Source organism: Micropterus dolomieu, linkage group LG11, assembly GCF_021292245.1.
Source record: "Micropterus dolomieu isolate WLL.071019.BEF.003 ecotype Adirondacks linkage group LG11, ASM2129224v1, whole genome shotgun sequence".
NCBI classification, from domain to species: Eukaryota; Metazoa; Chordata; class Actinopteri; order Centrarchiformes; family Centrarchidae; genus Micropterus; species Micropterus dolomieu.
The window spans coordinates 4,613,439-4,757,617 of record NC_060160.1 but is presented as its reverse complement, the minus strand read 5'-3'; the positions used below and the strand labels follow the sequence as shown (position 1 = coordinate 4,757,617).

The following is a 144,179-nucleotide window of genomic DNA, read 5'->3' as shown; positions in this document are numbered from 1 at the left end:
TGAAGCAGATGGGCTACAGCAGCAGAAGGCCACACCGGGTGCCACTCCGGTCGGCTAAGAACAGGAAACTGAGGCTACAATTCACACAGGCTCACCAGAACTGGACAATAGAAGATTGGAAAACATTGCCTGGTGTAAACAACATGAAAGCAAAGAATCCATCCTGCCTAGTATCAACAGTTCAGGCTGGTGGTGGCGGGGCAATTGTGTGGGGGACTTTTTCTTGGCATACATTGGGACCATGTCCCCCCCTTTCTGACCACAGTGTACCCATCTTCTGATGGCTACTTCCAGCAGGATAATGCACCATGTCACAAAGCTCAAATCATCTCAAACTGGTTTCTTGAACATGACAATAAGTTCACTGTACTCCAATGGCCTCCACAGTCACCAGATCTCCATTCAATAGAGCACCTTTTGGATGCAGCAACTGCGTGATGCTATCATGTCAATATGGACCAAAGTCTTTGAGGAATGTGTTCAACAACTTGTTAAAAGTATGCCATAAAGAATTGAGGCAGTTTTGAAGGCAAAACTGGGTCCAACCCGGTACTAGCAAGGTGTACTTAATAAAGTGGCCAGTGAGTATATGCAATCTGACTTGAAATCAGACTTGAGCCTGACTCAAAAGTGACTTGAGTTAGCTCCATCTGTGAATAAAGACAGACAGGACATCTAATGATGGTGGCCCATTTGAGGGTTTCTTACTATCTCATTATATTTTTGATTCTTTATGACAAATAAGCCTCAGAGCAAGAGAAGTCATGCTAGAACTCAAGGCCTGATAGAGCAGCTTGCCATATGTTTCACCCAGCAGACATGAGCAATCTGTACTTAGAAAGACCATTAGGTATTGTGATTGGAAAACTGTGATGGCCTTCATTTACAGAAGTGGTCTCAATTAGGTGCTAAACTGAGGAAAGCCGCGGCTGTTAAGTTGTGTGCATGGTTGTAATTAGCGCAGTAAATACAGCCTTAAATCCCTCTGGATACATGTGTCAGCTAAATGGCTAAAACTTTAATTTCATGCATCATGCAAACAATAAAATTCCACCTTTAAAATGTTTTGAAAACCAGACTCATCTGTCAATGAGGATGATAAAGTAAAAGAGCACAATTTGTAGCCTTTGGGCATTGCACATGGAAAAGAGGCTTTTCACCACTCATCTTCTTCATAAAAAATACAAGTTTGTTGTGTTCCAGTGTTTACCACAAATAAATGTCGACAGAAAGTTTTGAAATTACAAAGCAGTTTGATTTAAAGATACATTAAACTTCCCTCTGTCATTTTTGCAGAATCACTTTGAATCCTTTGAAAAAAGCCTCCATTTCCCATGTTCAACATTCTTGTGGTGATGCTACTTCTTTGTTCATGCAGTTAAACAGCCCAAATAAAAATTTCCTCAATGATATAGCAGACAGGGCTAAGCGCCTCAGCCTGCAGTATCAGAAAGCTGTGTGGGTGGTCCGGCTGTTTTGTCATACAGGCAGACTTGTTCTGCAGGGGCGACGATGTCATCACGGCTGAGTCTGCATCGAGTCCACACACACAATCACACACACTCGGGGGCTGAAAGTTCAGAGGAGGGTGGGGATGATTTATGAATTATCTTTCAATATGTTCCAGAGAAGTTTTCTTTCTTCGTTTTTCACAGCAAAAAGCATCAGTCCCACCACTGTCTGTGACTGTAGTGCTTTCAAGCTTGCAATGCACATTATTCATCTTTTGCTCGGCGTTCATGAGACAGAGGAGCACCAAACTATGGGGCACTTTGGTCGAAATGCCACAGACTTTAAATTGAGCAGAAGATTCTGTAATGCAAATACTTTGTGATGTGAAACTTTAATGAGAAGCCTGTAGGGCTTTGCTTTTCCTGGCTGTGTGTCATCTACGGCTAAAAACGGAAATCAAGATGACAGCAGATGTGGCCAGGCATCCCTACAGGAGGGTTGGTTGCATAGAACATGATGGGGTAGATTGGGTGTTCCTGCTAAAATCAATAATTTCATTGGGCAAGCGGTTACGACTAATATTTGATTATGTTGTTGTGAGTTGGTGAGGGAAAACTCCAGGAAAGAATTCTAGCAGCTATTGAGTCCTGAAAATGGAACAGTCTGGTCTCATGACATTTTGTGAAATGAGTGCAGTGTTTTCAAATTCAAACAACAAGCTCCCTGCAAGAGAAATGTTTCCCACATCACTTACAGGAGACTCAACAAGAAACACAAGAAAGTTCTTCATGAAAGTTGTCCAGCTTGGTTTCTAGATCCCATGAACTGCAGTGTATCATCTGACTGAATGTAGGCTGATGAATATGAGCTTGAAAAAGTATTTTGAAAAATCTCACATTAAAAGTCCTTACTCGTGTGAATAGATACAGTTTTTTACAAGAAACAAGAAGACCGGGGCAGTTACAGTGTGTGCTGCAAATTGAGGATTGTTTCTTATTTTTCAAAATAAGTTGTTGTTCAAATCAAGAAGTAACGAGGTAATCCTAACGAAATCCCCTTTTATGTTATGAGTGTTATGTCATGAACTGACACAATCATGAGATACTGTTTGTTTTTAATTGAATTGACCCTTCGCTAAGCCACGCCCCCCTTAGATACTGTTACGTCCCACAAACTGCCGGACCTGTCAAGCATAGCGCTGCCATTTTTCTGGTGATTGAATTATCATGTCATTGTTTTCCATCCAATCAGATATCTCTGGCCCACTGGCCAACGAATCTGAATCTGAATTGCCATATACTTTAGTTTTACATGTTTTTATCCTGTTCCTATTTGCATCTCTGTAATTCAAGTTTGAGTAGTTACAGTGACTGGATCAAGTCTCGATGACTTAATTTCAAGAAAGGTTTACAAGACAAAAATTGCCAACTTCTTTATGTCATGAACATCTACACATCACTTTGCCCTCAATACATTATACATTCATGGTGGAAAAGTGTAATTTTGATAAAATGTTCAAGCCTATAAAAAATCAACTTCTTATCAAGTCATTTGTGTCTGTAAGTTTAGTCCTTGAAGAATATTTTGATCTTTCTTGAATGCCAGTCAGCCTTTTCTACGTATTGTTTAAAGTTTCATTTTTTTTGCGATCCTAGTGCAGCAATGTACCTTAGTTTTGCCTTTGTCAAGGTGCAGTCAAAACATTTTTGAAGAATTTATCTCAAATGACTTGAAAATAAATAACTTGTTTTTTTGCAATGCAACAGCCCTGTTCAGTGCACTGAATCTAGTTGCCTTTATTCAGTGACCAATCTGGTCCTTTTCATTCTACAGCATGGCAGCAGTAACAGTGGGAAGAATCCAGTAAGTGGTGCCAATGTTATGGTCGGAGATTACGGTAAGGAGCTCTCTGAATTGGTGTCCAGTTATAGCTCAGCAAACCAGAATAACATGCTGCCCAAATACCCCAACACACACACACACACACACATACACACACACACACACACACACACACACACACACACATACACACATACATAGAAAACACATGGTTAGCATCCTAAATAACAGCTATATACTTTCACACAAAAACCAATGCAACTTTTTTACTCTCCCCTTTCAGGGACCGGCAGCTGTTCCGTGGGCATCTTCACCACAGGGCGGTTGTTTGCAGAGACCAGTTTAGGTCTGTTTGTCTCTCAGTCATCCCTCTGGGCCCCCGATAGAATAACTTCAGCCCCGTCCTATTACTATGCAACCCCACAAAACCTGGTCAGAGGTGCTCGATCCTGCCTCCCTTAAAAATACCACTGAGAAGAAAAAAACATAGGACATGAAAGTCTTTGATATCCCACTTTGAAATTATGGGTGGACCCTTAGTGCTTCATTTCAGTTTTAGAAGTAAATGAGTAGAATCTAGTTTAACTTTGGCTATTTGTTCTCAACTCACAGACTTACTAACTGTAACTGAGAGCTGACTGTTAAGAGAACGAATCTATACAGGATTATTTTAAGCTTAAATTCACCAGCAAATTTCCATTGCTGGACTGTAAAACTCACAATTTTACTCAGCTCTGTCCAGCGGAGCATTTAAGGGTACACATTTGTTTCACCAAGTCTACAGACAGGACTGTATTTGTACATCTTAATTCACACATGTGCACATTTCTCTAAATTACAAAACATGCACAGGCCTCTGAATCCTCCCTCTGTTTTTTATTTTTATAGATATAAATACACACCCAGTTAGTCTGCAATAAACCAGCTTTTATTGGGATATAAAACTTTTTTCCATCAACACCAAGCAACTGCTGCTGCTGCTGCACACAGGGGCATTTAGGAGGTTTATACTAAAATACCTCCACTCTGGCTCCAGAGGAATCTGTTCATCACAAATTCAACAGAATCACAATCTTCACATTGTTTCCCTGACTTGCTCTTCTGTGCTTCACCTCTCCTGGAACACTTTCCCTGCACAGATTACGTATTTAACCTCTGAGAAGTGTGTCTTGAAGGAAAAGAGTGGAAAGGAGAAGCTTGGCAAAGAATCGAGGCATATCAAACAAACAGTGGCAAGGCTGTAGGCAAAACAAGGTACGGCAATTCAAGTGTTGGATTAAGATGTGCTATAAATAGATTCAACATAGAAACATGCCAAAGACAACTTGAAATAGAATAATATAATATTCCCTAAGTAATAAATCTACTGTAAGTCGTTTTTAACTGACAAGTCAAGGGTTGTTTTGTTTGGGGTTAGACGGGGAAACAGTTTTCAGTATACACTGAAAATTGGCTGACATTGGTTGTTTAAAAAAGTGCTAGACCAACCAATTCAACAACATTTTCAAATCCAAAATCTTAAAGGGGAAATCCATCCATTACTCATCCTCATTGTGATCACTCATCATGAGCGGTACTATGCCAAAAGTAAGAGAAAGACTTCTGTGACTTCTGGAAAAGCTTTGTCAAGAAGAAGAAAATGTACCCTGATGATGTAGATGAGGAATCCTGCTTTACAAACAGAGGCAGTGGCGTTTAATCTGCATGCTTTTGTCCATTTTATCCTTTTCTTTCAAGCTGGTGTAAAGCTCTCAATCAACCAGACCAAACAACCATGACCAAGACCTTCTGAAAAGGTGTACATTGGATTATACAGGAAAACCCCCACCCACAGACCAATACTTACTCTTCAATTCCCACCAGCCCCTGGATCATAAGTAAGGGGTAACAAAAACCCTGCACCAACGAGCTGATAACGTACCAACGTACAGATTGTTGATATCCAAACTGGACCTTTGTGAAAACAGCCACAAGATCCAAGAAGAACACCAAGGAAAAGAAGAGGAAACGCAACATTGTGTTTCTGTATGTTTCTGGATTGTCAGAGAAACTATGGAGGATTTTCAACAAATTATTGTATTAATGTTAAATTAATGTATTGTATTATGTACATATTTTAGACAGGGAGGGCAGATTGTTTGAAATAGGGGTGAAAGAGAACTTTTATTCCTTCCCAGGAAACTGAACAAACATTCACATTTGGCCTCATATAAGAATGACAACGACGGACGTTCAGATTTGGCCTCAGGTGTCTGCAACGACCACAACAGCCAGGAGCAATAACACACCAAGCAGTATCGATCACGTTGACAATGCACCCACAGAGGCTAAATTTGGGATTGAGAGGCAAAAGTCTTCGAGTGTCTTCAACCAAGTCCAGTTGCCCTTGATTTTAACCTTGCTTGGATAACTATGACCTGGATGACTAAGAATCTTCACAGAACTAAGAGGAGTAAACCTGAAGTCATATAGACTGACAGATTAAACTACTATTGAGCTACTACGTCATCCTACATCATCAGCATCTCATAGAACTATTCAAAAATGGGCTACTGTCAGTCTGTACAACTTTATGTTTAGTCTCTTCTGTTTGTTTGTAAAAAGGCAACATGAACAAGAGACAGACCAGAACTAAAAGGAATTTATATATGTCTATATATCTATATATATTATGTATACAATTTCCTTCATTCAGACCAAATTAATTGAAACACAAATATGAAGCACCCTAAATCACTGGAGTACCATGACGAGGATTTCTAAAACAAATGCTGTACAGTATGTGACAAGTTAAGACTTTTTTCACATGGTGGATAAATGCCCTAAGCAGTTACTTAATGTAATGTAATAACCAGTAGTCAGTGATCACTGCAGAGATGGTCTAAAACACACTTGCTAATATATTCAGCAAAGTGGGTGTTTTTCTATTTTACATTACAGATATTTCCAGACATTTAGCTGTTGCTCTTTTCAGAGTAATTTGCATTGACTGCTAAAGGAAAATAAACCTCCATTCTAACAGTGGAAGCTGCCATTACTAAAGGGGTTACAGGTCACAAAAGCAACCCTCCAATCTTATAGGATAACAGCTAACAAAAACATACGTAAAACGAGTGTTTGCAGCAGTCTGAAGAGCGATTTGTGGAGGACAGGTACTACAGTGTTAATGCTGAATTGTTCATTTGGCACCATTACTTAGGATCTGCAATATCATGTTGTGCAATTTTAAAGGATTATCTAAGACTGGTACATGAAAATTAGATATTCCAAAGCTCCCCCCCTCGCCTCCTTTATCCTCACTTATCCTTCCTCCTCAACACACACTCCCTACATCTACTTTCCTACTCTTTTCCTCCCCCCTCCCATCTTCCTCAACCATCCTTTGCTGCACGCTCACCCCATCAGTTGCTGCTGTTGCTGTGGCAGCTTTCTTTTTTATTTAATTTTTTTTTTTGGGGGGGGGGGTTGCATTGCCAGACAGACATAATAAAAATAAAACTGGAGGGGTGGAAAGGAAAATCTTTTAATAGAGACTTATTACAGGGACATATTCGCATCTAATGTTGCAAATATTGCTTTTGGAATAACGCCGTTATAATCCAGGAACAAAACATCAGCCAAAGACACAAAGTTTAACAGGTTGGAAACAAGAGGAGGCATTTTTACTGCTAAAGCTCATCCACAGCTTGAATACGTCTGCTGTGTGAAATAAGGGCTACAAACAGTGGATTTATGCAACCCTAAGTACCAAACGCTAAAATAAAATACCTTCTAAGTATACTCATTATGTGTCTGGTGGAGGTTTTTTGCACTGCCACTGAAAAAGAAGAAAGCACCTCCAGGTTAAAATTACAGGTTTGTTCTGGAATAGGCGTCATCTCAATACTTTGAAGTTCAAGTTCATTTGTGCACTTCAATGAAAGAAACATGAGTGTAAACGTGAAATGAAGATAAATCTATTTATACTTAAATCTCAAAAAACATAAAAAGATGTAATAAATTTATAAAAGAATATGAGCAAAGTAAAACTGTAAGAAAACATATATTTAAATGAAAAACTTCATCATAAAGCAATGCTTTGAGAAAAATGCTAGCGTAATAATATGCTCACAGTGACAGTACTAATATGCTTCCATGCTCACCATCTTTGTTTGGCATGTTAGCATGCTAACATTTGCTAATTATCACTTTTAAAACACAAAATACAGCTGAGGAAGATGGGAAGGTCTTTCAACTAAAGAATTGGAGACATGTTGACCTGATTATGGCATTAGATGAAAAGTCAGGGGATCACAAAAGTTCAAATATAATGGCAATCCATTCAATAGTTGTTGAGACATTTCACTCTGAACCACCGCTAGAGCCACACTAGATATAAGATAACTAAATATAAGATTAAGAAGAGTAGACTGATCAGAGTATGAACATGTACATCTTTTATCTATTTTCTATTCTATTTTATTTATTTTTTTCCACATATCACTTTATGTGTCTTGTTTTTCTACAAGTTCTGTTGTCATTGAAATTTTCTTATTTAAGGCAGCTGTTTCTGAGTTTAGCAAGCTTGATTTATTTTACTGATAACATGTTTCATTACCTCCTGGGGGTGGATATCTCAGTAGGATAGAATATATTTTTATGTGATTTGTTTTTTTTTAGCGTAGCACCATAAAGCTATAATGTACAGCTCCACACCATATGTCTTCATATTCAACATTACCTTGAGCACACAGTATGAAGCTTACACTCCTTGTATTCTCATGGTTGTGTGAAGGCGGTGACAGCGGCCACTGAGGTGACAGGATTTAAATTTGTCTTCCTCAGCTGTTGTCTGGCAGCATATGTTAATCGCCTAGACGCCACTCTAATGGTTTAACAATAATAACGGACCAGTTTAATAGAAATGAATTACCGTCATTATACAACAAGGGCCTGCCAATCTCAGCGACTCTGGGCACCAACTCAGATGGAGGGGGTAAGCAGAAAACTGGAGCTCACTTCTCGGCTCTGCAGTTAAGTGATAAGTGAGGCTGTCAGAAGACTGAAGACCTGCCTCCAAAGTAAGGCAGCTGTCAGGTAAAAAACAAACATGTAACTGTTAGTTGCTGTTATCACCATTACACTTCTATTTTTTTTTACAACATAGGTCTCAAAAGTAGAGTTAACCTCTATGATAAACCACATTATTTTAACGTTCGGTGAAAGTTAGTACTCATCATTTCTAGGGGAAATAAAGTAAAGTTGCCGTTTATGTTTTAGTCACTACGTTTTCTCCAGTTCACAACAGGGTATTAAGTTATGGAGACTGCATGCTTTTAAAAACCCTTAGGGTCTTTAAGTGTTTTTAAAAGTATGCAGTCTGCATGTCTTTAAATCAGCATGGTTATAAAGGACCATTAGATGGGTAATTAAAAGTTTCTGTTGTTCATAACAGCCATAGAAAGACACAGAAAGTCACCCACTTTAATGCAGTTGCCCATAATTTGCCCATACTGGTAACTTATATTATAAGAAATAGTAAAGGAAAATGCTCATTTGCTTTTTTGCTAAGAGTTAGATGAGAAGATACTACTTTATATCTGTCTGTATGCTAGGAGTACCAGATGACAATAGGTGAAATTCGAGACAGAGTTTGCAGGGGTCGGGGGGTGAGGGTACTCATACATTAGTATGTTCAGTGTCGAACAGTAAAGCCAACGAAAAACACAACAACTGTCAGAATGTAACAGTGGGTAAATCATGATGATCTGGTAGCGTTGTACAATTCATTTATTTTATTTAATTAATTTTATCAGTGCCGTGCCTGTCATGTCTGTGCAACGCACTTGTCAGATCTCTCATTCTCATAGGCCGCCTGCAGCTACACTCCCCTGTGCTCGTGACTGTTACTTCCACTATCTTCATCTACACTAGAGCACAAAAAGAGGAAAAGAGCACCAGTGTTACTTTGTGGCTATAACAATGCTGTTGACACAATGTCTGCTGTAGCCCAAGAACTACACAACGATCAGTGTTGAATGTCTTTATTAAACAATAATCAAAACTCATGTTTAGTCTAATTTTTGGGACAAACAGGACAGGAGTCAGGACAACTGCTCGTAATTCGGGACTGTCCCGAATTTTTCGGGACGTCTGGTCACCCACTGGAGCCGGCAGCCAGTTAGCTTAGCTTAGCACGAAGACATGAAACAGGCGTTAAAAAATCGGCACCTCTAGGTTATAATTCATTTGTTTAATGTGTACAAAAACTGAAGTGTAAAAACTTCATATGGTGTTATTTGCTGAACCTTTTCTTGGCATGATGTACTCATTTTCTGGAGTCTTGTCATCTGACCTGGTGGAATCCAGGCTAGCAGTTTCCCCCTTTTTCCAGTTTTTATGCTAAGCTGAGCTAACTGGCTGCTGGTGCTAGCAAGCAAAAGTAGAAATCTAACTACTGATGAGAAAGCTGTACACCCAATCAATGCAACAAAACAAATATAATATTATAATTATTATCTAAATTGTGGTAAAACCAGGACAATTTGGGAGTGAATGTTGAAAATAGGATATTTAAGGTTTTACAAATGTTTCTTGGGACTGGGGACATCCAGCATGAAAATGGGACAATGCTGGACAAACCAGAATGTCTGTCAACCTATGTTATCCTGAAAATCGGGAAACCACTGAAAGAAAGCCAAACATCCTAACTGATTGTTGTTTGACGAAATGCTTCAGTTCAAACAATATCCACTTAAGCAAATGTTGAAATCAGCAAGAACACAGATGTGGAAAAAAAGGAGATAAACCTCATTCTTCAAAATGTTACTTTTTGCAGGTAAGTCTTTTAGTCTGACAGTAGCGTGCTGCTCTCTGATAGATGGTTAACAATGACTGGAAACTCTCCAGCTGTTTCCTCCAACAAGCGGTAAGCAGGCTCGCATGCCTGCCTGTTTATGGCATGCCACCCAGCCAAAGAGGCATTGTTTTATTGTTGCTTTACACAATGTGAGTTGTTAAGCCTGAAAATAAACTCACATTGAATCAACAGCATCTGGTCTTGGTTCACTTTCTGGGATTGCTTCTAATGGGGAAGAATGTGTCTACCAGTCTCAACTGACTATCGCTAAAGAGCTTAAAATGCATCTGCAGAACTTGTCTTTTGTAAAGTTAGATAAATGCAAAAAATTGAGAGGAACACATCTTTAAGAAGTGATGTCTAAATACCATATGTTATTGTAATTGTTTTTGCCGACTGTTATTTTGTTTTCATTTGTAGATGTCTCACTTTGTAATAAAACTCTTCACACCCGCCTACCTACTTCCACTTGTTATATTTTTCATTGAGCCAAAAGAACTTTGGGTGTGCTGATATCTGAAAAACAAGAGGCTCAACTTTCACCATAAATTTGTCATTTCAATCAAAATGAGATGATCTGAGCTTTAATATTGTCATCGCTTTGTTCACACTCCTACATCATCTCAAAATACTTCCTCTTGCCAAAACCAGAAAGCAGACAGAAACAGACTATAAGCGACGGGTTTAATGCCATCACTTTCTCTGTTATAAATCTGAGACTTGTCTGATCTTATAATGTTATATATGTGAACAAGATCCTATGCAGCCGAGTCTTTTTAAGTAACAGGGTTGGGTGATTTTATTTTAGTCATCTCTCAGGTATGTATCTAGGTTGTCGGAACAGGTTTGTGCTCTAGTGCTTGGCAGCTCGGCTCTCTCTGCTCAGCTGCTGGAGATTAATGAGCTGTCAGTGGCAAGGGAGGCATTAAAAGACAGCCTTCCCCTGGTCAGAAAAGATAATTACTGTTGATCACTAGTGCTGTAAGAGTAATAACTGTCTGCCTGTCTCTCTGCTCATCTGTCTCTGCCTACCTGACTGCTTGCTTGCCAACATTTCTACCTACCTGTGTCTGCTTAGTCTACCTGTCTGGATGCATATAAGAATCTTACTGGTTTGGCCTTATACATTATTTTCTTTCCCATAATTTATGATTAGAACACAACTGAGCTTAAGGCTTTAACACAGGACACAGGAGTGTAATTGGCTAAACCTGTCCATTATTAGCAGAAACATGTCTTATACATCTTACATTGTGTTTATTTCAACATGTAGAGATGGATTTAAAAAAATTTTACTGTGTAAAGTTACAAAAGAAATGGTCAGTAATGACAATTTGTGCGGCAGTGAAACCCTCCTTTAAGTTTAAAGTGCACAAAAATAACTCCAGTCTTGCAAAGCTTTCCAATATATTGCAACTGAGTTATATAATAAGCATGTCTTCAGTGCACAGCAACTCTGCCATTTATCAAAGCTGAGTTTGCACAAAAGCCACAGAGAGTCAGTCTGTCTTCTCTGTTAAAAATTTAAACCTTCAGGAAGCCTTCAGTTGCGAAGACTTTGTTCACAATCTAAAGCTTCTCAAGAGAAAAACACGCTCAGAGCTCTCACAGTGTTCTGCAACACGTGTGCTGTATATTATCTGATGTAGCCTAAGAGCTGGATTCATTACTGATCCGTACTGCAAACTACACAGTGACAACAACTGCTGCAGACAAATTGGTTGCTTACTGAAAGTGTCAAGTCATCTATCTTAAAAACTGGCCCAGGTTAGGACTGAAAAATTATATGTTCCTCCTCCTAAGTGTTCAGGTCTTTGTTTAATGCAGGTCAATGAAATAAGGGTTGTTGCATTTGGATTAATTCCTCACTATCCTAGTTTGAGCTTTTTGAAAGATTTTTCTTCCTCTAAGGTAATGGCAGAACATACACACATAGACCATCTTTTGACAGAAGTCAAAGTATTATTATTATAGTAATAAAATTATTCATTATGAAACTAAAGCGCAGCTACTTTCATATATTGGGCCATATGAATCCTAATCGTAGCATTGACAGCAAAAGGCCTCAGAGTAATGACCTCTCTTCATGTGGATTCTACAGAGCCGGCCTTCTGAAATTACTTGCATCTGTATGTGCAACATACCTTCCATGTGGCGCAAGCTTCCCCCAGATTGATGTACTTCATCTATAGGACTATAATCAGTCTGTATGTTCTTAAAAACTGTGTGCTCACTGGAGAGTATCACACTTTTGTATGTGCTTCTATACAGACATGAAGCATCCAGGGTTGATGATAGTCCTGATTACATTCATATTGAAATGAATAGGTGAACTTAGCTAAAATGGATATAATTTTAATGTATTTACTATCTGAATTTAACTACCAACGCATTAAAAACATAACCTGTTGTGAGCCTGACTAAAGACCACAATTTTGGGCTGTTCATAACAAAAGGTGTTTGTTTTTATTTACCTCAAACTCTGCAAACATTTTATGTTTTTCCCCTCACCAAGACCTCCTTCACAATCTCCTCTTCCTCCTCCTCTGAGGTTGCATGATGCATAGAAGTGTCAGCCAATAGTTAAAGTTCCTTTAATGTTTTGCCACATTTTCAAAACTTGACACCACCACAGATGGATGATGTGAACTGATGACATTTGAATTTAAAAAAATCATAAAGGGGCCAAACAGTAACCAGGTGTTGTTTTGTAAAGCAATTAAAGCGTATTAAAACATTCAAGATTTACAGCATTGCTAACATTTCTGATAATAAATCTGACATTTATCATAAAGGTAAAGAAACTTATGCTCATCCCCAGAGGCAGACTAATTATTTGCCTTTTATTTGACCTGGGAACGAGCCATGGTCATAAATATGCATGTAAGTGCTGTGGGCCTGGACAGGTTTCAGGCTTTGAAACATTTTTTCCCTGTATTTTTCTCCCTGCTTTTTGTTACATGCAATAGTAGTTTTACATTTTTTATTATCACTGCAGTTTATTAACAAATTTTGCAGCAGTGCAGTCTGTATTCTATACACATCTTCTTCACATTCAGTCAATTTTACACAAACTTTCTGCACAATCTTCCCAATATGCTACCTATCACCTAAAATGAATTGCAGCAAACCTCCTCTGTGTAACTGTAACAAGGTGAGGGGCATTCTTGTTTACATTGTAGCAATCCATCAAAATTTCTTGTCAGGATCTTAAGTGGACAACAGTTGCCAAACGTCACGTAAAGTCAAAATGACAGAAATTCTGAAATCTTCTCTACCTGCCAATATAAGATCCAGGACCACTCTGATTTTTTCATTTCACTGTCTCCATGACCTCACAGTATTTCTTTTCAAGAGCAGGTCATCAGTTCAACACATGCCTCTGAAATTGGCTGCCGGCAGCATCCTGCATTATTAACTTTGTGGTTGGAAGCAGTATGCCTCCTCACCAGGAGCAACCATGGCTGGCTGGGAGATCCTCAGCTGCTGGAGTCATATACAAACATTAGTGGCTCTAATTAAGGATAGCAACAAAAGTGCAGCGTAATTAATCATTTCAAGGGTCTGGGAGAGGCATACTTGCAGCTACAAAGGTGCAAGATGTGAAGCTGCAGAGCTCCAGTTCCTCTAGAGCATTTTTTGCTCCATATATTGATATTTATGGTTTGTCTTTCATAAATGCCAATATATGCTGTATGAATTAAACATTTTCCCGTCCCCCACTTCTTTGTTTTGACAATTAAATTTGTTTACATGAGGAAGATTAGTGCTAATTACCCACAGTGAATAATCTTAGACTTGAGTACAGAATCAAGGAGTGTCACATTTATGAGATTGTTTACCTGCCGACAACTAATACGAACAATGGTTCGACTGATTTCTGATGACCTGAAGGCTGTTGAGTAAGCTTAGATCTTTGAAGTTGATAATAGCTCACCGGTGGAACCAGATATTTGAAGAGCCTCATCTGCTACTGCCAACCCACATGCATATGCAAGCAACAAATGTGGCTTCTTGAAATACTTTCAGAGAAATTAGTTGTTGCAGGCGTTTGGAGCCAAGAGAACGTGGGTATGTGTGGCTTACAGGGTGTTGTCTGGGTGTGTACATCAGTGGCGGCAACATGCAGTTTCACTGCCCTTCTGTAGTCTTATATTGTTTGTGGTTTAAAAAAAGGAACAGCCACTGCCTAAAGACTTGACATCCCATTGCTTTTAAGTGCAACAGGCACAGACTTGCAAAATATGTAATTACCAATGTCAACTCTCTTAACAGCAGGCATTGTAGTGTGTTTTCTGTCTAATGTGGGTCTGATCAGGGCTCAAAGAGGGCATAAAGGGGTTTTGGGATACCTGGATTTACAGATGCAATTAAAATATGTGATCTGTGATGGGATTTGCTCACCTGAAAGGCCCTAATACACTTAACTTTCAGCCAACACCCCTCCCGCTTTATTTCTCTATTCATTTTCACATTCCAGCCAGTTTAATAAAACAAGGTACAGTTAAATCTGATTAAGTAGACCGGGAATTACAATTTTGTCTAAAAATAAGACATCCATACACTCATAAAAACATGTCTTAAAAATGGGATTGGCTGTACACACAAACCTGTTAATGTAGTTCTGTAGGAAATGTGGTTTTAATCCTGGTTCCGTTAAATGAGTTGATCCACTACATTTATAAAATCTGAAAGATAATTAGCTTTTTTAGCTTGAATTCAGGTTTATTCACAGTGTTACACAAGCCAAGTTTGTACCAAACATCTTTGTAAAAAAGAAATGCAATCTTAAGTAAGCAAGTAGGTTAGTAAGTAAAGCTCATTTGGTATGGTAAATGATGTTATTGTGTGTCGACAAAACTATATTTAGAGCAAATGCTTTTGCTTGAAAAATTACTAAACTATATCACCAAAGGGAACACTACTAGCACTAGTGACCATTTTATTTACATTTTGTTTGTATCATGAATGCTCATGAGGGTCCACATTCCTACAGTCAGTTTCACTTTATATGCTGATTGATAGTTGATGACGGCAATGCACAAAGAAGCATAGCAATGAGCCAAGAAAGACAGTAAAGAAGAAACTCCTAGCAAGCAAATATGGATATAAACAATACAAGGCTTAAAACATGCAACAAAAAAAAACAGTTGCTATGGTCATTCAGGCTCTACAGGGGCAATTAGAAGCTGAATATTTCTGCGTTTAAGACTGCCTTCAAAAGAAACATATTTTTACCTGATGGAGAAAATCAGCAAAGATCAGAGATTAGTCAGACCTTATTTAAGAAATTCCAAACTAAACTAAACTTAAGTCAGCACAGCAACTTGCCATGGATGGAGAGTCTTTAAAACGCCACTGCTCCATGTGCAGAAAACCCATCAGAGGTTACCGCGCTTCACTGCTCTGTTAATTATTTCTCACTGCTGGTATTTCACACCTGCCGGGGAATGTCGGCGCAGACCCGGCAGCCAGCAGCTGAGCTGGGGCATGATTGATATCTGTGGTTATTTCACTCTGTCCCCTCGCCCAGAGATGTGGCTGTACAATGAGCTTCTTCTTCTACTGTCTCCCACGCGTGTTGCTGCAGTTCTCAGGTGCCGATCGTTCTGGTACACCTTTACTGCTGGGAGGGAAGGCGGATTGGTAGACTGATGTGTGTTTGAGTGTGAGTGTGTGCTAATCCTTTACACTCGCGTAATTCAGAGCCACACTAAATGCACACACACCAGCTGCAGGTGACCCAGTTGACACATACTCACAGTGTTATTGATGTTACCTCTTAAGTCCACTTGAATAGGAGGTGCAGGTGAAGAAGACGAGGCTGGTTAAACAACAATTATTAATCTAGTAGACAATTCAGCCAAAATGTGGCCAGACCCGCTGGCTCCAACCCAATATGTGGCTCAGAGCCAACATTAGGATCATGTTCTTAATGTTTTGTCTTGTATAAAGCTGACTAGCGGCAGCTCTGTATGGAAAAACTATATTTAAAAATGGATTTAATTGTAAGCAAAGGAAACAGTAACTGTGATAAAGCCGGTGCATATCTGAGATATGATGTTTTAGAACTTGTGGATTCTCCATTTTGAATACTGACTATGGAAGAGCTCTTGATAACCTTGTCAGCTGTAGCAAAGCCCTGTATGGCAAGTGTTGTCATGATTGTGGGAGAGAATTGGTAAAAACCAAGCAAACAATCCAATCCAAAAGATCAATCCAAATCCCTAATACGCAAAACCATATCAGAAGTCCAAGAATATGAAAGTACAGTGCAAATGGAGGCTGTACAGGCATATTAAAAAGAAGAGAAATTACATTTATTCATTTAGCTGATGCTTTTATACAAAGTGAATTACAATTACTATGTCAGAGGTCGCACGCCTCTGGAGCAACTAGGGGTTAAGTGTCTTGCTCAGGGACACAATGGTAGTTGGGTCACAGGGGGTAATTGAACCCAGGTCTCTCACACCAAAGGCATGTGTCTTATCCACTTCCCCATCACCACACCTAGTAAAATCTATAAAAAACAAGGGCAAAATTTATATTTCATACACACATTTGAAGGTCTCGTTCCCTTAATATAGAGTGTGTGGAGTATATCTATGTATGTGGAAGTCACTCTTTACTTTACTGCACTTAAGTGGCAAAAGCAAAGACTATAGCAAATATATATATATATATATATATATATATATATGCATCAACAATCCTATTTAAGTATTCAAGATATTTGTTATAGTGGGTTTGTTTTGCCGCTGTGGCTTTATGGAGGGTCATATCACATGGAAAAGTAACTTTTATGTTTACTTTTATGCAGCCACTCCGAGCCTTTGTGATCTTTACTCCACTAACCTGTGCAATTTTCTGCACAATAACCCACAACACAGTGATCTATATTGTGAAGCACAGACACACATACTGAGTGGGTTAGACAAGCACTTTTGTCACCACAAAGAGAACATCTGACAGAGAATGGTAAATAATGCAACTCTCTACTGCCAAAGTGCATTTCATTAAGGTTTGTTAGCACTTAAACAGTAAAGGCTGGTTGTAGTGGGCAGATACCAGAGCTGTGGCTCCATTTCATACTGCATCTACATACTAAAGAAATTATACATTGTACCATTTTTCCTATTTAAATCTATATAAAGTACAAGTATGTAAATATGTAAGTATTTTTTATCATTTTACAACACAGGGATGATTAAGTTGCAGTTCCCTTTATGCTACTCATAAAAAAACAAAACATTATATACAGAATTATATACAGTAGATCGGTGGATAAATAAGTCATATAAATAAAGCTGTTTTACATGGTGCAGTGCTGAGGATGAATTAAGCAGTACCACAGCCTGAGGATAGAAGCTGCTCTGAAGTGTGGTGGTATGACAGCAGGTACTTCTGACTTCAACTTCCAGACTGCAGCAGGGTGAGCAGACAGTGGCTGGGGTGGACTGTCTTATAGTATCTTTATTTATTTATTTATTTCTATATTTAGTGTTGTATAAACACATGTCACTGAAACTGTACCTCTGAAAAACACTGCCAATTTAACTAAGCTATAGCAATATGTTTGTCCATAGATCTAAAGTAATATTTCTGCATTTTAGGAATTCTTTGCTTTCTTTCCAAGTGTGATGTGAAAACAGCGTCATGTTTCTGCGTTAGGTTCAGAGCTATAGTCTGGGGCCTTGCTTGAAATTACATGGAAGCCCCTTAAAACCAAAAATGTGTCTTTGTGTACAGAGGGTTAGTCATACCCTTTTTACACTAAAATTAGTGCATTATCTGCAGACTTCAGGAAAATGCACTAAAATGTATTTGAGAATGAATGTCCTGTCTCTTTATAGAACACAGCTTTTACCTTTTTAGTTTTACAGCATGCTCCTCGAGCTGTTTCACAGCAGTCTTTAGAGCTGTCCACAAGAACCAAGCAAATATAGTCTACATACTATATCTTTGAGTTTCATTTTGTCACTTCTCCTCTACATACTCAAAACAAATACTGAATATACTAGTAAGAATTCTCTGATTCCAGCTTCTCAAATGTGAGGATTTTCTGTTTTATATAATTGTAACTTCATTGTCTAGTGTAATGGTTTTGTACTATGTTGTCAATTAAAAACTAATTGACAACGTCTCGGGGAAATGGGCATTTTAAAACTAAATGATTAATCAATTAATAAAAAAATCAACAATAAAATGAATCATTAGTTGCAGGCTTCACAAAATCCTGTTTGAATTGATATGTATAGTTCGGAACAGGGACACAGCTCAGGTGTGAACGCGCATTAAGAGGATAAATATGAAGCAGGATGTTTCTGAAAAGGAGCGTGCATGCTCAGCGCCCCCTGCCTGGATGAATGATGGCTAAATAAAGGTAGAGGAGAGGAAAGACAGAGTGCAGCTTCAGTGTCAGACTGGGGTGGGGTCTATCTTTGAACAGCAGTGGTCAATCGGTTCAGTAAATCCACCAGGATTGAAACACAATACTTGTGGGGTTTAAGGGGGGAATGGGCTGACTGACATTAACACCCCCTCCTCAGAGATCCTTTTTGTCTTAAGCATTCACTGGTGGACAGAGCAGAGCTAACAGGCCGCTCCTAGTGCTTAGCCAAGCAGTTGTGAAAACACACATATTCCGGCGCCAGGGATCTCACTGCGCTTTTTTGACCAAAACCGAGAAGCTCTGGCTGAGACAGAGGGGCTCGCATGCAGCAGTGGGGAGGTGAGAGTGAAGATGAGGGGGTGGAAATTGAGGAAGATTTTTGTCCAAGGCTTTAATCAGGTTTCTGAGTCAAGGCTCAGCACATTTAAAGGGGGGGTCTGGAGTCAAGTAATACTTGGTGTCCTGTCAAAACAAGCTAACGTGAGAATGCATGGCCCGGCAATTGGAGGGCACATGGGAGGAAATAAAGGCAACCCACAAGACCAGCAGAGTAGTTTATATGAAATAGCTCTGATTATTTAACTGAAAGTGGTCAGTTTGAAGTACATATTATACAAGTAAATACATAATATGTGCAAAATAATGAGTTTATTTGCAGCGCCAAGTCAAACAGATAAACTTGTACACACAAAATACATATAGTAACAATAAAAGGTATTCAACCCCTCTTAGACATTTTAATGTTTATTGTTTTACAATATTGAATCAATGCAGTTTTTTTCCCTGATGAACAGCTGCAGACCCTTTGATGTCTTTTAAGTAAAAACATCTCTACGCTGTCTTCTAAATGAATTACAAATATAAAATACAAAACATTCATTTGCATCAGTCAGTTTAGTAGATCGTCTTTGACATCCTTGAGTCTGTGTGGATATGTCTCTATCAGCTTTGCACAATTGGACACGGCAATTTATTCTCATTCTTCATGAACAGTTCAAGCTTTACATTATTTGTTGATTACTTTAAATATTCTTTGTACACTACAGTGTAGGATGTAAAATGATGCCTAATGTTCTAAAATCTAAATCTTCATTATGTTTTTGAGTCAATTAGTTTTTTACTTTGCTGGATATTTCAAAAGCATGAACCTATGCACCCACTTGAATCATAAAAACATGCACATATATCTCACGATTCTCTAAGATCACTATGTGTATTTTGATGCCAATCCATATCCAGACGCTGACTAAGAAAAACTTTTCAAACGCCCCTTTATTGAAAAAGCAAGATTAGAAGATTGTGCTTCCTTGGTGGAGGTGTGCTCTCAGAGTGCTTTTTAGACTCTGTTGTTTTACAGGTATATTATGTGTGAGTGAGATTTTCAACTGCATACAGGCTGCTGTTAGTGTTACCAGCTGTTTATATGAAATATTAGTTTAAAGAATGAAACAAGCTAAACTGACGGGACGGGAGGCTTTTATATCAGAATTTAATCTGTATCTAAAGCACTCTGCTAGTGCTGTTCATGCTGAAGTGCTCTCAGAGCTCTTTCTATTACTGTGGGTTATTTGCGGTCTTCTATTTTTGATGCAACCTATTTAAGAGTGATGTCTGTGTTTATGCAGCCCTTTCGCCCCCACAGAAACACCCAGGTTACTATGCTGCAGTAATTAAGCTCCCTGCTTTTAGCTGTCATAACACAAAATGTTTGGGCTCAGGGAAAACAGTCTAGGTTGTCACATTGAACAAAACCGCTAACCAGACATAGTAACCCGTGTTTAACTGCAGCGGCCGGCTGGGCTGTAATACAGCACCACTGACAGCGGGAGGGAGCATGAAAGTGGGCAACTGTCCACTCATGCCAGACAATAAAAGCAGAAGAAGGGGAGAAAAAAAGAATATATATATATATATTGGCGACAGAGAAGAAAAAGAAAGGAAAGGAGGAGTGGACTTTCTTTGAACTCAAAGAATGCTTTTAAATGTTGTTTATCACTTTTTAGATTTTGAGGGGCAGACAAACAGACAAAGGCTATGAAACAGAAAGGCAGTCAGACACAAAAGCAGATAAAGACAAGTAGACACTCAAATACAACAAGACAAATACAGAGACAGATGAAAGACGAGAGAGCTACTATGAGCAAACTGAGAGGCACCAGTTACGATCTGTGTGAGCTCTGGTCTCCGTTTGAAGATGATGAATGATCCTCAGGATAAAATGGTTCTGACCTAGCTTTCAGTTCCGCCTATGGACAAAAAATATTTAAATATACCACAAAAATGTAAATGTAGTGAGTTTATTTACTTAGGCTTCGGGTCAAGAGATAGCCAGTAAAATGTCAGTAGACTGATGCCTGTTGAGACACCTTTGTTCAAGCCTCACCTGTCCTGCTAGACAACAAGAAGAATCAGATTGAAAAAAAAAACAAAACAATGGCAAGATCACAAAGATAGCTTGTTACCTGGAAACTAGCAGAGACTCCAGCCAAGAAATAAATGCGAAACTTGATTATTGTTTTTACAAGTTTTTTTATGAATTAAAAAAATGAGATATGACACGTTTAGAGATGCTTCAGACAGAGCCAAGCTTGCTGTTTTGCCTGGTTGCCAGTCTTTATCCTAAGCTATGCTAACCGGCTGCTGGCGCCAGCTTCATGTTGAACAAACAGATGTCTGAGTGGTAACGACTTCTCATCTAACTGTTTGCAAGATCATATTCTTTTAAATACAGTCAACGGTGTATGACTGTATGTACGGTGTGTACAAGTTTTAGTTTCTACAGTATCCTATCTCCCACAGTCATTATTATGTTATATTGTGTTTGACTTGGTGGCCCTGCGATGGGCTAGCGACCTGTCCAGGGTGTACCCCGCCTTTTGCCCAATGTCAGCTGGGATTGGCTCCAGCCCCCCTGTACGCAGGATAAGCGGTTGACGATGGATGGATGGTGTTTGACTTGATGTGCTGCGTTTCTAAACTTTCCTTTACATCTGATTTAATAGTTTGTATCAGCTAGCTTTGAGTCATCTCAACTCACCAGAGCAGCCAAAAATAATTACCATGCAAAGCTGAAACCTCAGCTGTTTGTGTTAGTACATGATGATAAAGCGGTCAAACAATAACCAACAAGTAGACACCAAGTTTTAAGCAAGAATCCACTGCAGTAAACTCTAAACTTACTGTCTTTATCTTTTTTTTTCTTTCTAAGTGCATTAAAGACCAATATCAACCCTGATATAGGACCATCCTCTGCTGTTTCCAAGGTAACCACCAACTGCCATCCCTGTGAACCTCATCCACAATGCAACAAAACATCCATATATGTTTTTCTGTTTATTTCCAATTAAGGTTAGCCGCCACCGTTAATCACACCATTACCCTCGGGACTGCTGAGAGTCTGAGAAATTGATTTTGAGTATTATCATCATGATTGCTTTGTATGAGACAGTTTTTATAATCAACTAATGAAGTTCACTTGTTTGTTCAACTGAAATTAACGCTCTAATAATCGAAAGCTTTGTTTTGTGCGCTGCTTTAGCACTATTGTTTAAACAGTCATTACCATAATGCATTTATTTATTTGAACATAGTCTGGTCACAGACTGGGGAAGTGTGGAAACTTTTTTATGCTCCTGATGTTTGCACTTATGCAGGGAAGTTATCTCTTACGTGATCGCACGCAAACTTTATTTTTGGTTTGTTGTGCAGTGATTTGAGTGCATATTGAGTGGGTGTTTTGAAGGTAGCAGCTTATCCTTCAGGGCAAAAAGACAGGTATTAAACACAAAAAGAATCTAAAAACCGCTACATATCCGTGCTGAGCTGTTATCCACCTCAATCCTAACACTACATATCTTGAATTCTTCAGTCAGCTGCCTCTGAGGTCTCTGATAAAACCTGTACACAACTTAATATGAATGACGATGATTTTTTAAAGTGAGGCATTGTTAAACAGACACTTATGTGTAGGAAGCTTGTGTGTATATTTACAACCGCCCCATACTCTGCTCCAAGAAAGTTCTTGGTTTAAAGATATTACACTTGCTTATTTCCAGCTTGACAAGGTGGAACTAAGTGAGTGTAATTCCTCTCCAAAACTCAGCTATTTAGACATCTTATAGAAAGGTTTTGTACAACGTAAAAACAAGGTGTAGATGTGGTTTCCGATATCTGGTTCTATTTCAAACCTACTTCCATATTGGGAAAATAATTCTTTCTGATCTGGACAATTGTACATAAAAGACTATGTGTTACACAAATGCAGCACTAAAACAGGTTTAGGGGGGGAATTTGTCTTCTTGCTCCTTGCTGCTATAATAATTACAGTGTACAATCAATTTTGTGGTACGGGATGTGAATCTTGAATGTGGTCCCTGCTGACCTACTTTAGGTCCTTATTGTCCTTATTGCCATGAAAACAGAAAAAAAATATGTTTAGGACTTTGTGGTATTTACACAGAATTGTGACTATACAAAGCTTGGTAATGGTTAATGCACCTGTGATAAATCTGAGTTTGAGTTCATGGTTAAACAAATTAAGCAAAACTTTCCATTTATATCTCATTCTTTCTTTAAGTTCTATTGGTGTTTCAGATCGTCCACACATTAACAACAGAAATATGTAAAAAGTAGGCCTACACAAAGACTTGCACTCTTAAAACGTTTTAGTATCATTCAGTGTGATTCTGTGACTTTAGCGCCTCCACATAAAACCATTAACAAACAATGTACATAAAGGACACAACCATAAATAGGTCATGTATGTAAAGTTCTAAAGGACACTTTGCCAACCAACTGATTCTGACCCTCAAATGTGAGCTGAAAAAGAATTAATGTATGTAAACTATCAATGCAAATACAACAAAAAGGCTTAAATACAAATAATAAACAATCAGCGAATGTGACAAGGAACCATTTATAAGTTGTTGCATACAACTTATTTTGTTGTTGTCGTCAGTGTGTTACAAGATTCGATAGAACAGGGAACTACCAATGGAAAAAGATCAGCATAAATAGCATGGCAGGAAGTTACCAACTAACAACAGAAAACACTAATTCAAGCATTATTCAACTCATAGAAGTGTTTTGTGCATTTCCTGCTGGGAACTCTTTATGTCTCTTCTTACCTGAGAAAAACACAAATGATTGATAAAGGAACTGAGGTAAAAGACTTTACAGTACCTCCCACTGTGTTTGATTGACAGGTGAACAAAGCGCAGAAACACCACAGAGATTAGCTCTTAGCAACAAAGATGGAGACAAAACAAAACAAGAATAAAACACTGTTCCTCCTAAAGATAAAAGCAGTTATGCATGTATTCACATTGAGATGAGTGATCAAGGGGCCATTAGATGTTTATTCATATATTTTATCTTGTGTTGGGTGTCAAAATAATACACAGATAGCTTTATTTTAGCTCTAATTAGCCCAGTTTGAAGATATATTATTCATTCTTTTTTGAAGAGTTGTCTAGCAATGCACACATGTTCCCACAACTTCGCCCATGAAGTGGAGAATGTGCCTAATCCTGTGCAGAGTTATGACATATGGTCACTGGCTTAAGTGATCTGGGGCCATCTTAAGATGTAAGAGGAATGCTTTTCCCAAAGGAGAGAGGGAAGGTAAATAAAGGAGACAATGCTGAGAAGATATGGGAAAATATTGATACTGCTGACCTCAGTGCTTAACTGATTAAGGACGGTAACATATCACAGCTGTTTACCTAACAGCTACCAGTGCCATTTTAAAAAAATTTGCTCTATCCCAAAATCATCTGCACATATTTTTTTTGTGGGGGGTAGGGAATCATTCCCTGAATTATCATCACCATTATTTAATCACTGAAGTACAGATAATCCCGAGATAAGAAGTGTAATTGTTTTTTTAAAAAGCGGTTTCATTTACAATGCTCCATTTATTTGCTGTAATTTGGTTCATTTTGTGCCATCAGTAATATTGGGAGACTGACATGACATATGAAGATGCCCCAGGCAAAGAGGAGAGAGTCCTGTTGCCCCTTATTTAGTCACTTCTCAACATTACAGTTTTTCTCTATTGCTTAAACACATTTCTTGAAATTATGACTTTTTTTCTCAAAACTCTAAACACAAATCTTCTCAACCAATTCCCCAAACATCCTATTTTCAGGTCAAAATGAAGCTTTCAATTCAAAACCATTCAATATTGCTGAAAAAAACAAACTTTGCCCTCAGACATTGACACACAAGCCGTCAGTAACACACACACACACTACATCACAGTCTTACACACTGGTGAGATAAATTCCAAACAATACTACAAAAACTGGTTAATAGTAATGTTGCTTGTGATTCTCACAAGATGAACACAACAAAAGAAATAACAAATTTGAACATTTGCACATTTTTACACACAACACACCAAACAACTAATTATTCTGCTCCAGCATCCTGTCTTTGGTCTGGGACAGGCCAGAGATTCTTGTTCTCCACCTCTTCCTCCTGCCTACTCCGCCCTGCTCCTGCTCCGCCTCCTCCAACTCCTCATCTTCCTCTGACTGAACAATTTTAAATGTTAGTGCTTTCTCAATGACCACATGGTGTAGGCAATGAGAAATGAAGGCATTTGTGTGTAGAGAAATGGGCTCTTTTGGAAAATGGAGTTATGGTTTGTAAATTTTAGTTCAATATCCTGGTTAGTGTTTAAGCAATTGAGAAAACTGTAAAGTGAAGTTGTGAAGTTTTTGACCACTAGTGGCACTAAAGAGCAATCCCCTGACAACATGAAGGCTCGTGCAGACTATAAGACTTTCAGCGTTGGCCAATGGCCGTGCTGTTCAGACTACACAACTTGCAGTCTTGTGACGGGAGTCTTGAAGTCGTCGTGACGTTCACACTACGTAACTGATCGGTGACAAGGGTCACACACTACGCGAGCTGACAGCAGCTGCGTCACCCGACGCTGGTCTCCAAACCACGCCTATTGATCACTGATTTACCCCCGATCACAGCCCGATGGTCATCGAGCTTACTGACCGGCAAATCAGGCTTAAAGGTATTATGCTTTTTGCCTTTTTCCCTCTTTATTGAGTTATATACTTTTTTCTGCATGTAATAGGTTTGTAAAGTGAAAAAGTCCAAAGTCCAGCCCAAAGGGAGTTCCCATATCCCACAGAAAACTCTGCTCTGAACTGCCTGAAAACCGCTCCTTTGTAGTCCAGCAGCTTTTCCTTCATCCCTGTGATGTGAAATGCGCATCATAACGCTCGCCAAGCGGCTAGTCCAACACACACACACAAAAACACCAGTGGAAAAACACTGAGCTGCAGCACACACCTCTCCCTTCCAAATACTATTCAATGGACATAAAGTTGTTACTGTGATGCAGAGACAGAGCTAAAAAGCTTAAAGCTGTCAGGGTTTGTGTGGTGAGGCAGGTTGGTGGACTGAGCAGAGTTGGTAGGGTACAAAAAGGTTTATTTAACATAACAACAAAAGGTGAGCACACTTACTGGCAGAGTGGCTGATTAACAGAGTCCAAAAAACAAGGTAATCCAAACAGAACAGAAACAGATACTAGACACAGAGCAATAGACAGGACAGAACACATGTAACAAAATACCAGACAAGAATCTAACTTCAATAAAAAACAATAACAGAACCCCATGTAAACAGACAAACACTGACCAACTATAACCCAGGGATCATAACAGACAAAACCTAAACGAGAACACAGGACTAGAACACAGAGTACTGAGCAGACTAAACCAAAATGATGCAGAGAAAGAACTAGAAGAAAATACTACAACATGAACTAAGGCACAGGACTAGGAACAAAGACATGAAACAAAAACCCAGACTCCCCAACAAGACACACAGACAGGACTGAAACCCAGACCAAGAACCAAAATTAAAACTCAGAGAAGGCATGGAAAAATAATATAATCCAGACAAGCTCATTACAGGATTGTGACAAAAGCTTAAAACTTTATGGATGAAAAATACTTTTGTTACAGATTAATAACTCACCACTCTGAAACTCTTGCTCCAGTCCATGTCGCCAAGCTGGTCGGCAACATGTACAACTGTACCGAAGCCGTGTTTTCCGTATAGACTGTAGGTTTACCGGCTTCTCACTGACCCGCCCTTCTCGGCTTCTGATTGGCTAGTAGTCCTTAACAAGGAACTGCGCATGTGCAACTCCCCACAAAGATCATTTAGAGACAAAATGTATCACTCCATAGCTAAAGTAAAAGGTTCAACACAGGGTGAAAAGAGGAGCTGCAGCAATGTGCAGTATGACAAAAAATATGGTGTTTGTTGAAAATTAAACCAAAGCTGTTCTGTAACAAACCCTAAATAGGATTTTGAATCTGAAAGTGAGCATAATACCACCTCTTTAAAATCATGTAGTGTGAACTACGCTTTAGGTGCGTTTGACTTCTTGTGGCGCTGCGCAGCGCTGACTTAACGTGATGCATGCTGGACTTAAAATAAGGCACGTTGCAAAACATCACTTTGCGGGAGCAAGGTGGCTGCAGGCACCGAGTCCAGCGGCCACAGTTGCTTTTCTGCAGCTGCACAAAGTTGCAACCTCAAGCTGGTAATGTGTCTGACTTGACGGTGCCGTTTTTATACCCCGCCAGTGCAGTCGTCTGCAGCTCACGTTAGACTATCAAGCCCGCGAAAGTCAGCCGCACTCATCTCTAACTATTGTTTGTATCATGTGTACTTTTCTGATAACTGCAGAGGGTGTTATTAGTAGTAATACTCCATAAATGGCAGCAGTGCACCATAAACAGGAAGAAGAAGAAGACCGCAAGCTCATGTAAACAATGCAGATTTTAAAATGTAGAAAAAAAGACAATGCAGTTAATTTACGAGGTATAAAATAAAGGCTTTTAAGTTCATAAGGAAACATACAACACATCTCAATGAAAAGTAAAAAACAGTGTATGTTTACAATAAAAACTCCATGATGAACTGACATTAGTTTGTCATTCTCAGCATCATTTGGTTTATTAATTGTATTAATCATTGGTTTATCCTGGTTGGTATAACCTGGTTTGGCAGGATTTGCAAATGTGGAAAGATGTCCAGCATCATTTTGCATTAAAACATTAAAAGTTAAAAGTCTGAAAGACCAGAGTTATGGCTTGTACTTAAGGTGCAGTTGTTACTCATATGCCGAGTCTGCACAAGCAGTACCAAAAAATCAGAAAGAACATAAGAACATATAGAAATCACAAATAAATAGCACTTCCTGGCAATTCTCTTCAGATAGACTCCACTGGTATGGTAATCAATATCATTCTCACTTTTCTTTTCTAACCAAAACTGTTTTTTGACAGACTGATGAATGTACGATGATTTCAAAGAGTGGGACCTATCATCACATCCAATACACTAATGTTTTCTGTGAAATACAACCACTGTTGGATGCGTTTCTCTCCTGACCTCTTAGGCCACATGATTACTGAGCTCCTGTGCTGATCAATACAGATCAATACTCAATATCTCCTCTGCCTGTTTTGGCTTGAGGAGAGGACACTCACAAAGGAAACTTGGATAAGAATTATTGCCTCAAGAAAGGGATCAGCAAAAACTATAGAATGAAGATGTTTTAAACAAGTTGATGACGATACATTGGGAAGGAAAATATAATTTAATTATGAAACTGGCAGCTCTAATTGTAATTAATTAATTATTTACCTTTACAAAGTATTAGTTCTTATTTGGTTAGACATGACAAAAATGCAGTCTTTACGTTGTGTTTTGAATGCAAAACAAACGGATAAATTTTTCAGCTCTCTGTTTGTCCATTTATGGTTTTGTGTCTTGCTTTTTTATTCACTAGCTAACTTCACCTTGTTTCTAAAGCTGTAATGCCTTGTGCTGACTACACGATTTTCAGCGTCGGCCTGATCGCCTTGCCGTTCACGCTACACAACTTGCCGTCTTGTGACGGGAGTCTTGAAGTCGTTGTGGCGTTCACACTACGTGACTGGTCGGTAACAGGGAGTCACACACTACACAAGCTGACATCGGCTCTGTCACCTGACGCTGGTCTCCAAACCACGTTTTGTCAAGTAAACACACATGAAATGTGAAACGGGAAATGACGCAAACCTACATATAAAACAGCTGTTGTTTGTTATCATAAAGATACCCATTATAAAGACAAAAAATATGGGTGAAAGAATGGATTAGCAGACTCAGGTAGCAGGGATTGTCTGAGCCACAGAGAGAGCTGGAGGTGAGTAAAAAGTGTTTTGTGGTGAAAAAGTAGCTGCCTGCTCTGCCAGCTGCCTGCTCTCATTGGCATGCTAGATATCTGGCTGGCGTCGGCTATGTGTCAGAAATGTGTCGAAGAGCCGTTTTGATGCGTAGAGTAGTTCACACATAACGACTGGCGACTGGCAACCGCCGATCGACTGCTGATTTACTCCCGATCACAGCCTGAAGGTCCTTGAGCTCACCGAGCAGCAAATCGGGCTAAAAATCATGTAGCCTAATGTGAACACAGTAATGGGCCTGTATTGTAGAGTTTGACTGTGAATTTGTCATCATCTGAATGAAGAAAAATGACAAACACTGACTAAAACAGCCTACAGCGTTGCCACCTTCTTCTCATTTTGTCTTCAAACTCCTCCAGAGCTTCATCACGTGCATGCTGCAGATGTGACTACACAAATATTGTAAAGAACCACCGGGGGAAATTTGGGGGTTTGAACTCTCTAAAGCAAGAGACATGCACAAACTCAGCTGCACTGCGGTTTTAAAAGAGAAGTTTCTAATTTACAACTTGCTCCTCCTCATTGTTTCAGACGATGTCTTGTCGAGGGTTCTTCTCCGCTACGCCTGTTTTATCTGCTGGCCTTGGACTGATAACAAACCTCCCTCTTTAAAACACTCCACATACCACCCTCACATAAACACACACACTTGGTTTCACTTGTGCACACAGCATGACACACGAGCACCAAAACACCCACATGAAATTCATGCATGCATCATATTGAGCAAGAAGCACATGCATATATACATACGTACATGCTCGCGCACACACACCCATACACACTTTCTATCTCTTTCTCGTACATGTGCGCGCGTGCACACACACACACACCACTTACTCACTTGCAGGGAGGGAGGAGTCAGCGCTATAAGACTAGTAATTTTTGTTTTGCCAACAAAGACTGGCTAATCCTGCAGAGGGCTTTGTCACAGCTGCTATTGTGTGTTTGTGTGGTATGTGTAAGTGAGAGAAAGAGAAAGAGAGTGGGGGAGAGAGACAAAGGTTGAAAGAAAATGTGAGGGAGAGAGAAAGCGAAAACACAAGGAAAAGAGTATGAGAAAGAAAGAGAAAACTGAGCTTGATTGCTGTTGAGTCTTTTTTAATCTATCTGTGAGTGTGTGTGTGTCACTCTTTGTCCCAGCTGTGTGTGCATATCTATGGGGGTTGGGTGTGTTTATTCGTCGCCTATCCCTCCTGGAGTTTTCGGCATGACAGAGCTCATTTCAGCCCATCTCCTTCTCTTCCCATGGCCACTCCTCCTCGGCCGGGCTCAGACCTCTGCTCCTCAGGCGGCCCGTGGTGCAGAAGGGTCGCGGAGGTCACAGGAGGGGAGGGCCGCAACGCTTGTTGGAGTCGTTTAGCTTAAGACGGAGATGATCCCTCTGATATCTGCCAGGGGGCCTCAGCCGAGTCGAAATAAAGTCACCAATGTGTGACAGGTGGAAAGAGAGCAAGCTAATAGCTTTGGAGCGGTGAGGTGCTTCAATCCTCCACCCTCCCCCCCATCCTGTCCCATTCACAGACTAAAAGAAACCACTAAATCAGACTTACCTAGAGAGGCAACCCAGCAGGAGGCTAATCAGAATTAGGCAAATTCATCAGCTGTCACAAAGTGTCTCTAAAGGGGAAAGCGAAGGTATCACAGGGATCATTTGCGTTTTATTCTCAGTTCCAGAAAATGTTATTGTGTCAGATCTTTTTGTTAGAATTTGCTGATGGGCCTTGTTGTTTGATCCAGTGGCCTCAGGGAAGCAACTGACATGAAGTCTGCACATTTTACTCTTTTCAGCGTGCTCTGCAGTGGAGAGGTGCTGAGCTGCTCTTGGCAAATTCCCTCCGTCTGGGAGCAGAGATCATAATCTGCATGTGGAGTTCAGTGTTTTTGCGCTGATACCATGTGACAGAGCATGCTGGTGCAGCTGTGGGCATTTGCAAGCAAACAGATGTGCAAAATACAATTTCAACACTGTAGCACATTTACAAACTGGGGATAGATAACAGTTGTGTTTATCACTTAGCTGTGATGTAGCAATGAATGGAATTGTTGGTAGACTATGACCAATCAATCAGCCCTCTGTTGCTTTGCATGTCACTGTTCTAAACATGGTCTACTTGTTAAAAACGTTGCATGATATGTCTTTTGTTTCTTGTTTGATTCTTACTTTTTTTCTTGCTTACTTATTTGAATTTTTACATTTTACAGTAGACAGATTTTATATATCTATTTCAAGGTATATAAAATAAATTTTGAATAAAAGACAAGGTAAAAATGAAATTAAACAAATATATTAAATAAATTATTAAAAACATAAGAATATAGAACCCTGGTGTTAAAAACTTCACGAGAACATCAACTGGACTATAATGCAGGAAAATGTTTTTGTACTTTGATAAAATACATGCTTACATACTTAAACTAGACTTGAACTGACCTATCTGTTACCTATTTAATAAGCTGAGCTATGAAGACTTTTTGAGTTAGATCAGCTCTCACACAGATAATAAATAGAAATGCAGTTCAAATGAGAACAAAACCTATAAAAGTGGATACATGCAAACAGTGTTGGGGGTAACACGTTACAAAGTAACGCATTACTGTAATCATATTACTTTTGTCTGTAACGCAGTAATGGAACGCATTACTGTTGATAACTTCAGCAATCACATTACAGTTACTAATAACAAAATCATCACGTTACTTGCAAACTGGTTCAAATGTCCCTTTTCGTGCGCGTTTGTGTAACACTTTTCCAACCTAACTTTTGACTTTAGTGCCAGTTCATGAGGACACAGAAATGGCTGACAAAAATGTCTTTCCCCAGGTGGAGGTATTAATTCATATTGTTTCGCGAAAGGACAGCGATACCCTCTAGTGCTCCTGTGGCGAGGCTCTTTAGCCTGGGCAGTCTTGTGCTGACTCTGAGAAGGAACAGGTTGTCCGACAAACAATTTGAGAGACTCCTGCTCATCAGGTATAACTACTCTTTGATAAGCATGTCCAGTAAGAGGGAAAAATCTACTTGAAAGTTCAGCTAGTGAGCTACAGTATGTTTGTTGTGTAGGTTCAGTCTGTTAAATGCACAGTTCAAATTACATTACGTTTGATATGTTTTTCCTTTGAAGTCTCAGCATCATTTTGATGACGGCCAGTGTCTTATTTTTTTATTGATATTATTTTCAACAAATTAATATTTGCAATAGATGGTTGGAAGGACAACCTATTTTATCATTTATTTTTGCATTATAGTACTGTACTCTAGCCTTGTTCTTGTCTTGACAAATGTTGGGCTGATGTTCACAACTTTGTTGTCAGCTTTGTAGTATTAAAGAGCATAAAAGAGAGACCCTGTATATGTCTTCATTATAATAAGGATTTGTGTTGATCTGAGCATACATGAGGTGTAACTTTATATTGTTATTGTGCATCACAGATGATATTTCGCAGCAATCCAAAAGTAGTGTAACTAGTTACTTTCAGCAGAAAGTAATCTAGTAAAGTAAGGCATTACTTAAAAAAAACTAACTAGTAATGTGTAATACATTACCTTTTTTGAGTAACCACCCCAACACTGCATGCAAATAACAACTGAAAGGAGGTCTGCATGAAAACCACTCAACCACGAAAAACAAAATTCTCTAAACTAAAAAAAAAAAGACAGAAAATGAAAACTACAAAAAGCACTTGCTACACTCTGTGTAAATACCTCACCGACAGGAACATTTACTATCAGTTGTGTAACATCTTATAAGGACAGCTTGTCTCATCGTAAAGCTATGCCTCCTCCTGCAACACACATCCAGCTCATGTCAGGTATTTCTCTGCCTTTATGTGACAGAGCGGGGCCAGCTGAAGTGAAGTGATGACTGATAAATGCTGTGACATACCTGCAGTCTGCCAACAACACTCCCTCACAGGTCTGTTCACTACTGAGGACAGAAACGTTGGTAGAACCACCTTCCAGCACTTCTCTTCTATATGTTAAGACAGGGCTTTATAGTTTTTATGCACACACAAGGCTTTGCTTTTGTTTACAAATCAGTTATAGAATAAGATCAGTAACATCCTGCATCTGTTTGAACAGAATGCCAATAAATCTTGGACAAAGTCACTCACTTACTGAATGAGACTACAACAGTCTTGTAAAATGTTATAAAACAGATTACATATTGTGGATTCAAATCATGCAATTAAAGCCAATGGCATAAATAAAAAATAAAGTAATAATGTCACAGTTTGTCAGATAAGTTTAGACCGTATAGGACATTTCCCCAATATGATTTTATGTGTTATGTAGGCAACTGTTTCTGTCCAATGAAATGGGACAAGTTTGCAAATTGTGTTTTGCGGGTGACATAATATGTAGGTGTCTTTTCACCTGCAATTTCCACACTCTGCTTTATGGATAGACTACACTAAATCTTTGTTGTGGTAAAGCGCATTATAATTGTGGAGCCAAGGTCTGGCCATAGCCTCTGTAGACTGTAGATAGAAAACCTTTTATTTTGTGCAGGACATATTTTACAATTAAGAAGTGGCACAAGATGTTTGTATAAGCACAATACTGACTGAATACTTTTAGCTCAATTCTCTAAAAGGTCCGACTTTCTTTTGCATTTTAAGAAGATTTTCTTCTGGATTGTTTAACTTGGGTTCAGTAAACAGTGATGAAGAAGGTCAAGTATATTGAAAAAACAAACATACGCTACATATTTAGTCACAATTTATTGTTTCATTCTGTGTTTAAACAAGAACAAAACACTTTATGTACACCTGTTTGGACAGCGACAAAGTAACAAAACCTTGCATCACTTCACAGTAGATGATATAACATCTATTTTAAGTGGCAGATTGTAAATCAAATCAAGTCAGTCATCGTTGTGCTCTGTGTGCTGCTTTCACCCGGGCTTTACGAACAGGTCTGACTGGCCGTGTAAGTCTCTCCTCCTCCCACGCTGCAGCGCTTGCAATCCAGCGGACGAGCCCGGCAGTTCTGTGCAGGGAAATTAGAAACCCAGGGCAGAGATCCGCCTCTCCGCCCTCCCACACAGTTATTAACACAGCTAGGCACTGCAGAGACAGAAAACAGAGGAAAAGTATCTCACTCATGTCAGATGAAGACAACGTATTCTCTAATGTGTTCATGTGATAAGAACTGGCAGTAGTTGAAAGGGCACCACACTGCAACACAACTGAATCATGGAAGAAAGCGGCATCATTGTATTTGCCAATATGCAGTATCATTTTCATTTTTAATCCTTCTTACATCACCACACACAAACCCCGCCCATCCCCCACCTGTTCAATCACCTCTGCATTTACACTTCTGTAGCTGTGTCAGCGTGTTAGCACTGACCTGCACACACACACCCCCACACAGACACACTAGTGCATATTCTCCTGCTCTGTGAAACCCATCTCCTCTCTTGGCTGTGATTTTCTTTCAAGCCCCTTGTGGCAGTGGCTTTTTGATGTTGGTAAGAAACTGAGGGAGTGGTTATGAAAAAAATAGCAGGCTAAATATAGCCTTTGGATAAGAAGCGGGCAGAAAATAGCCTCTCATCTGTCTTTGTAGCAGGCCTTTCTTTGCTCTCGTCTTCTTTGACAGATAGAGCAAAAGGAAATATTGAGCTGAAAACATGCATGATATTTAATTATTAGTACACGCTGAGATAGGGATTAGGTCAGATGGAGTTGGACAGAATTTCTGATGGTTTATCCTTTGAGGAAAAATGCCCAGAAAGATGTTTGGGTGAGTTTGAAGCAGTTGTACAGGTTTTTTCAAGTGACAGTACAGGAATACCTGCTCTTACATTTGCATACTTCTTTGATGGTTGTGAAGAACATTACCTGCCTCTAGCAACCGTTACGGCAGCTTCAGTGTCAGTTGAAAATGACATCAGCTCCCCATCCCAAACAAGAATCGGCTGACAGAATATATCACACTGAATTAATGAAATGAAACAAATTAGCAATGCAGTCTGATCAGGCGGATGAAGTTCCCTAAGTAGATGACAAGAAGAGCTATATTTGACCAAAAGTGTGTTAGGAATTTTAATGTAATTGGTGAAAAAAAACGTCCATGGTCAAATATACACAATGCTCTGTGAGTAATTGGAGTTACCACTTATTCTCTGTGAATAAAACTGTAATCTGATTTGTTTTTTGGGCAAATGCTGTCTTCAGCCTTCTTTGTGTTTTGAAAAAGTGGGAATATCAGTGGAATCTGCACAGTTTTTGGATGTGTTTGCAGCTCAAATATAAGGTTTTCTTTGGTAAATTTTGATACATGAATTGTAAAATCATAACCCTATACAATTACATCCTTCTATACAAATGCAGAGTATTTAACAGAGACTACGGTGTGCCCTGCCTGGTTGTTACATTACAGAATAGTAGTTGGCAGATCTTTGAAGACACAAGCTGTTTCTGCAATGGATTCTGGTCTATTTTGGCATCAATTTCCACACTGTTGGTGTGGAAATGGTTTCTGTGCTTCTTCCACCATGGAGTCCTCCTATTATTGCTAAACGTTGGTGTGAAATTGCAGCTAAAGAATGAATCTCCTACTCTTTGACACTGAGGGACTGATACCAAACCTGACGATTACCATTTTTCTCCAAGCTTGATTGTAGCTGCATGCAAAATATGTGACCACGACATAAAGTCAATTATGTGTTTCCCAACTCTTTTTAACCACAGTAGGCTTCCAGTCAAATTCATTTTTCTCCTTAAAGCCACTTTCCTGTAGCTTATCTTCATCACCTTAGGGCCTCCACCTCTCTGCCCCACTTCTCTGTCACTGTTTCAGCAGTAGCCTCAGGTGAACACACTACCCAGATGCCTGTGTGTCATTACCAATGAAGCGCGGATGTAGTGTGATCAGAGCGCCGGCAAGATAAAACTCAGACACTTTGATAATGTGAGACTGTGGCTCTGAGAGGAACAGCTGACCCAGTAAGAAGAGGAGAGACAGCTGAGTTTATGTAACCTCAACAGAAGAGCTTGTATACTGTTTTGGCTCTGTGCCTGCTCACCGCTGTGTTCAATGTATGTTTGTATAGTGAAATGTATAGTCTGCTGTCTGCTGTGTGTCTTGGACTGTCCTCTGGAACTGAGCATGAAGTCCTGCTGTCCCCCCCAACAGTGATGGAAGAAAAACTCAAATTAGTCACATCAGTAAAAGAACTGACACAGTGGAAAAAATACTAGCACAAGTTATAAAATGTACTCCCATATCCGTAAGAAAATAGAAAGGAAACAAGGAAGGACAGAAGAAAATAAAGGACAGGAGGATATACTGAAGGAAGGAAATAAGTAAAAATACACAGACAGTTGGAAGAATAGAGGGAAAGAAATCAGGAGAGAAGAGAGGAATGGGAAGGGAGAGAAGGGAAGGAAGGATGGAAGTAAAGAAAGAGAGAGGATAACATCGGTGGCCCTGAAGTGCAAACCACAACAGCAAATCGCTACAACACGACTGCAATTCGTGTTGTGGCGATTTGCAGTTGTGTTGTGGTGATTTGCTGTCGTGTTGTAGCGATTTGCTGTCGTGTTGCAGCGATTTGCTGTCGTGTTGTAGCGATTTGCAGTTGTGTTGTGGTGATTTGCAGTTGTGTTGTGGTGATTTGCTGTCGTGTTGTAGCGAATTGCTGTCGTGTTGTAGCAATTTCCTGTCGTGTTGTAACGAATTGCTGTCGTGTTGTGGTGATTTCCTGTCGTGTTGTAACGAATTGCTGTCGTGTTGTGGTGATTTGCTGTCGTGTTGTAGCGAATTGCCAGCCTCTTCTCATCTCAGGGTGTCATATACCAACGATTTGAGAAAGAGTGACAAAGCATAGACGCTAAAGGGTACCTTTGGCGTCTGTGTGAGATGCACCGTCTCTATGAGACGCTCTGGGGCATCCCGTACAGACCGGATGTGCTAGTTAGCTAGCGGTACCACAACCATCAGAAATGTTAGTACCTAAACCTAAGTCACTGACTTTATGCATGTCAACAGCTGCAAATTGCTTTTTTTGCAAATTGTGCGAATTGCTGTTGTAGTTTGCACTTCAGGGCCACCGTATATAACAGAAGGAAAGAAAGAAAGTAAGAAAGAAAGGTAATAAGCTTGTTTCAGAGTTCCATCCATCGTCAACCGCTTATCCTGCGTATAGGGTTGCGGGGGTCTGGAGCCAATCCCAGCTTACATCGGGCGAAAGGCGGGGAACACCCTGGACAGATCGCCAGTCCATCGCAGGGCCTGTTTCAGAGTTCAGTTAGTTTAACTCACATTAGTTCTATTGCACTGGGATCTATTTTGTGTGAGTGGTAAGAAAGAAAAAAACACAGCTACATTCAATACAGATCAGTGTCTCCAACATCTCCACCTTGATTTAATAAAGTTCAATAAAGCTTTTTTTCTTTTCACACTGTCTGGCTGGCAGCGAGGCACTCCGCCAACTCTTCCAGTCACCCTACAGCTGATACACAGCAGGCTGAGGTTCACATTTTTCTAGATATTTTTTTTCCACCCTGTGTTGCTTGCCAAGCACTCGCAGCTGCCTATTTAACCAAGATATCACTTGACGTTCAGGTCTAACGATTAGATAACGTTGCTTTGTTTGATCAGCCTGAAGTGTTTAAGCCTGTGCTGGAAAAAAAGAAAAGCTTCATGGGAAGAGAAAACTACTCAAAATGTTGCTTCAATTATCTTTTTTTTTTTGCTGCCATGCAAAATCAAGCAGAATCTCATGCTCCATCTCAAAGCCAGTCATTTAGTTTGCTCTCTGGCCTCACAAGGAGACTTTCCTCTTGATTTTATTTAAGAGTTTTGTTTAAAAAATAAAAGTATATGTGTGGCATAATGCTTCAGTTGTTTATCCCCTGTAAACAGCAGATTTTCAGCAGAAAAAGGCTGATTGGTAGAAAATAAGAACACTGCTATTTGACTCTTGGAGCTTTTTGGGGGGTGAGTGCATACACAAACACAGCTGAGGGCTTGTTTTGTTTGCCCTGTTGACTCTCAGTTTTACACCTCAGCTTATAATCAGAGCAGAAGGGAGGTAAAGCCAAAGCTGGAAATGGAGACGGACAGAGTGTGCAAAGGCCTGGCCGGAGAACAACCAGCCTCTGTGTGCTGGGACAACAGAGACAAGATTTAGCATCTCAGTGCTTTGTGCCAAACTAGCTTTGAGTAGCGGCAAATGATCTACTTGGAGGACCACATCAGTGGGATTTTACTGCATAAGGATGATTCAAATCCTCAAATTCAGATAGTGCAAAGTAAGAGAACATTCACAACCCTGCTTCCTCAGCCCTAACAAGCTCCTACATACAGGGAAAAAGTCACAAAATTCCCTTCAGAAAATCAGTTTGATTTTGCCAAATTTTGCACACCTTGTGAAACACTTTCTATAGCCTATTCTTAGCTGTGAGTGTCTTTTCACAAATTATGATTTGAAATGTACACACCAGCATCAGCAGTTAACTGAAAAAAAACATCCATCCATCATCAACTTTTGATTCCTAACTGTCAGCCACTGTTCCTCGCCTTCCTTACATTAGTTTCAGTTTGTCCTGATATGTTATCGCCACTTGTACTTGATGTGTTTATTGTTTAATATGTAATACTAAAAATGTGTTGGAAAGTGTGCTGTATCTAGAGTAAGCACCTCCACATCTGCTTCAAATGTCCACAAACACCAACAGCCTCCAGTTTGGAGGATTGACCACTGAAATACCACTGAATGATTGTTGGATTTGAGAACAAACATTACACCGTAGTTCCGCCAAATTCACCTAAAGCTGCCTGTCCCTGAGTCCATAAGTGGACTGACTCTAATTTTCTCCAAGGCTTTGGCTCAGTCCCATTTCACCCATTGCCCCTACCACTTGTTTTCGAGTGTACCCCTTGGCCCTTAAGACAGAGTTACAAGGGCCAAGGTTGAATTATTCCCCCTATGAAATGGAACAACCCTTCAGGCACCTGATACATCATCTGTGGTCGACGATGGCTCTGACTTTAACAGAAGCAACAAGTTTTTATAGGATTTCTCCATCACAACAATTGACAACAACTCCAATATGTCATCCTCCGCTGTGCTAATCTCTCTCGTTGTCACAGGTTTGTAGGGTTGAGCAGGTTGGAGGACCCAAATGCAGGACACAAGGCTGACAGGTTCAGTTCAATGATTTATTAAGGCAAACTAAAAGCGAGCACACTTACACATAGGCTGAGTCCAATGTAAATCAAAAATAAACCAAAAACGAACAGAAAATCCAGAACGTGTGTGATCCTTAATCCACAGAACAAACGACGTGCAGGCAGGGTTCAGGCTGGAAACAGGCAGGCATGACAAACAGCAACCACAACACACTGCAATGCACTGCACTACAATGACCGGACAGAGACTGAACAGAAACAGCAAACATTTAACACCAGGGACTAAAGAGCAGGCAGGAGAGACACAGGTTAGAGGAATCAGGACTAACGAGACAGGCAGGCAGAGAGACAGTGGGGGGTGGGAGTGGGGATAGAGAGACAGGCAGGCAACAGACAGAACACATGTTAGAAAATACCATACAAGAATGTAACTTCAGATAATAACAGAAAACCATGTAAACAGACAAACACCGACCAACTATAACCCAGGGATCATAACAAACAAAACCTAAACAAGAACACAGAACTAGAACACAGAGTACTGAGCAGACTAAACTAAAATAATGCAGACAAAGAACTAGAAGTAAATACTAAGACATGAACTAAGGCACAGGACTAGGAACAAAGACATGGAACCAAAACCAAGACTAAATAACAGATACTGAACTGACCAAACAATAAACTCAGAGAACTAAACTCAACAGTACAGATGACAAGACTATAATGCAGATACAAAACCAACCTTAGAATCAAAAACCAAAACCCAGAAACAGAGAAACAAGAATCAAAATACAGCACACAGGGAACTCAGGACAGGATCGTGATACTCATATGGTAACGTTATCACACATCAAGCGATCTAACAAGTCACCAATTAAAAATTTAAAAAAACAGCTTCATCACCAGGTAACTAATGTTACTAGCGAAGCTTGCTAACGAGACAACATGCTACCGACTGAACTAGTGATTTTTTAATGAATTTTTTCATAAAATCACCATATTACATTGAAATTACATTAAACTTAGAATAACGATAGCTAGCGTAAATTACACAAAGAAAATAGTTGTATTCTGGGAACTTTCTCATAGCCCTCCATTTGGAGTGTGCCTCTGAAAAATCTCCGTTTCGAGGGCTATGTTGTCCTACCCCTTCGCCCTACCCCTCTATCGCAACAACAATCAGGACACCCTACCCCTAGATGTGAATGAGCAAAATGGAGGGGTAGGGCCAAGTTGTGAAATGGGATTGAGCCTTAGTCTTTAGGTTTCACTAGCCATAAGTGAAGCATGCAACAGAAGGTTAGGCTCCTGATTGGTAGCTTCTTAGGCCCAAACTTCGCTTTGAGGTAGCAATAAATTATATCAAAAAGCAGTTATTATAAATACCTCAGGTAAAATGTGTCTTGTGTGAATAGAACTAATATCTCACAGTAATTACATACATTCAGTTTCTTCATTGCCACAAGACACACAGTTCCCTCACAGGACCTCAGTCCTACTCTGAGAGTTTTGAGCACAGTGATCCAGTTGTGCCTGAGTGATGTGTTCTTTCAGTCTAAAGACGTATTTCACTCAGGAGTTCAGAGTCAAGCTGTCAAACTGTTTTGCGCCTTCACCAACATCTCTCACTGCGAGGAAAACATGGAGCCACAGTGCGAAAGTGACTCGCAGCTCTGTGGTCTACAAGAGACGTATAATGAGCAACTGTGCCAAACAGACGGACTGGCTCACTACTCAACCCTCTCCTCCAAAAGGCTCCCATTACTGAGGCCATTACACCCAGCAGAGATGGAGAGACAACACAAACAGTGTGCTGGAACCCTGCAGAGTCACAGAAGAACACTCAGCTCACCTTGCATCGTGATTCCAACCCTCTGATCTCATTTCATTTTGAGGTGTGGGTGCTCATTGCAATTTGCAGTTACAAGAAGTCATTGCTCACGCTCTCTCATCCACTGCATCTCTCTGTGTTCTGGGATTATCATTGCATACATCAAATGCTTGTTAGAAATCCCCTACTACAAACAAGCAAAATTTTCTGCAATGTGGAAAGATTTTCTGGTACATACATTGTATAAAGACAACAATGAATTGCCCATTTTACAATCTGTCTATCGCACAAAAATCCTCTAATACCAAATTTTCCACCTGGGCTTCATGTGTACATCACTGCCGATCGAAGCTGGAGCAGATAAATTCCAGTGACTTCTTATTTAACCAGGGAGTGAATGCCAATTGTGCCCTTTCATCCTTAAGACAAAAGACAGAAGACAGATGTTAGCGGGTGTCAGTGTTTGTTTTTTGTCCAGTGTAAAAGGGCCTTTTTAAGCCATTTTATCTGCAAATTAGTTTATTTAGTCTTGTTTTCTAAAAACAAGTTTTAAATAAACTTTCTTGATTCTAGTGCAGCAAGCTCCTGCAACTGTCTGATCAGTACAGGAAAGTTTCAGACAATTAACTTGAATCTCTGCGTTCAGTGGATTCGCTCTCAAACTTTTTGCATACAGTTCACAGTTCATTTGATGGATATCAACTCTCCAGTTTGCGCTGTTGTCCAATTGAGAACGATCTTACTCACTTCTGAAGGTGGTAAAGTCTTCTTACTCAAAACATAAAGGGTCTATCTCTGTAGGGATTCTTTCCACAATGTTGTAGGACACTTAGAATAACAATCTGAGCCTGTCAGTCACAAAAACAAGCACTTTAGTGGACGTACTTGACAGGGCATAATTGCACGGAATGATTACGTTGCAGCATTGTAGCCCTTTTTGCCACGACCAGCTGAGGTGATCTACAGGACCAATTCCAAAAACCTTTAAAAAAAATAACTGATATAACCTTTAAGTGAAACCAACTACGCAAAGCAAACATTTGTCAGAAGAAAATGAATACCAATTTAGTGTTTTTATTTCCCAGACCCCGTGACCCACTGGAGGGTTCCCAACCCCTATGATGGGAACCACTGGTATACAGTATGTTTGTGTGTGACAGCACCAGAGACGAACTGTGACAGTTGTGTAGTGTGTATCTGGGTCAGCAGCACAGAACAGAGAGCAGCATATAGTTGAGTGTGAAGTGGCCTCAGTTGATCAACTCCCTCCCTTTGTGCTTCATGCATCTTTGTCTCGCCAGAATCACTCGTGTTAATGATTAGTCCTGCTGCTTTTGTCCACCTCTCACAGACAAAGCTAGCGCGAGTCAATTGGTTGTTGCCAACACAGGCAATGTGCAACACGCACCAAGCCCAGAGAGACAACAGTCAATGCCAGCGTCTTAGGTTTATCAGTGAAACTATGCATGCTGATAACAACATCCAAATAATATTCTGGGCAGAAGAAGTTTTCACATTTCATGGATGTTTTCCTCTTTGGAACATTGCGGCTTAGTAATAAAACTAAACTCTGAGGCTTTTTTGTTATTGTTTAATTTTTAACTCAATTTTAAATGAAAAGGCCTCACCTTTCATCTCCTGCTGATCTGTTCCCGAGGGAATGAGGAATGTGTGTGTGTGTGTGTGTGTGTGTGTGTGTGTGTGTGTATGTGTGTGTGTGTGTGTGTGTGTGTCTCTACATACATGTGTTTGTGTGTTCATTAGAAGGTAGGGTGTTGCGGGGGTGCGGGGAGGAGTTTTGTTTTTCCTACTAACATGAGCAGTTATGGACAGCAGAGGAGAGAGAGAGAGAGTGTGTGTGTGTGTGTGTGTGTGCGCGCGCGCGTGTGTGTGAAGAGGTCATTTGGTCAGTTTGCCCATCAGTACTCGAGCTGTCTGACTGAGCATTCTCACCATCTGTATGACCTCTCCTCCTGACCGACTGGCTTTTGTTCCCGAGCTTGCCTCCCTCCCACCGGCGTTTCTCACAGAGCGCTTTAGTCCAAAGGGTCACAGAGTCGCCTTCATCATCAGTCTGCCCTCTTCTTCTTCACTTTCACTTTAATGAGAATGGCTTGTTGTTTCTCCGTTTGACTTTCCCATGAGATTGAGCACTGAAGCAACATCACCTGTATGTGTAGTTTATAAAGGAATTTTCCATAACTTTAGAAGAATGACTTCTTGAGCACTTCGGGCTGCATTGTTGAAGGAGCTGTGAGACCAACTGTTTGCACCAGTGATGATGTTAATGCAAACAAGTATATTGTGTTTTATTTTTGTTTATAAAATGTATATCACTTTGTAGAAACTGCTTTTACTTGACATTGAAGAGTCTTTTTCTTTTGGTCTTCGTAAAAAAAAACATTTAATGTACTTAGAGTCAATGCTGTAAAACAATAAAACATGAAAATATCATGAAAAGGGGGGGGCTGTATACTCTTTATAGCTACTGTAAAAATGTTGATCGTAATTATCATTCAGTTTTGAGCCATTTAGTTGATTAAATACCAAATATGTGGAGTAGATGTAGTATGCGACCACAGAACCAGTTTTGAAAATGTTATTAAGGTATAATTAGACTGAAGATACAAAGGGACAAAGGCAAGGATGGAGGAAACAGATTTGTGAAACCTACAGTCACATGCTTTTCAGTTTATATGGTAATGACTGTAATTATAATTTTACATCTGGCAAATACCATACAGGTTAACATCTATGTGGTAAGTACATTGGAAATTTTGTATTTTTCTAAAAATATCTGATATATGGTCGAAGGTCGAAGGAAATGTCTGGCAAGTATTTGGATGCCTCATGTTATCCAAAGTACGTATTTCAAATGACCGAAATCAACATTTCTAAAACTGGGACCTGACTGATGATTAACAGATGAATTGTTTAATCCCATATGGTTCCCAACCACAAGGTTCACAAGATGAATCTTGTAAACATATATGAGGTGTCTCAAGTGGACTTGGCTTCATGTTAAGAACTCACAAATAAAAATGGTTAAAGCACTGATTTAGTCCATGAAAGATCTAGAAATGGAGAAAAATCACAAGTTCAGAGTCCATCGTAATGTACTTGTTTTGTTAACAGTCCCAAATCCAAACAATTTACACTGATATAAACCAAATAAATATATCTACCCGATGATGCTCCTCCTTTTCACGCTATTTATGAGGTGTTGATGTAGATTGTCACAAATCACAGTGAAGAGCCCACCTCCGCTGGGCAAACACAGATGGACGACAGCGGCACACTCCATCCAGCCTCCTCACAGTCACTTTGCAGAGGGCTGCTCTGCTTTATGGTGTCATAAAGTTTCCTTCTCAAAACACAGTTTAGATGACAGTAATTGGCGTGTTGTTTAAAGCACCGTCGAGTGCTATCACCTCTGTCCTGACAACAGTAATTAGCCCAAAGGCTGCAGTATATGGCAGATTAAATGGGTGGTTAATGGTAATTTACTGTTCACTCAGCACACTCTAGGGCAGACTGGTCAAACATTTGTTACAATCTTCTAATGACTGAACAGCAAATCTGCCTTAAAAAATGACATAATTTACACTTTAACAATAATTTGCTATGTAACAATTAACAGTAGTGAAATGGGTTATAGGAATGTCATAGTTACAGTATAGCAATAAAAGAAATGAAGATGTGTAACATTTTTTTCAAAATCAGTAACGGTCAACCAAGCATCAAATAAGATGACAGCAATGCAAGACATTAAATGAGGTTAATTAGCATATTTACGATTGGATAACCTGTACCCAAGAGGACACATTCATGCAGGTCACCGAGTAGAACACACTTTGTCTGTTTGGTACAAAAATAACTTTCATTAGAAATACTGGTCACTTGTTAAGAATATGACAAGTGAATAGTTCAAAAACAGTTCTCATACACCACCACACACAAAAATGATCTCTAATCCCTGACATGTTCCAGGGCCCCTGTGCTGCTCTGGGCCTCCTGATCCCTGCAGAATTTTTTCTCCTAATGCTACTGCTGGAGATAACCAAAAAGACGTGGGTATTTACTGGTCACAAGTAACTATCTCTAGACACTTGCTCAGTGGATAAAATTCAGCAGAGTGACATAATAGCATATTTCTCTTTTTCCCAAAGACAGCCTAGAGCCCCCTCCTTGTCCCCTTGTGGTTCCCAAACCCCACACTGGCCACAAATGACTGTAAAGCATTCAGAAATCATATTTAGGCTCATACAGCAGCTCTGCATTCTGCAATAAGGTCTAGCTTGATTGAGTTTTTCTGAACAAAGTTAAAGGAGAGATGGGAGGCGCTTGCTGCCTCCAGCGGTCCCGGAGGGCAGGCGCGCCGAAATCTGATCTCCCTCCCCCTGCTGCTGCTGTTAGTCCCGGCGGCGCTCAGCCCGGCGGACGCATTCCGAACCGGTGTGGGACTGGAGAGGAAAGCTGCGTAAAGTCGGCAACACACAGGCGCGCGCGCACACACATGTAACACACTATGAAACGCATGTGACGGCTGGGTCTTCAAAATAAAAGTATTTTCTGCAGCCTGTTTTTGTGGCAGAATGTGATATTACATAAGCTACTTATCTTACTTTTCATTTACGCACACAATTGCTGTCATGTTTCTTATTTGGTTCAGAGTTATGGTTGTCATTATCTCTTATCAAATTTTAAAACAGTGGCAAGAAATTGCTTTCAAAAGTTCATAAAATAAGTGATTCAAGTGACAAGAAAACAAGGAAGCAAATTATGTAAGGGTGAATTATGAAAAATAAAAAATATATCGTTAAAAATTAAAGACATTATTGATGTTTTGGTTTTCTTATGTTCTATATTTTAAAATAACTGTTTTAGACGATAAAAAATTTAGAAGATACCAGGCATCATTTTAAGTTGAAAATTGTCAAATCTGGAAAAATGTATTTTGTTTACGACATATTCCACTTCAAATATGTTTAGCATTTGATTAAGCGTTCAGAAAAAGCATTTCATCACTGGGTCGGCGTCTAAGACTTTATTTTGAAGGTGCAAACGGGAACTCCTCCTGTCTCCAAGCTGGTTTCTCTTGACGGCAGCACCGTATAGCTCCTACTTCACAGGCAGCCCGCGGTGGAGAGCCACCAGTCCGAGTTAGTTGACCCGAGGCGACAAAACTCAACGACTGGCATCCGCGCAGGAGAGGAGCGAAGAGCCGCGTTCACTTCACTCCAGTCCTCCTCATCCACACTGCCCCGTGCACGACAGGATGAACGCATTGTGGAGGTTTGGAAATTTTGGACAGCAGCGCGCAGTGGAAAACGGGATTTAGTGGAGAAATTGGCTTTCGCAACGGCGGTGCCCGAGCCGAGGACTCTCGCTGTCAAGTCTTAAGGGGGATTTCTGACTTTTTTCCTCCACTGTTGATAAACTGCTCCGTGAAGCGCGAGGAATTACGGATTTTAAAGTAGTCTTGTGGAGTTTTATGAAGTTTACAGGATAATAACGGCAGTTTCTCTCGTTCTGAAAGCTTGGTGACATCTAAAAGGCTGAGATTTGCTGTCAGAACGGGATACTTTGGGTAAGAAGCTTATTATTAGTAGTATTATTATTTACGAACAACTATTTGCAGCCTCTGAGGCATGAGAGAAAGAAACAGCTTCACTTCCTTGTATATGTAGGTCTGACAGGTAGAGCTCTCCAGTCTCTCAGAGTAGAGTTGTCGTGTTGTACTAGACTATGTGTGAAGCGTGGAGTTGCAGGACAAGCTCCAGCGCCGTGCAGTCGCACAGGTGCCGCAGAAGGAACGGCTCGTGCTTCCCAGGTCTGTGCGCAATCGGCGCACCTTGGCCGGAGTCTGAGGACTCTTTCTGCGCATATTATTGGTTTGGAGAAAGCGCTCATGGCTCTCTGTTTATTAGTTTATTAATGCTGGCTGCATTATATGTGGCGCAAGTAACTGAAATTACGTACGCCGCGAGGCTGAAAATGACTCTCCACCCCCCCTGGAATTGGCAAATGATGGAGCCAAATTCTCATTATGAACGCAGTGACTCGCCTCATTCTGTCCAATTAAGATATTTGCTCTATGGTTTCCAGAAAAAGTCCTGAAATGAGTGAAAATATGTGAAAGCAAGTGGCAGAATTTTAAGAAAGGGCAGATGTATGTATGAAATTACGCACGTTTATCTCTCTATCAGGGTGGGTTGAGGATGCCCATTTGGTTCGTCTAATCTGAGATTGGTTTCCATTCATCATAAATGAAACGTTTCCATGAATAATTTCACTCTCAAAAAGTGAAATATTGACTTTCATCGCCATCCTATGCTCGTTTGGATGAACACGCCTTTTCTTCTCACTGCAACAGTGACGTCTTTTCTAGTTAGGAGCAGAAATATGAATTACACATCAGCCTCTTTCACAGAGTCGCACTCCCTAATGCCTCGGATCATCCCTGAAGTTTCTCCAGAAAGCAGATTTCTCCCTCCCTTTGAATGAACGAACCGTGCGGTTCTCTCCCCTCAGCAGCGGATCAGTCATCCCCTCTTCAAACACATGCGCTGCAATGGGATTCAGATGGTGATTTTGGCCACTCAGCTCAGCTTTGACTCCCACCATGTAAAGTCATCACCGGAGAAAATTACCGGATTATAGCATCGTAGGAGAAGGGGGCTGAAATGAGATTTGGGACTTGTATTGCATTATCCTATTAAATTCTGGAGCCATAAAACAAGCGTGCGCATGATAATAGCTGGGCTAATGCTGCAAATTAATTGTATCTATTGACCCGAGAAATAACGCATGCCAGTTTGCAGCGTTTTCAATCAGAGGCGAGCTGCAGACACATTTCAGTTCCAAATGAGACTCTGATTGCCTCTTTTCATTACCAAAATTGGCCCGAGACTATCCCTCTGCGTGGAGTTTTGGGTGCCTTTTTTCTTCTGCTCTTTTATAAAGAGGGGAATACTGCATTAATTGACTCTAACTTGTCTAATTTGAGAAGAAAAGCAGATATTTCACATTCCAATAATAAAAACCTTATGTTGCAGCAGTGACCTTATCTGTCCTTTCGCAGATTTACATCTTATTCTCTCTGGGACTTTGTGTCTTAGAATATGTATTTGATACTTAGTGATGAACTTAATTCTTAGTATTTTTGTTTTAAAAGTCCCATTTTTCTTTATAGGACCTCATACTGCTTCATAAAATTCAAAAGAAAGTTTACAGTGGTACTATAGCACTTAATGGCATTTCCCTATAGCTTCACTATAATATCCCTATTAGGTCTTGTAATGTATCTGAGGCAGTTAAAAACGAGTTTATATACAATCTTATTAAGCTTTATGACATTTTCATTTTCCATGGTATCTGCTTTAATGTTCAAAATATAGTCTCAAAGAGAGTTATCTGTGTCTTAAGCACTTGGTCAACCCATTCTTCGGTTTATTTACTGTGGTTTATTAAAGTATTTCTTATATCTTATCTTATTCTTATCTTTATATTTCATGCAGAAGATAAATGCGTCGACCGTCTTTTACATGTGCGGTGTAGGACACATGACACAGCCTGCAGCGTTTTACACCTGGAGTCACAGTTCACCTCTGACAGCTTTAAAATGCAGAGCTCTCTCTGCCTCTCTGCTGATCAATATCTCTTGACACCTGAGGGTGTGTTTGAGTGTGCTTTGAAAAGAGGGTGGTGATAAAGGCTGGGAGGAGTAGTGAGAGGACAAGATAAAGGGAGACAAGGTGAGCAGCAGAGAGACGGCAATAAATTTGAGACATTTTAAAGAAGGGGTACGAGAAGAAATCGGCACTGATATGGAAGATTACCCGCTTGAGTGTCCGTCTGTCTTTCTCTCCACTACCCATCTACCCTCTGCCCAGTTGCTGTTTGCACTTGTGCTCTTCTAAAAACCTCTAATCCCCTTTTCCCAAAATGACAAAGTTGATCCGGGCCCGGCTGTTGATTTTCCGGCTTAATTATTAAAGATTACTGACACTCTGGAGAGGTGTGACTAGCATGTGACCGCCTCGCATTGATCCTTACTAAGGGGAGAGGGATGACAGGGATTTGAACCCCGGTTAAAACATTTTTCTGCCTCCGAGCTATTACAATGTGAAGATACTTCTGCATGATTAATGTTCATGTATTATTCACCGCGGTGGTTGTATTTCCCTTTCATGCTCAAAGAAAATATTAGCATGAAAACACTTTGGAGGCTTTGAACTCCTCACTGGGTCTTCGGGATCCATGCCGCCTCCTTTTTTTCTTCTCTGCTTCTTGAGGTTGTTAAGTGAAATCAAAGAGTTTTTAGTTGGCTCTCTAGAGTTTATGTCCAATGTTCAGCATGTCCATGTTGGTGTAAAAAGTTCTTAGTTGAGTTTAACGCTATCAATCATGCTCCAACACTTGACTGCTCCTCAAATTCAAGGACTCAGCTTGTTCACGAGGTAGTTGTAACTACCTGTCACCACATTAGTCAAGACAAAAGCCTGTATTGTTTTCCAGTTTTTTCTCAGTTGGCACATGTCATTTTACTTGTCTAAACAGATCTGCATGTTGACATGAACAACTCCGAAGCTTTGTCAGCTCTCAATGTGAAGTGCCCACAAAAAGCTGAGATTTTTTTCATGTGTGTCTGTGCCTGCCAGAGAAAACAAACGTTTCAAATCAGAGAGGCCTGCAATCAGCTACCTCTACGCCTGGAGAGCGAAGGCCTTATCATGCTATATAAACAAACCGCAGCAGCATGTAGGCATTTTGTGTTGTAAGAAGGTGAGGATGGGCTGAGACAGGAAGAAGCGCTCCCTGAAGTGCCTATAGAGAACATGAAAGGCTTCAATATGTTGAAGCATGAAAGGTGCAGTGGCAGTGTTTAGATTAGGACTCTGTATGTGTGTGTTTCTACTGTTTTATCTATTCATTTGTGTCTTGTGAAGTTTTCCCAGTTGCCGTTTTCTGTGTTGGAAGAGTGATAATGTGCAAACAGAGCCTCGCAGAGCCGGCCTGGGTTACAATTTGTGCTGAGCAAGGAGTGGGTCACAGGTCCTCTGAGAGAAAGAAAAACAGTACTGTTAAGACTTAAGACAACACAACCTTTCTCTGGACTGTGTGTGTACAATACACCTCTGTGTGTGCAAGCTTAGCCCACTCTGAAATGGTTGCGTGTGTGTTGGCCGAACCTGTGCGTGTGTTTTTGTTGGGGTGGACGTCTCACAGCCAAGGCTATTTTGAAGCTGGACAGAGCCGCTAAAGTTTAAACTAACAGTGTGTGTGTGTGTGTGTGTGTGTGTGTGCGTGTGGGGGGTTTTGTGCTTTGCTTTTCTGGGCACCTTGCTCAGAGCTTTCTCCGCGAACCTCAGTGCATTCCAGCTTCTCCCTGCTTAAGCAAACAGAGGGCAGAGCACTCTGCCGTCGCTCACCGTAGCCGTCACACTCCCTCCCCCTCCTTCTTCCACAAGCCGCTGGGCACGTTGGGCAACTGATAGACTTCTTAGACTGTAGACTTTGCCATTCCCCATCCTGCAGGAAGATTAGTGAATCCTTGTCAATCGGTTGCTAAACCATGCAGAAGAGTTTCTCAAGCAGAAAAGAGTCCTGTGGAAGGAATGACAGGCTGTTTAGGTCTGAAATAATGTGTCTCCTCAACTAATCCTGTTGCAGCAAGTTAATTGATTGGTGAATAAACTTGTATTTTAGGTTGGGGGAATGCTACAAAAGATTTCTTGAGCTCTTTGATTAACGATCAGGTGCTCTGAGAAAGATTCTGAGAAAAACTGTGAGGGATTTCCACCCTAATCCTTGAAATCTGTGTGGAATGTCAGGTCAGAATAACGTTGCATTTGTGCAGACCCCAAGTTGCTTCTTTGTACTGTCTTTAATTTGCAATCTTATTTTTCTTATTTCAGAGTTTGTTTATTTTTCTGCCTGGTTGCATATTTGGCTTTAGTCAAATCTCATGACGAACATCCAGACATCTCTCTACTATTCAGCTCCAATTGATTTTTCCTCATGTCTGTTGTTTTATAGGTTAGTAGCGGGGACTCGTTGGATAGTTTCTTGCGGCGTTGGAGGCCGCCCTTCTGTTGGACAGCATGCGAACGGAGGATGTTGTCTGAGTCTGAGTCGGGCCTTGCTGCTCTCACCTCGTCGTCCAGAGGAATGACTGCTTTGTGGTGCTCACTCTGGTTTTCCTTCCTCCTGCCTCTCTGCGTCACTCCAGCCAGGCTGCCCACTGCTCAGCCCACAGGTAAGACATTGTGCATAGTCCTGCAACAACCAGTGATTATTTTCAAGAAAATGCAATGATCAGTTCACAGACACCAGAAAACTCCTGCAACATTTTGAAGCAACTTGACAATTCTCAAGACAAAAAAACAGCGTAGTACATGAAATGCAATCATGGTGGTACTGCTTGATAATTCATTCAAGAGTAGTAATCAGCTGACTCAGAGGAAAGAAACCTTTTCTGTTAACATCACAGCCAAAACTGAGTAGAAATTGTTCCTCAAGGGATCATGGCTGTTATACTACAATGATGCTGTTTCTTCAAAGTCCAAGAATTAAATACATAAAGAAACATGAACAACTTTTCATTGAGAACATGTTCTAATTTGTTGTTGATTATGGTGAAATGTTTAGGTGATTAATTGATTTATTTGTCATTAAGCAAGCAAAAACGCCAAATATTGAGTGTTTTCCAGCTGTAGAAATGTGAGGTTTATCTACTTTTCTCATCTTATATCACTGTGAATATAATATCTTCTGGTTTTGGACTTAGTCGGACAAACACGCGTCTTTGAGAAAAAAGAAAACTTAATGTGATACTTTTCTTGCAACACAACAACAAAACACAGCCCAGAATAATTCTCCTCAAGTTGGCATTGCACTCTGTCATAAACCAGGATAAAAGAAGCCTGAAAGGGTGCTTGTCCAAAGACATGAAAGACAATGTTTAGCTGCTCATATACATTCGCTTCTCTTCCTCAATTGTTCTTTGCTTCATTTTCCATGCTAATATGACATCTGCTTAGAACCATGTTCAGTTTTCTGTGTGTTCATCACTTCAAATAGGGGCATTTCAAAAGGAACATTTATTGTTTATATGAATGTGGTCTTTTTTACGAGGAGGATTTAATTGGACTCTTCTTGGTTCGCTGAGCTTAGCACGATTTTCCCTCTTTGTTCTGGAGGCAGAAAAATACCCAAAGATCAATCCAAAGTAAACGTTGACTGTGTTTGCTTTAATCTCGCCGTATTGCGCAAAAAAAACCTAACACAGCAGAGTAATCTTTTTCTGAGGCGTTAGCCAAGTTGTTGTTTTTCTCTCCCCCCCTCCCTTTTTCTTTTTATGTGAGAGTTATTTAAAATGAGTCTTTGACACACTATACACGCTACACTGCTTTAAGAAAGACAAGGAGCCGGGCACTTTCTGGAGAGGACCCAGCATCTTATGCAAGCCGAGTTACACTGTGTGTGTGTGTGTGTGTGTGTGTGTGTGTGTGTGTGTGTGTGTGTGTGTAACATGGACGTACAGTTTGACATGGACTTGGCCCAGAAGATTTAAACAGCTCTGCATCAGGCTGATCTGGCAGGACCTCTACCTGTGTGTGAATTCCACTCTTATAGCCAAGAGATCCCTCTCCTCTCCTTTTTCTGCCCCCCCCTGACCTCTCTCATGTAAAACCCCAATGTTACAATAGACGTGTTGTGATTCTGCCCGCCTGATTGCCTTCCCTGCTGGGAGCCATCACAGCCTATCATGCTTGGCATCGTCCAAAGAGAGTGTGTTTTTTTTAAACCCCTCGGGGTGGCGAGTGTTCAGGCTGTGATCTCTGTGTACCTGCACGGTATGCAGACATGGCCAAATATAGCCGGGGCACATCGTTCTGAAGAGGATATTGTTTTAAGTTGCTCATGTTTGTCACGTTAAGGTATGATGATTAACTGGATGTGAAGAAGATGGTCAGGTGCAACATGTGCAGCCATGTTTCCATTAGAGATGTTTTCTGGTGAGAAGGAAAGTTGTTGGTTAGACTAATGTATTGGCCTTTTCAGACAGTTTTGTTCTCCTTTGATTTGAAAGAACGTCCTTCATGACATGAAATCACTAAATGTCTAAGACTAATTACCATCCAGCTAAAGGTTTTTACTCAGCAGCAGCTGTTATTTATTAGCTTTTCTCACGTTGATCTGGTACTCTGTTGCCTCTGTTTGGACTGATTTTTTTAAAAACTATCTGTTAAGAAAATCTTGAAATCATGCAGTCTTAGAAACCTTAGATACTGAATTTCATGGTTAGATTCCAAAATAGAAAAACTCATGCTTGATGGTTGCTTATCTTCTTTAAGCTTCAGGAACAACAGTATCCTCCAGTACTGAAGTCCTTGAATTTACTATACTATAAGGAGGTAAAGAAGGCTGTGAAGCTCACATACAGCGGCCTCTGTGTATGGTAAGCATCTCCAGCTTGCGTCTTGTCGACCCTGCAGCCCCCTGGCCTCCAGCAGAGTTCCCCACATCCACAGATGGACAAGCAGTAGGGATAAAATGACTGTCGTTTACTGGCAGATGGCACAATTTCCCCCTTCAGCCTTCACAGAACTGGGCAAAGTTGTCACTTATGTTTGTGTTTTCTGTGTGTAATGCTCTGTGTTAGCGTGTGTGTGTGTGTGTGTGTGTGTGTAGTGGTTGTGGTATGTGTGTGTCTGTGTCAGGTTCAGAAACTAGCCGATGCTAAACACAAAACTGCCCTTGAAAATTTAGGGCACAACTGTAAATATAAATTAAAATGAATTGTGCTGCCATTTGGACAGCCTTATTAATAATTTTAGTTGTTTACTTGTTTACGTCAGTGGACAACAATAGGTACGTTTTTGGGGATGAAAAATGTATTTTTTTTGGCCGGAAAACAACACAGCTTGATAAGCTGTTTGAGTAATGGTATATATTAAAATTATGATTCAGGTAGAGGGTTTATCTCCCAGAAAGTCATATAAACAGATTATTTAATAGTTTAATAAAATGCCCAAATAAACCAGAACTACCCTATTACTAAAATGCTCATGGGAATAAATCTCCAGGGCTATATTTATGTGACATAATGGTGTTTGTGTGTGTGTGTGTGTGTGTGTGTGTGTGTGTGTGTGTGTGTGTTCGTGAGGTGTAATTCCTTGTTTCCATTAAGTCCACCATAATGTTGTCTCAAAGCGCCTGTTGTATATTTCTCTAAAGGCTGGTGACATTTCCAAATTGTGGTGGTTTGGGGGGAGTGTTTGAGAGAAGTTGACCAATGTGAGAGACTGATGACAAAGAGCAGAGGCTGTGAGTTTGTGTAAGTGTGTGTGTGTGTGTGTCTTATTTCCCTCCCCTGTGTATTTACTGACCACACACACACCCCTACGGTGGCCCCGTGGAGCTCAGATGAAATATGTGCTCCTCTGCTCTTACGTTTTCTGTGGAATGGCAGACATATAAACTCAACACATTCAGCTGCCATTGCATCTGTGTGTGTGTGTGTGTGTGTGTGTGTGTGTGTGAGTGGGTGGGTGTGCACATGCGTGTGCACATGCATGTGTGTGTGTCTGTCTGTCTGTTTGTGTGTGACAGCAGGTCTACGTGGAGTCTGCAGTTAAGTGAATGTTATGTCTGTATGAGCAGGGGACTATGAAAGGGAGGCAGTAAAAGAAGATGAAAAGAGAAACAAAAATTGAAGGATAGCAGAGAGTCTGTGTGTGTCTGTGTGTCTGTGTGTGTCTGTGTGTGTCTGTGTTGTAGAGAAAGAGAGGAGAAAAAATTATACAAGGGGGGAGAGAGAGAGAGAGAGAGAGAGAGAGAATGACAGAGAGAGTGGAGTGACATTGTATGTGTTTTCTTGTGTTTGTGTGTGTGTGTTTGTGTGAATTGTAGAGCCAGTGCGTAAATCTACGGATGGCGTGGTTTTAACGAGTCTCCTAACGGCCTAAACAACCCCTGCTGACATTTACAGTCCTTGCCAGGGGAGAAGGCAGGGGGTCAGAGACCTCACCCACACTCACACAAACAGAGACACACACCCACACATACACATGCTGTGGTTTTCTGTCTCTAAAAATGGCACACATATTTGCTTTCTTCTCTGGTTGAAGGGCATACTGACCACACGCACCTACACTGTCTCTCACTCACACACACACACACACACACACACACACACACTTGTCTTTTGAAAACCTCTCCTGTGCTCTATAGGTTTTTGATAGTAGCAGTGTTGTCCTGACAGCAGTGTGTGTGTGTGTCTTACAGTAAGTCCGTGCAGAGAAAACCGGCTCTTCCTACCTTATGGGAGCACTTTGGATTCATAAGGTACCCTTATGGTCAGCCAAGTGCATCTCTTGTTGGGCCACATCTCCCTCTAGTCCACCCAAGTGCACTTCTGGTGAGCCAATTGCCTCTAGTCTGTGCCAGTGACCCTGAGGTCTGTCCAAGTGGCTTACTAGTCAATGTAAGTGTCTGTCCAGTTCAACCAAGTGCCCTCTTAGGCCCCATCCACACTACTGCGTTTTTGTTTTAAAAATGACTTTTTGCTACGTTTGCACCTCCCGTCCACACTAAAATAGCTTTTAGTTTGAATACGCTGCCGACCCCGTTTTTCGTTTTAAAGCTTCAGAAGGCGTTTTAGTGAAGACGGGCAAAAACGGAGGACTTTAGAAACAATGACGCAGACGCTCACATTTGGCTCTGATGTGATTGGCCACTAGATGTGCGTTTTCAGCATAGACTATATATAAAGGTTTTCAGTGGTTTTAATATAGACTATAATATCAACTCTGATATAAAGCTAAAACGCTGTTGTGGACTGAGATAGTATTTGTTTTAATTCTCCTTTTTTAAACTAAAACAGATTAGTGTAGATGGGGCCACATGCCCATCTAGTCTGTGCAAATGGCCCTCTGGTCCGCCCAAGTGTTCCCACTGCCAACAATGTCAGTTGAAACTCTAAGTTTGTATTGCAACATCATAAAAATGTTTCCTTTTTTCGAGTTTCCTGCATTTCCTGCAAGGATTAAGTCTAGTCTCAAACTAAGGACTTATTTCAGTATGAATCTCCATTAAACGTAGTTTTAGTTGAGAACTATGCGGAAAAGCTGTCTGTTTCAGCTTAGCTGTCTTTCATAGTACTAAAAATACCTGGGCCAATTTCTGATAAGCAGATATTCTATGAATTAAAAAAAAAAATCTGCATTTTAAAAGCAGTTGAATGCTGAGATAAACAAAAGAGCACTGTGCTTGTTGTCTGAACAAACTGACCCAGCAGGAATCAGTGGTGTCAGCAGTCTAGTTGACAACTTTCTTGTGTTCCTTTTGTAAAAGTGAGGTATGACAAGACTGTGTGGGATTCACTGCTACGCTCTTTAAGGAAACCGGCTTTTGAAATATTTATTTCAGAAGTTACTGAACGGTAATATTGTTCACACATACCCAATGCGCACTGTTCCTCCTGGACACACTTTTGATGATAGGCTTTCCTGCTCTCCTGAAGTTCAATGTGTTTTAATCCTGAAGAGATACTGCAGCTCTGCCTCTCCAGCATGCATTTATAGAAAGGTTATTTTCTCTAGTATGATGGTAGTGTAATTTTCTGTGGGGCACGCATCATCACTACCCTTTAATCATCCTATTATGTAAATGAGTACTGCTCCATGTGTGGGCTTTACATGACTCCCTGAAAATTGGACCGTTTATCACAACTTAAGCGTAAAGTTTATCCAAGCAGTTTCTCTTCTTCTGCAGCAACACTTTTGCTTTGTTAGTCTCTGCATGAATGTTCATTTCCCTGGCAACATTATCAAGAAATCTTTTGGCGAATGTGGGAAGCGTGCAGGCCAAATACTGTAAGCTTTGGAGAATGACGATTCGTTGAACAATGGCTGTTCTATCCTCAGTCCATCAGGCACTTAATCCAGCAGATACTTCAGACACTTAGTTGGATGGGAATTAAACACTGAACACATCTCAGATTCCCATTTACCAATGGATCATATTGGGATTTACAGCAAAACACTGTCACCTATAAAATTTTTTATTTATTAACCTGTAGAAGGTCTTCACTCAATGGCCACATTTTTAACAACATGATACTGTAAACTATGTATTTTTAATAACACTTGAACACGCTATACTTTGTGCTTATCTGTCTAAGCACATTATGTATTAGGGAGGTCTTCATTAAGCACTTGCAGAGTTTTACTGTCTAGACACAGTATTTTTCCAAGGATAACACGCAGTTGAGCACAAGTGGAAAAAGACTGTTGCTAAGCAAAATGTTAATGAAAGTTTTTTATATCAGATCACAGACAAGTGAAAATGGTCATCTTAAATCAGACTAAATTGTGAAACATGTGCCTCATATTTCAGGACCTGTGCTGGGTATCGAACCATAATACTTTATTGGTACTTACTCACATTCAGTATGTCTGATGGATTGAGTACTGTAAAGCCTAGTTCACACTACACGATTTTAAGCACCATTTGCCAGGCTGTGATCAGGGGTAAGCCAGCGATCAATCAGCTGTCGCCAGTCGTTATGTGTGAACTAGTCAGAGATAACTGTTGTTGTGATTTGGTGCTATATAAATAAAATTTAAACTAAATTGAACTGAAAAACTACTCAACAACTCATCAAAACGGCCACCCAATGCATCACTGGCACATTGCAGACGCCAGCCAGATATTTAACAAGCCAAATTAGAGTATGACTACTATTGTTTAGACAAAATGTGATATTTGAGAACATTGCATTCTTAATGGTTGATAAAGGTTAACATTGCCTTATTAAAATAAGGTTTACACATCCAGCAGATAAGAAGCAACATTATCACTCATTTGTGTCTCTGGTCAGGACACAAATGAGTGATAATTTACATCAAATCCTTTTCGCTCTGTTTTGCGTCTCCACCAGCTTAAGTATCTGGCTTAAGCTTCTAAATGCTCTGTAATGTTTGTTAGCTAGTCACTAACTTTGTCTTCTGTTTGGTGGTTGGCAAGTAGCATCCAGTGGATTTATCAGAGCTTTTTTTGTTATAAACAGCTGTCTGCTGCTGGAAATAATATGATAGTGGTTAGAATGAACCAAAAACAGCAATACTACTTACAATAAAACCAAAATAATGAGCTGAAACGCACTAAAACACTTTATTTGATTGAATATCAAAATAACTTGATTTAGATATTCACTGTCTCTCCTTCCTCTGCAGTCATAGAGTGTAAAATCCTCCCAGAAGTCATCAGACTTTCTCAGGTTTGGATTAAATTTACACCTAGGCGAGCCTTCAATGTCTATGGAAAAAATTATTAGACAGCTGTAGATCAGTAGGTCATTGCCAGCCAGCGGCCTTCGCGTAAACCTTGTCTGCAGGCCACAGCTATGTATGTATTAATACACCTCATTAATGCCCTTTGAAACCCCCTCTGCATGTCACTCGATGAATTATGGATGAAAATACAGACCTGTCTGTGTGTTCTGCTCACGCCTCACCCACCTTTTCCACAGTGGGATTTTGTTTTAGACGTTTAGTTCTCTCCCTTTTGGCACACATCCACACAGAGAGGTTATGTGACACCTACACAAACACATTTTAATCCTTAAATCTTCACAGATATCTGCCCATTTTCTCTTTGTTTATTGGGCGTTTTGTTCAAATCTGCATCAGTTTCGGGGCTTTTTGATGCCTGCTTATACTGCCTTTTTCAACCTTATGATGTCTTTGCAGCGCATGCACACACACTATGTTACACACACACCTGTTCATGTCCTCTGCTCTACCTCTGGCTGTGGTTCAGGGCGGTTTTTATCCCGTTGGCTGACAGCAGCGTTGACATACAGCAGGTTTTTAATTACAAAGCTCCCCTTAAGGAAATTGTTGAGATACTTAACAGATAGGGCCGACATGGAGGGGAACAAAGAGGCCCGTTGTGTTGTATCAGGAGAGCTGCTTTTGGAGGGCACAATGATAGGGGAGCTGGGGGTTAGTCAGCTGGAGCTGCAGTCAAAACTGACAAAATATTTCTGTGCTATGAAGTGACTGGTTGATCGTCTTGTATTGAAAGTTATGTGTCTCCTTTCATCTGCATCTCCCACTTACTTTTCACTTTCTTCCTCTCTCACTCGCAGTATTTTTTCCCACTATTTCACCCTGTCTCTCTCTCTCTTTCTCTCTCGCTCTCTTGCGCTGACACCTGTATTTATGGCCCCCATTGGGATAATTGCATCATTTTAACTGAATTGTTGTGATGGATGACAATTGCAAAATTGAGCCAACATGCACTGTCCTCATGCATGTATAAACATGTTTGCATGTATGTGTGTGAGGCTGTGTGTGTGTGTGTGTGTCCCTTCTTTGAGCCAAGCCCGTTGGAAGAGTGTATTTTGTTGCTGGCTGAGGCAAACAGATGGCAGGTTGTGTGCTGAGCTGTAAGGAGTCCAATACACACACACACACACACACACAAAGGGAGAGAGAGACAATCCAGGCTTGATCCGTCCCTCCAATCACTCAGCCCCCCTGACTCCCCCCTCTATACCCCAAATGGCTCTTCAGTCCCACACACATATGCACACACAAACAAATCTTCTACTTGTTTCTGTTTCTTTGTGCTTCTATTTGATGTTTTCCCCCTACAACTGATGTTACTTTACTTGTATTTGCTCAACTGTTGTTCCTCCTCAGACAGACATTAGCACCACATGAAAAAACACAGCCGCATTTATTTAAATGAGACCACAGAGACTTGATGCAAAGGGGGTGTCAACACAGTTAAAAAACACACAGAGCTGCTGGCAAAAAACAAACAAACATGCATCTGGCTCAACTTTTGCAACAATGCAATGCAATGCAACATCATCCGGAAAGGTGGCGTGGTTGCTGATTTCAACAACAGTTTAGCTGGCGATTGTGGTGATAAAGGTTGAAATAACCACTGTGATAACTTTACAGAGTAAAATTCTGTATCATAGTATTACAAAACTTTTTGCAGTGTTTTGGATTTTGATAAACTTCCAAACTCATAGATCTATTAATTAAACTGGACTTCATTGTCTCACCGGTACCTGAAACAACGCGCCACCACTAATGTAATTTTCAGTGTGAATACCCACTAATTGTGAAGCACTTTGAGCTACATTCTTTGTATGAATTAATATAAACAAATTCCTTCTAATTACCAATTGTCTTTCACTGTAAAGCATAGACATACATCTCCTAGCTTGCAGGCATACAGACTTATTCTATAAGTCTTTCTTTATTTCTCTTTTGCCATCATAAAAACACACATATAACATATAACCTATCCCAGCTCCCAAACATATAGACAACCATTAACTTTTACATTCAAACCTCATCAATTTAACTAAACTATGAATATATACTGCGCTGCCATAATATATTCATTTAACATAACACTGAGATATTTATCACAGCATTATATTGATATGGACATATTGTCATATTTCTTGATTTATCAATATATATATATATTATATATATAATATATATTATCAAAAGTGTTCAAAATCACATGGCAAATATGAAATGCTTAATGTATAAAGTAATCCACACCTCCCATCTCTCTCTCTCTCTCTCTCTCTCTCTCTCTCTCTCTCTCTCTCTCTCTCTCTCTCTCTCTCTCTCTCTCTCTCTCTCTCTGACCACTAACCAGAAGCAGAGCTGTCCAGTCTGGCTCTGCTGCACCCCATTTACATTTCTGTGAATGGAAACCGAGTGCCAACAGACAGTGTACAATGTTTTGTGTTTGTGTGTGTGTGTTGGGGAGGGATGGGGAGAGAGGCAGTGTGTAAGGGTATGTGTTCCCTCCTTACTTGTGTGTGTGTGTGTGTGTCGCTTTCATCTTCTTCTTCACTCTGTCTGTCTCTTCTCTCCTTCTTCTCTTTCTCTCTTTACCCTTCCCTTTATTTATCTCTCCTTCCTTGTGGTCACACTCACACATCTGCTCACTCTGCCCCTTCATCCTCCACCTCCTCCAGACCTCCTCTAATTCTTTGCGTCTGCCAGGACAAATTCAAATTAGCTTTATTGTCTTGACCATAATTAAGTACAGTACTGCCAAAGCCTTCTCTCTCTCTCAGCTGGTTGATCCATCATCTTTGCTCACCTCGTCCGCCCCTGCTTCATTCAAAAAGGGTGTCTGCTTGCACCCTCAAATACGCTTCTGTTTAAAGCCCCCCCACATCCAGGGCAGCTGACACATCTAATATTGAAACCAAACACGGCTTCCATCCCTCCCACGTCCCTCCCCCACCCCCACCTCACCCTGTCTCTCCCCTTGTGTTATTTTGCCAGGAGAGCTAAAATAATAAACCCTTGTACTGTGTGCAGAGTGTAATGGAAGGCTTTTTCTCCCTGGATAGAAGAGAAAGAGAGACTAAAAGCAGAGCTGACTCTAGTTTTGGTTTTTTAGAATAACCCAGGTCAAAACATTTTTCAAAATTCCCATGATATGTTATTTTTAAGTGTGGTGTATCTGGTAATTGACTGCATTTTTTCCTCATGTGACAATTTCCTCCTCATCGTTGGAGCAGCGTACGACGGTTTATTCTGCTGTGTATCATCACAAAGTCGGAATCAGAAAACATTTTATTATTTTTTATTGTGTAATAGCCAGGGTTTAACTTTTTATTTATCCAGGGAGGAGCTCTACTTTCGAGTGTGTGGTCTTCTTAAGCATCACTCGGTTGCAGAATTCTCAAAATGATGCCATCTGTTAACCTTTATCGACCACAATTTCTGACAAGGAGACAAGTTGCAACAACACTGATTTCTGACACCCTGCTGATACAGTGGCCTCTAACTGAGTCAGACTTCCACAACAGGGAGCAAAAATACAACTGATAAAGAAGTAATAGACAACAAAGCTAAATGCTGGCAGACAATAACTCAGGAGCAAGACTGGCTGAAATGGTTTTGCAGTGCTGGTTTCTTGTTTGTTATTCATCGTAGTCTAGATAAAAATATAAATACAGTGAAGTCTGATAAAGAACACTAACGAATCGCCCTAAACTGTGTGCAATTATGGTAATTTTACAGTGCATAAAACATGTATTGACCCTTAAAGTACAAATTAGTCTTTTAATTGATTGCCGATTAAAAGAAAATTGATTAACAGTGATTTTGATCAATAAATTCTTTAGGTTATTTAATGAGCAAAACTGTTAAGTAGTTGCTGTACATGTGAGGCATTGTAGATTTTTTCGCTCTTGTGGATCATTTTAAATGAAATAGTTGGGGTTTGGGGCTGTTGAGGTGGACAAACAATTTTTTTCTCACAATTTTCTGAAATTTATTTGACTAAATTAATAGAAAACTTATAATTGGGGCGGCTTCTCTGGATCAGTTGGGAGTCAAGTATGAGCACTTTGCTCAGTGGCATGTTGACGCTGGCTGAATAGGAAAGCTATTGAACATTTTCATGTGTGAAGCACTATACTGCTGCATTGTCCTCCATAGGAAACTCCATTGACTCTTTAATGAATGGCAAAGCAGGACTGTAGGCCACAGTGGAGAGAATCACATACGGGCGCATCACCCTGGTTACTAAAGTGTACCATCGGCATGTTGGGCTGTCTGGGTACCTCCAGAGCATGGCTAACTAGTTAGCAATGCTAGCACTGTTTCTTGAGATACATTAGCATTGCAAAATTCAGATTTTTGTAACCATTACCAGTGAAATATAAAACAAATACTCTAAAAGCAGATGTTTCATATTTTGGCTAAACAATTAATTTATTGAGTTATTTCATGTTAGCTCTGGTTTCAGATGACTGTTGTACAGTGTCCAGGCTGTGTTACTATAGATGTCTGGTATAGATGTCTCAGGACAACTGTGCTCCAGTTGTTCTTTCTTCCAAACAGAGGCTCCTCTCTGTGGCCTGTTTGTGCTGTAAGTGAAGGCAGGTCCTGGAGGGAAACAGGAGGGAGGGATGATGGGATTAGAGGCTTTCCTGCTCTCGTCCTGCTCTCATAAGCAAACAGTCTTAACACACCAGTCCTCCGTTCAAGAGTTTCACCATGTTCAGACGGAGACCCGGGGGAGTCGATATGTTGATAGCATTGTCATTTATTGCTTTCTCATTAAACTCTATTAAACTCATCAGTGAGTTTAATAGATCATCAACAAATGAGTAAGACTAAGATTAAAAAGGGAGATGATAGATGAGGGGTATGGCGGTTGGTTTCACAGTAGCAGGCCGGTACAGGACAGGAAGCAGCTCAGGAAGTGTTTGTGGGTGCTCCTGGTGATCAGAAGCACATGGCTGCTGAGAGCAACAGCAGGTTTCACGTAGAGAGGTAACAACCAGAGAGAGACGGACCCACGCAGTCCCACCACACTAATAAACAACATCATAAACAGAACAGTAAACGCTTTTATGTCCTGCTGATCCCAACCATGGGACCCCCACCCCCTGCCCTCAGCTTCCACTTTCAGACCCTCATCGGATCAAACGGTTTTACAAATTCATGCTGCAAATGTAAACTCTTGATGTACTTCTGAAATTTACACAGCATGATTTATAGGGGCTTTCTTAAATCATGACACATGGACCAAATTAAGTTTCAAGTTTCATTTTAAATCATCATCAGGATCGAATAATTTCAAAATTCTGTGGGGTAAATATTGAACTCTTGAATTGAAATTGCATTTGTAGACAGAATATAAGTATTTTTTTTAATATATTGAGTCTAAAAGTACTTGAATTAGCTTGGCGTACAAAGGACATGACCTCAGCTCCTCAATGTTAGCTACAGCCCTGCATAGGATTTACACAGAATGCGCAAAACTGCTACATGTTTGTGGTGGCAGAGAGTTTTTTACAATTGAAGACAACATATTTAAAGTTGAAGTTATGCATGACGGGTTAATTAACAATTTCCAGATGAGGTTTTAACTTTCAGTTTAAAGCTTCTCTTCTCTGAAACACAAAGCCATTACAAGAGAGTGTAAACACAATTTGGTGGGGATTTCTTATAGGATGAATACACAACACTGCTGTCTAGGTTGGCAGCGTTGCTACAGCAACACCTCAACGCAGAACAATCCAGGCTTTGGTCTTTTTATATATATATGTCTGTGTGTGTGTGTTGAAGTCAAAAAGACCAGTGTGCCTTTACATTGATACCCTCCATGACACTGAAGTCTTATGTCACCCCTCACACAGACACACTATCCCACCAGGGTAGGACGTTATTTATGGGGGCAGGTCACCTCAGCTAGAGAGTATCAAAAGTTGTGTGCCTGTGTGTGTGTGTGTGTGTGTGTGTGTGTGTGTGGATGAGGGGGGGGGGGTGCACTTGCCACACTGAAAGGTCAGGGCAAGGGTTGGGGTCAGCAGAGGTCAGAGTTTAACATTTCAATCAGACGTCTTCTAGTGCTGTGTCAGTATGTTCAGAGATGGTTTCCATCAGCTGTCTTTGGCGTTTTGGATGAGACACATTCAGACATTGCTTTGAAATTTTAGAAAAACTGCTGTTTTTAATTAATGTTGATAATTTGGGGGTTTAAAGACTGGATTTCCCCTAAAAACATTTAACCTCCAGATGTTTATCTATGATTTGTGCAACTAGTGTTTGGTATATTCCATTAGAGGTTTTTGACAAGGTTTTTTGACAGGTTTTTTCTCAAACGTAAGAGATTTTGTTATAAAATTTATATTGGCTATTCCTTTAATATCTCTGTTTTTATGATGGTACCTTGATTTTTCAGGTATGTTATTCAATAGATTAGCCAAAAAAACAGACTTAAACATCTGGTTATCGTATGTATAAACAGTTTCCCAATTGAATTTCCAGGAAATTAACTATGGATTACAATATAGTAATAAAAACATAATTTTTCTTTAGTTTTTAAATTTTCAACTGAACCTGCTGCTACCACACCATCATGAGAAGAATTCGTTAGAAAACACCAACAGATAGCATTGTGGGCATAGATTCAGTAGACTCCGTTTGTTCTTAGGTTTTTAGCTGATTCTCCATGTCTAGCACAAACTTTTGTCTTTTTTTATTTTTGTGCTCTTGCCCCAAATTCTGCTTTTTGTCTTTTTTTTTGATCACTTCCCTGATTCAGCAAGGCTCTCAGAACACAGTTGTGCTGACCGAGCATTGTTTTCCCTCCAAAGTCTGTGTGAAGTAATGTGGGTTTCCCAGAGTGACCTTAAATCAATAAACTACAGAGCTGCCTCATAAAATATCACCTCTGCTCTCTTTGTTAAGGGAAAATTATGTATATAGACAAAGTGCTGCCTAAAAAGCTTTGATGTCCAAATTCTGAGATCCAAAAAGCCGCCTTGTAATCGGATTGGTTCCTCGCTGTTTATAAGGGGAGTGTGATTATGTTGTATAGTAGCCCCACACACACTTCGCAGACATCCTGGCTTTTGTGGGGCGAGCTTCTTACACTTTTCAGTTGAATTGAAACTAGGCCAGTTCGTCTTTGGAATGACAATTACCATGGACCAAACCCAGGCCCTATTCTGAGGCTGGAGGGATGGAGGGCAGGTGGGGGTGATGATGAGGGTATGAAAGGAGCAAAGACGATTCGGCGCTGCCAAGATGCTCTGGATGTACAGTAGCTTCCGATGCTCGTTAGCACAGCCGAGCGGAGGCCCAGGCACGGGGAGTGGGGGGCAGGGAGGGAGGGTAAGGCTGGCACAGGCTGGGGCGGGATGTTTAGAGGCAACGTCTATCTTTAACTTGATTTTAGAGGCTCTTTTGATAAAGCGCGGCTCAGCTATGCGAAGAATAGAGGCAACAAGCTGGGGAAGCCCTCCCTCCCTCTCCTCTTTCCTCCTTGATCTCAGCCGAGCCATCCCTCTTTTCTCTCCATCTCCTCCTGGCAGGCTTCTCTGCAACGGTGTGAGGATGTCAGGCTGGCCCAGATTAAGGGCATTGTCCAAAGGTATTTACATCCGGCCAAACCATATTAAACAGAGATTAGGGGTTTTCACTGCACATTGCAAAAAAAGAAAAAATAGAGGGGGTAAGAAAGAAGAGGGAGGTTTTCCAGGACCAACAGGATTTACAATTGGCATAGCTGTGAAATGGAGGAAGAGAAATGTGCTCTTTATGGAGGGGAAGGGGGTGGGGGGGCCCTACAGATCCTGTTTGAAGGTCATGTGATGCTGGCTTGTCTGAGGGGGTGTTGAGTGTGCCAAACGGTTGGCAGCCGGTCCAGTTTTTCAGCATAGGAAGCAAAAGTAAAAGAATCTGTTGGCGGGACACAGCGAGCAGACGGGCTGCTGTGGAGGACATCACAGTCTGAACCAGGCTGTCTGTCTGTGTCTCTAGCTCTTCAGGAAATTTCTTAAAAAGATCATCTTTTTTTGTAATTACAATGAAGGTCTTTTTAGTTTTGCCCGTCATTCCTGTTGGTACCAGTGAGACAGTACTTTTACTAATAGAGTAGCAGTTTTACTAACGAAATCTGGGAGTGTGGAAACATTGCAAAAAACAAAGTCTGATGGGGCAAGAAACACGAGCAGTCAGACAATCTGACTTCACCAAATTTAGTTCACAATGACAACAAAAGGGAAAGGTAAAATTATTAAACAAACAGGTTCAACTTCTGTCTCCTATCTAACTTGCTATATTATCTTTCTGAGAAAAGAAGATAAGATAAACCAGAATTATCCACTAAAGTCAACATGCATTTACTCTGTGAAATACTGCACAGAGACACTTTTTGATTGACAGATATATATATGCTGTTGTCACTGCAGAATTAGAAATACACAATGACGTATGTAGTGACATACTGTACCCTTCCCAGCTTCACGTACATACACACCAATTGACCATACATGATTACAGAAATGTGGAATGTGTTTACTCTCCCTGCTCAAAAAGAAAAGGATAGTCCAGTCTTTTTCAGAAACAAACAGCTAATTACCTGCAATAAAAAAGGCCATTTGTCACTGAATTGTTTGCGGCTGCTTTGGGAGCAGCCCGCTCTGCACATGTTGGAAACATGGCCTTGTTGTATTATTAGCTCAGCAGAGTGAGGAGGAGGAAAAAAGGAAGCTTGATAAAGATGAATGTCTCCCTGGCCCATCTGGAATCTATCACTTTCAAAAGCAGTTTAAACACAGAAAAGGTATGTGTTGCTGCTTTTCTACCAGACTCAATAAAAGTACCTGTTAAGCTCCCCTAAAGAAAGAGAGTCTTGTAATCGTTCACTGTTTATGATCCTTCTTGTCGGCCTGTTTGAACTGCAGGGATGCGTCTTTATGCAAAGTACTGTGGCTGTAAAAAGAATACGTCGTTCTGAAACAGCACCGTAAATCAGTCAGGCAAGTCAGTAGGAAGTTTAAAGGATAATAAAATTGGCAAAACTTCTGAGAATATCTGGTATTATTGAAGACCCACAGGTTTAGTGTATTAGCACAGCAGAGATGAGACTCAGTATTTCTCTCCTCCAGAGCAGAAAATTAATTCATCAAACTGTCTGCACAGTGATACCACGATTTAGTTGTTTACTGACAGATGTGACATTCATAAAATATCCTACTCACTCTTTTTTTTTAAAGAGGGAAGCATATCAGGAAACATCATGCAAACACTCAAAGACAAAACAATTTTTTGAGCAACATTTCAAGGATCGAGCCTTTTTCACAGTTGTCTCATTTTAATGTGGAGATGATTTTTCTATTTTACCTGCTGTTAACTCAAGCCTTGGTGCCAAAACCTTAGACAGCCATGTCAGCTACTGTCTAAGTTAACAAAAGTTGAATATGGGCTGACAGTTCACATTGGCAGATTCTGCAATTAAAGATTTGCTCTTGAAGGAAAAAGAAAGCAAAATTGTTCAGATGTTTTTCATCTGAATGCCTATCTGCATCAAAAGAAACAATCTTAACATACATTTGACTTATTTTTACATACAAATGGAAGAGTTCATTTGTTTTGAATCTGCACCAAAAAGCATATCATTATCATTTGCTCCTTGAACATGGCTTCACTTACACCCTAAATTCACTGAAATCAGTTAACGACTCTTAGAGAAATCCTACTTTAATCCTGCTTAATAAAGCACAAAGCTTCACACTCCTGCTCCAAAATTTTCAACCTGGAATTGTATTCTTTGAGTCATTGTACATATAACAATGTGTTCAACCACACACAGAGGGTCAACCTGTGTTGTAAAGTCAAAATTTAAGTTCCTTTACTGAGCTAAACGTCATCCGTTTTCTGTCCAGTGACCTGATAAGACAGCAGCTATGGCGAGAGCTCCTTGGTCTGGTCTACACTCCTTCCTCTTCCTCCAAGATCCCTCAATCATTCCCTCAGTGTGTGTGTGTGTGTGTGTGTGTTAGAGAGGGAGAGAGGCAGGCGTGGAAAGGCTTCCCACATAAAGAGGCCTTTTTATCCCTAGGGCCGCAGCCTGCCTGTCTGCCCCTGGAGGAGTTTGTAGAGGATAAATAAACCTCTTCAGATGCTCAGAAAAGATGGAGTCTGTAAGCGGCGCATTAACGGACAGCATGCCGCAGTATCTCAAAGAGAGACTTTATATTATTCTGAAGGGCTATTTGTTATGATATTGAGCCGAGAGGATAAGAAGGGCCAGGAGGGCAGGGGCCTCTTGATTTATGTAGTGACTGTCCAGCTTGTACTGCACCACAAATGCGCACACGCACACGCACTGTTCCTCGTTTACAATCACAGATTCATACGTACACGCACACATATTAGACACATTCACATTTACACACAGAGTCAAAGAGTACATATCACACATTGCTTCCAGCTGGCCTTAGGTTCCGGCGAGAGTGCCCCCACCCCATTCAAACACACACACACACACACACACACACACATACACACACACACCAGGCAGCCGATAGATCACACATGCCACGCCGGACGTGAAAACAGCGGGAATGTCTAGATGTTGTTATGAGGCTGGACGGCACCAGAATGCAGCAGCTGAGCTTTCATTTATCTGCTTTGTGAGAATCACTTCAGGTCTGATTTATTCATGAAGTGCTTTTGCATCAAACAGGTTTGTCATGGGGCAACAAGAAAGATTTTAAAAGATGAAGCCTTTGAATTTGTACTTTTAATCACACAGAACAAAATATGTACAGGAATTTCTCTTTGCGACATCAGTACAGTCATCTTCTACTACATTCATACATATTCATGCTATATTTGCTGTATGGTTAGACCAATAATGTTGGCCAATGGCCTAATCTATTGCAGATACTTCTCTGAACACAGCCAAATCAATGAACCTTTAATGGATTCTACTTTTTGTTTGTTTGTTTGTTCAGTAGTTGTATTTTGCAAAATAGTTTCTATTGAAATAATTTTTTGTTATTTGTTTTAGGCAGAATCTGTTCAAATCATTTTCAACGAGGACAGAATTGAACATTTGAATAAAAATAATGGATTACAGAGCTTTCAGAATCATGGTGCATGTGACAACAGCAGCACATTAATGCTTTTGTTTAAGTTCTGTGTGACTTTAGTACATTTACAGGCACCCAAGAAACCAGTTTACTCAGTAAAACCAGGTAACACAGTTAATTAAACTACCTGTTTACATGCACCATAGTAACCTGGTTAATGTAAATCCATGTATACATTCAGCAGTCATGTTGATAAATGGTGTTTGAATAATGCCATATGCATGGTGTTGCAGTTTTTGCTTTGTGTTTGATCAATAAGCAAAGTTCAGTTCTGCTAACTCCATTCAATAGTTCCTGGGCAACCTTAAAATATTCCTTCAGGAGTAGAGATTTCTGCGGGGGGGGACAGGAATCACAACTGGAACAGTTCGTGCTGTCGAAATGCAGGTAAAGATCCTGAGTTCCTTTGAGAGTTTGTGGAAAACGTCCTGTGGTCAAAATATGGACATAATTCTAGTCTTCCCAGGACTCCGGTTCATTTAACCTCACTGTCAGATGCACAGAACCACAACAGACAAACTGGCCCTGTTTGATTTCAACTTACACTCATATTTTTAACTTTACTCACGTACATGAAGGTGAGTAAGTGAAGCTCTGTTTCACATTCATACACTTCCACACATTGGAGCTGCTCAGTACAGCACAGTCCTCCACAGCTGGATACACAGCAGCTGGAAATTTTTCTTTAGGAATTTAAATAGCTCACTTATAAATTGGGAATTCCCTTCTTTGCATATTTCTCTGTGACACACTTACATGACCACATTTCAAAGAACTGTCTCTCGTCAATGTGATCAAACCTGTGACTGTACATTACAGGACGTCCACTAGAAGGGTACAACAAGGCAGCTACAGTCTCTCTACTGAAGCTCAGTGGCTGGTAGATCTGTCCTGAAAGGTTGTGCAGTGGCACAAAGTGAAGCCTTTCAAACCAAATCCACTTTTATTCAAAGCAGCTTTTTTTCCACATTCGAATCTGCACTTCAAAGTGCAGGATCTGAAGCCGAAACAGATATTTTGTCATTGATGATGACCAAAGAAAGGGGGCTTTGCTCTTTTGTGTGACACCTGAGAAATGGAGTTTTTTTTTAATGTATGAGGGATATATATTGTTTTGTTTTGTTCTTCCTGTAAATTGCATTTGTTTAGCCTCTGGTAGTGTAAACATCCGAGCGGTGCACAAACGTTCCTCCTATCTATTTCCCCAGGATCAAAGCAAAAGTATTAATTTTAAACCAGGATCATACAAATACATTGCTTTGCCTTGCTATGAACAAATGCTAATTAAAATAAGGGTTAGCTGTAATGTCATATATAAATGTAGAGAATAATAACAGATTTAAGAAGGCTAATTTCGCGCCAAATATTGCACTATTGCAAATAAAATAGTTTTCATTCTAATCAAAAATGCAATTACTTTTTCATTCAAAATATACTGATTAATATTTAAAGGATCTGTCCACCCAAATGGCAAGAAAGAAAATACATTTAAAAAAATATTAAAATGGAATATCTCAAAACCTCAGCATGTAAAAATGAAACTATCTGCATTGTTAGATACCATTAGGTGTAAGTGAGAAAATCTATTTTTTAAATTTAGGTGAAGTAACCCTTTAAGAAGGAAAGAAGTGCCTTATACAAAGAAACAGTTCAAGTCAAGCCTCTATGCTGCTGCTGCTGCTCATTCAGAGCTGCCAGAGGAGGTTGTGCTCGAGTGCTCGGGCTCCATAAAGCCAAAGTGAGCTATGAGTCTCTGGAGATTATTATATCTACCCCATAAAGCCCAATTCCCCATGTTTAAGACCTGAAGATATTCTAAGACCTATTTTCTCCTTTTCTTTCACAGAGGCCATAAGTAATACACGAAGGTAGAGAGCCATTCATGCTGGGCTTGAATTTATGCTCTATGCACCGTTGCCTCAGTGTTTTTCTTTCCTGAATGGGCCTTTTTGCTTTAAAAAAAAAAAAGGTGTTGTAAATATTGTTGTCAAAGCCAGAGGCCATGCGGAGACGCCATGTTAAGCACATTACTGCTTACCTCAACATCTCCGTTATTTTAATGGGTTTAAACAATGCACAACTCATCTATTCAGTTTACTTTATTAAGACCCGTAAGACCTGCAGTATATTGAAGATAATCTTTAAGCATGTCTGAAGTATTCAAGGCTGAGATGAAACAGGAAGAAGAACATGACATTTTAAGTGGGTTGCATTTGCTCACTTTTTCTACAGTACATTTCTGAGGAAAACTATGGTTTTTACTCACTGACAGTGACTTTTTGAAAATAGTACGTAACATTTTTTTGTTCTACTTTTGACGTTTGTGGATTTATTCCCTAATACATTAACACATGTATTGATTGTTAGCCACAATGACTACTTTTTGTAATGGAGAAGTAATTTTCCATTGTGGTATTACTACTTTCACTTTAAAGATTTGAGTACTACTTCAGCCTCTGCAGATTGAGTTTGGAGGAGTGACAATATGCCTACAGACAGACATGTTTCAAAGGGAATCTGGCAGCGCTACCTTCTGATTCTCCCACATAAACAGTACCTCTGTCTGCGTTCGTTTCCTTGGCTCGCGTTTTGCCCGCACCAGCAGCCTGCCTCACATTGAAAGAGGCCATCTATAATTTAGAGCACCTATTATGTATTCCCCGTGAAGATTGTCTCGTCTGGGCTGCTCTTGATTTCAACCTTGCCTCTCAACTCCAATTTCCTAATCTCAGTTCCATGGCTGTCTGTGAGAGCGCTGCATTCACATTCGCTGCTTGTCAGCGAGCCTCTATAAGGCCGCTGCCCTTTCAGCAGGTCAACAGTGGGTGCATTCGCCATCATAAATCACACTCTTAACACACCTCATTCAGTCTTTCCCATGGGTGGGTGGGGGTGCATTTGTGTGTGCAAACAAGTGTGTGTTGTGTGCTCTGTTGCCCAAGCAGCTCACTGAAAGACCCCCACAGCGTTTTTTGTGCTACATGCTTGCATGTGTGAAAGTATGCATACTTCTGTGTGCATATAAGTGTCCTTGTGTTTGTGTACATCGTGGCGTTCACTTGAATGGTTGCCAGAGCGACCAGAGTGTGCGTGAGGCCGTCTTTTTTGTCTTTCCCTGATGGCCATGATTTGTAATTGATGTCTGGATATGAAGACACCTCTGATGGAAGGATGAGAAGAAACACAAGTATCCAGAAGTGTCCCTCCATTTCTCCTCCATTCTCAGATGAGGCCGACATCCTTAGTGAAGCTAATAAACATGTTGATTTTTCCCTGCGTCTAACCAAGCAGCCACATGGAGCTCCTGGAGTAAATGAGCTGGTGTTTGACGGGGAAGGTTCAAGAGTAGGTGGAGGTTCATTTCCACACAGCCCAGATCTGTGTACTATTTCGTGTTGGAACAAAAAGTTGCACTTTTCGAGTCGGCGATTCATTCTCCATCACTGCCTCTTTGTTTATCAAGTACCTCTTAATAATACTGTGAAAAAAGGAAGACATTGTTTATACAAAATCTTAAACCCATAATAATTAGATATCTAATATATATATGGGGGGGGGGGGGGGGTTATTCTGATTTTACACGTCGCAAACAGACAGATGTCGCCTGACCTGCCTTTTCCTTCCTCAGTATTGTCAACATTGTGTCCTGACTGTTAGCTGTTTTTTTTTACTACCAAAGTACCAGAAATCTAATTGTTGGTTTGCTTGCTGTTTAATTTATTTCAAACCAAAAGTCCAAACCACATTCAATTTACAGAGATATAGAATTATGTATCCAACCATGCAGGTGGAAAGAAGCAAGTCTTCACATTTGAGAAGCAGGACCAGAGATTTTTACTTGATAAATAATGACTAGAATTTACCAAAAAATGACTCCCATGAGTTATCTATAAATTTAAACTTTTGGTACATTTGTGTTAAAATTGAAAGATGTATACGTATATATTATGTATATATATATACATGCTGAAAACAGAACACCTTTCTCATAACCCGCTGTCTTCTTCTGTGTGCAGACTCTGTGTCCAGCGAGACAGCCTTCCTGGAGGAGTATGTTCTGGGCATGGGGGACACCCTGGAAATATCATGTGACCAGGAAGACCACCCAAAACCCATTGTCTGGTTCAAAGATGGCGCAGGGCTGGTGCCTAGCAACCGGACAAGACTGGGCCAGAGGATGCTGCGCATCATCAACGTGTCATACGAAGACTCGGGCATCTACTCATGCCGGCATAATCACAGCAACATGCTGCTCAGCAACTACACTGTCCGGGTGACAGGTGAGAACAACAGGAGGGTGATTTTAAATCCTTAGTCCTTAAAAAGATATAAACCTATGGGCATACTAATTGTTTCTAACAGAGCTCCAATGGAAACAGACAATTTCTGCCTGTCTGAGAGATACTGAGAATCAAAGTATTTCCTATCAATAAATGTTGTCGAGCAGCTACAGACATGACGGCTGTTCGTAGAAAAACTGTGAAAACTTAGCTCAGGAGAAAAGTTCTATTACTTTTTCCTCCTGCTCAGTTTCAACTACCGGTTAGCTCCCTGCCAAGCTGCACACACACACACACACACACACACACACATATTTACAGCATCACACCGGCACAGACTTTCACCGGCTAACACCCAGCCAAGTTTCACACAAATTCCCCCTCTTGATGCACAGTCAAAGGTGAAATTCATTATCGTATGAGGGGATGAGTAACGTCTTAAACAAGTGTGTGATGCAAACAGAGCTCTAATAGGAATGCAAGAGGGGAGGAGGGAGGAGGGGGAAGGGGGGGTCAGAAGGCAGCGAGCAGTAGCTTAAAAGTCTGGCGGCTTTTCCTCATAAAACTCATGGACACCAGCTGAGCCTGTTATTGACAACTAATTAGAAAGCAATTAGCTTGAAACATTTCATCATTGAAAACAGATGGGGTAGCAAGAAATGAGAGGGTTCGTTCCCTCTCAACTCACCCCCCACCTTCACACACACACACACACACACACACACACACGTGTTTGGCTGCAAGCCGTGGAGAAAATGGCCTTTTCCAGGACTGATCAGAGGTGGACAGCTTCTCTTCCTCGACCCACATACCATCTCCAGACTGAAGGAAACACACTCCCCACATTACTGATTTAAAAGGAAAGAAACATCCATCTTTCTTCGTCATGTCCAGTATTAAAATCTGAAATTTCTTGAAAAACCACACAGGAAGCAAATTCATCACAGCCCATTGTCAGACATTTTATTTTATTTTAACACTCAGTACGTGTTTAAATTACTTGTGAAGTCAGACATTTTGCACTCTGCGACGACAATATCCTGTTCTCCCCCCTAATGCCTCCCACTACTCTAAACACTGAGCCTCAGCTCCATCTAAAACACACATGGACTATTGTGTTTTTCCTCAAATATTTGAGTAAGGTGTCAGATATTTAGTAGCGGTATCAGATTTAGTACCTGGACGGCATCCAGACAGCAGAGAGCAGCCAACTCATACTGTACACACACACAGTACACATGTTGGAAGCAAGGGGCCGTAATGTGAGGGGATGAAAGAAGTTATCTGCAATATAAAATGTATGAAAATAAGTAACTTTATTTCAGAGATTTTGTCGCTCGTGCCTTTAGATATGCTAAGTATTCTTCTGTTCCCAGACTGAAATATAACATTTCAACTGCCTCAGCTATACTTTGTGTTTAGTGCTTATTAGCAAATGTTAGCATGCTAACATACTAAACAAAGATTTTCTTTGTCTTATTGTCTGAAGTGTCACTGCTTTTCTCTGGTTTCACTAGTTTCAGTAATGGCTCACATATATTCTAAGGTAAGGTTTGTTTTGACAACCCACAACAAAGGTTGGTTTCATTTCTACAGTAATAGAGTTCATATAGACTGTAAGTCAAACTAGGTTCTTTCTGCTGAGCTGCACCACAATAATAGAGTGAAGTCGTGCACAGAGGTGTCAAATTAAAACAAAAAAAAAAAAAACTGCGTAAAACCTGCTAGTAAGGAGTTTCAGGAGCAGTTTTAGCTCACCGAGGTTGTCGAGTTAACAGCTGGCTCTCATTAAACAGACCTGTGCAGCTGAACCAGAAAACTTCAAGGTTGGATTGAAAATAATTACAACGCCAAAAATGTGTGATACAGCAAATCTAAATAGTCATTATCTGAGGCTGGGAGAATAATTATACGTCATCTGACACGCTAACTGTTAGCAAGTGTTAGTGTGTGTTGCAAAGATAGAAAGAGTTGTTTTTGTATGCGTGTGTGCACACTTGAACACACACGAGCATGTCGGAGCAGTACTAATGACCCTCTCATTTGTAACGTCTGTGGAAATGTTTTGGTTGAAATATCTGAGCGAGCCTCCACGCTACAGAGAACTGTAGACTCATTCATGAGTTTCTCAATGAGCAGAGTCAGTTTTAATATGCATTCATGCATTTACTTGTGTGTGTGGATCTGTGTGAACATTTGTCTAATCATACTTGTTTGTGAACACATTTAATTTCCACTGGGAATTTAACATGCACAAAATCCTTTGTTTTTTTTCTTTCTTTATTTTCCTTTTGCACAAAATAAATTGCGGGCTACTGGCTTTCCAGATGTAATTCTCGTGTTATCTGATGGTTAACGTGGTTCAAGTAGTCTAAAGAATAAACACATTTTATTGAAATTAAATTGTCCAGGTGAATGAGTACAAATGCAAAATAAGATTTGTCCACCATTTCTTTTCTTCTAAATATAAATTCCCCTCTGTTTATGTTCTTTTTTCCTCTGAAGATTCTTTGTCGTCTGGTGATGATGAAGATTATGATGAAGATCCAGAAGATGCAGGTAATGGAAATGGTGAATTCTTAATTACTATTTTTAAACTACATTTTTTGAGTTAAACAATGTAATTTGGTGTAAGTAAGGCAATATTTTGGAGCATTTCCTGCTAAACTGACAATCTTGTTAAATTTTGTGAAAGTACATCTTTACAAAGTCAATAACCTAACATTGGCTCAAAATAGAAAAAGAGACACAAACGGGAAGGAACTAAAATCTGTAGACATTTTCAGATTTAACAATGATCTTATCCCAAACTACCAAAATGCTGTTTCACCATCCCTAACCATGGCTTCATAACTCAATCCCTACTTTGGAAGGTACCAAAAAGGTATACAAGTGGGCTGTTGTTTCCATTTGTTAATTTCATCAGTAGACATTTTCTGACAGCTCAAACTTCACAAATTGTGACGAAAAATGCAACCTCCAGCTGTTTTGTCACCTAGCAACAATATACTTAGTATTTAGATTACCAACCAACCGTTATGGCAGCATGAGCTACATCGTTAAGTTTAATGAGCAGCACCTGCCACACAGACTGATGCATGAACCTGGGAGTGGGAGTTGCTAACTGCTGTGAGTAGGTTAGAGTTAGGGTAAGTTTAGTTCCCTTTGATTGAAAAGTGAAATATTTTAAGCAGTTAAAAATATTTCATCCCTATATGGGAAATATTGATTTTAAAGGTTGTGCATACAGTAACAAAAGCTGGATATGGATCAGTTCACTCACTCGTTTTTATTAGCCTAGTCAGTATAAAGTACAAACAGTATACTCAATACATTGACAAAATATATAATACATATTTACTTGACTGTTATTTAATTAAAAAAATAACTTGAACATAGATGGATGGTTTAAATAGAATGCTGTGAAGTATTCTTTCAAACAAAACATGATACTTGCCTTCCAGCCGTTCTTACAAAGGTTGTAGGCCCTCTGAGTTTCTTTACCTTCCAGGTTTTTTAGGAATTCTGGTGCTAACCCCAGATTATTAGCAAACTAACACGATCAACAAGTGAAAAGTGCTAGCAAAGTGTGTAATGTAGTTATACTGTTGTTTTGTCAGACAGAAATGGCCTCTTCCCATTATTTATGTCAACCATTTATCTGCATTTTAGAAACTCGGGCTCATTTCACTTGTCATTGTGATAAAAGATTTTGTCAGTAGGATCCACAGGAATTGCTCAGAAAGGAGCGTTTACTGGCATTTATGGTGACTATCATTGGTTTTATGCAACTGATTGGAGTTTTACATCTGTAATTGGAATTATATGACTCTTATAACCGCTCACTGTCTTGCTGTGCTCACATTAAAGCTTCTCCCCAGAGCATTAAACTAAACGGCACCTTCGCACAGATCAAAAGCTGCTGGTTCTCCAGTGGTAACACCCCTCTCAGCGCTCTGTTGTGATGTGTGCTGTTTTGGCATTTGGAGACGTGCAGAGTTCAGGTGCAGGTGAACAAAGAACGATGAGCAAATGCTTCTGCTGGCAGCTTTACACGCTCCACACTGTCAGCTAGCATGACTCCAGAGACATAGAAAGCATCTCCACCCCTTGGCGGGCTCTCGACCAGCCAGACGCCACACTGAGCTGCCTTTGTTGTACCGTACAGAGGGAGACAGCGGAAGGAGAGGCGCAAACAGTCAGACATAGACGAAAAAAATTAGATATATGAAATGATGGAAATATTGTAAGAGATGATGGGATCCAAGTGAAGCATGGGAAACAATAGAGGGCCTGATGCAGAAACTGAGAAACCTACGGAAAGAGAGATGGATAAGTTATGTGTATACCATTGCAAATGCTTAACTTTCCACTAAATTGTATAACTGTTAGCATACTTTGACAATTCACAGTAGTTCAGAGAAGAAGGATTCGATCAGACGAGTCTACATCTTGACAGTGGACTGCAGGCGTCAGTGGAAAACAGCATAACATGCTAGCATTGTCAGACAGTGCATCATGTCTCGGACCCCAGTCCACCTTAACTGCTTGAAAAAATTGGTGCCAGAAGCAAAATATGGAACTGTTTTGGTGACAAAGTGACAGGCGGACACCCAACCCAAATCAAAGCCCCTTTGTAAATGCTGCTACAAAGCTCTGACCAAATCAAATGTCGTCACACTCAACTCAAAATAAAATACTCAGAGTGACAGTGGCTCACAATGTGGCTGCCGAAGCACCCCAGATGCTGCATGGTCATCATTAATGTTTCACCCAATCAGCACAGCAAATGGCTCCTGCCAGGATAAGGGGCCTTTGTAAAAAGAGAACAAAAAATGCCACAGAAGAGTAAATGAAATAAACACAGAATTTTAATAGGGTCGTTATGGAGGATGTCTTTTGTGGAGCTGTTGAACCGTATTGCGTTATACAGAGAGGTGTTTCTGTTATTTAGCCTACACTCATTGATACAAATATGAAATTGTTAGCAACTGCAGCCTCCAAAATTATCATGCAGTTGAATCAACACCTCTCTAAACCACATTTAACAAAAACTGATCATAATATTCATAAAGATAGGATTTAAACTGGCAACTAAGTGAACGTCTGCTGTTAGATTGTGGCTGGTGACCTTTTGTTGTCATGCCTCTGTCTCTCCCCTCATTTATTGTCACCTCTCTAGAATCAAAATAAAAGCAAAGCAAGCTTTTAGTAAATACATCATGTTAAAACTCGTTATTCTTTCATTTTTACAACAACAAAAAAAGCTGTTGAGGTTTCGGTTGATGTTGAAATTGTTAAGGATTTGGGATGCTGCTGCTGCTTTTCCCTTTCTCTTTTTTTATGTTAAGGATTTCCTCGCTGTTAGAAGACAGGAAATAAATTTGTATTTTAATGAGTCAGTTGTTGCTGATGACAGCATGCAAGGAGAGCTTTGAGAAAGACAGACTGTCAAAATCAAGAAACCACTGCTATTAAGGCTGGTGCTTGGAAAAATAAGAGTAGGCCCATTTATAGTGTAGATCAATAATCCCCTGCTAATTTATCCTAATTATTTTCTCTGAAATAAGAATAATAAGACCAATAATAGTTGTTATTATTATAGCACTCAATCATTTAATGAACACAGGAATGTCTGTTAATATTCTTTGTCTTGGTACTATCACTTTCACCATTTAATTCCTGCATTCTGCTTACTTCGGATGATGGCGGATTAAAAGTGTAATCTAGCTTCATATTCATACAGTATCGCCTTTTTCTTTAAGGCGTTTAGCTGGTGCTCTTATCCAGAGAGATTATAGAAGAAAGCAGTTGAATAAGCTGTAGAGTAACACTGCAGAAAGCTTCATGTTGCTGTTTTTGTATTGAAAGTCACTGTGGACTTGCAATGTAAAACCCGAATGTGTTTGAATGCGCAGCTTCACTTCGTGGTGAAAGCCTGGAGTGTTTTCTAAATGGGCTGAAGTGGCAGCAGCAGCAGCTTACTGCAGACATCCTGAATGCCAGTAAATAGCCTCAGACTGCCAGACCTAATCTCTGGATGTAAGTCTACCTCATGACATACGAGGCTCCGATTTCCTGGCCAAAAGGAGAGGGATTAGCCCAGAAATGTTAAACCCCATATCGCTGCTTAATGTCCGCTAAGCCACTGCTAATTAGCCGGCTGTAGCAGGAAGGAGCCATGTGACGAGCCACACAGCCAGACGTAGAGTCCCTGTCGGTGAGCGGAAGAACATCTACATGCAGGGAGGGCAATAATAGAGATGTGGAGATGGTGAGAGAGTCAGGCCATTAATGAGGGAGAGGGGACAGAAAACATTTGCTGATTGACAGCAAGACAGAGAAAATTGCAGAGAGAAGAGAAAAGATGGCACAAAAAAAAATAAGATTTGAGGAGTTGAGTCACTCTGACTTGTCACTGTAGCTGCCAGTTGAAATGATGCTTCTGGCCACAGCTGACTGTTCTCAGAGGAGAGACAAACACACAGAAAGAAAGACGACAAGCTGCTGCAGTCATGAGCTCATTCTCCAACAACCTTCAGAACTTGCTCAGCTGTCTCCCAAGGCTTTTTTGGAAAGGCAGAGAAGGTAGACGCAGTGGAGACGACGCTGCACACAAATTATATTATCGACCAGTTTGTAAGATTGACACAAGATTTGTGCACTTAAATCTCAGGCATCTACTGTGAGTGAGCAGGTAAAGGTTTAGCAGGCCGTCACATAGAGTTATGGTATTGACCAAACTGGGGTTGACATTTGGCATTTCTATTCTGGCAGGCAGCATAAAGAAAACCACTTGGGTTGCAGAAACTGCACAAAGTCAGTTTAAATTATATCATGTAATGATGTAATGAGACACTTGAAATGAAAAAAGTGAAAAAGATTACTGGTAATGACATCGCCAAATAAGGAAAACCTCCAATGAAATCTGCTGCTAGGAAAGTCAATATTAATATCTCAGAATACGCATCAAAATATGCAAATAAAATGTTTGTTTTTCGAGTTTAAAATGCCTGAATATATCCTAAGAGGGGCATTGTCACCATTCAGAACATCATGGAGAATTCCTGTCATTTATTGTCCTTAAATTTGTTTACAGTGCAATGCATTCTTAAATCAAGGTCTTGAAATCTTTGGAAAGTAACTGTACCACGAAAAAACTGCAGTGAAAGATGAGCCACCCTCATCCCCTATGATACAGTCCTTATATTAAAATATTTAACCTGTTTTGACTTGTAATTGTCTAATAGTCTCTCCACTTTTGACCTCTCAGAATATATTTGAAAATGGCAAAACCCATTTGTAAAATACAAGTTTCAAGATCATGTGGACCTGACAGAAGAGCAAATAAAAGGTCAGAGATAGAACCATCGCCCGCCCTCACATGATGAATAAGAGTTATTTAAGGGAGCATTTTTTGCAGTGCGGAAAGCGGTGTACACATTCAGAGCCTGTGTGAAGTGAAAGGGCAATGTGTGTGTCGAGGGGAGGAATGTTAACAGAGCCTAATCTGTGCTCCTGAGCTATGCAGCCTCCTTGTTTACCCTGGCAGGAGAGCAGAGAGCCGGACGCCGGGCCACGCTACGCTGCTCCGTGGCCGCCATTCCTCCGACTCTGTTTGCCTTGAGTCCCTACAGGCCCTCTGGGGCAGCGTGCCTTCAAAGAGCCCCAGTGTAATCTGTAATGAAATCTGCCTGTGTGCTCGCAGGCGTCAGCGAGGGCAAATTATACAATTACACAATTAGACCCCCCCTCCTTCTTTTCCACAGATCGGTGTCTGAGCGCTGAAGGGCCTTGTGCTGTGGCGATCGACACCGCGGTGTGTCCTGCTCCAGCTAATTGCTGTCGCACGGAAGTTGGGCTGATAGAGAGCCACAGTCACGCTCCTCTGACCCGCAACACAGAGCCAGGAGTCAGAGGAAAAGTGAACTGAGAGCTGCAAGGGTTGTGTGCCTATGTTTTAATATGTAACACTTCTAACGGCAATGTTTAGTCCAAATACAAAGAAGATGTAATCATACTCTATTTTGTTAACAAAAAAGCACTTACACAGAGCATACCCCTGCCAAAGCTGCACAATCCTCTAAACTTGTTATTCTAATAACAAAGTATTTAGACAATTTTAATCTGCATCTGGATCTGCATCAAAATTCACACAGTGACAGATAATCACTCCTGGATACATGTGCCAGATTTTCCTTCCTTTTGAGTAAGTGCAGTAGTTCATGAGAAAATTTTGACAATTTTAAAATTAAAAGCCCTATCTTGCAAGAAAATAAATGCATTTTTCTGTAAAAATTCATCATTGACTTTTTCACCCTTCGCCTTACTTTTCATCAAATTTCATTTAAATTTCATTTTAAGGAGCCCTTCTAACTAACAGACAAACAAACCAAGTGACTGAAAATATCACCTCTTTGTCAGCATTGATAGAAAACTCTACAGATACTTATGGTGTCTTGGCAAACTTTGAAGGTGAAAGTACGAAAATCAAACCACTAATTAGGTAGCAGCAGAACTTGAATGGGTTGTAAGGATACACAGAAACCTGAAATATAGACTTTCAATTTTGTACTTGCTATCAAATCATACTCATCGTACTTTGAATATATCACTGAGTTAGGGTTACACAGTTACAGTTAACACTGGTACCTGGTAACTGTAATAGAATACTTTATCCAGTAAATATATCAATCAATCTAAATTTTTTTGAATTCAGGTCAGTTATATTTAATTGATAAAGTGCCAATTCACATCAAAAGTGAATGTGTTTGTTAGTGTGTAAATGCATAAGATGTTCTGTGCATGTGAATGGGATATATCTACCCCCCGCTGACTGACCTCTCTCTGCTGGAGTCTGTTATCAAGCGTAAACCAAACAAACAGGGCTACAGTCGTGCATTTTTAAGCTCCCAGAGAGATTCCCCTCCTCAGTTAACCTCTGCTGCTGACAGGTGGACTTGACACTGTAACTGCTGAGCTGAGAGAAGATGTTATAGTATACCAGTTTCCACTACAGTGACTGCATATCCACACAGGGCAAGGTTATCGCTTAAACCCCACAGGGACGATAACCCTGTGGGGTTTAAGGGGTATCTGCTCTGGTCCCCCCGCCTCCCTCATAGAAAATCCCACTCCCCCTCTGCTAAGGAAATACCATCCAGCCAATTAGACACGGGATGGGATTCCTGTGTGTTGCTGAGCGTACAGAGCAGGACTCCACAGTAAATCTGAATCAGAATCAGTTTTATTGCCAGTTATGTGTACACATACAAGGAATTTGACTCAGGATTGTACATTGCTCACGATGTGCTTACTTATACAATAATACAATAACACAATAATAAAATAATAATTAAATAAAATCAGACACAAACTACAGAATAGACAACACTAACATACACACTATGAACAAAACAATATAGACATATTGACAAATAGTGCAGTGATCAGAGTGCAAAGGTTGCAAGAGTAAACTATTCACATTATGTACATGTTGAAGGTGGATATGATATACAGGTACACATACACATACATGTACACATGTACACAGTGTGATGGAGCATAGTGCAAAGGATGCTGGAAAAAATAAATAAGACCTATGACCTTATGACCTGAGGTAGGTGTATTGGTATACAGTATATACAATATGACATAGTTTGAACGTAGTATGAACAACACTGAAATAGAGAATGGTGAATAAATAAATAATAAGTGGAAACCAGTAAACAGGTGGCTGATTAGAGACAGAGTTACTGGGTTATTGCACAGGAATTGTTCCTGACACTGTGAGTCAGAAATCAGCTGTTCAGAGTGATGGCTTGTGGGAAACTGCTTCTGTGTTGGTTTTGGCATACAGTGCTCTGTAGCGCCTACCAGAGGGGAGGAGCTGGAACAGTTTGTGTCCGGGGTGAGATGGATCTGCAGTGATGTTTCCTGCCCGTTTCCTGACTCTGGAAATGTATAAGTCCTGAGTGGAGGGCAGGTTGGCACCGATTATTTTTTCTGCAGTCCTGACTGTCCATTGTAGTCTGCTACTGTCCTTTTTGCTAGCAGATCCAAACCAGACAGTGATGGAGGTGCAGAGGACAGACTGGATGATGGCTGTGTAGAACTGGATCAGCAGCTCCTTAGGCAGGTTGAGCTTCCTGAGCTGACGCAGGAAGTACATCCTCTGCTGGGCCTTCTTGATGATAGTGTCAGTGTTGGGCTCCCACTTCAGGTCCTGGGATATAGTGGAACCCAGAAACCTGAAGGATTCCACAGCAGTCACAGGGCTGTTGAGTATGGTGATGGGGGGCAGAGTGGAGGAGCTCCTCCTGAAGTGCACGGTCATCTCCACAGTTTTGAGCGTGTTAAGCTCCAGGTTGTTCTGACCACACCAGAGAGCCAGCTGATCAACTTCCCGGCTGTAGGCCGACTCATCACCGTCCCGGATGAGGCCGATGACTGTTGTGTCGTCAGCGAACTTCGGGAGTTTGACAGATGGGTCCCTGGGGTGCAGTCGTTGGTGTAGAGGGAGAAGAGCAGTGGGGAGAGCACACACCCCTGGGGGGCGCCAGTGCTGATAGTCCGGGTGCTGAATGTTATGTTCAAGAACACGCTGAAGTCTATATATCAACTGTTGTGTCTGATTTGGAAGAGGCCGCAATTTTTACTTTATCTGACGGTGCAAAGTGCCTGTAGAGCCAACAAATCCCTTTTGTCACAAGACAAAAAAAATAATTCAGGTGATACCCACTCAGCTCCTTTAAAAAACAGCTGTATTATGTTGTAAAAATAAATTGCCTGGGTTGCTAGTGTGGAATAAATAAAAGAGGAACAGGGTGGTTAGCATGAGCAGCAATTGCGTCCGTCTCTGAACAGACAAAAAAAAAATCAAGCACCACTTGCAGAAACTTAATTGCCATAAAATCAGAGGAAGAAGCCGCCCGCAGTTTGATTGACAGGTGATCTTTTGCAGAAACACAGCAGTTAGCACTTAGCAGTTAAAAGTCAGTGAATAAACCAATCTTAATGTGTTTTTGGGACAAAACCATGGAGACGAGCATCCCAGCTCGTACAGAATCTACACAGGCGTCTATTTTGGGTAAAACACATCATTGTGGCTGAAGGATCATCACCAGCAAGAAGGTGTTTTCAGGCACAGATGGGTTCAGGAGCAGCAGCAGGGAGAGGAGGGGGAGGAGGAGGAGAAGGAGGACCACACATCAGGAGAGAGACTGTTTAAGAACTCAGTGTGTGTTTCTCTTTGACCGAGTGTGTGTGTGGCTGATTATGATGCCAAGAAAACAATGTGTTCAGACTCCTTGGAGGGTTGTCCCACGCTGCGCCAAGTGTCGCTCCAAATACGCCGAGACAGAGGAGACACGGAGAGAGAGAAGTAATGAAATCCAACAGATATTTCCCTTTTAAGGTGGAGGACGTTTGTGTGTGTGCGTGGTTGCACGTGGAGAGCGTTTGTCTTAGCGAGCTGGGGAGTCTCTAACTCAAGCAGGGAGCAGTGTTCAGCTGCTCCATTAGAGTTTGTAAACACACAGAGTTTATAGTCTGTTCAATAGAGTGAAGTAACATTCTGTTTGTTTGCTTTCTAAGAAGATACGTCTGTGTCTTTCATCACTGAATATCTCTCTCAGCCTGGTTGTAATTACTCTGTGAAGCCAAAGCCAAAGTTTGATGGCAAGAGCCAAAGAGATGTGTGTCAGAAATATATCAGGAGACTCCAGGCAGTATGATAAACAGACACACACATATGCGGTAGACAAGACACAATCACAGACAGGTATTATATTTTAATGTTGACATTTCTCTGATTGACATCTCACCTGAGGTGCCCACTATGTAGTGCTCGAGGGTGCGACCTGACCCACCGGAGTAGATAACATATTCACATGACCACACAAAAACACACACACAAGCGCAGACATTGAGATGGTAATTAGCTCCTCTCTCTCCTCCTGCATTTAGAAAGTAAAAGAGACATCTGATGACCGGTCAGCCACCTCCCCAGCTTTTGTCCTGGGACACACACACACACACACACACAAACTCACACAGACCTATAAAGAGAGAGAGTGAGCCATGCCTCATTGCTTTCACCCTCCACACCCACACAGCAGGAACAATAGGCCTCTCTGACTGGCTAAACTCTCTTTGTCTGCCGTCTTCTCAATACAACTCAATAAATCGCCCTGACAGGTTTCCAAACTCTCAGAATCAGACAATTCAAATGAACCCTTGCATTATTAGTGGGGGAGGAAGATGATAAGAATTGTTTGGTCCTTGTGACGCTTCACGCACATATTTTGTGTTCTTTCAACATCCGTCAAACTGTGTTTTACACTTTTTACGCATCTTGAACTTAACCATATCTCTTGGGACAGACGGGTTGGCTTGACATTGCAGAAAGATAAGTGCTGGTACTATGTTGTTTATCAGAGCGGTGAGGGAAGACCTCCAGTGAATCCACAACCTCACATCTGTTCTGGCAAAGTAGGTAACTCATCCAAGATGGACCAATTTGAAGACAGGGCAGAAGAGTAAGTTTTCCCATCTGGGCCATATTTTAGCAATTACAAAAACATGTAACAATGAATTCCTGTAGGGCTTTCCCCAGAAATTATATAATCTAAGAATACACCGGATAATAGAAAGTTAGGGTCTGATCTGAGGAAAAGAAAGTGGTAGATTTTGGCAGAGCGGGTCAGATTCTGAGAGATCTGACAACAGAACAAAAACCTTCAAGTTTCAGCTTTTGGCCTGATAATATCACAGAAATATATTCATTGAGAGGACTTTGTCCTAACTACATATTAAACACCTCTTTAATTACTGTTCCGTTTTAGTAGTCAGGATTCAGATCTGAAAGGTTTGCATCTTAACTGCTTATGAAGACTTGGACTTTCCCCTCATGGACCAAATGATTTCAGGTTTTGTCTTATCTCAACAGACTAGAGACTTGACTTGGACTTGTCTCAAATGACTTGAGACTGGACCTTTGACTACTTGTCTTGTATTAATTGAGATTTGACTTGAACTCCTTTCAAAGAACTGGAGACTTGACTTAGGATGTGTCACAAATTACTCCACACTTGACTTGTGACTTGCACCGACTTGTGATTTGACTTGTACTTTTGTCAAAATTGCTTGAGATTTGATGTTGACTCGTGTCAAATCACTCGAGACTTAGGACTTGTCATTTGATTTGACACCTTGACTTGGACGTCTTAGGTGAGTGGATACTTGAGAGTTATTTCAAATTACTTGAGAACTTTCAGCACTGCAGAATGTATGTTTGGTTTTGGAGAAGTAGTTTTCCATCACTGATGCAATGCCCTGTTTTTTGTTTTACCAACAGAAGCTCCATATTGGACTAGGCCTGACCGGATGGACAAGAAGCTCTTGGCCGTTCCAGCCGCCAATACCGTCAAGTTCCGCTGTGCTGCAGCCGGAAACCCAACGCCGACCATCCACTGGCTGAAGAACGGCAAAGAATTCAAGGGGGAGCAAAGGATGGGAGGCATCAAGGTGAGAGAACTTAATTTCAAACCTACCTAAAGGTTAGAGGACCAGGGCTATGATTTAAAGATTCAAATCTTCACACCAGCTCCAAAAATCTACCTGGAAGAGGTGGTGCTCTGCCCTCCTTGAGCTACCATCAAAGTTCCTTTTAGCAAGGCATCTCAATCCCCTGCTTGTCCAGTGGAGCTGCTGTGCATCTATCAGTAGATCAGTGTGAGTGTTGCGATGCTCCCTGGTGTGAATTTCTATAACAGGAAGAGTGTGAAGCAGAGTGCTGAAAGAACGCTCATACTCAGTGAATCTTCTCACGGTAACTAAAGGTCAGAAAACACGTCGCTTGGCTGGATGTCCCCGGCAGGACTCGGGCCACTCTCAGCCCCAGCTAAGCTGACCAAAATAAATTTACAGGGTCAAGCCGCTGTGCTGAAAACAAGAGTGGTACACAGATACATGCATGCTCGCGTGATAGCTCAATGTTGACAGTAATGCAGCGCAGCAAACAGCTGTTGTACTCAGTTTTGTCATCGGATTCACTCTAAACACTGGGCTCTCATGTGGAATGGCACTGCTTAAAGTAACAGGGCATGGTTTACTTTTGTGTTCCTTTAATGGCCCTGAGCTGTAGGATTAAAAGACAGACTCAGTGTGGTAAGAACATTGGAATTCAAACAGTCAAAATGTGTGTTTTGTTTCCAAATAAACTCAAACTTAATAACATACAAATTTAACATTTTGCCTGGAGATGGAAATTCTTGCATGATCATTCTGTCCTGTATTTTATTTTTCACTCGGCCCTCACACGTGATAAAGTGATGATGAAGGACAATTTACCTACCTTTAGCTACTATAACAATAAGTACTGATTTACATTATGAGGAAACAGTAGTGTTACTACAATAAAACCTAGCTGAGCACCCTTTCTTTTCAAACTTTAATTCCAGTGCTGCTAAATGTTCATGTAGCTCAGCTGCACTCGGAAAGAATCACACACAAAACATATATTAAGCAACAAAATGTTTCAAAACATATACAGTCCATGCTAACAGGGAAGGAAACATCTATTGTAGTGTTCACTTTTGCAACCTAAAGTAACAATTACAGGAAAATGGAAAATGCTAAAACTTAGCACAAGAAGTCATAAAGTCAGAACTAACTCAGTAATGTCTATTATAGAGTAAATATTTCCTAATATTTGCTAACATCATGTCAGCTAACATTCGCCACCATAAGCTACTGTTCATACCAGACCAAGTATGGCTGTAATAGCTTAGTTTATTTACCTGCTGAGTTGCGTATGAATTCAACTTTATATTTGTAAGAGGAAGAATGAGTTTCTTCTTTCAGAAGTTACATACTCTCAATTTAATTAAATGTCATGTTCCATAAAACTAGCAGAAACTTGACCACCTGTAATAAACATATGCCAAAAGATGGAAATTTCAAATTGTTTGTGTGACAGTGACATTGCATTTTCTAACTTCAGCAGAGTAAACATGTGTCAGGCTGGTAGTGAGAGGCAACGAGACACTTTCTCCCCAGTGAAGGTTTGGCATTTAAAGAGTTAAATGTAATGAGATCCTGCAGCTATTAACAGTTTACAGAGATCTCCAACATCTGCTCCCAGCAGACCAACAGCAGTTGTCTCGCTCCCTCTGTCCCCACTCACACACACACACACACACACACACACACACACACACACACACACACACACACACACACACACACACACACACACACACACTCACACACCTGTCAGCAGCCCTCAGGATACTCCAACTCAGACTGGAGTGGCTCTCCGACAGCAACAGCATTAAGATTTGCTGGTGATAAAGTTAAACCCTAAACTGACCAATTTGAACACTTACATTAGATAGACTAGATATTTTTTTCCATTATCCACCGAATCTCTGGCTTTTTCTCCAAATCCCTATCCCTTTACGTCATTGTTCTACAAAATGTCACCTAATCTACCATCATCATGGTAGACCGGTACAGTGCCTATAGCTCAGTCTATTTCCCTCTGCAGCACTAGCCATTTTGTACTCTCCCCTGCTCTAACACATGCTCCTATAGGATGTTAAATGCATAATGAGAGTACAGCTAACTATCCATAGTAATCCCCTACAGTTTATGTGAGGTCCTGTTGGCCTTGTACTGTGTTGAGTCAGTGTGAGCTGTGACACTATAAAGTGTCAACAAGCCATCGAGACAAATTCTTGTACATTTTCTGCTCTGTATAGCTCAGTGGGTCGAACTTGGCACCAACCTGCAGTCGGTTTAGTTCCCACTGTGGCCACCCATGCTGAAAGCATAGGCACTCATGTTGCAGTGAAGTATTTAGGATAAAAGTGTCCAACCAAACAGGACATTTTACATTTGTCGATTCTGATTCTGTCAGAGATATTTGGCAGTGACTGTTGGTTTAAACAAAAGTTTTAGCTAGCTTAAATTGCCAGCAAGCAATACAAGTGCGAATGCATCGTTTACCACACCTCCGGTGCCTTTAAGCACATGTATCAGTAATTTAGATGGAGATGTAAGATTTGAGATGGCAGTTATTGAGTCGTTGCTTTCTATGTCTTTATCAAGATGCTCCTCCCCTCCCTCTCTCCTTTCCCGGAGCTGTTTTAAAATCCAGTTAACCGATCACCATATGTCCGCTGTTGGCCTTGAATGAGGTGAACGAAGAGGTCATCCTCTTTAGAATCAGGGTGCTGGGTGACAGACAAGCCTGTGACACGGCCAGGCTTCAGGGGGGTCAGAGGTAACAGCTTCAACCCGTCCTAATGTCAAAACATCTGCTAACCCCACTACCACCCTGCAACAAATGTCCATCTTAAAACGTTTAGTGTCTTTTGGCTTTTTATCAGTACCTTTAATCACTCTATCGTAAATAACATTCTTATTCCATATTCCTCTACCCCAAAAAAATGGAGGCGAACATCTAATCTGCTCAGCAGCATCCTTCTATGAAAGAAGTATCCTGGCTACTGAAGATAAAACAGGCATTGCACATTTGCACTGAAAATAAATCACATTATCTGCAATTAAGTTGAGTGATGTGCCTAATACAATTATATTTTCACCTAATTTTTAACATGGTTATCCTCCTTTTCCTCCTGCCATACATTCATTGTTGTTGGTGTTTGTGCACTGAATTTCCCATAGATCACCTGTCAGTCAAACACTAGGAGAAGCACCATGGTGCATTGATTTCTTTTCTTGATGACTAATCTTGGCCTATTCATTCATTTTTAGAAAGATCACTGCGTTGTGGAAGTTACAGGATAAAATGCATAATCTGGTCTTCACAAGGAAAAAATAGAAGCCCAACACTTTATTTAGTATGAGTCAGTAAACTTTCATCAGTTAAGATTCAGTAGTCAAACCTTTATAAATATATATGAACAGCACCAAAGATGAGTCCAGCAATAATTTGGTAGACAACAGAAATACCTTTTTGGCAATCATACAAATTAATATTAATAAGCTTGTTCAGCTGTACATAAAACAAACATAGTGCTTGGTTTTTAAAATTTTTGCCTATATGACACAATAGAACAAGTTTGTTTACCAGTTGTCCGACACTGTCAAAATCAATATTCATCTTGAGAAGGGGTATATTCATTATTAAAAGCATTAAAAAGACAATGAAAACAAACAAATATTTATGAAGAACATAAGGTAAGAAGAAGAAGAAGATTGAATCGTCATTATGTAGACAGACACGTAAGAGACATAAAGGAGTGCATTCTGTCTCACGTGTCACAACCCTTCATCTTGCAGGGTTAGGGGTAGATGGGAGGTGGTGATGGTAGTGGGGGCACCCTGAGCCTTGACAGCCTGACAATGGCCATCTAAAGACTCTATTCCTCCAATAGGGTCCTCAAGGTGAAGCTGTCTTCTTCTCACATCTGTATTGATTTGACAGCCGTAGTTAATTCCAACTGAATGAATCGCACCCGTGTCTGATTATTAAGGTTTGGACAGGTGATGGGATGATTTTGCCACACGAGGCTGGGAGTGTCTTTGTGACTGTAACTGACTTGATAACTGATCCATGCTGATCAGGACAATGGTATCCTCTCCACTCAGCACTGTTACTAGCAAGTTTGTCATTTACTCTGAGTGTCTTCAGATATGCACTAGTGTGAGAGAATGTTTCTGACTGAGGCGGCCATTAAGGTCCATTACCCGCCTACATAAATGCCTCCCGTCTTCACATTGGAGTGGGTGAAAGTACCCTTTCTAAAGATGCACCATGTTCTCCTTTGTTCTTTAAAGCCATGCATTTTAACAAGCAGTTTCATCTTCTTTGCAGGCCTAAAATTGCATTTGTTTTTGTAAAATATGAAGAGATCTATATAGTATTATTTATATGATATATAATCCTATATGAGACTCAAATGACACTGGATAAAAGGGATTTCTTTGCAGCATTATTCAGTGAGTCATGGTAACGTTAATACCAGACTTGCATGCTATACATACTTTAATGGTAAAGACATTTAGAAGCGATACTGCAGAGCAGAATAGACTTAAGAAAATAAGGAAATAGACTTAGGGAGATTTTATCATTATGTTACTGTCATAAAAGAAAAGGAATACGAATAAAATATTAAAGTTTTATTATATATCAGATATTAGCCAGTCATTGTTGTCCAGCTCTGATGTAATGGAGTCCTTTGTCTGACCACAGAAACGTCTTATATTCAGATTTTCTTTTTTGGTTTTCTTTTGGTTCATTAGTAATGGACTTTTTAGGGCAGGAGTGTTTCCTAGATATTCTATGATTATCCAGTCCTACAGGCCTATATACGTAGATGCACACTAACATCTTCTCTGTACATTCTTTCCCAGGAGCACACACAAGGTTGTTCAGACATTCAGTTCTATTTTAGTCCATTGAAAGGCAAGACAGAGAATTAAATGGTACATTTGTTGAAGCTAAATGAAACGGTAAATAGGATGTGTGGCTCATTTGTAAAATAGAAAATGAAATTCCAGCAGGGCGACGTGCCGGAGCATTGTTCACCTTCCTAGACGACGGTGGCGCTCAGAGCCTCCTCCATTATGGAGGGACAGGGTCTGAAGGTTAAAGTTCACCTCTCTATTGAGCCATCAGATGGAGGTGGGGAGAGATGGGCGTGTTGACTGCCTATTGAGATGGCCTGAGTCTTTGACAGCCAAAGCCAATGCTGTTGTATGCTGCCACATATGGCGGAAGGGATTTAATTGTGTTCATGCTAAACCTTGGCGGCACAAGCGAGACAAAAGTTGACAATGTAATTATTGTGTTTCATTCCGTACAGGTCGCTCAGTTCTCTACAGATTTTGCAATCCCTGTTTTGACAAGCTTCCAAGGCAGGGCTCTTAAACTGGCTCCACACTGTTGCTTTTTAAGACTTTAAGTCCTTGTTTTTCCAATCCAAATAACACAGGCTGGATTGTGAGTCTGTAGGCCGTGTACGAATTTCTGTACTTTTTAATTTTAGACCTGCCATGGTCATTCACTTTTCTCCCCTATCATTTTACCCGAATATACCATGGATATCAAAATACAGATTATCCTATTTATTTGGTTTTCTGACTCATTTTTTTCTGCTTTGAACTACCATACTTTAAACTTTGCAGTCTTCTCCTCTATGTTGATACAGTGGCATGTACGGGAAACAGACCCACAAACTTTGCCAGCTTTAATAGCAAGCCCTTAGGGCCGCTTCTATCTGTTTCCGCTTTCTCTGTGGGTCAAATTAGATGGTAGCACATATCCGAGCCACTGGTCCGCTCTGACACACTCATAAATTCTAGTAACTGGCCCCGTTGGTTCTGGCAGGGCTATTTTGCGAGGTGAAGACGGAGGGTTTGTACTATAAAGGGAGCAGAGCTTCCTGTGTTTTCTCAGACAAGTGCTACACTGCAAAAAATGTTTATATATTTTTATGAGCCATTTAAGCTGGCATTCTAGTCGTGAATTCATTATTTTAAGTTATTGTAAGTCATTGTGGTATCTTCACTGTTTTCCAAAACAGGCTCTGTAAGGCAAGCAAAAATACCTCAAAATAAGACAGGTAACATTTAATTCTCTCAAGATATTTTATACACAATATGTTGAATTCAATACAAAACCCAACATACTCCCTGTTTCTTTTTCCTTTATGCAAAGACTCCTTCAGATGCGCACTTTTTGCAGTGTGAAACTCTTGTCCATTCCCATGGCTTGCGCCCTTCTGTAGGTCCACAGCCAAAGCCCTAAAAGCTTTAAAGCCTCGTATGACTCTAACGTAAGCTCCTTAATAATTTAATTCTGTTTGGAATCTGGCGTGATTGGAATGGATGGGATTATCACGTTTGGGGACTAATACTACAGGTTCAACAGGGTTAGCCAATGTAACATGGTAATAAAAGCAAGTGGAATGTATGGAGAAAATAATTAAAAGTGCCAAGGAAAAGACAGAGGGGAATTAAAGTAGAAATGTCACTTAAAGTTAATAATAAACCACAAATTAATAACTTTGAATTTTAAAATTGCCTTTTCTCTAGTAGTTATCCACACTGTAAGGAGCTGTAAGTGGGGGCAGTAAAAGTCCACATTTAAAGCAAGACTATGTAACTTTTGCTGAAAGTGGCCTCAATGTGACAGCAAAGGAATAACTATTCATCAATAATGTTATAACGTAGTGTAACAGTAGCGGAACTGAGTCAAAAGCCAAAGTGAACTGAAGTTGAAATAGATTACACAGCAATATCTACCTTAAGTTTACTAACATTAGCCAACATAAGCTACTGGTCATACCAGACTAAGAATGTGAATTAAACGTTTTTACGATTTGTAAGTGGAAAGTTGTTTTATTTCCTATTTAAAAAGTTATGTAGTCTCACTTTTAAATTACATAAAAGTAAAAAAGTATAAGACACAAAACAGAAGTACTTGGAAAAAGTACTTATTTCCTACTGTCCCTAGTTTGGGGATTTTCATGTGGTTTAAATGTCCCTCTACAGATTGTGTCAAAGATATATGTTTTATTGAGCCGAAACTAAGCTGTGATTTTGAGCGGTGAAATGCAAGATGTTTTTCTTGACAGCAGCCATGATTGCCTGAAGCTGAACATAAAATTTGAATATGCACAGGAACTACAGCTGTCAGATAAATGTGGTGGAGTAAAAAGTAGCATCCATCCAAATGAAATAATTTCAAAGTAGCAGTAGCTCAAAAGAAACATAGAACTTAAGTTCCAGAAATTATAATGAAATTAGGTCTTTTAAATGAGACGAAGACCTAAATAAGACCATAACTCTGATCACAGTCTCTTTCTGTTTCTGTTGGTGGTCTTGGCCTCTACTGAGCATCGACTTCAGCTCATATTTTACCACCTTTAAGCTTCCCTCCCTATGCGTTGCCGTTTTTTTCGTTCCCCCTCCTCTCTGCTGGGCTTGGGGCTCAACGACCACAGCAGAAGGCGTCACTCATCTGCTCATGAGAGCAGCCATTGACTTCAGTTTGACTCCTCGGCTCTGAGAGGGGTAGACGGGGTGGAGCCAGCCACTCTGAAAAACCATTTGCCAGCGTTGAGCGGGCTGCCTGGTCTATGTTACCATGCAACTGCAAAAAGCACACACAGGCATAATATTTACACTGTTACATTATTTTCCGCATGCGCCTCCAAGAGAGAGTCAAGGAGTGTATACTGTAAGACAGAGGGAAAAGAGGGAGGGGAGGAGAGTGTGATCCTCAACCTACAAATATATACGTTCTGTGAATGGTTGGCCACTTACCTAAACACGTGGGGGTTAAACGTTTGTGAAAACACTAAGCCCTCTCTGGGTCGGCACATTTTCCTACGCAGGTGATGTTAAGTGTTCCACCCTGAAAAGCCTCTTTGTTGACATCACTCACTCCTGTCTTTAGTCATTCTGACCTCTGTCGGAGGTGTTCACTCCGCGCTTGTCTCACAGCAGTAAGCACAGCAACGGCATCTGCGCCGCATGTTTCCACTTAAGCTGCGGAGGTCATCCCTCGTGGCCCATGGAGACTCTGCTTATCGAAGCGTAGCAGGTCCTCTGTTCTCGCCTCGCTGTGCTGGGCTGCTCAATCTGCCTCTGAGCAGCTTCTGAATCTGTCAAGTTAGTATCTGCTTGCTGCTGCCATCCAGCCACACCTGGTTTGAATTACTACGCAGAATTTACCCTTCGACTCTCCAGGGATAGATTGCTCTTGACTGGCACAGTGGAACCAATTTCAGAGGTGCAAAAACGCTGCCTCCTCTCACTGCAAGCAGAGAGAAGGAAATGCTTTTAAGAGACTTTGCAGAGCTGTCTCATGAAATGTTCTGTCCAGCTGTCTAATTACTGATTGAGGCTTTGTGGTATTCTGTTTTTAATTCTCTTACTATCCGTGTTTAGCAATATGTTGAGGAGAAATATTGCACCTTGAGAATTACTAATTATGTGCCATCACATTTCTTCTTTTCATGTTGTTCACTGTAAAAACTAAAAAATAATAAAATATGATCCAAAGTCTGCGCCAGACACCTAATCAGACTGCTCTCTACTCATGAATCCTTTTCATCAGTTTTACTTTGTGCTATGGTCACTCAGAACTGTTTCCCATCAAGACGTTTACACCACGTCAAAAGATTGTTTTCTGCTAATCACGTCTGTTCTGCATCAACCAGTATGTAATTAATAAAAGGAGGTTAAAGTTGTATCACCATTTTAAATATTTGTTGAAAGGGGTTGGCACCTCAGTAAACATTAGCTGAACACAGCACACTCTTGTTTACCAACCTGGCTGTTCTGTGATGTTTTAAACCAAAGGATATCAAAGGAAGGAGTGAGGAAAGACATCTCACGCTGGGAAAGATGGTTTCTCTGGACAGAGCGCTTATTTGTGAAAATAGAAGGATTTTTTGTTTATGACAGCGCCATTCGTTTCTATATCAGCTTCGGTTACTGTACAGTATTTATGTGTCTGTAAGTGTATCTTCACACCTTATTTGCAAATCATACATCTTCCAAAATGTTGTTGTATTCTTCTTGTAAAGGATGACATATAAAGTCCTGAGGCAAATTCATAAACTTAACATGATTCTGTATGTTATCATAAGTGGTAATATACCAAATAAGCACTTTTCAGGCCTTCAAATATGACACCAAACTCCCCCTGAGATTTTTTTAAATACCAGTATCCACACAAATGTAAATGTTGTAATGGCATATCCATTCTTTCCTCTTCCTTCTCGCCTCCCTCTTCCCTTCTCCCTTTCCTCCTCCCCAGTTGAGACACCAGCAATGGAGTCTGGTGATGGAGAGTGCCGTGCCGTCAGACCGCGGAAACTACACCTGTGTGGTGCAGAACAATTACGGCACCATCACCCACACCTACCAGCTGGATGTGCTAGGTAAACAACACGGAAACATTTAGTTTCACTTCTGCTTCTGTGTAAACAACGAATAAATTAACACGCACAAGTGGTTTTAAAAACCCACGAGAGTTGTTGATGGTAAAAAGATTTTTATAAGACTACTTTACGTCTACATTTCCTGCAGCACATCATTCCCATGCATGATTTGCGCCAATGTGCTTTCTGTCTCAGAGCGTTCCCCTCACAGGCCTATCCTCCAGGCAGGCCTGCCAGCCAATCAGACGGTGGTGGTGGGCAGCGACGTGGAGTTTCATTGTAAGGTGTACAGCGACGCCCAGCCGCATATCCAGTGGCTGAAACACATCGAGGTCAACGGCAGCCGCTATGGCCCCGACGGCGTCCCCTATGTCAACATCCTGAAGGTGGGTCTGGTTCAATTCTCTAATGAATCCCAGTCTCACCAGCGTATGCCTGGAGTAGATTTCAGCAGTAGATATGATAATTTCACTCATAATTAATCTCTCCTAAATGTCTTGTTTAATAGGTTTTTACAGTAGGTGAGTCTGCGGGGCCACAGGCTCTTTTCACTGCAGCATTTAATTGAAGAGCTCATTTCTCAAACACTACACCTTCAATATGCGGAAGAAAAGCTTCACCTGCACTTTCTTATGTACTGCAGCATATAGAAATTTTACATTTTACATTAACCTGATAATATCTCTAGTTTCTGCTCATGTATGTGGCACCTGCACTACAGTTTTGACTAAACTTAAAGAGATTATGGATTTTGGCACCTTATTGTATTGTTGGCCTGAACAATGGTTAATGGTGGATTAAATGAAATGAAATCATATTTAAAGGGGGATTATTGTTTTTCCTTCATGGTGTTACGATTTTCTTCTGACAATAAGATCAATAGGATATGTAATTTGTTATATACCTTATTGTGAGAAAGGAAGTACATGCATGTACATTTATTTATTATTCTTGAGGTAAATCTGCCTTGATACAGATCATATCTTTCCAGCTTTGCAAAATACTAATTTGTTTAGGTACTAAAAATTTGATTATTGCCAAAATAATCATGTTTACATTGTTTGATTCATATGTAATTGACCTCATAAAATCTACTTTTTTCCAGGCTTACTGAAAAGAAAGAGAGTAACAAGGTCTTTTTCCGTCTTGCTCCATGTTGTCTATCACCAATCTCTATTGAGCTCTCCGTGGCCCTAATGTACATTTCTTTCCTGAGCTTAACTTGAATATTTAAACAAATACTAGACGACAATAGGCATCTTCATTTTAGGGCTGTACCAAATGTATTTTTTAGATTCAAAGCTTCTAATGAGGTTTTCAAATGAAGCCTCAAATGTCTGTCGTCATACTTTATGATGTCATCCCCGTAAAAGGGTGGAATTTGTCTGTCGCTGGTTGCAAACACACATTCAAATTTGGCTCAATGAGCGTCATAAAGCGAGGACAGGAGTGTTTGCGCGAGCTGGAGTGTGAATGAAGAGAGGGCGAGAGCAAAGCAGTGAATCAGATAAATGAAATGGAAACAATCCTACTCAGCCATCACTGGAATCTAATTCTACGAAAAGTATAATACTAATAAAACAAGTGTAGCCTAATCTTTATCTGCAACTGTGCTGAAATACTGTGTTTAGAAAGAACAAATTCTAATGTTAACGTTATGAATACAGCTTTGCACTATTCGGTACAGCCCTACTTCATTTTGACTTTCTGAAAGATAAGAAAAAGGGCAGATAAAGAAAAGAAAATCCCAGAGGACAAAACAAAAACTAAAATATATGAGATACTAGCACCCTGACAAAAGCATAAATCTACCTAAAGGTCATACCTGCTACACTGGTAGTCCAACTTTGATAATGTGAATCAATGATGCATCTTGTTGCTGACTGGCACAATGTCATGTTTTGGAATGAACTCTTAAATTATACATTAAGTAACGTGCAAGGCTGTGAACGAGTGTCTACCTGACTTGCATCTCCATGTATTCCTTATGCATTAATCACTGATATTCTGGTGTGTCTGGCTCAAACTGCTCAGATGTATTTTGTGTTTAGTCCCATTCGTGTTGTTTGTCTGCAGCCTTTATGGTTATTCTGATGCTTCATGTTGTAGCTCTTTGAAAAACATTGCTCAATCACAAGCACTCCCTCATGAAATAAAGGTTAAATAAATGCAGTTGGGAAGTCGTCAGATAGTCTTAGCAGGGTGTGCTCCTGTTAAAGAGCAACTCTTGGAGGTGTCATCCCCTCCCCAGACAGTGGTGGTGTTCAAGTATAGAGTAGTAAGCATTCCTCACAAAGGAGGACAACACCCTGAACCCACTGTGAGGCATGCTTTTTTATTTGGGGTGAAGAGAGGAAGACTCCCATTGAAACACCAAGAAGGCTTTTGCTTTTTTATTTGGCCTCTCCCTTTTCTTTCTCTCTGCCTCTAGAGAGAGCGAGGGAATAAAACAAACATCTGGTTTGGACTAAGTTAACTGCCGCGGTGGCGGCAACGCAGGGAGAGAGACGGGCTCTGTTAACCGCCACTGCCGTCAGATGTGCTGCGTCGCGTGGTTTGAGGAGGAGGAGGAGGAGGAGAGAGGAAAGAGCAAAGAGGCAACCAAAAAAGCCATGGAAAAAATGAGTGGAGGAACACAAGGAAGGGCAAAGTCAGCAGGGAGAGAGAGTAAGTGTGACAGAGTGGTGGGTAAAGACAAGCGGGCGAGAGACTTAGAGAATGAGTGGGAGGGAGGTGAGAGAGGCGGGGAGACAGAAAGAATGAGAAAGAAAGAAATAAGAGATGAAATTGAAAAAAGAGAAGAGAGTGACAAAAACAAGTCCTTTTCAGACATGCAATCTGTTACCTATCTGTAACACTGCTGGCTTCATTTTCTTGAAGTGACGGAATTGGGGCTTTCAAGCTTAGGTCTATTTTATTCAGCAGTGAGTTAAAAAATAATCATATTAAGGTAAAAGAGTGTCCTCAGGCTCTCACCTTTGCAACCGGCTGCATCAATGATGAATTATTTTGCAGTGGAAGCCTTAGATAATAACCTTCGTGAGTGCTAGATATCACCCTAGCCTCTCACTAGTTTTCTAATCAATTATTAGATCGAAAGTACGATATATTTATATATATTTAACAGTTGGCATGGAAGTTAAAATGAAGGGGAAACTGATGGACTGATGATTATTCCTCTTCTGTCCCTGAGTTGCGAGAGGAAAAAAAATATTGAACACACAGTAAACATGATGTGACATAAGTGGAACCTTCTCAACTTAAAGATATAGTTTGAAATAGCTTTATTCACTTCTTGCTAAAAACTTGATGAGAATATTGATATCACTCTCATATCTGTACAGTAAATATGAAACCACAGTTAGCTTAGCTTAGCAAAAAGACTGGAAACAGCTTGCCTTGCTCTGTCTAAAGATAACAAAATATTCTTACCAGAACCTCTAAAGCTCACTAACACAATTCTGAACTGGTCATTTAAAACTGGCTCATTCACAGTATTTAATGATTAGATAAATTGCCTGAAATAGCCTTTAAACTTCTTTTTCTTTGTGCATAAGAATTGATAATTATGAGAAATGTATTACAGTGTTCTAAGAAGACAGAACAAGACACCCATTCAATCTCTCTCTGTTTATTTAACCTTCTACATGCTGTAGCCTTTACATTAAAGTGACGGCATTTGATTCAGACTTGATGGACTTGTTGGAAGTGTTACAGAAATGCTTCTAGATCCGATTGCCGTCACAACTTTTACAACCAATACGTAAAATTTCCAGCACATTTAACTAAAGAGGTGCATAACTGAAAGGGGATATAGAGTGAGAGGAAGAGAGGAGGAGGTGGTGACTGAGAAAGAGAAAAAGTAAGATAGAAAGAAGAAGGAGGAAGAGAGAGAGGAAGAAGGAGAGAAAGAGGAGGAGAAAGACAGGCCAACAGAAAGGGTGGGGGGGAGCAGGCCTGTCAGCCAAGACCGCGGCTCCACGCTCTATTTTCGACTACCACATAATTGAAACAGTATTTACTGAGATCTGCGTGTGCCTCTCTATGTCTCTCTCTATATGGCCCCACCACAGTTCATTCAGACTCCCTGCGACATTTCATGTGTGGCATATACTGTAGCAGTTAAATACAGCTGTGGGTGGGAGGAGGGTATCATACTATTTTTTTTTTTTTTTTTTGAGAAATGCCTGAATCCTCTTTTGATGCCTGGAAAAAAGAGTTAACGATGAGCGACTAGCCCCAGCATGGAGAGGGAGAGGGAGGCGTCTGGAGCCGAGCCCTGAATGTTCATTAAGCAGCCATAAAACATGATATGTTTTCTCCTTTATGTGCTTTGCCCGTTTAATTATTCATCGGCAGTTTCTCTGCTGGAGTCACAAGCAATGTGTGTGTGAGAGCACGTGTGTGTTTATGCATGCAGCGCACACACTTAGTGAATATAGACATATTGAAATTCCTTTAATCTACCAATAGACAGCTTGTGTTACTATGAAATGTATGGTGCATGTGTGTATGTGCGTGTGTTTATGTTTGTGATCTTACAGGTTTGACATTGTAATGCTTTTAATCTCACAGACAGCTTGAGACGTGTGTGTGTGTGTGTGTGTGTGTGTGTGTGTGTGTACGTGTGTGTGTGTGTGTGTGTGTGTGTGTACGTGTGTGTGTGTTTGTGTGTCTTTCTGTGTATGTATGTTTGTCCAGGTTTCAGTGTAAATTAGCAGTACTTGTAAGCGTATAGTATGTGAACGTACTCACTTACAAGTCAAAGTTCTGCATTCGTATTATACTTAATGGAATAATTTAGTATTGTATAGCAATCAAATAAAAATAACTTACTGCACTGGCAGCAAAACTTGCTTGTTTCCACCAAAAAAAGCTCATATCTATATTGTTTTCATTTGAAATTGATCAAGCATTTCTGCATTTCTGTATAGTTAGTAGCTATTGTCTATTTGTCATATATATATAAAATATATAAATATAATAATATAAACGCAACAGTAAATGCTAACTAGCAATATACTTTACATTATTTCCCTTTTGAACTGTTGAAATATAAAAGTATACAAATTAGAAATTAGAGTGTGTGTGTGTGTGTGTGTGTGTGTGTGTGTGTGTGTGTGTGTGTGTGTGTGTGTGTGTGTGTGTGTGTGTGTGTGTGTTCTGCAGGTCTACATATATGTTCTCTACATCTGTTGTTGCAGGAACTTGCTGTAAAGGCCTCACTGTGCCTCTCAATTTCCCCTTTACAGAGTGTTGTCAGTAAACACACTGAGGCCCACAGTAACTTGAATCTGTTCAACGTGACAGAGAAAGATTCTGGGAAGTATTGGTGCCGCGCCTCAAACTTTGTAGGCAAATCAGAAAACGCTTTCTGGCTTATGGTACACAAACCAGGTAAATCATAAGCGCCGAGCGACAACCGCCTTCACCACATTTTATCCTCCGCTGTGTCTCCTCCTCTCTGCTGGACTCCTATTCATTGTGGGTTTGATTGGCTCACTGGCTTGCTAATAGGACAAACACATACACACACACACACACACATGCACAAGTCCTCTGAGTTTAAATGCTCACATTCGGTTAGCTAGGAGCTATCATCCATTTTAACGCCCAGTGCCACTTTGTCTTCCGTCAATAACAAACACAATATTGCACCTTTAATTACTGCAGTAACTTCAAAAGTCTCTCCCTCGCTCTCCCCCAAACCACCTTTACACACACATATGAAACCCCCCCACCGACCAAATCGTATCACACACACACAGGCCGGTATTGATTTCCCTGGGAGTGTATTCTCCAGCTGTATTAATGTGCTTTTATTTGAAAGCACGGGCAGGAGTCTGATTCATGACTGGGTCTGGATGTCACTGTTCATTACTGAGGCCTGGGGAACAAGAGTACCCAACCCCCACAACCCACCAAGCCACATCAGACACATACTCCCCCACTGGTCATCAAACCAACCATTAATCAAAGGGGGAAAACTCCGTGTTGCTCTTTTTGAGTAATTTCAAGGTTATTTGAAATAGTGAACTAAATTTTAATGTGGAATTTGTGTGATCAGCAAACAACAATAGTAGAAGATCTGTACAAACCATAAAGAAGTCTTTGAATCTATTAACAAAAAGCAGTGGACCCAGAACAGATCCTTAAGGCACCCCTAGCCATACAAATGTAAAAATCAAATAGAGCTAAAAAAAAAAACATTCAAGAACAACATCCTAAATTCCATGCTTGAAGCTCAAATATAAGAACGGTATAACAAACTCCATTAAAGGTTATAAAAGAAAAATCATTGTCCGCATCTGATGTTGCCTGCACCCGGCACCATCATTTCTGCAGACAAGGCCTGTGGTGAAGGGATCTGCTTTGCTTTGGTGTCAGGTAAACTTTACGCTGGTTAAATTTAAACTCATGTTGTAGCAGCAACAGTGTCAAAAAGTCAGCACAAAAATGTACATCTTATCAAGTCATTTTTGACTATTACTGAGCACTAAAATTCTGGTTTCTTAAAAGAAATGATAAAAGCTGATATTGCTATAAGAAAATTTTAACCTGTTTTTAATACAGTTTCTCTTGTTTCAAGGATTTTCTACACTGAGTATCTTTAAGGAAGACAATAAAGCAGATTGCCATCCTACTATATAAACTTTAACGTTCTTGAAACACGTTTATTAGTGTTGGTTAAAGTAAACTTATTGTAATGTCAGACTTTTTCACATGTTTTAGGACATAATAACAGGTAAAACAAAAATACTTGATAAGAGGAATATTTTTTTGCAGTGGGAAACGTTTCTGGGTTGTGTGTGGTTTTAGATTGAACCAGCAAGCTTCTTTTGCAGCATGGTGAAGGTGCTGCTTGGGTGTTTTCAGGTGTTGCCGGCGGTGCAGTGAAGAAAACAGCACTGCTGACTCCTTCAAATCCTCTGTACTGTCCTTTCCTTCAGGGTGTATTTGGTGTTTCCTCTAAGAAGCTTTGGGCTCATGATATCTCTTCCCTCTCTCTTTCTTTTTCTCCCTCCTCAATCTTACCCACCCTCCCTCTCCATCCTCCACAGACGGCTGGTATTAACACTACAGATAAGGAGCTAGAGGTTCTCTTCTTGACCAATGTGTCTTTTGAGGATGCGGGCGAGTACACTTGTCTGGCAGGGAACTCTATCGGTTATGCTTACCACTCTGCCTGGCTGACAGTGCTTCCAGGTATATTCCTCTTCTCTCTGTCTCTTTGGACTCTTGACGTCTTTTTTTTCCACCTCAAATGTTATAAACTCCATGAAAATTTGATTGCTACTGTCCTGTTTTTTTTGGACAATTTCATGTTTTGTTCAGTAGCACAATGTTCGGAGTTCATTTTCAAACCTAATTATCGTACATTATCATGGATTTCTGATTGTTAGCACCTTTCAAGTGCACTGCAACTGTGTCATTGCCCCTTTAATTGGACGAACCGAACATGCAATCCAGCCTCCATTGAAAGACGCTTTGTAATCAGAGCAGATCGTCTGTTTAAATGTCTCAAGGCTACGAGGCAATTTAAAGACATTTCTGTGTTCGGCTCTCAGCACAATAATTACCTCCCTAGGAAGAAGCATATCACAGGTGTAATTACCTGCTGCAGGATAAAACTACAAGCTGATTACTTTATGATATGTTTCTGGTTTGATTTATAGATGTTACTCCATAGAAAACTGCTTTTTTCCATTTGGGTAAAAGGTGCTACTGAGCAACGCAATATTTCTTTTTAATTATTTACAAAAAAAGATGGGTCTAGGTGTGGAATAGAATAAAAAACACTATAAAAATGTTATTGTTATGTTGATATGTCATGTTTTTCATGCAATATGTGTATTTTGACTAACTTCCCATGTTTGTGACATCCTCCTCCAAAAGCAGTGAGCCCGGAGAAGGAAGACTACTACGCCGACATACTCATCTATGTTACGGGCTGTGTGCTCTTCATCCTCGCCGTGGTCATCGTTGTCCTTTGTCGCATGAGAATGACCACGCAGAAGACGCTGCCCACACCGCCTGTGCAAAAACTATCCAAGTTCCCCCTCAAGAGACAGGTAACAGAAAGTAGATACAAGATTCGTATAAACACTTTTACCTCTTTTTCTGTCTGTTTAGTTTAACGTTTATCATATTTATAATAACTTTGGTTCAACATAGGGCAGATGATGTTGAAATTATGTAGCAATATTGCATTTTTTTCTCACAAAACTGTGAAAACATCATCCGAGCCACTAGAAAAGAGAAAAACACTAAAATAAAACTACACCTGTCATCTTAGAGGGACTTTTACCATAACTATTACGCAGTTTTTTTAATTCATCAGCATTTCACCAAACTGACTTGGCTTCCTTAGGAGGTTTAGAGACATTGCAGCGGTTGAGAGTCCTTGAACTCCTGGAAAACTGTTGAATTTTCTGGGTGTAATACAGATTATTTAAAAGAAATCAAGAGATATCCAGAACTTAAACACATCCGTTGCATCAGATGCTGTTCAGTTGTTTTTAGTTTTTGAACTGTACTGAAACAGAATTTAGATTATTGTGAAAAACAACCTCAAGGAGGGAGAAACATTATTAACTCCAGGAAGCACCCTGTATTAGTAATCACTGACATGGAGAGATGGATGGAGAGTCATGGAAAAATTGTGTAATTTTTCTGCATTTGTTCCACAATGAGAAACTATTTGCAATATTTGTCTTTTCATCTTCTGTAACTTATAACTAAAGAAGAATTGCACGCAGGACAGGACTCACACAAGCTTATGAATATAAATAAATAGAGATGGTTATTATATATACGTCTATCTGTCATGAATCTCTCACTCTGTCCTGCTGTTTTGATGACGATGTGCGGACGCTGGAAGGCATCACACTGGTGACATGTGTTCACATTTATCTTGGAGCATATTCAGCTCAGGGATATTTATGCCCTCCTGTGACTGTCAGTGTTAGTTTTAGATTTCACTCTCTGTGTAACACACACTCGCCCCTCAACTGTTTGGAGAGAAACATAAAGTGGAGCAGCTGCATCGCCACAGCCTAGTCTGCAGAACTCTTCCCAACATTGTCTCTTAAGACCCCATTCAATACAAGCCTCTGTCAAGTCCAAGTCAAACCCAAGACTAAAGTTCAAACATGATAAAGAATAAAGAATTTCCCTTCGGGGATCAATAAAGTATTTCTAAAGTCTTAATTAAGACCAAAATAGTCAATTGACTAAAAGCAAGTCTCAAGGATTACAGGAATAGTTTGGCATTTTGGAAAATCTTATCTCTTATTTGCTTTGATATTTAACAGACAGATGTGAGAGTGGTATTGATCCTCTCATCTAACTCTAGGCAAGAAAGCAAATAATCCTATTTTCCAAAACATCAAACTATTCCTTTAAGTATGAGCAGCTCTAAACAATGTAGCACCAAACCGAACCACTGAATATATAGAGCATCAAAGTTTTTACAGTTTTAAATCTTTTGACTTTTGTATAACTCAAACAAAACAACTTTTTGTTGGAAAATAGAAAATTCCAAAAACACAAAAAGTTTTGGACAAATCTGCAACTTTGGTGGTCAGACATTTCTTGATTAGGTCAGAGTTGGTTATACTGTGATGTAGATCCACATCTGAGTATTCTGGTAGATTACCATTTAAATGTATCTTAAAGGTATGTTGGTCAGAAAAAGAAATACATTTAATTTACAGTCTAGGTGCCTGTGTAAGTGGTAGGAAATTATGTTTATATGGAAAGCATTGGCTTTGCAAGATTGTTCAGGGGGGTTGCACAGACAGGCAGGAAAGAAAGTTGAGTCAACATCCATCAGTGGTTCGACCAGGACAGGTCTGAGTCAAAACAGGAACGAGAATCAGACATGTCCAAGAAGTGAAAAAGGCTTTCTGAAGACCAAGCCAGAGTACCTTTCCCTTTGCAGGCTTTCCCTGTCCAGACTAATTAGTTTGCCCTCACCCTCATCTTCGCCTCTCTTCACTCCACTTTACTCTCACCAAAAGACTTCTATCTGAGCTCCTGAGCTTCTATTTATTTTCTTATTACTTCTCTGTCTTATATAGTCTTCCAAACAGGCAGTTCAGTTTGGCTCTCATTCTTTTGGTTTCTTGCAATGTTGCTGGGCCAGAATGACTTACATCTTGTGATATGTTTGAGTGCAAAGATCATCTGAATGTCTAAAATGCAGATGAGCTTGTCATTCTCCATCCTGCCCCACCCTGCTGGACTCCCACTGTGTGCAGGACACAGCCGCTGGGTGGTTGTTCTGTGCGAGCTCCAGCTTTCCAGCTTCATAATTGAAGGGTTGTGATCCTCAGAATGCGAAAAAGATGCATTTTTAGAAGAGAAAACTGTTACTTGAAAGTCACGATTCAGTTCTTGGAAAACAAACACATGCCTTTCAAAACCAAAGTCAGGATTTAGCTGGAAAGGTTGTAAAATTATGTATTTTTTTGATACGTAAAAGCAGCCTTGTTAGGTTATATCAAGTATAAACCCATCTTTTGAAAGATGCTCTAATTGTAGCCTCTAAATCTTTTCTATTCTGCTACCTTCATATACTACATGCTCTTATAAGGTAGTCCAGGGAAAGATCTTATTGCATTTTTCTGTAATCTTTGCTTAGTTTTTGTAAAGCTAATCTCCTGGTTCTCTCCTTTCTTTTTCATAACTCCGAGTAAATCTCCCATAAACCCCCTGGCATGTTCTATCAGATATTACTTTTCATGCCTCTGAAATTGTGGTTGGGGCTGGGTTTTTTTAGCTTCACAGTGTTTTTCTCATTTTCCTCCAGTCGAGAAGTTGAGGAGGGAAGTCTGGTGAGTGGACATGTTTGTTTCAAGGCACTACCTGAAGGGGTTGAGCTGGCAGACTCTGACACAAACAGATTCATCAAAAGCAGGGTCGGAGCCATTAGCTCTCAGAAGTCAGATAAATGATGGGGGACGTCGAGCCCACAGACTCGACGGCAGGACAGCCGGTCTGGAAATGGAGCTCACTGATGGATAGAGACGTCCATCCCACCTGGCCACGCGCTCGCCCACCTCTGCATCCTCCTTCATTCATCTTTGTTACTGCCTGCTTCCTCCTGTGCACAGCCACAGGCCGGCTGTTTGTAAAAGTCATTGCCGGTGTCAGAAGTCAGGCTGTTTTTCAGAGAAACTCTGAGCTGCTGAAAGAGCCCTGACACTGGTCCTGAGACGTGTTATGTTTGCAGTCTGTCGCTGCCAAAAAGCATTCCATCTTGACAAGTTATTCCATCATCTTTTTCAGTCCTAAAATGTTGTTTTTACATCAAAAAGTTCAAACCAAGGTTAACTGGTGGCAGTTCTTCTGTGAAGTTTCATACTCACAGTTTCTCTACAAATCAGAGCTTAAACGTTTTAATCATCTTACAAGGAAATATTTGTTTTAATTGCGTTTAAAATTTCTGTCGCTGGGTTATTGGCCTTGTCTTTGACATTCAAAATCAATTAGCCTTTTTTAAATAGTCTACAAGTGACTGGAAATTAATTTAGTTTCTTTAAAGCAGTTCAATTTTGACTTGAAAAAAAGGTCATTACAATCTGTGAAACTACCTATCCATCAAGATCAAGAGATATGTTCTCTGTTGGGTCAAAGGTTGTGTTAGGCTTTCACTCTTCACTCTTTGTTTATACACACATCACCTCACCCTTTTCAGAGACTATAACAGTTTGTTTTTGCACCCAAGCAGGTATCCTTGGATTCAAACTCCTCCATGAACTCCAACACCCCATTGGTCAGGATTGCGCGCCTGTCATCTAGCGATGGACCGATGCTGGCCAACGTCTCAGAACTGGAACTGCCCTCCGACCCCAAATGGGAGTTTCCTCGAACACGGTAAGAGACACACAGAAAAATTATTCATTGCTGCTGTTTAAATGCCTGTCAGAAAGAAAACATGGTGGTCTGTGGCTTTTTCATACTGCCAAACAACATATTTCAGAATTGACAGATACTGTGCTGTTGTCCTTGTACCGTTATGTGCTGTGAAAACATGTGAGCCGTCAATACATCAAGGTCACCATGACACCTTCCTCCACGCTTATTGTACTTGGCAATAAAATCGCTCTCATTCAAAACTGCAGACAGAAATATAAAAACATCCCTCAGTGCTGCTTGCAGCAAAAATCCAAACTCTGAGATTTTCTTGCTTTTGTTTCAGGCTGACTCTGGGTAAACCTCTGGGCGAGGGCTGCTTCGGTCAGGTGGTGATGGCCGAGGCCATCGGCATCGACAAGGAGAAGCCCAACAAGCCACTCACTGTTGCTGTGAAAATGTTGAAAGGTTAGTGACTGTTGTGACTGCACTTCATGAATCAATACAATGACAGTGGCAGTGATGGTATTGTGCTCTGTGATTTCCTGAAGGAAATCAGCAGCATTGTGTCTTTCTTGCTGTGTTTTCCTCATGTATTCCCTTTCCCTGCATATATAATAGTTTATCTGGTTTGTGATTTCTCATGTCTCCCATATGCTTAAAAATCTTTGTCCTCTCCTGCTTTTATTTTTGTCCTTTCTCACTTGCTATTCTTCTGATCTGACTGTTCTTTTTGTTCGTCTCAGATGACGCCACAGATAAAGATTTGTCAGACCTGGTGTCAGAGATGGAGATGATGAAGATGATTGGAAAACACAAAAACATTATCAACCTGCTCGGAGCATGCACGCAGGACGGTGAGGCCACGCTGCATTACAGAGGAGATGATAACACAATAATTAACTGTGTTCTGAAAGTGACTCTGTGCTCTCTGTTGCATGCAGGTCCTCTGTATGTCCTGGTGGAATATGCCTCTAAAGGCAACCTTAGGGAGTACCTGCGAGCGCGACGGCCCCCGGGCATGGACTACTCCTTTGACACCTGTAAAATACCCGACGAGCAGCTCACCTTCAAAGACCTGGTGTCCTGCGCCTACCAGGTCGCCCGCGGCATGGAGTACCTCGCCTCGCAGAAGGTCAGCCGCCATGCTGTGTCGCGAATAATGAAATGCAAATACTGTGTGCTGTTTGATTGAGCTGAGCGTCTGTGTGTGGATGTATCCATGTAAAGGAGGATCTGTCCCTACAGCATGTAAATATTATACTAAAGGAAATGAAAAGACAAGGAAAATCTTCCAATATAGGAATCTATTATCTAGTACTTATCTTTCTAAACTTTCTAAGATTGACAAGTGTGAACAGAAATTGACCTTTGCAGTGTTGAATATTTTTTTATTCAATTATTATTTTTTAAAGTTTACAGGAGGCAATTGGAATGGTTTAGGGTTAGGGTTAAGATTTTTGCAAAATAAAAATAACCTCACTGGGATTTGGTTTAAATCAGTTTTAAAGCTACGGTATTCTCATTTTTGTGTCAGAGCATTTGATTTTTTGATTGCTGTCGGGATAAAAAATAAACAAATATAACAAAAAATGATTCTGAAATGAATTATCAATCCTAGCTTTAAGGTTAGTTAATGGTTTATTGTTAATATGTTTCATGGTTATAGGATGAGGTTTTAGGGTTTGGGCAAAGGTCAATATTTGCCATGTAGGCACGAGTAATAAAGTCAGACAGTGATAAATGAAAGTTGTCCATGGTGTACGAGTGTACGTGTCTGTGCAATGCTTTGTCTTGATGTGTGTTTGATGTATTTGTACTTCTTCCCTCAGTGTATCCACAGAGACCTGGCAGCCAGAAACGTCCTTGTGACGGAGGACAACATTATGAAGATCGCCGATTTTGGTCTCGCCAGAGACGTGCACAATATAGACTACTACAAAAAGACCACAAACGTGAGTCTCATTCCATCAGGTTTCTTCTACATTTTTTTTTAAATGAAAGTGTCCAGTGTCATTATCAGGTCACAGAAGGAAACAGGTTGAGGGAGATACAGTTTACTGAGCTGAACTGTCCAAAGTGTTCACAAAAATTGTATTTAAGACCGGGAAAGACAGCTTACATTGTGATATTAACAATAACCAAGAATTGAGATGATATTCATGCTCATAACAAAATATCAATATGACACTGATGAATTTTTGTGGCAGTAATGAAACCTTTAGAACTATATTTGTGGAGCTTGTGGAGTGAAGATTACAGACATAACACTTTATACCTGCTAAATGAATGTGGTAGCAGTCTAGCTGAAGTTTAACAACAAGGTGACGGGACAGTTATAGCAGGACGAGACACAACTCTGTTGTTTAGGTCCATATTTCGCTGTCTGCTCTGTACAGAATGGTTCTGCTGACCGAAGCGGTTCTGTTGTGCCTCTATTGTTGCAGGGTCGTCTGCCCGTGAAATGGATGGCTCCGGAGGCTCTGTTCGACCGGGTCTACACGCACCAGAGCGATGTGTAAGTTTGCACAAACTAACCGTCGTATGCCAACAGCCCACTCATGTGGTGCTGCTGTACACTGAAGGAATCCGGGTGTTGAAATATCGTGACTGAGCGTATTAGCATCAAACGCAGCATGCGTGTGAATATGGAATCATAGCATTCCCTTTCCAAATATTTCCCCGCTCGCTGTCATCTGTGTTCACTTGATAATCCTGAGCTTCTTGCATATCAGCGGCTCCACATTCCTCGCTGCGTTTGTTCTTTAATCTCCAAACACGACATCAGAGAGAGACAGAAACACAACGGAGCTCCAACATCTTACAGTTGTTTTATCAGTGCAAATCCAACCTGCCCCATAACAGAAGGAGATAAGAGGGTCAGTGGATTTATCACAAGGTGTTCCCTCGGGGCATTTTTCCAATTTAGCAATTCAAAGGAATCGGGTCTATAGAGACAAATGCACCCTGTGCGACCCCTGATTGCTCCTGTTTTGGCTGCGATCAGGAGAATAAAGGCAAGTTAGGCGAGGAGGTCACAAAGTCAATCTGTCTTGCGGTTGCTGAACACCCCCCAAACTGCTCCTCATCCTCCCACCGGTTGCAGCCAGACGCTGTGTCCCCAGTACAGCCATCCAAGCCAAACACGGGCCCCTGTCAACACTGGCTCGCCATGTGATTACACTAGACTGGGAACGGTCCGAGAGGAGAATCAGCCTGCTCTGTTATTTCAGCAGGTCTGGATTACAGAGTCAATCCTCCGGCCAAACCTCCTCCTCCCTTTATACAGTAGTCGCTCTGCAGCCAGTTTACTCTCACAGACCCCAGGGGACTTTGACTTTTGACCTGTGATGATTTTCACTGAAATATGTTTCGCTAAAATAGATGGGGGACAATTAAAACACATTAAAACAAATCTGTCACACTCACAGTCAAACAGCATGCAAACAGCAAGAAAAGGAATATGAGGAATCTTTTGCCTGCAGCAGCTCACATGGCACAACTGGCAGTGAGAACACTCAGTGAGGCATTTTTGTAGGATGTCGTGTCACACATTTTTTGTACAGAAAAACAGTGTGCCTAAAAGTAATTTGCTTCATCACATTGCGATTCCAAGTGACAGTTTCTAACAAACTTAGACCTGAATTCACTTTTTAAAATACCAGAGTTATTTAGTGTCAATATAGACCTTTTAATTCTTCAGCCATTGGGGTTTTACATCTGCCAAAATCTTGGAGGTGAGGATTTTATTTTGAACAGCTTCAGAGGTGACAGTCTGTACAAGCTGCAGAACAAAGAGAACACACCTCACTGCACCTTCAGGGCGACGTATCAACCCATTAAAAGCAGCAAATGTGGATAGGGTGCTGAAGCCCAGCTGTCATATTAAATATGCAGCATATATGAGCTTTTGGTGTTCACATAAATAATTTAAAAGATAGAAAGCGTACCAATAAGTCAATAAATTGATCACTGTACAGTCGAACAATAGACTTAGAGCAAAACTTACCAGCATCAATCAGCAAGATTAACTATAGATAGGGTAGGGCAGTATGGATAAGATCTATAAGATTGTGATTTAAATACCTAAAAACCCTGGTTTGCTTTTACATAGATGAAAAAATCCCGCTGTTTTTTGTAGCATTCCCCACATATATTAAAGGACTGACTTCCTATCATGATTTCACCAAATCCTATTACAACCTATTCCTAACTGAGCTGAAACGTGTTACAAAGCATCTTCTGACATAAGATCTACAGTGTCTTGGTTGACAGTCTTGGTTTTTATACAAAAACCTGTGGTTAAGTGGTTATAAAAAAAACAGGACTGAGACTACAGATGGAGGCTGCTCCTTGGATGCGTCATTAGTTGCAGTAACAGACTAAATGATGTTGGTGTGGTGTTGTACTTCCATGTGAGTGAAGAACTCCAGTTATTGTTGTAGAATTGAGGTAGTTTTAAAGATTGAAAACTCCATCAACATTTTCAGTATTGACCACAACTTTATTGATAAAACTTGTTATAAAACAACAAAGTTGCTGTATTGTTACTTTTCACCATCAAAATTACTCCAGCCACTTTGCTAGTATAGCTAAGGTTCTGCAAGGCAGACTTTTCATGGGATAGGCTGATGGACAAATAAAGCAGATAGCATTGGATAATGAGTAGTAATAATATATTTTGGCTGAGCCAGAAATCTATGTGCAAAAGGAAAGCACAAGAAACTGTCTTTGTGTCCAAATTTGATCTTAGAGTGTTTTAGTCTTTGTCTTTGATATTGTTGTAGATGCAGTTTTAGATGCAGCTTTCCCACATTGACAGGAATAAATACTAAACCCTTTTGGGATTTTTTTTTTTGTCTTGAAACAGGTCACATTTTAACGTAATAAATAATGCTACAAGACAACCCATCGGGAGCTTTCTATTGGCCTTCAATAAACCAATATTGATTCAAATTCTACCTAAAAGGAACGTCTCTCCCATACATATACATCTTACAGAATCAATCATCACAGTGATGTTAGCAGTTCAGGTTTTATTGCTAAAGGTGCCAATGAAAAATAAGGTGTTAGCATCTTGATTACCTCCCATTAGCCACCTAATAGCTTGTGAAAATTCATGCCAGACGACAAGCAGTGAATATAAACAGCCTGAATCTGTGGCTGCCGATTCCTGTAGTCGTCCCTGAGATCGTCCTGAACCCGTCCCGACCCTAAAGACCTAATTTGTTCACGTCCAGAACACAATGATAATGACTTAGTAAGAGTTCAGTTGTCTGGCTGATTACTCTCAACTACAGCTCTGTCTACTGTTTCTGTATCCCCTATTTTACCTTTGAATATAGATGTCTCTCTTTCACCATAGTCCTCAGTCTCCTTTCACTCTCTGTGTTTGCATGGGGGACTAGCCGTCTCGGCCAGTATCGGCTGTTTTCAACCCTCTGGACTCGAGCGTGGATAATTAGATTAAGCCCGCTGAGAACCACAGTGGGAGGAGGGGTCTGATTCTGATTCACTGGACGAACAGCCAAACAATAGTACACTGGGTTAATAGACCACCATTATCTGATTATCTTCCCTCATTTAGCCCTTTAGGAATAATACAGCAGTAAACTCGAGCTGCTGCCACAGACACAGAAAGAAAAAGAGAGGACAGATCAGGTTAGACATATAAAGAGTTCCTAGAACAGGCAGCAGCTGGACTGTAACTGTAGATACAGATTAATAAATTTTTCCATTCATGTTTTGTGCTCACTCGCTTTGTATTTTTGGAAACAGTATGGTAGTCAAGATACATTATGAGCCACGTCCAAATGTGGATGCATTTAAAATAGTTGTTTATGTGTCAAAAGAAAGTTTCACATTGGAGACTAGATGTAGCTCACATAAGTCCAGTTTCAAAGGATCTGACAGGGATAATTTTTGAAACTGAAACACAACCAAGATACAAAAATGCTAATATGTTGCTGATTTTGATCTGACTTTTTTCGTTTGTGTTGAGTTGGTTTTGTAGTTTATCTGTGCAAATTAGCCCTTAAAGGATGCGGCATGGATAAAGCAAAATCGGTCTTCCATTTCTTTCTAATAAGTTTTCGCTTTCTGGCTTGAGGGACGAGTTGTTGATTTTTACAAATATTGACTGACCGTCCCTGACAATGAGACTGTCAAATTGATTCTTAAATTGGGTGCGGTAAACATTATTGAAGATCAATATTTCCCCAACCAAGATTCATTGGGGTTTTTTGCACCTTGACTGCTTCAGGTCATGAGTGCCTTTTGACCTCTAATCTGTATTCAATGTGTGTTGGGTGTGTGTGTGTGTGTTCAGATGGTCCTATGGGGTGTTGTTGTGGGAGATCTTCACCCTGGGGGGCTCACCGTACCCAGGGATCCCAGTAGAAGAACTCTTTAAGCTGCTGAAGGAGGGACATCGGATGGACAAACCTGCCAACTGCACCCATGAACTGTAGGTGTTTGAATGACTTATAGTTCAGTTTGATCACCTTGTTTACAGGAGGCAGATTAACCTTACCTGGGTAGGAAAAAACACAATAATTATTATTATTATTATTATATTATTATTTTGGTTTATACCTGCTCTAGTTGGAAAGATGATAAACCACTTTCATTTCCGCTTAATTCGTTAAAAGCTTCACATAGTAACCGCTTTCTAAAAAACCTCCAAATCATAAAATCAGATTTTATTCTGTACTCATATTCAGTGTTCTCTCTTGACAATGAGCACAAAGGTTTAGTGAATAAAATAAATAAGTTTATCAGTGTTAATTTTGAACATTCAAAAACTGGTGAAAAGCTAATCTAAAAGTCTTGAAACAGCTTGATTGAAACTGTAAACACTTAGTTTAGCCATTAATACAACTTTGAGAGATGTATTGACGCAATCAACAACTCAGTTGGGTTTTTTCCTCATCTCTGTGGTTGTCGCATGACGACTTCCTTTACTGTAAACTGTGGTGAAATGCGTCTACTTGCAGCAAATCTTTAAAAAGATTCCTTTGCTTTAACCTTAATTACAGACCATGACAATCCAGCTGCAGATCAAGTAGACCAATATGATTCACTGGAAACAGTCTAAGATCTGAGAATATTTGTATTAAATACATATTAAATTTTAATGGATGAGATGCAGAGTAACTGATGCTTGATGTGGGTATTTCAGGTATATGATCATGAGGGAGTGCTGGCATGCAGTGCCGTCACAGAGACCAACCTTCAGACAGCTGGTAGAAGATCACGACCGGGTTTTATCAATGACCTCCACCGATGTAAGTCTACCTGCACAGCTGCTGCTCATGAGCACAAAACTTTCACCTTTTCACGCCAGTAATGTTTCACTTCATAAAGCTATAACTAGAAAACACATTTCTTAAAGTTAAAGCATTTAAAGTCACAGAGTTAGTTTATTATCTTTTCTTTATCAATTCCTTCTGATTTTATTGCACTGCTAAAAAGTGGGCATGGCATAGCGAGTGGCCTTTACCTTTATTGTTTGATCAGGAGTCTGAGGACGAGGGAAAAATAAGTAAACTAGAGCACAACCACATTCTTTGGAATAGTCAAATTCAACTACAACCCACAAGCTAACTAAACTGTAAAGTAAAATATGGTTTCATAGGATGGGCGGAGATAGCTAGTCGCCCGATATCATATTTGATCGGAAACATTTACATAATACGCTTCCAAGTTCAAGATGAGTTATCAGGAAAAAAATTATGTTTTACAGGAACAGAAAAGAGAGTTTTGATATAAAATCATGTTTATATCATATGTTTATCTTATAACAAGAACAATGAACACGGGGATGCAGGGTTATAACTTGGAAAATGTATTTTCTACCTAAAATATTTCACTGTGTCTTTAAAATGTTAGGTTGTTTGTGTTCAATGAAATTGTACAAGTTAAAGTCAAACAGAACAATAGAAAATAATGTGCAAGTCTTAATAATATTCAATATTCACAGTGTTAAAGAAATGTGTAATGGTCTGTAGAACTTAACATGCTAAAAAAAACGATATAATTCGTCATTTGATTATTTGACCAGAGAAGGGATTTGTCTTTGACACCACGGTCTAAACTTTGACCTCTCCCCTGACAGGAGTACCTGGACCTGGCGGTGCCCTTCGAGCAGTACTCGCCCACCTGTCAGGACTCCAACAGCACCTGCTCCTCAGGAGACGACTCAGTTTTTGCCCACGACCCGTTGCCTGACGAGCCCTGTCTTCCCAAACAGCTTCCCAGTAACGGGGTGATTAGGACATAAAACCTGAGCTGGGAGGTGGGGGGGGGGGTTGGACTTTAACCTCCTCTCACAGTTTGTGACTAACAAACACCTCTCAGTGACTCACGCTCCTCAAGATATGGAAATGAAAACTCTGCATGCAATACTTCCACAGTGCTTCAGCTCTTCGATTGGTCTTAAACTCTTTGTCGAAAATCCTCTGAGTTTCTTTCCTCCCCCTCCTCCTCCTCCCCAAGACACTCTTGAAACATTGAAGGATTATTTTTCACCATGTTTGTGTTCTTCTTTTCAGAAATGAAATTATATTTTTGTACTCGGGCCAGTCTTTTGTTACAGACAATCTGTGGGTTGAAACCATTCCGTGCCTACTGGGATAAAAAAAAACCTCCAGAGACTAAAAAAGAGAGACAAAAAGGATATAAGAGGAGGGAATGAAGGGCATTGGTCAGTGACTGGCTGGTGATCTACTAGGCGAGGATCTCAGATTTTTTTTCCTGTCCTCTGCGTGGAGACCTCAGATCACGAGTTCGCGATCTTAAAGAAAATCCGTTGACAAGAAACCAGCAAAGCCAGAATCGACTCGATGATGGTACTCGTTCTTCAGAAGACACTCAATAACTTGTCTCAGCTTTTACAGAAGACGTTCAACAACAGAGAGGATTACATGAGCATATAAATGTTTTTTTCTCATGGATTTGTACGCCATCGTCACATTTAAGTATCCCGAAAAACAGTTTTGTGATAATCATGGAACAAATTCCTCACCAAAAGTGAGGCAAAGTTTCAGGGCCCTTCAGTAGTTAGTAAAGTAAGGTTCAGAGTTTTTTTTTATGTATCTAGAAAATGATTTATTGTAAATATATAAATGCAAATATGTATCATATTGCTGTTCACAGCCATGTACTTAAAAGACAAAAAATTACATTTTTTAAAGTATTGTTTTAGGATGGAAGAATTGCAATCTAGAAGACACTGTCATGAAAGTGTAAATCATTTAATCATTGATACAGAAAAGGTTTATTTGAATAATTAACGTGTATATTTGTAAAGATATTTATAGACTTAACATGTGGTTCTTAAGTTCGAAAGGTCTAGTTTAGGATTTTAGTACTGTACGCAAAGATTTTTATTTCAATTTTTTTTGTAACTTATTTTACAACAGAACTGCAACGTTATTTTTCACAACTGGCAGGCTCCTCTGGTTTTTGATCCATCTTTTTTTGTTTACAGTTTTAAAAAAAAAAGAATGTATGACAGACACGAAGATGATTTTTGAGAGCGAGTGTGATTCAACCGCCAGAGCCGGACTCAAGAACTGAAGGCTCCTGCCGAAAAGAGCTGGATGTTTCCGCTGATTTCAAATTCAGGTTTGAAAAGTTGACGTTTGCAATATCAAAGCAACGATTAACTCTTGCTGGGCAAGAAATAGCAGCGCTTCGAGATATGTACCAGAGAGGCCTTTTAGTATGACTGAAGTACTTAAAGACATATTGAACAACAACTAGCTGTGAATCATAAAAAGCCTTCAGAAAACCTCAGCAGCCTGTTTAAGGAACAATCCTCCTACTGATACTGTTTCACTGTTCAATCAGTAATGTGCAATCCATTCCAGGATGGATTGGTAGCTTGTTTGCTACCTAGTGTAAAAATAACAAATCCCACAATGCAATGCTTCCCCTTTACTCTTGAGATGTCTAAATAAGAGTTTATGCAAAACCGCACCTGTCAGCAGCAATGCTAGATGATTGAATAACAAAACCATCAGATATGAGAATAGTCAATCTGTGGACAAGTGAGCAATTTCAGACACTACTTAAGTGATGAACTACATTTCTTTTCAGCATTTATCAAAGACTGTACTTGAACTTGTGGCATTCAGAAAAATGTGAAAACATGCAAGCTAGCTCTCGCTCCTTAATTCTGAGCCCTAACAACAAATCTGACATTTAGCAATGGCAAAACGACCCAGCAATTCAAAGTATTAGGTAATTTTTGAACAGTGTAAATACAGTTATAGGTGGATTTTTTCTTGTAAAGGTCTCTCTGAAGGCTTCAAACTCTTATATTATAACAGAAAGGTCACAGGGCCGGTGCTTACAAGCTGCATGCAGTGTCAAAGTGCGTTTGAGCAAGACACTCAGCACCTATGTGCACACTCATGGATACAAACATGCAGAAATGTAAAGCTGTTATGTTCTTTTGTGCTTGAGTGTTACTAAAAAGCCTGGCCAGACGCTTGAGTTTTTATCGCTGCTCTATAGTATTAATACTGAAATGAAGGCATGCTGTGTGACAAACAGATCACACAGCAAAAAAGAAAAATATATACAGTAAATATGTTGGTTTGTTAAAGAAGACTCTGAAGTCTGTGGCTGATCCTTCTTCAAGCTTAGTTTGCTTAAAAAAGTGCCAAATTAGTCTTAAAAGTCTATCTCTTCAGATCTCTGAACCAAATACTGCACTGTCGAATGTAGGCGGGTGGAGGTTACATGTGCAGGGAAGGATCATGGGATTGCCAAATGGATATCTCCCTTTTTTTATGCAGTAGTCTCTCTAGCTGACCCCAAAAAAGCGCAAGGGTTGAAATGTTTACAGAGTCTGTTTTTAGCGAAGTCACAAAAGGGAAAACAGCATTCGAGTGGCAATGAAGGGTTCAGAAACATGATTCACTCGCTGCTAAATGGAAACAGTGGTAACGATTTACTGTGCAAGGGCCTTGTTCCAGTGTGTGAACTGAATTTAAGTAGATACATTTTTGTAATTACCCAACAAGACCATGTGAGTACTTAATGAAATCTCTCCCAATTTAAAGTACTTAAAATAGTGAATTTTTATATTTAATTCTATTACTGCACTGGGAGATTTCTATGTTTTTAGCACCAAATTATGTACTTTTTCATTGGTTTATGCACAGAAACAAGGCATTTGTAAAGTGGAAGGTTGCACACTATTGTTTTTTCTGTTTTCAGTACGGTTTTGCAGTTTTGGCCCAAATCTATGAAGTGCCTGGAATAATTTAGTAAACAAAAAGGAGATTAATTGAATCATTCTGATCATGTTTTGAATGTATAATAGCAAAAAAAAAACATAACTGAAATAAAAAAGCAGTTCTTACTAGAAGCAGGCTATGTAAATATTAGCCTCAACATTGTCTTTATTTTTCTTTTATTTGAACAAGACAAAAAGGAACTTGTGTAAAGATTGGATGGATCTAATGAAACGGATGGTGTTTTCTTTTATTTATTCTTCCATGCTGGGTAAAAGCTTTCCCTATGGTGAGAGTGTTTTTATTCATATCGATCTGCTTTTCAGTGTTGTTTCTCATTAAAGAGCCAGAAGATGATGATACTGATGATGATGATGATGTAGTCATTTTACTATATAGGCTACTGATGCCCCCCATCAGGCTTTGCTCCTGGTTTAATTTAGCCTTTCCCTTCCTTTTTTCTGTATCCTTGTCAAGCAAGCATGGTTTTACTGTGATGCTGACAGCACCTGTTTTTCTGTAGGATTTTTAAAAGTATGTGTTGTTTTTAACATGTGTCTTGTTTAAGGCAACAAAAGTAAAGTTACTGCATGTTCCAAAATGCTGAGATCCATAATACACATATAAATAAATAAATAATTAGGCTACCATAAATCTCCTTAGGAGTTATAGAAAAGGACACTCCTCATATCTTTTTCGATTCAACACGCTTTCTTGCATTTTAGAGTACTACCGTGATAGATTTCTGTACATCCATGGGTACATTGCAAACAAGAACTGTTGATAGCTAATTCTATTCCTTTTAAAAGTGTTAATTTGTAAATAAATAACAATAAAAAAACTTAAAGCTTCTGGGTGGGCGTTTCCCATTTGTGGGCCACCGTTGCTATTAAACTCGCTGTCAATTACCGTACGCGCCATTGTCCTGTATCCTTCAAGCGTTAATGCAAGACAAAGCAAGCCCACATCCTGCTGGTTATACTGTATATCATTAGTTATTTAAGACGTGTCCCTTTACAACGTTAAACACTGGGAGGACCCATTACGCTATGCTGTTAATTTTGTTTTTCATTCACAAAGTGGAAGATAGCAAGTACGGCTAACTTGCCTCCATTTGGAAAGTAGAAGCTAATTAGCCTAGCTTGCTAACACTAATCCTGATTCCCTCTAGACGTTACTTTTGGTTCATGTTATTTCAACACCTCATCAAAACTGGAGATAAATACATTTAATTGGACAACAACGAGACAGGATACAGGAGTTACATTTGAGAAAATGTGATAGTTATAATAATGTGTCCTTTTAATTTTGATGCTGCTTGACCACTACAAACAAAATCAAATATCTTAAGTATCAGTGGGCAGTTTTGATGTCCCATAATGGTTTAAATTCAGTTTTTTTATCGTGACACGAATAACAAAATTCTAACTTCAAATTTAACAGTGTTTGTATCAGCAAATATATATTCAGTTCTATTGCAACAATATCAGTATTAGCCTCGAAAAACATGCGTTGTTCAACAGACAGATGTTAAAAACAATTTAAAAAACAACATTATTTTAAGAGTGAACATGTTTCCTTTACTATTGAATGAACACCACGGCCACAGCAGGGAGAGACTCTTACTGTATGTACAGTCACACATCTGCCTTTAACCACCTGTCGTCTCCACTCTGACTGACTTATTTATTCTCTTTCTGTTCAACAAAAAGTGAAATCAGGATTGAAGATGAAACTGGAAGGAAAGAGGTATACCTTGACTGAGGTGTCGGAGATACACCTTTCCTTCCAGAGATATCAAAACGATACATTTTTCGCATGTTGTTTATTTTATTTTCCAAGTTGGAATGGACATTTTTCACACAGCTCTCCTCTGTTTTTCATCCCATTTTTTATTTCATCATGCAGCTCTAACCTGACAATGTTAGTCCAGATTAATTTATAGTTTGAAATATGCTTTTACGTTGCTGATGTACATGAGTAGAGTTTTATGTAGCTATGTGAGCTATTTTGTAAGAATGTTAGAGAGGAAATGATTTTCATATACATTTTATTTTATTTCCGTTACGTCACATTTAATTTTGCATTCCACATCAAGTTTATTTTACAACTAGTGAGACAAAATCATGTTTGTCCTTTGATTTTTTTTTCCAATCCCATATAATTTATTTCGCCTCCCTCTGTATTCATGTTTCTAACATAGAAAGGTGGAACTAACTATTTGGCATTATGTGATTTTTTTTTTTTTGTTATTTTTAAATCATAGCGTGTTTGTTGCAATGTACCTGTTTTGAACATGATGAATCCTCTGTAACATTCCACCACAACAGCCCCTCTGGGTAAACATCTCCCACTGGGAAAAAACAACTATTTCACAACTCTCTCTTTCTCTTTCTAAGTCTCTCTCTCTCTCTCCCTCTCTCTCTCTCTCTCTCTCTCTCTCTCTCTCTCTCTCTCTCTCTCTCTCCGTGCCTGACAAACTATGCTGTCAAAAAAGGTTTTCAATAAACATGTTATAATAGCGTTTGCTGTCACCGGTGTGTCTGTCACTGAGAGCATATATTTGGAAAAACAAACAGGTCCTGTGGTAAAAACAAGTCAAACAAAAACCCGAACAGACGTTTTGATTCATGGTGAACAAATCAGAAGTTTAGAAGTTTATCTTAATGAAAGGAAACCAAAATACCATAGAATACACACAACAGTGGATTTGTTTGCATAATAGCCTGAGTTTGTTTTGTCTGAACTCTTTTGTTTGTACAGTCGCAGATATCAGGGTTTGTTTTCCTTCAACACAAACTAACCCAACAGTCAGTTAAACTAAATACAAGAAACCTTTGGACATGGCACACATTGTAACTAGACTAAGAGTCTATACTAGAGGCTCTGTGAGACTGGCACAGCAGCATTTTGAGCTAAATGCTCAACTCTGCATGCTAACATACTGATGTTATGCAGGTATAAGGTTTACCATGTTCACCATCTAAATTTAGCTTGCTTGCATGCTAATTTACTAATTAGCACTAAAATATAGCTGAGGCTGATGGGAATGTCAGTGTTCCTGGTATTTAGTCATAAACAAAAGTTTTAGACAAATTACAATTTTGACTAGAGTTAGTTATAATTGACGTGAAATTGTGTAAATGTCATAAATTTCAACCTTATGGTGAAGCTAGAGTTAAAGTCGGGGGATCACCAAAGTTGCTGGCCTGCAACTTTAGTATTTCTTGGTAAACCATGACCATGGGTTCTTGAAGTCATCTGGAGGCTGCCATGCAACCTGCGAGACTCCCAGAAATCACTACAGGCCAGGTGTAGATATACAGCATGTAACTTCCGTGAAACCACCGCCATGTCATTTTTACACTTTCTTGTACACGCGTTGTGAACTTTAGAGTTACTGGTATATTTTAGAGCCAGGCTAGCTGATGCACCTGCATCCAGTCTTTATGCTAAACTAAGCTAATTTTGGCTCTGTTTTGCACACATAATAGTGGTATAAATCTTTGAATCTGGAACACACTCCATACATCAGACTAACTCCAGGCTAGAAAGCGAATACATTCATTTCCCCAAGTGTCAATAGATTGCTAAATGTTTAAGCATGTATGTGTGTGTGTAACAGAAGCCAGCGAGGCTGTACAGTGAGTAAACCTCAATCCCCGACATCTTAAGAGATGCGCTGGCGATCGATGCTAGTACTTACAGGTTTTAGCCTCCTCGTTAGGGCATCCACCTTCCATACTCAAGGTCGCCAGTTCAAGTCTAGACCGTGCAGTAGTACAACCTTGGGGAGGGCCGTTACACTGTTGCCGTGACCCGGGGGTGAGTGTAACGGAAGCCAGCGAGGATGTACAGTGAGTAAACCTCACTTCCCAACATCTTAAGAGATGTGTTGGTGATCAATGCTAGGACCATGCAGTACGTACTCGTTTTATGTGCATATGCATACAAAACACCAGTATGCAGGCCATCTGCATGTAGCCTATGTGGTTAAAGACTATTGCAACACATGTAAATGCATCATATAATCGTATCTTTCCGTAACCTGATTTCTTCATCTGATTTGATTACTTGTTTGCATGTGAAGACTCTAATTCGAGGGTTGTTTTATAGCTGTTGATTTCAAGATAGTATTGACCTGTAAGATATATATTTTAAATGTAAAATGTATCCAAAAAAATTTAATTATATAAATATATACACAAAGGATGCAAGGAGTGAAAAGTAAACCAGATGTAGACATCAGTGAACCATCTATAACTCTAAATTAAAGCAGTATTCTCCTTTAAATTGCAGCAGGAAATGCAGGCAGCACAGATTTCTGTCCCCAGTTCCTGTTGATTCTGTGACACAGTGAACAAATTAGCCTCTCATAGCATCTTAACTGCTCTTTAATCATGGAAAGTCTTTGCCCCTCTGTCTTTGTTTGCTGAGTACAGTTCCACGCCCTCCCTCGCCGCCTTGCTGGCTGCAGCCAAGTAAACGGCTGGTAGGAGGGGAAGCAGCGGGCAGGCAGGCAGGGGAGGACGGGGAGCTTTTGGGGAGTACTAAAGCCACTCGGCCCGGGTGGGAGGGCAAAGCTGGACAGTGACAGAGGGAGAGAGAGGGGTCTATGTATTCAGGCTTTTGGCCCTCAGCCCGTCTCAAGTGCGTCCTGAGGGGAACATCCTGCCCCTCCTTGGAACTTCCTCGGCAGGCTGAAGTGGCCCATTCACGGAGGTCTTGTGAGGGGGGTTTGTTTTCGCTGCTAAATGGATGTTTCTGTTTCAGATGTGTTTGCGCTAGTGGACGCTTTCCATTCCTCTCTCTCTCCCTCTTCTCCTCCTCCTTCCCATTCCCTCTTTCTATCCTCCTTTCTCTACATTCCTCCTCCTCGCTCCCCTCACTGCTAACCATTGGCTGTCAGTCATCAAACCCACTCACTACTAGAGGAGGAGGAGCCGGGAGAGTTGGAGGTGTGGCTGTGCAGGAGCTATAAAGTGATGGGTACTACTGTTAAAGTCAAGTAGATCTGTGCTCGTGCACAGTAATACAGGACACGGCTACTATATGATACGCCTTCAAAAGTTCGCAGTTTAGATTTAGGCACCAAAACTAATTGGTCAGCTTTGGGAAAAGATCATGGTTTTGGGTTAAAAAAAAGCACATTAATCCAGGAAGTTACCTCCGGACGTGTGTCATGTAGTGAAGTGGGTGTAGTGGTGTAGTCTGCGGATAGACCCTTCTCATTAAAGTTGAAGGGATATATCGAGTTTCAGGGATATTTTCCTGTTGGTTGAATCGGTGATGGTAGTTTCATTTATTATCCTTTACATAAGTCTCTTCTTTCTAAGTACCGTATACTACAGACAGAAAGACACGTGAAGAAAACCCCGTCCACTGAGTAACAGATGCTAGTTACACTGGTTATGAAAGGGTCAAGTCATTGTAATGTGACATTAACATGCAAATGAATTCTGAAAGCTCTGACAACTAAAATTCAACAAAGATTTCTCTGGAACAAGTATTATTTATTTACTGTCTTTCCAAAGATAAGAAAGGTATGCTGTGATCCTAAATTGAAGAAGAAAGGGAAAACAGTGAGCAGAAAGTGACCCAGAGTCCAGGAGGAAAAATTTCTAGAAGATTCTCATGACTCCAAACAGGCCTAGCTGAGAGGCCTCACCCGTGTTGAAAAGCTCAGCCATTTTTATCACCGTCTTGCTTCATGTGCTGCCAAGAAGAACTTTAATTGTTTCCCATTCAGGCAAAGCCACAAAGCATCAAGTTTTCCAGTATACACAAACTATCGTCCTTTTTTTTTATACAACTGCAAATAATTGCACTTTTCAGCCTAAGCTTTGAAAAGTCAGTCTTATGTGTTATGCACAGTTTGAAGTTATTTTAAGTAAGTCAACAGTTGGAGGAAAATCAAAGATGGCGGCTGGCCGGACTGTTTGTCTAATCAAGAGGTTTGAGTGTCTAAGGTTGCACAGCCATTGTACTAATGGCGTAGTAATATTGTGAGTGTGTGGGTGGGTATTACTAATGTTGTGGGGACATAAATCTGTTTCAGTGGTCACATTGTGAGGACTTCCGTCCTTATGGGGACAAAATCCACATAATGTAAATCATTAAAGCTTAGGGTGAAGATTTTGTTTAAAGTTAGGTTAGGTTTAGGTTTGGGCCAAGGTTAGGATTAGGATTTGGCAAGTAGTGGTTTTGGTTAGGTTAAGAGTAGGAGTAAGTCTCCAGAGAATGAATGTCCTCTGAAGCGTGTGTGTGTGTGTGTGTGTGTGTGTGTGTGTGTGTGTGTGTGTGTGTGTGTGTTTGTTTCAATGTGTGTAGATCTGTGTGGGTCAGAGGATTTGAGCTGCATCTATTTGTGTGTGAGATTGTGTATAAGCGTGAGAGTATGTTTGTTCGTGTGTGTGTGTGTGTACTAAGTTCCTGAAACTGGACCTCGGTATGTTGTCACTGTAAGTGTGCCAAATCAGCGATTAACTGCACTCCCCCTGAGACATGCATGTAGCCGAGTGACGTTCAGGAACAGGTGTGTGTAAAACAATCCGGTTTTCAGCGCTCCTTGGAGAACTCCAGTCCCACTGAGCAGCAGGAATAGACCTGATGATAGTTCAGGGACCAACATAGGTTTGTTTGCTGCTTAGGTTGTGGATGCCCCTCTGGCAGTGGAGATCTTCTCGGGTGTCAGTCGGAGAAGCAACAATTGGTTGTCAATATTATCTATTTTAGTACTTTCTTTTTTAAAAACATAACAGAAATAAACAAGAAGGTAGGTATGGGTAACATTCTGCTTGATGTTTTGCAAATAAATTTAGTTTGGTTAAAGGTTTATTCAAATTAAAATAGTCTTATTGTACAGCTGAATGGAATTTCTAAGGACTATAAGAAAAGAAAAACAAAGAGCGCCACCTAAAGAACCTCAAACTGTATCAACAGGAAATCCATTTATGGAGAAATTACTTTATAGTTCCACCCATACTGCTGGATTGACAGATGCAGGGACACTATTTTACTGAGGGTTCAAGTCAGATCACTGGAGACAAAAGAGGACATTTTAATATTTATTAAAGTTTTTCGTAACAATGGCAACAGATCACAGATTTGTCACTGGTCTTCACCAGGACATGAGCTGTACATCTTTAAGATTAAGTGTGTGTGCATTGACCTCAAGATTTAGACCTAATTTAAAAAATCTGTAATGCAAAAATCCAGGTTTATAAACAGAGAATATACAGTATATTTATGATTAATCAGCAGTATTGTTTTGATACCATTTTTTGCTATCAAAGTTGGAAAACTTATATAATAAGCCTACTCTCCTGCTTTGTGTTAACAGCAGCTTACTACTGTAACTGATTTCACAACGTATTTCTGGACACAGAAGCAGTAGCACATAAAGCTTTGACAATGCAACCAAAGCAACGCACTGTCATACTGCTGGACACAACTTCACGACATGAAGCGTCTGGACCCTGACTGTAAAACTCTCTTTCACACCACCGTATTGTGCAGACAAGCTCTTTCCTGTTTTAAATCTGGATCCAGCAAAACTATTCTTGGGAAACAGGAGGACAAGGATTCAATAAGTCAATATTCAGTTCAATTTTATTTACATAGCGCCATTTCATAACAAAAGTTAACTCACTGCACTTTTCATATCCAGTAGGTCTAAACCATGCTCTTTGTAAGAGGCCACGGAAAACTCCCTTTTAGGAAGGAGAAACATGTAGACAGGGGTAGACAGAGCGAGCGCGAGCAAGAGAGAAATGAATAATGGTACTGATAATTATAGTAATATTAATGATAATAATAATAGGACTAATGATAATAATTGTAGCAGTAGGTGTTGAGCATGAACATGGAGGCAGCAGGTGGCTCGCAACTACAAATCCAGACCCCGCATCTCCAATATGACATTTGCCAATTTGTATTGATAGATTTTTATATTTATATGGCAAAATATTTAATAAAAGAATTCTGCGTTTTTAAAGCAAGGACACCCACCACACCGATAATCATCAATGGTGGAGCAATTCTGACTATTAAACTATGTTTTGTTGTGATTAGTGAAGAACCGATTGACCAATCTACAATGCATTAAGTGATTTTTGACTACCAGGAGGCATAAAGACTCCAAAACAAACCTCGATTTGAGCATGTACAGTAGTTGAACTACCAAGAGGTTGTGGACTCCGTCAATCATGAAAAAGAATAGTAATTAAAATGTCAAAAATTTCCTGAGATAGGCTCGAAACAAACTAGTTAATACAGATGTTAGACAACATCTGAAAGTGAAAGTGTTTCAAAGGCAAGGCTGCCATAAAAGAGAAGGACAAGTGCGCTAATCATTTAAATGAGACTGGACACACTTTCAGAAATCGGTCCTTGAAGTGACGAAAGTAGTTACGTCAAGAAAAAAAAAAAAAAAAAAATCTTCACATTATGAAGCTTGAACCAAGAAATTTTTTTGTGTGAAAAACATCTTAAACAATTATCAAAATTGTTTCCAATTAAATCTTTGTCAATCAACAAATGTGCTAGCTGTACTTGTATAAACTACTGGATAGTTTAATTTCTAACAAAACATATTTTTTAAACTTTTTTGTGTGTAAAAATTTTCATTTGTAAAGTAAGTAGTAACTGAAGCTGTCAGATAAATGTAGTGACATAAAAAGTACAATATTTCCCTGTAAGATGTAGTGGAGCAGAAGAAGAAAGTGGCATGGAAAGAAAATACTCAAGTACAAAAACCTCTATTTTGTACTTAGATACTGCCCACCACTGGCTTCAAGCAAATCACTTTATCTGAAGCATAGTAGCAAACCTTATCCTTCAGTCAACCGATGGTGCTTTAAAAAAGCCCGATGAATTATTAGAAGAGCCCTGTTTGACCTCAGTCTATGCTGCAGTAGGGTAGCTGCTCCCTTTCTCTCCTTGGAGAGATTAGGAATACCATCGGCGGCCAGGACTCCCTCTGACATTCCCATTTATGGAACATCTGTTCCATCTCTCTGGCCTTGTCTCTAATTGCTGGATTAGAGGGTGACGGGATGGCCCTGGTTGTTGAGAGTTGTCTCTGAGCTGTTTTGACATGTTCACCCATGATGTGCGATCATGAGGGAAAAATGTTGTTTTAGGTCATGATATCTCAGTGTTCAATAGCCTCTCTGAGACTGTCTTCATTGATTTACAGATCAAAAGGTCATGCAAACGAATCATAATTCCTTGTGTGCAGCGTGCCTTACGATTACATGACATTTCCATCTATAGTATTGCTTCAACATTTACTTTTTTCAAAAAAATATCATTTATATGACATGTCTGCTATCTAGAGGACTGATTTCAAATAAGCTCAACAGTAGAATGAGGCTTTAAGTTTTGGTCATGGCAGTGTTGCAGCACAGCAACAGACCCAAAGAATATTCACCTGACTGTGGGATAATTATGTGTGATGCAGTGTGTCTTATCAAATAGTTGATGTGCGAGACTGGGGTTGAGAGAAAACATGCCATTTGACGTATAATTATATGAACACATTAATATTACTACAAAACATAGTATGGGCTGTTACAGAACTATAGATAAAATCTCTTATTTTCTTTTTTTTTTCCTTCTTGGTGCTGCAGCTACCCACTGGCTCCATGGGAAATTACTGGGTAATGAGAATCTGGTTCCTTTCTGCACCGACACGAACTAACTTCACATAGATACTTCCTAGCTGCTAATTAAGGCATACATTGTTTGTTATGTTCATATATTCTTTAGCACTGTCGTTTGCTAATAAAATTGATTTTCAGTTTCTCCCCCCCCCCCCCCCCCCCCCCCCCCCCCCCATTTTGTCATTAGCCAGTATCCTTTTATTACTATTTACATTCAAAACTCAAGTTTGACACTAAATCTTATGATTAAAAGCTGAGGACATTAATTTAAGGAGGACAAATCAACTGCCCTGACACATTTGAAGACACTCTCTCATCTCGTCTAGTGAGAACAGTGCACAAATTGACACTTTTACAGTCATGACTTGGAAAAACAGCATGTTAAAAGATGTTTTTTGGCTTCATGTTGCCATTGTATAGCATGTGTGATGTAGGAAGGTGTAAGTGATTGGGTCGAGTATCATAGACTAATGGTTGATTGGGTTTAGGTTGAGGTTAGTTGCAAATTTCTTTGAGAATGTGCACCACTAATGCACAATATTAACTGAAATATTAAGGTTGTTAACGTCGGTCCTGCATTATAACCTATACCTTGACTTCCTGTCTTGTAGGGGGGACTGTGTCAACATTTCGGTAGTGCATATCCCTAAAAAAATGTGTTTAAATAAATTGCGACAAGCAGGAGATTATTGTGGGCTAATTTTAGCCCCTAAGTGCCCTGCTGAATTATCAGTCCATGCTGCTAAAATAACCTTTATAGCTGACCATGTTATCTGGATTAGCTTGTTAGTCTGGCTGACCTAAATTCAAACTAGCTACTGGTCTAGAGTTAGCTTCACTTCAACAAAGCAATGGTTCTAACTCAATCAGATTATTTCTGTAAACTTTAACATTTGTCATTTATCTTCAGTTCTACCTTCAGGTAAATTAACCGTTGTGTCTGTGTGTATCGCAGTGACCAGTGTGGCAATAATCAAATAAATCACTACCTTAAAACAGTGTTGGAGTGATGGTGTCCCAACATGAGGCACTGGAACACAAACAGACTGCAAAACCTGAAAAACAAAATCCCAACAACAAACCTAGTGCACTCACAAGTTGATTGGCAGATAAGAAAGAAACATTTAAGCTGCTCTTTAACTGGAAAAGAATGTGATTTTGTCTTGTAGCAATGCTTCACAAATGGAGCGAGACTCAAAGGCATCATTGTTTAGTTTATTTGCCATGAAATTAGACGTCATTAAGGCTGGGGAAAATGGTTCCACATGCTAAAACTGTCTTCCATCTCAAGTTCAAGGTAAACAAAAAGAAAGACAGCTCTGTCTCTCTCGTGCCTCTACTCTTTTATTTTTATAACCTTAAGGTAGCAGCAGGACACCCCACTGAGAGTACAATTCTCCCTCTCTCCAGACATCTGACCTAGGAAATAGCATCAATGACAAACTTAACAACATACACCACCAACAATACATCTCTTTCTCTCGTTTAACATTTTAGTTTGACCTTGCAGTGTTCACACAGCAACACACACACAGAAACGCTCAAACAAAGCTCGAACGCCAGAAATGAACATGATTGATGACTATGAGGTAACACAATGCTACCGATGTGGAATTTAATGTGGGCCTGCAAAACTTAGCTGCTACCGTCAAGACAGTCTCATGCAGTCCATGTACACAGGGCAGGGCACACCGCAATGGCTCAAAGGTGTGAATAGGAAGTTCCTGGCCACCTCAGACGGCAAAGGAGTATATTTTCACACACACACACAAAATTAACTCATCAGGTTAAATTGCAGGACCCTGGCATTGTTGGTTGTCATGTGCAACACTTTTTTGACACAAAATTAAAAGGCAAAGCTGGAAAAATAGGTATCACAGTTTCAGTGATAGTGAGAGTGAACAGCACCAGAATCAGGTTTAATGTGACCTAATGGTAACTTTGACTTACCAAGAGTATTTTCGTTTTCATTATGCTTAACTCATGTTTGTTTTTGTTTAGTTTTTTCTTTTCCTGGTGGAAATGGGGTGCCATAGTGAGTCATATGACTCAGTATGGGATATATGAGTCTTATGCATCACAAATATTAAACCTCAGTGATTATTTGACCACATGTTATTTATATCTGTTCAGTCAAATCAGATTGGAACTTTTTGAGATATCAGCCTGCAAACGGATCAAAAAGGATAATGAACATAATAAATGTATATAATAATAAACAGAAAGGAATGAAAACATCACCCCCTGTAGTTACCACTGTGCTGCCATCAGCCAGCATCCTGTAAGCATGATGAAACACACTTATTTATGCTGCAAAATAACGGCACAGCTCATGTATTTTTCAACAGCCAACTTGTCCAGCTGTTGCAACTTTGCAAGTCAGCCGTTTGCATCTCTTCTTTTAGTTCTTGAATTTAGAAACTTTACTCTGGTGTACTCCACTCACATGAAGCAGAAGCCCAGATTGATCAGGTCACTGTTTATATGCACATTCAAGGTATTTATATTATGATTTTATGCAGAGCAAAATGATAAGCTGAACAGCAGTGGAGGAAGTACATTTACCCAAATACTGTACTAAGTACAATTTTGAGGTACTGTTTTATGCTACTTTATACTTCAACTCGACTACATTTTGGAAGCCAGTATTGTACTTTTTACTCCACTACATTATTTGACATTAGTTGCTAGTTACATTACAGGTTCAGATTATCCATACAAAATATAAATGAACTAATAAATGATGTGTTATTATGGATTAAGCTACCCGGCTGTGTACAAAGTAGCTGAACAGCTGCAACATCAGTGATGCTTTCACATTAATGCATATAGACATACTAGAATATCAGAAGATATTATTCCGAAATGGCACATTGTTGATTAATGCAGAACACTTATGTTCGTGGAGCACAGCAGCCGCCCATCCAGGGAGCACTAGTGAGGAAAATTACATAATCTATCTTAGTTTCAGTCTTATTAGTAATTCCCTCGAAAGATGACTTCACCTGCCATCCTAGAGGAAAAAATTGCAAACAGCATCATGATACAATTGCTAGAGCCTTTTGAAAGTGGCCATTCAGGACCAAAATACATAATAAATATCTTAGCAGCACCTGAAACACACAACACTCAATAGAAACGCATCCAGGACTACCCATAATACAGCATATGCTTGTACAGCAAGAAAATACAAGTACAGAGCCACCCTGCTACTGGCCATACTTAAAGTATTATTCAGGTTAAGCTGCCAGACCTTTAAATAAACCTTTGAAACTGTGGGACTGAGTTTCCTTCTTGTCAAAAAAAGTTAATAGAATATTCCTGTCTGCTCCAAGTCTGCTCCATAATATATGAAAGGGTTTGGCTCCCAGCTCCCTCAGGGACTGAGGCTTCCTCTAATGGCCTACAGGGAAAATAAATGAGGATTCCCATAGCAGCAGTGATTGTAGGTACTGCTCGCTTGCCATGCCATTTTATTGACATCTAAATCGAGCTACAACCCATAATTAAATTATGAGCTTAGCAAGGTTATTTAGAGTTATGACATTTATATGCATTAATCAAAACCAGGCTGCCTCTATGAATGTAAATTAAATATCCATCGTAAAAATTTTCTCAGCATCTTAATGTTTTGTTTATCATTTAAAGCAGGGATCTGTCTGCTTTAGAAATAAATTGTTTTTAGGTATTATTTACTGAGGTTACTAAGGTTTTTCACTTTTCTAAAAGTTGCTAACGCTCGAGTAACCAGGTTAAGAAGTGAACACTCTGCGCATGTAAATATAGCTGCTGTCTCCTGTGCTGTCAGTGTGTGATGGATGAGCTGCGAGGGAGATTAAACGCTCCTCAGTGTGCAGTGACAGATGAGTCCAGCGGCTCTGTGCTCCACGCCGCATTTCTATCTTTTTCCAAACAACATGAGGCCCTTTGCCAAGAGCCGGACTACAAAGCCCCTTCAGGTCTCCATTGTTCTCTGCCATCAATATGGAGGTACAGTGTTGGAAAGCACTGCTTGCAGTGTTAGGGGGGTTTAATTAAAATTATGGTGAAATGTAGTGAGTGCCTTTATAGTATCAAAATGATTTAAAGGTAATACACTGTATTTTAGTGTGTTACAGTCATGTTTAGAACAGTAGGTGAGGTAAAAAATAAAACGTTTAAGGGCATTATTTCAGGATGGGGAAAATAAAAGCGACATAAAAATATGCAATGAAAATATAAAATGTACCTGAAAAGGAAACAAAATTTTTCTCTAAATTATTCGCATGCACTGACTGAAGGTTTGTTTAAAATTGTTTCTACCACTAATCATATATCTGACTACATATGGATACTCATATACTACATATGGATACTCGCAGAGGCATTGATTTAGCTTAATAGTATGGTTTATACATACAATGGATACATACACATAATCGGAGTTGTAATGTGTTTATATATAGTGATTATACTGTGGTATGTTTTTGGTAAGTTTCGAATACTTTCCATCTTTATTTCTCCCCTACATAACCTCAGTCAGAGACTGCAGGTGTCTTCATTGTGAGTGGTTGGTGGGTTGTATTCATTCAAAGACCTGCAGTGGTATTGTGATCAGAGCGTATTTTGGGAAGCTTCATATATTTTCCATTCTTCTTGTTTTCCTGCATTATTATATGTCAAAGAAGAGTGAAATAAATCCAATTTCTATTCTTTACATATTGTAACATCAGGTGTCACATCCTAGAGTTATAGCTGAGTGTTTTATAGTGATTACAGTGCATTAAGTATTCTAGAGTGATATTACTCTTGTCCTTTCAACATGACAAGCAAGCCACAGAACGGATTATTTTCCATTCAATGTCTGAGGCTGCATCTGTGGTTTATTGCCTGGCCTATATGGTGTAAATACTGTCTAGTGTTACATGCGCTCATATATTTGAGCTGTGTTTTCCTACATCACAGCAGAACCAAATAAAAGCATATAAATGTCATACATCTTTTTTTGTAAACAACAGGCTGCACAACTGTGGTGTATATAATATATACATATATACAGTACATATATACATAATTATTACATTGATGCATACATTGCTGTTGCTGTTGAATGTGTTTTTTGTCTGACCCACATATGCCCTAAATACATTGCAGTTATATACATATATATATACACACTCAGACAGTGGGTTGGAGTGTATGAGCAGAGGCAGAGGAGAAGCTGATCCATGATAACCACCAGTAACTGTATTCCAGTCTAAGACTGCAACTGGTGGGAGGAAGTAACTGCCACACCAAGGTCTACGTATCCTTGAGCAAGCCACAGTGGCTGACCCCGAATTCTGACCCCTCTAAATAAACTGATATGTGTAAAGACTAAGTGTACCCAGGGAGTAATATATCAAAAGTTTCCAATGACTTGTTCATGTTGGTAGTAAAGTTCTCTTCTCCCTTCACAGCTGCATGGTAAAGTCGAGCAAGAAAGGCACAGAGGTCTCATTCGTTGCCCATTTTTCCTCAACAAGCAGCTTCTTTAGCTCTTGTTGAAAGAAACCACAGGCTGTGGTTTTTAGTATAATTACATACTGTAGCGTGTACATTGTATAATTATAGTATCACATGCACCCATACATTTGCAGTGTGTTTTTCTACATCAGGCCAAAGAAGTGCCAAATAAAATCCCAGAAAGTTCCCACTCTCTTCTTTAGAGAAGAGGACACAACTGTGGCCCTGAGCATAGTTCCTATACGGGTAACTACAGTATGATACTGTCTTTGAATGGCATTTAAAGAACAAAGTAATGTCACATAAATCTCACATTTCTGACTTTTCTCTCTGCAACTGATTAGTGTAATCATAGATCCATGCATCCATCCATCTGTTGATCCTATTCAGGGTCACTGAGGGCTGAAGCCATAAAGTACTGCATTCAATGTGTAATTATAGAACAGTGTAGTCAGAAAGTAGTGGAGCAGTTATGCTTTGCTTTGTTTTAACAGAGGACTGACATTAAAGTACAGACTTTCAGATTTATTTTAAGTGTGTCCACATCTAAATTGGGTGAAAACTATGAGACACGTAGCTCTTTTTATACACTACATGGCACAGAGTGTTTTATAATTTACTTCCATTTCTAAACTGTCTATAGTTGATTGTTCTGTTTGTCTTTAAACGTTATTTTTGCTCCTTTATATGTTTTTTTATGCATTCAGCCTTCTTGCATACTAAATTTGAAGTCAGAAGAGAAGGAATGTCAGCGTTTCATGGCACATTATATCAAAATATCACTGTAATACATTTAGAATTTATTGTTCTGGATCGTCGCCCCACACACTCAAAAATGAAGCCAAACACAGAAATATTGTTGCTTCCACTCGTCAGCCAGTGACTGTCAGACAATCCATACCAGCCAGAGGGTTTGTTGTGCTGGGACACTGAGCTTAGCCAGCCAACTAAACAGCCCACACACAACTGCACATCCTCCACCAGCAACATCACCGCTGGCCCTGGACAGGCTTTTGGGCTGGAAGCAGGCAGTCCGGCAGCTTCGGGGCGGGCCGGGTCAAAGGAGCGCGACGGGAGGACGGCCAGCTCTGGCGGCTGCTATCCCTCTCCAAGACAACTGTTGACGGGTCACAGAGGCCCAACTGGGCCGGGGCCGGGCACGCTCAATAGCTCCCATTGACAAGGCACTTCCTGGAGGCAGCAGTGCACAGAGAAATAAGTAGAGAAGAAGAAGACGTTTCAAGAAAAGGAGAGGAAGAGAAGATGAAGGACGGAAAGAGTGTGGAGCGAGGGGGAGGAGAGAGATGAGAGGGATGTCAAAAAAGAGAAAAGGAGGAAAGCTGGAGGAGCGAAGAGAAGAAAAGGGACAAGATGAGTTCAGATGTAAGACAAAAAGGATAAGGAAGACAAGGAGAAGAGAGGAGTAGAGGTGATAAGGAGAAAACGGAGAGGTGAAAAGACAAAATAGAGTGAGATATGGAGGCAAAAGGAGACAAAAAGATCAGACAGGAGAAGGAATAAACAAAGGAAGGAAGGAGGTAACAATAATAGCAGCTCTGTGAAACTGTACTTTGTCCCTGGGGTGTTTTGAGCTAGGTGCTAACATCAGCATCCTAACATGTTCACAGTGAAAATGCTGACATCCTGATGTTTAGCAAGCAAATTTCACATTCTTAGTTTAACATGTTAATATACTTACGTTTGCTAATTAGCGCTAACACAAAGTGTTGAACAAACAAGATTTCTTTTCACCTGATGATGGCGCTAGATGAAACGTTAGAGGATCACCAAAGTTGTCACCATTCATCCTGAGGGGAACATGTATTTCTTTGCAATGCATTCAAGAGTTATTATTATTATTATTTCACTCTTCAACCTTCCAGTTGTCCACAAACCATGCATGTTCATGAAGGTTGTGCTATCTTGTAGATGTTTTGTTTGACCTGCTGCTGGATCTGATATTTACTGAAGGAGAAGTCAGACATCTAAGTCATTAGGATTCATCCTCTGGACACCCTGAATGTCTGTACAAGATTTTATAGAAATCCATCCAATAGTTGTTGAGAAATTTCAGTCTGGACCAAAGTTGTGGACCCACTAATCAACTCTACCAACCCTAGATTCACACTGGTCGGCTAAAAATGGGCAAACGAGGAAGAAAAGTAGAAAGAGGACAAGAAAGACTGAGATGACAGAAGTAAGGATTGGAAAGGAAAAGGAGTTTAAGATGAAAGCAGACTGGGGGAAAGGAGATGAAAAGAAAAGGAACTAATAAGAATAAAAATGATGAAGAGAGGTTGGAAGATTTGGGGAATTCAGTGTAGAACACACACACACACACACACACTCTTGACCCCCACAGAATGCCCAAAGGTTTCTCCCTTAATTCCTAATTACCCCTTTCTCCCTCCCATTTACTTCTTCTCCTGCTTGTTGGCGTACTGCTCCTTTTCCTTCCCCCTTTGTTCTGTCAACTGTGAACAATTATCGCATCTGGAGCATTCTTCCTGACGTCCTCGCTCCTGTATCAGCAAACATTCACCACCTGCTCAACCTTTCATCTGACCACAGACATCCAACGGTCATCATTAGCTTAACTGATGCAGAAAATTTGTAGGTAACAATGTGGAAAATATACATACAAATACTTGTTTGTTTTCCTGGTTTTGTTTATCACCGGCTGATATGACAAAAGAGTGAACACCAAATGTTGAACTGCTGTTTTTCTTTGTTTCATTGTGCTGTAATTTGTTTCTCCTACAAAATGTGTTTACCTGGGCAATTAATTTTTTATTTGAAATTCATGTCTGGCTATAAAAACAGTAAAATGATCATGTGGTAAGGATGAAAAAAACTGGAGGTTGAAAGAAAGTTACCCGGCAAAAACATTTCAAAACCAGCAGGAATGAGGTTACAAATGTGAGTCTAGGCTCCCTGCAAAATACAGACATTAGTAACAAAGACACTTACAAGTATAAGATACGAGCTACAAGACATGTTGACGGTGATTTGAAAGCTTCTGTAACAATCGCTGGAGGCTTCTAACCGTAACTATGTTCTGCATGGTGTTGTTTTATACTTGAATGTGTGCTTTATAGGAAATGTGGAAACTAAAGACTAAACTAAGTTCGAAATAAAAATAAGAACTGGTAGTCAACATGACAACACCTGTCCCTTAAGGCCCTTCACACCAGCATTTATATTGTAAAACTGAGCACCACATTGGTTTAATCCGTCATGATGACGAGAGGAATCAGCACCAAGCTGCAGTAGCAACCCTTGACATGTGAATTTATGCTGCTAAACAAGTGCAAACTGTCAAACAGCCTTGTGCTCTGATGGTATGATCAAGTCCAAAATGGGGGAAACTATCATTTTAACAAATTCTAAAATCATACACCACTTCTCTGACTACCCTGTCTCCTAAAATAAATACGTTCACATGCAGCTAATTTGCAGTAGCAAATATGTTTTGTGGGAAATGTAATGCCAGCTGAATTCAATGTTTTTTCAATATACCCTAACATACCTCGGGGAAATAGGAACTGACTCAAAGCACAAGACACAATATTTGTTACACTTCTTGGATTCGAAAATGTTGCCAGTGAACATAATCCAGACTGTAATTAAGTTTCCGCCAAAACATATTTGGTAAAGCAAATGAGTAGTATAGAAGCATATTTTGTGAGAGATAAGAATGTCTCTTAGCAACTCTACTTGAATGATTGGATGTTGTAACTGACTTCTTCATTTTGCCTTTAGTTTGTGAGGAACAGCAACAAATGTTAATATCTTAAGTGCTAACATCTATAATTGCAATGACTTTCACTTTGCCACTTTTTGGTGTTACCAGGAGTGGCTGCCCCAGCTGTTCATAAGTTCATATTTATTGGTGCTATTTATATATAAGTGATCACTAAATTAAAATGAGCTGCACAAATAGTTATGTGAAGATTACTTGTTACACATATTATCTGCCAGGTGGAAATGTTTCATACTGTTAGTTGACTCTATTAGCTAACTAGCAGGATGCTAATATGACCCGTTTAGATTGAGGATAAAAGAGGTGACATTGTTGACATATCTGACCTGACTCTTGACCAAAATCATGGTTCAATTACGGGGTGAATTGGGGGGTCTGACACCCCAAAGGAGGCAAAAACAACAGTTCAGGGCGTCTTTCTTTCCTGTTATTGAAAGTATTACAACGAATTCCCATATTCATGCCTCAAGAATCTTGAAATATAATTTCAGACACCCCTAAGATGGACCGTACCATTTCCTAACCTTTATGTTAGTTGAATGTCTTGTCTGCCTGCATCACGGCAGCTGCTCATTGAAGTCCAGTGCATCACACAGCGAGCTAATAGAGATACTGTAGATTAATGTAAGCTATCAAGCTTGTTTAATGCACTTAACTTTCCTACCTTCAGAGTTTCAATATTAGCATTTTTTAAAATAAAAATCAGCTCTCTCGTGTGAGCTAGCGGTCATTTCCAGTTCCAATTGTTAGCTAACACCGGTGCTTAGGCATGAGTAGTGAAAGTGAGGATTAGTTACCGAGATACATTTTGACATCAATGTAGAGTTTATTATTTAATTTCACAACAATCATGCAATTTGTTTTCACACTGGAGTTTTACCTGGCCAGGTAATTGACAAATGTTCAAATCCAGGCGCGTTTCAAAAGTTTGTCTAGTACTTTATTGAATTACATTTCAACACTTTTGTGGTGCCACAAAAAGAGTACAATGAAACTTAAAACTTGAAATGATAAGAATTAGGAATTAAAGATGATGCAGACTGTATTTTATGAAAGTTTAGTTCTGGTATAGTATTGTGTGGGTCTGTGTTTGAACGGAAATGATGGTCTTCTGTTGCCCTGACTACAAATGTTGTGGTATGGTATGGGGCACCCATGAACTGGTGTAATGAATTTGATTTATCATCATACAGACTGCAGACATTACATTAAACAAGCAAGGAGACTGTAAGCATTGTAAGACTTTAGTTCTCTGAAGCACGAGCCTGCGATGTACAGGGTTTCCTTTACCACCTGGAAAATGAGCAACTTAAAGCTTATCTGCCGTACAACATTATGCTGAGCAGAACATCATATAGTCTCTGAACAAGAAAGAAACAAGAAATGTATGTGAAATGTTAGTGGATTTTTTAAAAGGCAGATGTTTACAAAGGTTATTATAAGGAGCCTTTGGCAAGTTTCCTGCTCCTGCACACCTGCCTCTCATCAGCTGATCATCCCTTTGACCGGCCACCTACTCAGCTGTTCCTCGTTGGCTCATCAGGCTAAGTGCATAAAGGCCACTCTTTCCACTGAGCTTTGTCAGATTGCTTTCACCATCACTACTTACTTTGCGTGTTAGCCAAATGGCAGTCTGTTGATTAACCTGAATGTTTAAATTGAGTTAAAGTGCTTTATATCTTTAGCTGCTATGTCAATTTGGGCTTCCTATCATAGGAAGTAGTAGTCTATCATAACAGGCTTGCTGAAGTAACAAAAAAGTGCAACATACATGGACAAAAACTTTTAAATTTGAAGGTCTAAGAATAATGACATTAAAGTATTATCTGCCAGTCTTAACTGACATGTGATGTCCAAGATAAGCAGCACAAAATCCACAGTAATCAGCTCTTAGGAGAAAAAAAATGGTTTATAAATGTTTAATGATTCTACACAGCTGCAGTAATTTAGTTTTAGAGTAGGGTCTTTAATCTTTTTAAGCTGGTGTCACTTTAAGTCCAAACGTGACTTTAGCCTTGAAGCTTAGAATCAAAACAGTAAAAATACGACTTTGGTCAAAACCTTCTAAATATTCTGGATTCTTTTCTGTATAGAGTTATGCAAACTTGTTAAATCATGAATTAGGTGCTGAAAAGTCACAGCCTGAGTGTTACTCCATTTAATCGCTCATAGGGTGAAATGAAGCAGGGGTTGTGGGTGTTTTTCAGTAGGTGCCTACTCTAGTGAAAGACCTGCTCCATATCTTCCCCACTGTTTAGACTGAATTGCTTTTAGAATAATTCCATGCCTGATTTCTTATGGCTGTTAGCGCCTTGCTGTTCATCTCTATAGAGAGAGAGAGAGCGCGAGCCTGTCCGCACCACAGCAGCTAACACCGCTCACTGTCTCAGGGTGGTAAAACGAAACCCATCCCCGAGGTAATTAAACCACCTCATTGCTAATCAGAACACCAGGTTAGCATTTTAGGGTGTGTGCAAGAGGCGGGGGCAGACTGAGATTAAAATGGAGGAGAGGTGATGGGAGCTGTTGCCTAGCAACCGGCATATCAGACAGGTGCTTGACGGAGATGGGATGTTGAGTTTATCCAATAGTTTTGCTCCACCCCCCTCCCCCCTTCTGTTTTTGCTTCCTTTGCTGTTCACCAGTTGTAAAGGCTTATTCTTAAATAGAGCTGTCTTTGTCTCCAAGTCAAGGACCACAGGAGGATTTCAGTGGAGGAATTAACACCTAAATACCACTTAGAACAGGGCTATAGTGGACTGTAGAAAACATAGTGTACCATACCCCCCATTTTTTCTTACTAAAATTATGATGATTATAGCATGCTGATTTTAATTAAAATCCTGGAACAACGGCTTGTTCAAAAGCATTATTTCATTATGGTAAACGTGTACTCTGATCTTGAGACTATCCCGGTAAAACAAATTTGTGTGTAGCCTATTTATAAATATTGGTACAGTGGGTGCAGACTAATAGGTCAGAACTTGGTTATCTAACATGCCTTTTGTGGTGTTAGTCTACTGGGCAGCATCTACTCTCTGTATGAATGGTAAAATTGTGCAATAGATCTCATTGTTAGGCTCTGGCTGGCTTCATCTCATATCCATTACTCAGTTTTCTATCATTCTCCTTTCGATAACATTCACACCTGCATACAATGAGTTCATGCTTACACTGCACACTTTGAGGTGTGTCGAAAGGTGACCGCCTCAGATCAGCAAGTTTCATTCAACCTCCTCTTACATGCAGCAATCCCCATTCCCCTCATATGCTGATCCTCTTCCTTTATCAGCAAAAGTATAAGTGCTCAAGTAAGACCACCAGAATAGCCATAACACTTTAATATTTCCTCCGCGATTAACAAAAGTGTGCTTTAAAATGTAAAGCTGCCATTAGCCACTACCGGCAGATTTTAAGGCTCCCCCTTTTGATGCAAAAACAGGGAATAATGAGACGATGGAGTCTTAATCACCCTCTTTCGAACTATCAATCCCACCCACAGAAATGGAAGAGAGGTTTTGGGGGTTGTTGGAGCAGACAGGCATTATCAGAGGTGGAGGGCTTTACAGGTGAATAGGTAGGAAGGGTACGGATTAAAAAACGCAGGAGAGGAGAAAAGCCTGGAGGTCAACTTGTCTGCCAAGACACTGCCTTTCATGCTCACTCGGCCTCCCTTTCATCTGCCGCTCCTGCCTGAGGAAAAAGCGGGTGAGCAGGGGGTTGGATCTCGAGGGTGAGGCAGGAGGAGTGACACAATGCATGCAGGGAGAGAAAGGCAGGGTGGTAGTAAATCAATGCTAATCTTTCTGATCTGCTGATTAACATTTATTACACATTGCATCACATTCAAAGGAATTTTGGTAGTTAAAAAAAAATGTAGCAGCAGACAAAGTGTTGAAGAATATGTTGAGAGCCAGTAACCTCACACAGAATGAAAACTGACCCTCACATCACCCTGAGAACTCAGAAAAGGGCTCCTTTCATTACAGCTGTACAGTAGCTGCTGGCGCTGTTGTACGCATTTCTGCTGTGATGTCAAGGCTTTGGTGAGTGGTTGGAGTTGGGGGTGTGGGGGTAGACGACAAGGGGCACAGCTGGGCAGCTGCTGGGGAGAGCCAAGAGGTCCCACAGGTCCTTTTTAAATAGGCCTTTTCATACAACACCCACTCAAAGTACTCCAAGTAACAAAGAGGACGGAGAGTAGTCGACCAAAGAGGGAGGACGAGTGCACCATAAACAAATCTCAGTTTATCGAGGCCGATCTTGTTTGTTTATGAACCACGGATGTAAATTGCAGTTCCCTCTGTTGTGGGGAAAAGTTCACCATTGGTCTCTGTTACATGGTGGTTGTTTCATGCTGTCAACATTGTTGTAGTTTTTAAAGTTTAGTTTAAGATTTGACAAACAACCATGACTCCTATGTTTTTACAAAATTGAACCCTTAAATATACTGTAAACTAGAGACTTCAAGATCTAAAGCCCCACTGATGATCAATACAGGCTTCCATGTTTATTATATCCCACAATATATAAAGACGTTGACAGAACAAACAGCTGACGCATGTAGGGGCAAATTTGTAAAATCTGACCTTAGGGTGAGGGTTGTGAAATGCCATTGGGTCATCGGAATACAAACAGGTTCTCCCCTTGCTAGCATGAAATGTGTAACTTTCATGGCAAGCTGCCAACTGGATTCATTTCCAAAGTACCCTGAATACTGAAGCGCCAAACTTGTCATCAAACTTTAAAAATAAAAAAAACCTGGTTTCCAATCCTAAAATTTCTCTCAACCTCATATTTAACCAAATAAGCAACAATCTAAGTTAAAACTAGAACAAAACCTTAGTTAAGACTGCAGTGCTGAAAGATTAATCTAATCTGCGTCTTCAGGAAAGGGCAAGTATTCGATCAGATGTGGTTGTCAATGGCATTTTCTTGGAAACACCAGCAAACAACTGTCAAATTCTTATGTGGTTCCAGTGTGATGGAAGAAAGATGTCCATTTCCCATGGTGAGCGAAACCATCAACCACTCAGAGCTTAGTAGGTAGGATTAAGAGTGGGGATGTCACTCATGAGCTGGACACTGCTGTAAGTCCACATACAGAAATACACATACAGCTCTTGCATCAACATTTCTTAGATCAATGTGAAGGTATTAAATACTTAGCGGCTACCCATGCATATATTGAGAACTAGAATAGAAGATGGTGCCTATTCATCTGAAATAAAAATTGCTCACCCAGTACATAATACAAAAACACTCTAGCTTCCAGGTTTGCTTGCACAGTGTCCCTGTCTAGGTTCTGGGAAGGTTTTACAAATATAAAACCTTCATCGGGGGGAAAAAAAATCCCAATACAAAGTTTTATAATTGATCTCTTTTTTTTTTTTTTTTAACAATTGGAGGTGTTCTGTCAGCAGTTATGCAGATGTTTCTTTACTTCACTGCAAGCAAATCCACTAATCATGGTGATCCCATTTTTGAAACATAGATTAGATAAATGCTGGTCTGACCAGTAGTGTGTTAACCTTTTGGTTTCTGTATGTTTATTTAGGACCCGTTGTTTACAGTAAGAAAAATTAACAATAGGTTTGCAGGGCTTTTATGGTGGCATAAGATGAACAGTGAGATGGTCAAAATATTTGGAAATCGTTCAGCCATCAGAACATCAGGAATTATGGATATTTACTGTTTCATGGCCCAGAGTGAG

At 40.1% G+C, this 144,179-nt stretch overlaps 1 protein-coding gene and 1 long non-coding RNA gene across 11 annotated transcripts; both read left to right on the top strand.

The window, feature by feature from the left end:
• The first annotated feature begins 2,636 nt into the window (after positions 1–2,636).
• Positions 2,637–7,074, top strand: LOC123979206. Its single transcript, XR_006827182.1, has 2 exons — positions 2,637–3,349; positions 3,578–7,074. It is a non-coding gene; the product is annotated as an uncharacterized LOC123979206 (long non-coding RNA).
• A 38,872-nt stretch (positions 7,075–45,946) lies between these two features.
• On the top strand, positions 45,947–122,077 carry fgfr3 (fibroblast growth factor receptor 3). Of its 10 annotated transcripts, none has more exons than XM_046062421.1 (18): positions 45,947–46,366; positions 50,818–51,037; positions 73,261–73,524; positions 76,030–76,083; positions 86,882–87,051; positions 96,326–96,449; positions 96,645–96,835; positions 103,511–103,655; positions 104,346–104,521; positions 108,181–108,329; positions 108,655–108,776; positions 109,055–109,165; positions 109,253–109,443; positions 110,141–110,263; positions 110,756–110,826; positions 114,637–114,774; positions 115,489–115,594; positions 116,425–122,077. In XM_046062421.1, the coding sequence occupies exons 2-18, from the start codon at positions 50,896–50,898 to the stop codon at positions 116,587–116,589; spliced, it is 2,442 nt and encodes an 813-aa protein (XP_045918377.1). In that variant the 5' UTR covers positions 45,947–46,366; positions 50,818–50,895; the 3' UTR covers positions 116,590–122,077. The 10 variants fall into 10 exon arrangements, with proteins under 10 accessions (XP_045918377.1, XP_045918376.1, XP_045918375.1 ...); XM_046062420.1 differs by having other exon boundaries at positions 76,030–76,095; positions 104,349–104,521; positions 108,184–108,329; XM_046062419.1 differs by having other exon boundaries at positions 76,030–76,095; positions 104,349–104,521.
• Positions 122,078–144,179: the final 22,102 nt, after the last annotated feature.

Excerpts from the sequence above, each read along its gene's own strand:
- fgfr3 (XM_046062417.1), top strand. The coding sequence starts at position 50,896 with ATGTTGTCTGAGTCTGAGTCGGGCCTTGCTGCTCTCACCTCGTCGTCC. Across the intron at positions 87,052-96,325 it reads AAAGGATGGGAGGCATCAAG|TTGAGACACCAGCAATGGAG; the intron begins GTGAGAGAACTT and ends CCTCCTCCCCAG. Across the intron at positions 109,444-110,140 it reads AGTACCTCGCCTCGCAGAAG|TGTATCCACAGAGACCTGGC; the intron begins GTCAGCCGCCAT and ends TTCTTCCCTCAG.